Source organism: Geotrypetes seraphini, chromosome 12 (assembly GCF_902459505.1).
Source record: "Geotrypetes seraphini chromosome 12, aGeoSer1.1, whole genome shotgun sequence".
Lineage (NCBI taxonomy): Eukaryota > Metazoa > Chordata > Amphibia > Gymnophiona > Dermophiidae > Geotrypetes > Geotrypetes seraphini.
The window spans coordinates 39,891,633-40,013,528 of NC_047095.1; the positions used below are offsets into that span (position 1 = coordinate 39,891,633).

Below are 121,896 nucleotides of genomic sequence, written 5' to 3' on the forward strand. Positions count from 1 at the left end.
ATGATCACATCACCACTGCCTTCCTAGACTCTCACTGGCTACCAATACAAGCACGAATTTAATTCAAATTCTACTGTCTATTATTCAAAGCATTAAACGGCACTGCCCCCTCCTACCTAAACAACCGCTTAAATCAGATCCTCGACACAAGACAAAGAAGAACCCTGACCCCTTTTGCCTTCCCTCCGCTCAAGGGCACTCAGCGCAAGAAGATGTTTGACAACCTTCTGGCGACGCAAGCAGCAAAACTCAACCATTCCATCTCCAACCTGCTGACGGCAACGGGCGACCTCAAAACATTTTGGAAAGAAATCAAAACCCTGCTTTTCAAAAAATTTATCCAGATATCTTAACACCCCCCCCTTCACCCTCCTCCCAGATAAATTCCCCTCCCAAAGCCTCCACTTAGGTAATCTCTTCCTCCTCAAAACACCAACCAAGAATACAGATCCCTGAAATGTAATGTAATCTTATTTGTAACCTAACTGTAACCTATTTGATATATTACCTAGAAATGTACAGTCAGCTTACTACCCAAAAACCAAACAAAACAAACAAACAAACAAAAAAACTATTGTAACTTCATTGGAAATGTCCAATCAGCTCTTTTGTAATCCGCCTTGAACTGCAAGGTATAGGCAGAATAGAAGTCACTAATGTAACATAAGAACATAAGCAATGCCTCCAGACCTGAGGTCCATCGTGCCCAGCAGTCCGCTCACGCGGCGGCTCAACAGGTCCAGGACCTGTGCAGTAGCCCTCTATCTATACCCCTCTATCCCTTTTTCCTGCAGGAAATTGTCCAATCCTTTCTTGAACTCCAGTACCGTACTCTGTCCTATTACACCCTCTGGAAGCGCATTCCAGGTGTCCACCACACGCTGGGTAAAGAAAAACTTCCTAGCATTCGTTTTGAATCTGTCCCCTTCCAACTTTTCCGAATGTAATATATGCAATTAGAACATTATGTTACTCATATACGAAGATTGGGTTTTTCTTGTGGGGTTCGTGAAAGGCTTCTAGATTTTTTTAACCAATACAAGGATGTCCCAATCTCTGTATCGTTGTTACATAAATGGTGGTGACGTTTCGTTCCCAATAGAACTTATGATAGTATTTTACAAAAATGGTGTGATGAGTTAGGGATTCAAATATCTTTGGACGATTTTAGTCAAGCTATCCATCGATTGCCTAAAATTATTAAGGGTTATGTTTGGAAGAAATATACATATAGAAAGGTACATAGGGCATACTTCTCACAAGTGCAAGCATTCCATGCGGGATTAGTTAATTCTCCCAATTGTATTAAATGTAATAAAGCTCTTAATACACTCTCTCATGCTTTGTGGCAATGTCCTCTTATCAAGCCATTCTGGTCTGCCATCCTATTATTTTTAGGTTCATTATGGAAGAGTCAATTAATGGAATCCCCAAGGGGGGTGTTATTTGGTAAAGCAGCTGCTTGTGGGGTATTTGGACAAGGAATAAGCATTTTATTTCAAAAGGCATGTATGATTGGTCATAAATGCATTTTGAAATATTGGTTACAGAAAGATCCGCCTAGTTATTGGCATTGGAGGAACCAACTCCATTGTTTAATTTTATTTTAGGTTTGGGAGGTTCATACATTTCCTAGACAAACTCATCTCTTTTTGAAAATTTGGGACCCCTATATTCAAAACCTTTCCTCTAGAGCAGTGGTTCCCAACCCTGTCCTGGAGGAACACCAGGCCAATTGGGTTTTCAGGCTAGCCCTAATGAATAAGCATGAAGCAAATTTGCATGCCTATCACTTCCATCATATGCAAATCTCTCTCATGCATATTCATTAGGGCTAGCCTGAAAACCCGATTGGCCTGGTGTTCCTCCAGGACAGGGTTGGGAATCACTGCTCTAGAGCACGAAGTATGATTCTTAATGTTTTACATTGAAGCTTTGGAAACATTCATTGCATTCCAATACCTAGTAATTTGTGTCACCTTCCCTTCCAGGGGAGGGGAGGGAATAGAGGGGATGATAGTAATTTGTATGGAAATACTTGAATTGTATATTTGCTTAATTCCTTCATTACAATGTTATAATTAGAAATAAAAAGAATGGGGAGGGGGGGGCGTATAGAGAAATGAAATAGGTCATATAGAAATATATTTGGAGGAATAATAGAAATACGTATGGAAAAATTATAATTGTGAATCTAATTGTAATAAATATCTTTAGTATTATATTATTGTGTATTTATTTGATTCCTTCAATAAAATGTTATAAATTAAAAGTAAAAGTTTCCATCTGAAAGTAGAATTCTATAATACTGGGCATCTAAATCCCTTAGTGTGCAACCCAGAAGTAGGCGTGGCCATGGGAGGGGCATAAGTGGATCATGGACATTCCAAAAAATTGCATGCAGTAGTATAGGGGTCCGGATTTACACCAGGTCTCAACAACAGAAAGTCTGGTGCGCAGAGGATTGACGCTAAGCACTATTCTATAAAAGATGAGCGTCCTTTATAGAATAGGAGCGCCAGTCATTTCTGGTGCCCATTTCTAAGCACCATTCATAGAACTCTCCTCTTTATGTGCAAAAAATGGTTTATACAGTTCCCACCATTTTAACTATTTGAGCCTTTCCCAGGAATCCTAGTAAAGTGGACATTATATTAAATTGCATTAACACTGGGACCCTTAATTTAACATCCCAAATTCTTGATATGCAAATAAGTTTATCACTAACTTACACGCATCAAAATTCGTGCATTAGCAGGGATGTTGATGTAAAGACTTAGCTATACCTCCTGGAGAGGTTAATGAATCCATTAACTTTCGCATACTTTAATGTATACTATTTTTATATGATCTAATACTCTAGTTAATGAGATATTTTGCATATATTTGCATCTGATTATCATAGCATTTAGCCCTTGACTGCGTTGGCCCCAAAATCTATCAATTCAGTTTAACAATTGAATATGGTGTCCTGGAAAAATGTTTATAGCCGGTTGAAAAAAAACGACTGGAAGCTGCTCACTTTTCACATCCTTTGTTATTTAATCTAAGCAATTTTATAGTTTTGTTCAGAATTCAACCATCCAGCCATTCATTCATTCAGTGGCGTAGCAAAGGGTGGGCCCCGGGCGCCATCTTTCTAAGGGCGTGGCAACCCTCCTCCTCTCCCCCGCTCCTCTCCTTGCTACGCACGCACCCCTTGCCTTCCCCTGTACCTTTTTTTTTTTTTACTTCCCCGGCCTGAGGCTGCTGCCCACATTGGTATCGGCGCTCTCTCTGACATCGGTTCTGGGACCCATGCCTAGGACGTGACGTCCGATGTGAGCATGCTGCTCACGCCTGAGAAGTTAAAAAGGTATGGGAAAAGGGAAGGGGGCACACGCAGCGGGAGGGAAGTAAGAGGTCGGGGGAGGGACGCCACCACCCCAGGGGCCGTTCACCCTTACAACGCCACTGCATTCATCCAGCCGTCCTTACTATAATGCCATTCTTCCTTTTGGTGTTTCAGCACATGGGAATCTCTTTGTTTCTTCTGTAACCTTTCTCTTTCTGATGTTGAAACGGTCTTCCTCGTCTTTTCTTTGTCTCAGCATTTTTCGTGGACCAAATCTGACAGTTAATGAAAAGGGTTTTTGCCACAAGGGCTTTGTGCTTTATATTCCCTTATTGCTTTCAGAGTTAAAACATGATCTTCCAGCAGTGGTCCTCTGAATTTTCTGCAGCTCTTTTTTTTTTTTTCACATCTGGCACAGGGCAACGCAAGCTTGTGTGACCTCCAAACTGGAGATATGCAGACAACGTTAAGTCAAACTCAAAACATGCAGATGCCAGCCTGGTCAGCATTCACATAATCCGCTCCGTTTACAAAACCGCGCAAGAGGTTTTTAGCGCCGGCCGGCACGCTGAATGCTCTGTGCTGCTCCGACGCTCATAGGAACTCCATGACTGTTGGAGCAGTGCACAGCATATAGCGCGCTGGCTGGCCTTAAAAATCTCTTGCGCAGTTTTGTAAAATAAAAAAAAAAAAAAGGGGGGGGAGAATATTTGCATTTTCCCCACATTTAATGGAGGAATTTCCATTAATTTTCTCAGTGAGCTTGAGGAAAATCTGGTCAGATGTTATACTAATTCACTACTGATTTGTGAAAATCTGCAATTAAATCTGCCTTTTGTAGATTCTGTGAACTGAGTAAATATGCTCTAACTCTGATGCAGATTCAAAGCATCTTCATCAGATATTCAGTAAAGTAAAAATGTTTATTGGGCTAATTTTGGGGCCCTTTTACTACAGGCTGCAAAGCGTTTAATGCACGGTTAGCAGGCTACTGCGCCTTTTACGGTGCACTAAATTGCATGTTGCATTTTTCTGAATTTTCCTCTCAGGGGCATGGTATGGGTGGAGAGCAGGCACAGTAGCATTAGCCAGCTAGTACATTATACTTAATGCATGTAACTTGCTAATGACTGAAGTCTACAAAATCCTGAGTGGAGTTGAGCGGGTACAAGTGGATCGATTTTTCACTTTGTCAAAAATTACAAAGACTAGGAGACATGCGATGAAGTGACAGGAAAATACTTTTAAAACCAATAGGAGGAAATATTTTTTCACTCAGACAATAGTTAAGCTCTGGAATGCGTTGCCAGAGGTTGTGGTAAGAGCGGTAGCGTAGCTGGTTTTAAGAAAGGTTTGGACAAGTTCCTGGAGGAAAAGTCCACAGTCTGTTATTGAGAAAGACATGGGGGAAGCCACTGCTTGCCGTGGATCGGTAGCATGGAATATTGCTACTCCTTGGGTTTGGTCAGGTACTAGGGACTTGGATTGGCCACCGTGATAACAGGCTACTGGGCTTGAAAGACCATTGGTCTGACCCAGTAAGGCTATTCTTATGTTCTAGTTAATATGGGAGCACCTACCAGTAAGTGCTCCTGTATTAGCATCCTGAAGGTATTGCATGATAATGATTACAGTAATGTATGACCTGCAATAAAAAATAGAGAAAATCCCCCAAAAGGTGCCATGTTAAACATGGGCCTAATGTGTAGTAAAATCCTGCATAACAATGTGTTAAAACCCATATTTTAGCTCACTTTAGCAAAAGGATCGTGAGTGAATATGCAAAGTTCTTGCACGCTCACTGAAAGTTTGCAAATATTTTCGAGTTCACATGTCTCTACCCAGAACACTTAACTAAAGCGAGCATAACCCACAGGAGAAGAGCTGACCACCAGTGGCATAGTAAGGGAGGGTGGGGAGTGGAGTACCCTGGGTGCTGTCTTTCCCGGAGAGCGCTGGTGCCTCTCCTCCTCGCTGCCCCTCTTAAAATGTTTGCCGGTGGGAGTAGCATCTTCCACTTGCAGTTTGTGCCTTAATCAGCTCCCATTTGATGTCACTTCCTGGTTGTGGGACCGGAATGTGATGTCAGAAGGCAGCCGAGGCAGGCGCAAGCAGCAAGTGGAAGATGCTACTCCCACCGGCAAACGTGGGGGGCGCTCAAGCGGTGTGGAAGAATGGGGGGAGGGTTCAGGCTTCAGGGAAGAGTGAGGGGGGACTGCACGGCCTGATGATACTGGGTGCCTCCTCCCTCACCACGCTACTGCTAACCACATGGTCTGAGAACCAATAATCTTAAACCACAAATCTCATGCAAAAAAAGGCAAACTCATGAAAATGTTCTTTTCAATTCAACCCATAGTTCCATATTTGTAGCCATCTTTTTACACCTCTTATAACCTTATTTTCTTGGACTCTGCATCTGCATGTAACAAATCTTTGGAACTTTGCACAATTTTCTTTTTAACCGTGTCTCTCTGTGGACCTTGGGAAATACATTTTTTTAAAACTCAGAGTTATCCAAGCATTTGCATGTTTATATTACAATGTCATAGAATTTCCTGCATATGGTGTGTAGTAGTTGCAGATGGGGCAAATCAGTCCATCTGAGTCAGAACCTCATTTCATACCATGATCTGTGAATCACTGGGAAGGACGGCAAAATCCAAAAATTAATCACAGATGACTGTTTGGGAGGTTGTGGATTACAAGTTCTAGATTAGAAATATTAGTCCTGAATTTCTGAAGGGTGTAAATGCTATTCAGAATGACTCCAGTTTTCAGTCCCTGTATGCTGGACATGTCTAATTCAGTTTAAAACTATTTATTGTATTATGCAATTTTGGTTATTGAAAGAAGCGCCTAGTTTCTGGCCTTGGAGGAACCAGTTTCATCGTCTATTGTTATTTGAGACTTGGGAGGTTAAGCGTTCGTCTAGCAAAAACACGTCTTTTTATGGAAATTTGGGATCCGTGTATTCAAAATCTTTCACCCAAGGCAAGAAGTTTAATTCTTAATGATTTACATTGAAGCTATGATTATTTACTTAAAATTCCAGTTCTTTATTTTTATTATTCTTTATTTTTCTCAACTTTCATCTGGATTGGGGGGGTTCAGTTTATGGGCTATTTTATTTCTTTAATAAAATGTTTACACATAATAAAGGGGGTAGGGAAGGGTGAAGGAGGGAATTGAAAAAAAGGGGGGGGGGTTGAGTTTGAAATGTATTAAGGTTCATAGTGGATAATATGGAGGAATAATTGAACTATGGGGTCCTTTTATCAAGCTGCGGTAGGGGTTTAACATGCGGAATACTGCGCTAGCCGCTAACGCCTGCATTGAGCAGGCATTAGTTTTTTAGCTTGCCGCAGGGGTTAGCGCGTGATGAAATGTCTGACGCGCTAACCCCGCTTGCCCAGCTTGATAAAGAACCCCTATGTTTGACAAATATTTTTATGAATTTAATTGTTATGAGTTTATTATGTATTTTATTTTTGTATACTTGTATAGTTGTATGATTCCTTCAATAAAATGGTATAAACTAAAACTATTTATTGGTAAACAATGCGCTTCCATTCATCATATCATTTGTTAACATACAATAATAGAGATATATCTTTTATTTCTTAGATTTCCTTACACATCCAGGGTGGGGGGAGGGGAAAGTATTTGGAAGAGTTTAAAAATATTTAAATATAATATTGTAATAAATAATATGATTTAATATATTAATAATTGGGAGGAGGGGGAAAATGGATGTTTTCTTTAATAATGTGTGTAATATGGTGTATTTTATGCAATCTGTTAAAGTTAAATTAATTGTAATACATTGTCAAAGCTTGAAAATTAATAAAGAATTTTTTTTAAAAAACTTATTTATTGGTTTCAAATCCCAAATTTTAATAATGAACCACAATATTGCAAAAACATAGGTTCAAAAATTCTAGAACAACCCCTTCTGTCCTCACTACACATCATACTCATTGGAAAAATACAATACCTTGGTATAATAGAATGCATAGGTGAGGATTTGCATATCAAGTAAGTAAGACCAATGGCGTAGGGAGGGTGCGAGGCATCCGGGGCGGTGGTGCCCCTCCCCTGACCTCATCTCTGCCCCCCCGCTCCCCTCGCCGTACGCCTGCTCCCTTCCCCCAACCTCTAGTTGTTCACCGCCGCAAGCAAGAAGAGCTTCAATGTGCTCCTCGCGACCCCCGTTGTCTCTCCCGCTGATATCACTTTCTAGGCGCGGCACCCGGAAGTGACATCAGCAGGAGAGACGTCACAGGCGCGAGGAGCACGTTAAAGTTGATGCTCGCAGCAGAGAACAACTACAGGTTCGGGGGAAGGGAGACACACCCGTGGCGAGGGGAAGAGTGGGAAGAGGCGGGACAGAGAGGAGGAGGGTTGCTGGCATCCCTCCTCAACATGGTGCTCGTGGTGGCCTGCCCCATGACCTCTCTTTACTACGCCACTAGGTAAGACTCTACCCTCTTTATCTGTCATCTATGGGACCCTTATACTGAAGCCTATTAAACTGGGGGGGGGAGAATAAAAGGAGTAGACACACAGGGATGTGGGATGTGGCAGAGAGAGTAAACCACTGAAGAAATCCGAGAAGATAGTTCGTGGGATTATTCTGAGACAATCCTCAATACCAAGTCTCAATGGTTCAAAGTTTCCATCACTGGCCCTCTGGCCTCCTCCTCCTATTATTAAACAACTTATTTCTTACTTTGAACCATTGAGACTTGGTATTGGGTGTAATTCCTTAGACAAGTTGGTTTCTGAGACCCCTTATCCTCCATTCTCTTGATGAGCACCCTGCAGAGAGATCCCACTAGCAGGTATGCTGACCGGCAGCAAGATGCCACTTGCACCAGAGTGCTGCCTAGAAATAAGACCCCTCCCAAGATGTGTCAGATTTGGGGAGGGGTAAAAGGCAGAGAGAGCGAGTGTTATTGGACTTGGGGGAGGGAGTGGGGAAAGGGAGAGATATTGGACTCAAATGAGGGAAGGAGGGAGAGATGTGAGACTTGGGGATGGGGGAAGGAGGGAGGGAGGAAGAAATGTCAAAATTATGAAGGAGAGGGAGAGATGGATTGGGGGACAGCATTGGGGATAGAAGTAGGAAAGGGAGAGGTGGCAGAGGGGGCTAGAAAGAGGGCAGGGAGAGATGGACTTAGAGGAGGACAGAGGCAGAAAAAGAGGGGTAGATGGGCATGGGGAGGGCAGAGAGGGTGCCTAGCTTCCCCTCCCAGTTGCTACCGCTCTTTCCATCTCCCTGCCCACCTCTGGTATGGCAACTCACCTGCTCAGGTTGTGGCCGGGGGAGGAAGGAAAGGGAGAGATACCTGCCCAAAATTGACTGTATGACTATGCCACTGTATTAAGCCCTAATGCATGGTTAGCAACCAAAAAAAGGCTTACCTAACAGGATAACACAGACGTAACTTGGAAGCACTTAGCACCTCCTAAATAGAAAAATAAGTGTGGGACCTGCCCCCAAAAGTAAAATGAAAGGGCATAGCTCCCAGGAAAGTTTTACATTTGCATTAAAATATGCTAAGCTCATGTTTTATTAAGTTTTAGTAAAAGGGTTCCCATGTTATATTTAAATACAACACTGCATGGTGTAGCTGCCAATCTAGGTGTCCTGAAACCCTTAAAAAGTATATTTGCAAGGAGACGACTCGTGCTGTGTGCAATTCCAAAGACATTAAAGTAATGGAAAGCAATTCTCTACAAAGGAATAGTGGGCTCCTCATTAGACATCCAGTTCATAAAATAGCCTTCTTTGCTATGGAGAAAGCCTTCTTAAAAACAACTACATATGAGGAGCTACTGAAAACTCAACTCAGCCAAGAAGAGAATGAGGAGCCATGAAACGTACAAGTTATTCCACTCTTTTCTTGACACTTTTCGTTTCACTTCATATCACTGAAATGAAAAGTGTCAAGAAAAGTGTGGAATAACTCAGTGTTTCTCAATTTTTCAAGCCAAGTACCCCCTAAGACTAACAAATAATAACAGAGTATCTCCGTCCAAGCCCCGCTCCCAACTCCACCCCCAAAATAATAGTACTAATTGTAATGCAATTTCTTCCATCAATTTTTCATATACACACAATATAATCTTATCAATACATAATGGTAACCACAAAATTAAAAAAAACACAAAACACTGTACGCAGAGAAAATGATATCATTTATATTTGGTGGTTTTCAAAGAGGTCAAGGCAGATGACTTTAAAATACGCAATGTCACCTCAGTAACAACGATAAAAAATAGACAAATAAAGTGCAAAATATAGACAGCAGATATAAATTCACAAAACTGACACATTTTGATCACTAAATTGAAAATAAAATCATTTTTGCTACCTTTGCTGTCTGGTGATTTTTATGAGTCTCTGGTTGCACTTCCTTCTTTCTGACTGTGCATCCAATATTTCTTTCTTTCTGCCTCCTGCATGCTTCCTCTCCTCCAGATCTCATTCCATTCCCCAACCAACATCTCTGTTCCTGCACGAGTCCCAACTTTTTCTTCCTCTCTCCCTGCCTGCCTCCCCCCCACTGAAGCCACCACCGCCAATTTCTCCCTGCCTCCCCACCCCACCCCCAAAGCCGACCCTGCCACCTGCCACACTCCATTCCCAACTTTTTCTTCCTCTCTCCCTGCCTGTTCCCCCCCTCCCCCCGCTGAAGCCACCGCCACAGATTCCTCCCTGCCCCACCCCTGAAGCCGAATCTGCCACCCTATATGCTACATTTCCCCCCCCCCCCCCGCAGCAGCAACAGGGATGGGCCAAGTACATACAGCAATTCTGACGTGGACGGGCGGGATTTCTGTCCCTGCACAACTCTCTAGTGTGAACCTTCTGTTCCTACTGCAGTGTCAGTGGCGCTGATATCTCATTGCTGAACAATATTCTATGTGAGACATGACTTTTTAGGGTCCTTTTACTAGATGTGCTAGTAATCCTAAGAGGCCTATTTTATACCTATGAGCTTCTTGGCATTTAGTGCATACCAATTGTTAGCGCACTATGGGGGAATTCATCAATGGGTGTTAATTGATTTAGTGTACTCCAATCATGTTAGTGCAACTAAATGATTAGCATGCGCTAAACGCTAAGACACCCATTTATATTCCTATAGGTATCTTAGCTTTTAGCATGCATTAACACGGTTAGCATGCTCTATATCGTTTAGCACCTGCTGATGAATTCCCCTCTAAATTGGATTGTGCACCTTAGTAAAAGGACCCTTTTGAGTTGTCTTGCCAATGCATATAAATGAACCTGGGCACACATTAGCAATATGTTATAGTCTGTATAACTTTAAATAATTAAAAAAAAGGTTGCCTACTACTACTTGCCACTTCTGTAGTGCAACTGTTAGACTGTGAGCATGCCAGGACAGATAGGGAAAATACTTAAGAATACCACTCAGTGTATTGTAAACCGCTTTGGGTGAATCGCTTCATGAAAAAGGCAGTTTATAAATCCCCCCCCCCCCCAAATAAATAAATAAGTAGCACTGTATACAAAAGTGATTTATTGACTGATACCCCAATGTTCTAAATTTCCCATTAAAATACAGTGGATCGTTGTAGTGCCAGTAAATTTACCAGCTTCAAAAAGACGAGCAATGCTGCACAAAAACTTTGCCTGCAAATTCCATCAGATCAGTTGTTGGAGAAAGTGACTGACACATGCACAGAATAGTCCACGGAAAGAGGCATAAATGTGTGCATGCGCCAGGAAATGCTAAGTCATAGGCACGCAAGAGCGTCAATCATAGGCATGCCTTATTGTAGCACATCAGGGGCGCACGTCATCAGTGTCCGTCAATGCCAAATTATTTTTTAAATTAGCATTTTAGAATCATTTCCAAAACAAAAAAATATTTGTAGTGACCATACAGTAATCGCACTAGACAGAAAAAAAGAGAAAACAATAGAATGACACTAAACCACAACTGCAAAAATATAGCCCACATCAATGGGGAGGAATTAGCAATTTTAAGAAGAAAATTTCAATAATTTAAAGCATGGAGGTTTCTCACAGGTCAAGAAACGGTGCAGTCAGCTCTGGGCCCTTTTTCCTGTTAGCAAGATGGAAGGGACCCGTGTTAGGGGAAAAGGAGAAGCTAGTTCTGGGCACTGAACTGGCATTACGTTGCATTGTGGTACATGCAGGGGTGGACTGGGTCATTGTTAGGAAGCTGAGACTTGCCTATGATCTCCAATCACTAAGCAACAGCTCTAGGCACTATAAACCTGGCGTATATGAGCAGATTCTATGGAGAGAAAAAAAAAAAGGAGACTGAGCTTTGCTGTAAAAATACAAAGAAACTTCTGACAATAAAACATTCATCGTGACTGTTTTTTACTTCTTTTTAAAGATTCTGACAAGCTCAAATTAGTCAGGCAGGGGTTTTCCACCAGGGCGAGTTTTTGTATGACCTTTACAAACACTGAAGTTTCTTTAAGGTCACGGAGTGCTCCTGGAACTGCTGCACTGGGTTATTCAGGTCTGGTGTGTTATTCTGTATTTTCACAATATGTTTCCTATAGGAAAGTAGCAGGATACAGTATAAAAAAACAATCAAAAAAAACCCCAAACAAACCCAATTCAATCCATATTCAATACTGAAAACAATCAATAGAAGCTACCGGGGAAACAAATTGAATCCACATCACACTGTAACCAGAAGACAGAATGTTTTTTGAGTAATTCACCAATATGCATGAAATAACTTATAGAGTCAACTCCTATTATTATCTATGGGGAAAAATAATTCAAACCAGATGAATGAACTGTGCCTTTGACTGATGCTGTAGTCTGAACTTCTTCTGGAACATGGAGTTTGCTCTCAATGGTCAATTTTCTATCCTGTTCACAAAAGATGGGTGGGGGAGAGTATGAGTAGTGTATGAGTAAAAATGACCAATCCCTGTCCTATTTTTTTCCCCTTCTTTTCTTGTTTATGCTTTTTATTGTTCCCCACTTTTAGGAAAAATAAAATGTGGACGTTTTCATCCACAGAGAAAAGGAAAAAAAAAAGCTTTTCTGAATAAAGGACAAAGGCTTTCCTTTTCATTCAGAGATGACACTAGAGAAGTAAAGTAAAAGACAAACACATCTAAAAACTAAAATGGGACTAACCTCAAGTAAAACGGCTAATATTTCTGAAGCAAAAGCGCAAACAGTTCTGCTGTCAAGTACTGTTTCTTACCCATTTTACTTTTCGGAGATTTCAAAGTTCTCTTATATACTTAAAGAAAACATTAAGCTTTTTTTTTTTTTTTTTTTTGCTAAAAGGTGTTCTTGATGGAAGCTAAAAGGTGGCAGCTGTGCAGAAGTAGTGGACCCGAAATCGCTAGAGCAGAAAGGAGCAGGGGGAAGCTGATTGCTCACAGTACTGGGGTAAATGTGTGCTCTCGACTGCAAATCAAGGCAGCTCAAAAAAAAAAAAAAAAAAAAGGCTCAATCAAGGCAATAATGGCCCCCACTTCTCAATCAGACAAGTGCTTCTTACTTCAAAAATCCCACCATTTAAGGTTGATTGCTAACCCTGGCCTCATTTCTAATCTGAAGGGCGACCAATAATTTGGAAAGGGGAATTATAACAACTTTCCAACAATTTAGCAAATGATTATTATTTTAAGGAGGGGGTGGTGGTGAGTCAGTGGCTGTTTATAGGATACCTCTGATATGGGCTCTCTTTTCAGCACGTTGAATCCTTTGATGCTCCATTAGAAAAAAAAAAAAAAAAAAACAGAGCAAAAATTTGTTACTGCGCACGGAAATAGCGACGAGAATAAATCGGAAGTCCGTCGGTGAAAAGTTCCCGGAAGCCACCCAAAGAGGGACAGCATTCTCTGGGAAATGGAATGAATCTAGATTTATATCAACTGTAGTATATGATCACTATTTTTATACTGAAAGGCAAACTCAGCAGGTTTATTAATATAGTGGTTCCCAACCCTGTCCTGGAGGAACACCAGGCCAATTGGGTTTTCAGGCTAGCCCTAATGAATATGCATGAAGCAAATTTGCATGCCTATCACTTCCATCATATGCAAATCTCTCTCATGCATATTCATTAGGGCTAGCCTGAAAACCCGATTGGCCTGGTGTTCCTCCAGGACAGGGTTGGGAATCACTGTTTTAATAAATGTGGTTTCTTCAAAACCAGGGGTGTCAAAGTCCCTCCTCGAGGGCCGTAATCCAGTCGGGTTTTCAGGATTTCCCCAATGAATATGCATTGAAAGCAGTGCATGCACATAGATCTCATGCATATTCATTGGGGAAATCCTGAAAACCCGACTGGATTCCGGCCCTCGAGGACCGACTTTGACACCTGTGTTCAAAACATATATGCATACATCAAGAAAGAAGCGGGTAGGTTGCAAAGTCTTTTCCGTAACAGTGAATCATGTGTAATCTTTGCTTTATCTCAGGGGTTTCAAAGTCCCTCCTTGAGGGCCGGAACCCAGTCGGGTTTTCAGGATTTCCCCAGTGAATATGCATGAGATCTATTAGCATACAATAAAAGCAGTTCGTGCAAATAGATCTCATGCATATTCATTGGGGAAATCCTGAAAACCTGACTGGATTCCGGCCCTCAAGGAGGGACTTTGAGACCCCTGCTTTATCTGTATGCGCTCTTTTCCCTATAAAGGTGATGTTTCTCAACGCAAATCAGTCTTTCTCAACTCGGTCCTGGAGTTACCCCCTTGCCAGTCAGGTTTTCAAGATATCCACAATGAATATGCATGAAATAAATTTGCATATAATGGAGGCAGGGTATGCAAATCAAGTTTATGCAAATTCAATGTGAATATCCTGAAAACCTGACTGGCCAAAGGGTACTCCAGGACCAAGTTGAGAAACACTGATTATTTTTTTGTACTGTACTAGGTAAAGTCAAGGATTGCCTAGGGCAGGTGTAGGCAATTCCGGTCCTCGAGAGCCAGAGCCAGGTCAGGTTTTCAAGATATCCACAATGAATATGTATGAGATGGATTTGCATGCACTGCCTCCTTGAGATGCAAATCTATCTCATGCATATTTGTTGTGGATATCCTGAAAACCTGACCTGGCTCCGGCTCTCGAAGACCGAAATTGCCTACCCTTGGCCTAGGGTGAGACCTGGGTTTTAGGTGAAGCTAAACCCTCTCTGTGCTAGCGCTTATTTCTCCTAAGGTGGCAGGGAAACCCTGCTCGTTTTTCTTTTCTGCAGCTTTTTAATTGAGTTGTACGAAAAAAAAGAGCATCTTTCCCCTTGTAAATTCTTATGAACGAAATGGCCACCACTTAAAACAGCCTACAGGCTTGCCTGTGGTTTGTTAGCTGTTTTCTTCTTTGGGTCTTACTAGTAATTTTTCTGTTTGATTTATCTTAACATATTTTATTTATTAAGGAAGAAAAGATGTCCCGCGTCCACGTTTTCCATAATTAGCGCTGGGAAGCCCGCAAAGGGCTCCCCAAGTCCCTTCGAATCACCAGGGCAGGCAAAACCCAGGTGGAGGAGCCTTGGAAAACTTTAAACATTATTCTCCCATAAAATGCAAGCTGAACAGGGCGCAATCATAATGACTTTTCCTTATAACTATCTCCTTGGTTGTCTACATTTCTCCCTGCAAGCATTTCTGCTCACACTTTACTGGAAAGCATTAGAGAGGCCAGATAAACTGCAGCATCAGTGAGACACTATTTTTAAAGGACTTTTACAAAATCCCTTCAACAGCAGTTAACAAAAACCTTGCAGAGATCTCTACCTTTCCAGACGAAGACGCTCCAGAATAGCAACCCTTATAAAGTACCTTAAATGCTTTGTATCATAACAGCTTTTTATAACACATTATGTTAAAAAAAATTTAAATAGATATATAGAAAAGTGAACATGTAACGATTCAGATTGTTTTCTGTAGGTTGGAGAATGAAGTCTCGGTGCTTGATTTTACAGCCCTTATGCCCTCTTTCTTCACCTACACCTACAAGTCCAGAGCAGGTCACACTGGCTGGAGTAAGTGTGCAGGTAGCCAATGAAATGGGGTTTCTACACATCGTACCCCTAGTGACCTGAGGAACCACAGGTGTACTACCTCCTACAGAAAAGAGCTTAGCATGGACTACTTGAGCCTAGCAAACCACCTTCCACCGCCTTACTGAAAGGTTCTGTGATCAATTGTTTCAAAATGATGTCTGCTGCTAGATTCAAAAGGATAATCTGTCCAAGACGTCTTTCACTGTTAGCAATGTTCATGCCAGCAGCTATATAGTCCTCTAGCTGGCAATGCATAGAGAGAAATACATATGTATTAAAGATACACTTTGGTTTAAACCAGTGCAGCTGATCACATAAAGAACATACTTTACTTGTATAAATTAGAAATACATATACTGTAATTCTTTTGAGGACTGATTTATTCTCTAGTCAATATTCTGCATGCTGTGCATTACCAACCAACCCACTACAAATACATGATTCAAGGTGCTGGTGGAAGGGCTCCAGAGCTGGACTTTAGGAGGGGCCGTTGAAAAGTTAATTCCACACTTTTCTTGACACTTTTCATTTCATTTCATATCATTGAAACAAAAAGTGTCACAAAAAGTGTGGAATTAACTTGTAAGTTTCATGGCTCCACATCATTCTCTTCTTGGATGGGCTGAGAAATTTCCAGTTGCCCCTCGTATTGTGATGTCATAATGCCTCATTCCACCAATGCCTAAGAGCCAACCTCATTGGTGATGTCACAATGGCTTGGTTTCCCTATACTTGTGCTCATTTGCTAGATGCAGTGAAACAAAAAGTGTCAAAAAAAGGTGGAATAACTTGTAAGTTTCAGGACTCCATATCATTCACTTCAATGGCCCCTGCTACGTGAAACCTAATGTCGGAGCTGCACAACCACTGATCAAGCAAGAACAAAAGAAAACAACATAAAATCAGCTTTAAAAGTGACATGTGGTTTATGGTTTATTTTATTTAATATACCACCCTTCCTTGTACAATAACAGAACAGTACACATAATCAATAAACACATACAATAGAAAAATGAGTGCTGATGTATTGGGGCATAGCATCTTTTATTACCTCATTATAGCTGTTTGTAAGTCTTAATTTTTGTTATTTCCTCATGCACATCCAGGGAAGGGGGGGAGGGTTAGGGGGGTTAGTTTTACACCTTTGAATACATACATACAGAGTGGGTGGGAGGTGGGTGGTATTGCATTCTTATTCTATATAAGGAAATGTTAGTGAATGTATTTGTGCTTTTATTGATTAGATGGGTGGGTGGGTTAAAATGCTTGCTTATAGATGTTTGAAAGATGAATGTGCTTTTTTGTTTTATTAGATGTTCAATTGATTATTTGCACTGTTCATATTTGGAAAATCAATAAAGTTTAATAAAAAAAGAAAAAAGACTACATCTCAAAAAGAAAAAAATTATAAAGAGCATAAAGAAAGAATGATTAAAAAAAAACCAAAACCAAAACCTAAAGACCTTATAGGCCATTAGGACACAAGTCATTATTTACAGATATTCTATAGCAGCTTAACTAAGTTGCTTTACGACAGGGGTCTCAAAGTCCCTCCTCGAGGGCCACAATCCAGTTGGGTTTTCAGGATTTCCCCAATGAATCTGCATGAGATCTATGTGCATGCACTGCTTTCAGTGCATATTCATTGGGGAAATCCTGAAAACCCGACTGAATTGCGGCCCTCAAGGAGGGACTTTGAGATCCCTGCTTTACAACAAATACAATTTAATGGTACCTAAGATCAAAGAAAAACTGTTTCAGGAAAATGAGATTTCCTATTAAATTTGAAAAGCAGCAGCTGTTATTTTATGGGCTGGACATAAAAATGACTTTCCCCCCATTCTGTGTCTACTAGCAAAAATCCATAGTGGGTCTAAGTCAGACATGGCAACTCCGGTCCTCGAGGGCCGGAATCCGATTGGGTTTTCAGGATTTCCCCCAATGAATATGCATGAGATCTATTTGCATGCACTGCTTTCAATGTATATTCATTGGGGGAAATCCTGAGTTACAGAATATTTCCATTTCTGCCCCTGAACATAGGCAGGAGCATTTACACCAGCCTTTCACAGGTGCAATTGCTCACACTTAAAGTTAAACACAAAAATGACAAGCTTGTATTCAATAAAGCCAGTTCTGCATGGAACTACCTTTAGAGAAATTGCTTTTAGCATGCATCATCCCAGTGCTTAACTTTGAGAGACCTTTGCTGAATTTCCTCCACTCAATGTCTTTTACTGTTTGATGGAAGTGGGACTTACTAGTCAACTCATTAACCATGGACAGTGGTGTAAGAGGGGGGGGGGGGGGGACAGACCGCCCCAGGCATCGTCTTGGTGAAGGCATCAGCACATCTCCTCCTCTCTGCCCTCCGCTCCTTCCCCACTGCTCCCTTGCCTTTCCCCCTGTGCATCTAGCTATTCACCAGTACAAGCAGCAGAGTGTGGTACAGTGGTTAAAGCTACAGCCTCAGCACCATAGGGTTGTGGGTTAAAATTCATGCTGCTTCCTGTGACCCTGGGCAAGTCATCTAATCCCCTCATTGCCCCAGGTACATTAGATAGATTTTGAGCTCACCGGGACGGACAGGGAAAAATGTTCTGAGCTGTCCTGGGAGAACAGTATAGAAAATGGAATAAATAATAAACCTGCTTCTCACACTGGCCTCGGCTCTCCCTCTGACATCACTTCCTGGTTGCAGGCCAGCAAGTGACATCAGAGGGAGAGCCAAGGCTGGCATGGGCAGCAGGTTTGAGATGCTGCTTGTGCCAGCAAAGTTAAAGAGGGTGTGTGTGGAAAGAGCAGGGGTGGAGAAAAGAGCAGGGAGTGCTACCCTCACTGCACCACTGGCCAAAGATTCTTGACAACCACCAAGGTATAGGTCAGGGGTGTCCAACCTGCGGCCCAAGGGCCTCATGTGGCCCCGTGAAGTATTTTGTGCGGCCCCGGTCAAGGGCAATGCAGTGTTTTCCTCTGCTGCCCCTGGGTGTTTACAGTCTTGCCGGCTCCCTCTTTGTCTTGCTGCAGCGTTTGCGCATTTGAGCGGCCCCAGAAACATTTTTTTCGGCCAATGCGGCCCAGGGAAGCCAAAAGGTTGGACACCTCTGGTATAAGTGATACCTTTTAATTGAACTTGTAATGTATCTTTGGCAAGCTTTCAAGAGTTATCCTATCTTCTTCAGGTCAATTCTCCAAAGCTTGCAAAAATATTTTAAGTCAGTGCAATAAAAAGATATAATCTACAGCTTGGTAACTGACCCTTATTTCCAAGGGGACAAACATGGCAATCACAGTTTTATGATGATTATACAGAAATTATAAATCTTCCCCCCTAAAAAACATGTAATGGGACCCTGGTCACCCTAGCAGATTACAAATACTATTTACAGTATATAGATTATGAAAATAAACAAAATTACACCATTAATTCACATTCTAGGGGAACCTCTTGATACACAAAAGGCTCATTTTACTAAGGTGCGCTAGCGTTTTTAGCACATGCAGGATATTACCGCGTGCTACGTAGCTAGGACTAACGCCAGCTCAATGCTGGTGTTAAGGTCTAGCACGCAGGGCAATTCAGCGCGCGCTATTCCGCATGTTAATGCCCTAACGCACCTTAGTAAAAGGAGCCCAAGATGTTAGTGAAATAGTTGGAGTGCTTCAAAAAGTTGCAGTTTGTTTATGGACCTCCACTTGGGCCTTTGAAACAGCCTATGAAATAAAGAAATAGATTTTAGCCTGGGCTCAGTGGTCCCCCTCCTTATCTGTACTGTTTGGTCTGGCGTGGAAATTATTTGGGTCACACTGTTCAGATGTCTGGTGCTTGTGTCTTTTAGGCTAACTTAATAATAAAGTTTCTGATTCCCTTTAGATTTTTGATTAAAAAAAATTTAAAAAGTTGGTTTGATCCTATCGTGTATTAAAACAGTTTTGACTGTGTGTTCAAGAGGAAGAGTATTTTCAAAGCCATCTATGTGGCGAACACTAATTTCCAGGGCAAATCAGCTGTCTGAAAACTGTTCTCATTCAATATGGGGCATATTGTTGTACCTTTGGACACATTTATAGAAAAATGTTCCTATGCATGGGATTGAATAATGTGCCTAATTATATTTTCAAGTCTAAGGTCATTACTTTCTAAAGAAAATCTATCCACTAAGTTTCAAAGTAAAAGTACACATACATATTCTGTTTGCAAGCTAGAGTACAGACAGTGGGTAAAAAGTATGCATGGGTCTTATGCCCCATGATTCCAGTCTGAAAACTGCCCCTGATTTTGCATGCACATATTTATACACCATTGAAAGAGAAAACCCCCCCCCCGTAGATCCTCAAATTGTACAACATAATTTATCTACACCTTCATTTTTATGTCAGCAATCAACATATACCAGTACCAAACCTTTTGCAATTTCTGCCGCTGAATTGTCCCAGACGAAATGACGAGCTTTAACTTTACGGCAGAAGAAATGTTAGGCCCAGCACGGTACATTCAGAAGACCCATGTGAGGACTGCCATTTCTTTCCACTCTTTCTATCCTCCTCTTCTATGAAACTGCACTAGCAGTTTCTAGCATGGGGAGCCGCGCTGAATTGCCCGCGCTGCTCTCGACGCTCATAGGAACTTGAGCGTCAGGAGCAGCACAGCTCTCTGTGCTAAAAACTGCTAGCGTGGTTTCATAGAAGAGGGGGTATATCTCCCTTGAAAGATCTTCATAATAGATTAAAACAGTGATCTAACAGTGTGTGGGGGTTGGGGGGTGGAGGTATTATCCATCCAAGTGAAACTCTGTGCATACATTCAATTTGAAAACTGTCAATAGAAAAAGGACCATCAGTGGCTACATCTCCTTTTCTGCAAGTAATATTTTTCCACTCTTTTTTTTTTTTTTTTGATATTGAGATTTGAAGATATAAACATCATAATCAGAGAGGAATAATTTCTCCCAACAACAGAAATGTATCAATATCAAAATTAAAGCCTCAGAGAGGTTTTGACTAACAGTTGCAGCAACTCTGGAGTAATAATCATGTGTACATTGTCCAGGACTTCTCTGGAAGACTCTGTACTTCGAGCACAATTTTGGATAGCTCTGCTCCTTTATAAAGAGAAGTCCCTAATGCATTCTTTGCAAATGCTGTAATACTGTATAATTCAGTGTAGCTGGAAATACTTTTACCTTTCAATCTGTTCTTCTGCCTGTTCCATGCCTAAGCACGTCCACCCAGGGCAGGATTAATTCGTCGAGGGCCCCTAGGCACACAAATACACTGGGCCCCCCTGCCTCGCCCCACCTGACCATGCGCCCAGGCGGAAACAGGAAGCTGCGTCAGAGGGAAACTTTGGGCAAGCAGCACAGTTACAGTTCCCATTGCCTTTCTTACCCGCGTTGCTTGCTTGTCTTACTTTCCGTCGATGAGGGGGGGGGGGGCGTGTTGCCGATCGATGCTGGAGGGGCCCATCGTCATTTGGAAAAAACCATGTTGATGCCCTCCTTCATCGGGCTCCCCTGACCATTTTGGGCTCTAGGCACGTGCCTACTGGGCCTATTGGTTAATCCTGCCCTGCGTTCACATGCACCTCGATGTTGTTTCTTTTACTGTGCTGGCAGACTTACACACTGACGGGCAAATAGAGATGGCCTCTTTTTAATGCTTTTCTTTATCATTAGAGGGCGCATAGAAAAAAAAAATCAAACAGGCTCTTTTCTTAAATTTTCAATAAAATTCACACCTACAGTAGTAGTTCTCAATCCTTCAGTCACAAACTCAAGAATCGCATGATCTACAGCAGCTCTTCTGAGGTCTTCCACGTCATGTAAGACTCACTGTATCTTTTTCCTGTTTGCATATAATAGTACTATCTTATAACAACAGACAGACATTAATATCGGCCCAAATTCTGTAAACAGCACCTAAACATAGGCACCTGATTTGGAGGTGTCTAACGAGATAAGCAGATATCTATATTGAATAACAAGCCTAATTAAGCTCTTTAATTGGCAGTAATTGAAAATTAGGTGCCCATCAAGAAATATCGATTCTGTAAAACGGCACCTCCCAAAAACTAGACGGCCATTTGAAACATTAGGCGCTATCCAAGTCAGGTAGCAGCGTGGCTTAATTTTAGGCGCCTTCTTATAGAATCGGTGCTCTTAGGCGTGCCACCTAACTTTTTAATGTGCCTAAAGCTGGCCTAATTTTTGGGCATTTATATAGGTGCCTATCAACATGATTCACTATAATGCTATATTTTATCTTTCCCCCTCAAAATATCTTGTTTAAGGCCATAAATTCTGTGATTCTCTATTAATTCAGCATTCCTAGATATAAATATACGTTTAGCACAGGTTTTTTAAAATTTAAATTATTTATGAGGAGTTTTACATACCTGCAGGTTTTTCTACTGGTCTGTCCCCTAGAGTACATCTTGGATTGTAGATGGAGACCTCATCTGTGGCTCTAGGTCAAGGGTGCCCAATACGTCGATCGCGATCGACAGGTTGCTCGCTCAGGCGACCCCAGTCGATTGCAGAGCGGGTTCCCTTCTTCCCTTCTCTATTTTCCCCTCCTGACTGGCCCGCTCCTGAATTCTGCTGCTGCCGCCGCTGCTCAACATTAAAAAAAAAAAAACGGCTTGGAGAACTTATGTTCCGGGGGCTAACGTGTGCTTGTACCGGCTTCCCTTCTCTTCCCTCTGAAACCAGATGTTATGTCAGGGGGGGGGGGGGGGGGAAAGAAGGGAAGCCGGCACGCACATGTTAGAGCCCCGTTCGTGGGCTAAAGCGGGAGACAGGTCAGTGAAGCTTGTGATTTGCTCTTCTTGCTGCCAGGTCCTGCCTATTTTCTGTTTCCTCAAAGGCAGGACCCGGCAGCATTTCTCCCAATAGGTCGATCTTGGGCCAATCAGCCTTCCTCTCCCCGACGTCAATTCTGCCATCGGAGAGGAAGTTCTGGCCAGCGGAACTTCCTCTCCAACAGCAGAATTGACGTCAGAGAGAGGAATGCTGGTGGGCCCGAAGCAGGAAGAGCTTGGCCGGCGGTGGGCGGCTTTGGGGGCCTGTTATCCGATGGCAGCGGCAGTGGCAATGGCTTGGGAGGGAGAAAGAGGGCAGGCAGGGAGACAGAAGGAAAGAAGAGAAACAGAAAAAAAGAAAGGGGGCATGAAGAGAGAAAGAAAGAGAGGGCAGGGAGAGGAAGAAAACGTTGGGGGGGGGGGAATGAGGTCAGGAGGAGAGGAAGCATACAGGCTAAAAGAAGGGAAGAAAGATTGGATGCACAGTCAGAAGAAGAAAGTGCAACCAGAGACTCATGAAATCACCAGACAAGGTAGGAAAAATGATTTTATTTTAAATTTAGTGATCAAAATGTATCTGAATTTATATCTGCTGTCTATATTTTACACTGTGGTCCCCTTTAATAAACCGCAATAGAGGTTTTTAGCGCAGGGAGCCTATGAGCGTCGAGAGCAGCGCTAAAAACTGCTATTGTGGTTTAGTAAAAAGGGAGGGGGGTATTTTTCTGTTTTTGTATGGTTGTTAGTGAGGTGACAGTGCATAGAGTCATCTGCTTTGACCTCTTTGAAAAACCCTGGAATAGGAATGATGATTAACATTTTCTATGCATACAGTGTGCTTTGTGTTTTTTTAAAATTTTATTGTTGGTAGATCATTTTGACTTGGTCATTTTAAAAGTAGCTCACAAGCCCAAAAAGTGTGGGCACCCCTGCTCTAGGTTATGAATACAGCAAATGAAGTGTGATTAATCTGTTGCACAATACACCCCATTCCCAACTATCAGGAAAAGAGTACCAGAGAGAACACTCATGTTTGCTGTTCAGCAGAGAAATTGGCCATTTTGGGTCGCACTACTCTGACATCATCATAACATCATCAATATGCACCCTATATACTGATTCATGAGTGCCACCCTGATGATAACTTCTCCAATACCATCCTCTCTTATATCAAACAATTAGATTTATGTTCTTTAATAAACCAGGCAACTCACCAAGCAGGTCATTCTATAGACTCGGTATTAGTTCCTCTCTCAGAAAGGAATAATTTTACATTCAATCATTGCCTTCCAGTTCCATGGTCTGACCACTATCTGATCTCTCTAACATACAATAGCCATAGCATTGACCATAAAATTAAACGCCAAACAATTAGTTATAGAGATTTCAAGGATCTTTCTTCCGAATCTCTACAAGCTGCATGGGATTTTGACTTTTCCGAAGCTTCCTCTAGCACTATAGATGATCTAAACAACAAATGGAATATGGCAATTCAAACCACATTAGATAATTTGATTCCGATTCAAACTAAAACCATCTCCGCCCGTAAAGTTTGTAATCCATGGTTCAATGCAGAACTTTCACTTCTCAAAAGACAATTGAGAACCCTTGAACGAAGATGGAGGAATAATAAAACTCAAACCAATCTTACCTTTTTCAGAGAACATTCAGAATTCTATAAAGCGAAAATAAATCAAACAAAAATGAAATATTATTCTGAGAAAATATTTAAAGCTAAAAACCCTTCTTTTTTATATTCTATTCTCAATAATATCACACCAAATAATAAAAAACAATTTGAGTTAAATAGTAAAATTCCCTCTGCCCAAGAACTCTCTGACTATTTTAATGAAAAAATTTCAAACATAAGGAAAACCTTTAATAATGCTAATGTTAAAATTGAATTAGATCAGATTGACCAAGATGTATTATTTTCAAAATGTTCCAAATTTAAAATACCGAGCCTTAAGGAGATTGAAATTACTCTTCAAACTCTGAATATCAGAAGCTCAAAAGCAGATCCAATACCACCATTTCTTCTTAAAAAATACTTTGACATCTTTGGACCTTGGATTCATGTATTAGTAACAGAAAGTCTAAAACAACAAACAGTTCCACTAGATTGGAAAAAATCCTTTATTCGACCTATTCTTAAAGATAAAAATGCTAATCATGATGATTTGTCTAATTTTAGACCAATATCCAACATTCCATTTTTAGCAAAGTTAACAGAAAAAATCGTCTTTAAACAAATTTCAGAGTTTGTAGAGCAAACAAACGTGTTACATCCTAATCAAACCGGTTTTAGACAACACCATAGTACAGAACATTCACTAATTGGTATGACAACTTCAATTCAATATTTCTTGGATCATCATCAATCGGTGCTTTTAACTTCTCTGGATCTCTCAGCAGCGTTTGATACGATTGATCACGGTTTACTCCTTGCTAGACTTCAATCTATTGGGGTTACAGATGATGTTCTAGCTTGGTTTGCATCTTACTTCAGTAATCGCACATCTACAGTAATCTTTAATGATTCTTCTTCCTCAATTTCACAAATATCATATGGGGTTCCTCAAGGATCAATCCTTTCACCTTTACTTTTTAATATATTTTTGGCACCTCTGTTGACATTATGTCAATCTATAGGATTTCATGTTTTTGCCTATGCTGATGATATCCAATTATTGTACCCCCTCAATAATAACAATATAAATGAAATTCTGACAATTAATGAGAAACTGGAACAAATTCATCATTGGCTGGACAAAAACAGGTTGGCTCTCAATATTAAAAAAACTAACATCATGCTGTTTCCTTGGAAGGAAAACTTTTCCTTAGTTACTCCTATTATGATTCAAAATATTCCTCTTCAATTAGTTAAAAATACTAAAATTCTAGGAGTAATTTTTGATAACAAACTAAATTATCATGATCATATTAGTAGTATTGTTAAAACCACCTTCTATAGATTGCGGAAAATTCGATCCATTTCTAAATTCCTCTGTCCTAGAGCACTTAATATTCTTATTCACTCTCTGGTGATGTCTAAAATCGATTATTGCAACTCATTATTTACAGGAATTACGTTACAAGAAATTAAACGTTTACAAATTATTCAAAATGCTTCCATTAAATTAATAACAAAATCTAAAAAATTCGACCATGTGACACCACTCCTTAAAAAGGCTCATTGGCTTCCTGTCATACACAGAATTACACACAAATTATGTACTATTATCTTTAAAACATTAGAAAATAAAACTCCAGCATTTTTATTCAGACTACTTATCCCATATTCTGTTAAAAGAACTTTAAGATCTAGTGAACGGAATCTCTTATCAATTCCTACTTTGAAAGTAATAGGCACAAGAAGACAATATATTTTTTCATGTACAGCCCCCCAGATCTGGAATGCGCTTCCTATGTTTTTACGGGAGGAGAAAGTGTTCGGGAAATTTAAATGCGAATTAAAAACCTTTTTGTTCAAGGATGCATTTGCAAATTAAGTAAAATTTTTTATACAGTGTTATTTTAGTAAATTATTTTTCAGCCAATTTTAACTTCCTTATGTGTTTTCCCTTTATGTTCTTTCTTTACTATAAAAAATGGAGTTCTTTCCCTTTTTACCCTTTTTTTTTTTACGTTATAATTGAGAAATTGTATGTAATGTTTTTGTTTCCCTTCATTTATATTTTATTGTACATCGCTTAGAAGTTTGATTAAGCGATTCAACAAGCAACCTAATAAACTTGAAACTTGAAACTACAATGTCATCATTGTATTCTCAGACAAAATCTAAAACCATTTTGCTTTGCACCACTGGAAGAAACTCCTGTAGCACCAGATGATGGTTCTCACCTCCAGACAGTGGATGGGCCACTTCACCTTCTCAGTGAACCATTGACCATGTACTAACTGCTCAGACTTACATCCATAATGATTAGAATCCACTCCACACAATAGGTTAGTTCTCTGCAACCACCAAGTGTCACACTAATCCCTGAAGAGGCAAAACTACACACAGATCCTATCTAGGCTGACCAACAAGACAAGGAGGACTTCTGCAATGGGTGGATATGAGCCATGGTCCACAGTACCAGGTCTGGGGCCAACATTTGTAAGGCCAAAGCAGACACCTCAAATGACTGTTTCCTAAAGTGCCTTTATCTGTCAAACCTGTGGATCCTTGAGTGTTATGGTCCCATACACCAGAATAGTTGTTTTCTTGGTCACCACTGACACCAGGTTATCCACCTTGAGAGGCACAATTTCTCTTCCTCATTAAATTCCAGATAGAGCCTGTCCACGGACCTTCCCATTTTCAGACCTGCATTTGACACTATTATATCTTTGATCACTCTGTGAATAGGAAAGGCCTTTAGGCTGTCTTCTTGATCCCCTCAATTAAAGGATCCACTGTTTGTGACATCCGCAGCATACTCACCCAAGATCTTTGGTAATGAGAGCACTTTAGATATTAAGGATAGTAACTCATCCCTACAAAATATGCAAACCACTTGCAAACCACTCTAGTGTCCTTGCCTGGAGGGCGCTTCTCTCTCCTCACGGAGCTCCTCTATGAATTCTATCTGGATTCCCAAAGGCTCCTCCAAGGATTTAGTTGCCCAATCTAGGAACCCTGTATCTTCTTCCTATGCAAGCCAGGGCCTTTAAGATACCAATAGACTCTCCTTCAATTAGAACTCTTGAGCTAGGTGTATTTATTGGAGCCCCTGCATATTAGTGTCACAAATTCAGGCTAAAGCTCATGCCCACCTGATCTCTTGCTGCCTTCATCAATTTGTTGTTATGGCCTTGCACTTGGCTTCACACTAGGGTCCATCTGAGTAACTTCTGCTGCTGATCCTGACAAAATGGCAATTGTCCTCCAAAATCACAGTCTCTTTTGGTGCAAGAGCTGGGGGTTGCTTATGCCCTGAGGCTGCAAATCAGCTCACTAGAACATCATTTCTCTCTGACCACCACTCTTCCTCACAACAGCATGTCTCCAGCTCCCACACTGAAGTGGCAGGTGGTGCAGAATATATAGTGCTGGCCATCCTTGTCCTGTGCCATGTTGCTGCTCAGATGCTCTTGAAGACCCCACTTATCAATCTCAGTGGTAACAAGACCTTCTCTCCATTCAAATGCTAACCTGTCTTGGTGTTACTGGTACTTATATCTCTCTTTTTTTTTCTTAACTTTCTTGCTGGCATTCCGTTTCCCTTTGTCCAAGGAGAAGGGGAGCTGGACAGAAGGAAATGTGTTAAACTCCCAATACTGAGATGGAGGGACTTGTACCCATTTTGGTTAGAAACATAGAAAGATGACGGCAGAAAAGGGCTATAGCCCATCAAGTCTGCCCACTCTACTGCCCCCCCCCCCATTAAGTCTGAGTGCTAATGTCCTAGTTCCTTATCTCGACCCTCGTAAGGATCCCACGTGGATGTCCCATTTATTCTTAAAGTCAAGCACGCTGGTGGCCTTGATCACCTGCACTGGAAGCTTGTTCCAGTGGTCTATTACTCTTTCTGTGAAGAAATACTTCCTGGTGTCACCATTAAATTTCCCTCCTCTGAGTTTGAGCGGATGTCCCCTTGTGACCGAGGGTCCTTTGAGAAAGAAGAAGTCGTCTTCCCCTTCAACACGTCCTGTGATGTATTTAAATGTCTCAATCATGTCGCCCCTTTCCCTGCGTTCATCTAGAGCAGTGTTTTTCAACCTTTTTTGGGCAAAGGCACACTTGTTTCATGAAAAAAATCACGAGGCACACCACCATTAGAAAATGTTAAAAAATTTAACTCTGTGCCTATATTGACTATATATAAAGTAATTCTCTTGAATAGGAATCAAATAAACTCATTGATACCATGTTTGTGACTGCTCTCATGCATATTCTGAAAAATTGGAAATCATCTTCGTTATTAGATTATACTTTTTGGTGGAACTCTCTATGTATGTACCACAGATTTGAATCATATGCATATGAAAATAAAATTTCACTCCGTAAATCCATGAATTGGAAAAACAAAAAATCACCCTGGTAATTTTTAGATTCATATGTACATTCTACTATGTAGACACTCCTGTCTTCTCCTCTCTTTAAAATTTTTTTTTTTTTTTTTCTTTTCTTTCTCTCTTCTTTTTTCCTCTCTCTTTCAATTTTTACTTTGTCCTATTTCACTTTCTATTGTCATACATCACCACAAACAAATCCAATACTCTGAGCTTTTCTTAATAATATGGGCCTTTATAAATAACTGTATATTAATGCAAAATGTTATACTACTTTTATGTATTTGAATTGCTCCTTGTATTTTTTTTTTTTTAAATACTGAATAAAAATTTATTGAACTGAAAAAAAAAAAAAGGAATCAAATAAACACAAAGAAAGCATTTTATAATTACTTTATTATGAAATATTAAGTAAACAGAATGGTGAAAAATTATAAAATACTTTATTCAGTGCGAAACCTGGGCCTGTTTGGCTGAACACAAAGCTGATATTCTGACTGGAATCGAAGAAAGACACACACGTAGCTCTTCGTCAACAGCTCTCAGTCTCTCTCTGTATTTGGTTTTTATAGCATACAAAAATAGACAAATATACCCTCCATCCTTTTTATTAAACCACAATAGCAGTTTTTAGCGCAGGGAGCTGCGAATGCCCAGCGCTGCTCTTGACGCTCATAGGCTCCCTGCGCTAAAAACCACTATTGCGGTTTAGTAAAAGGTGACCATATTGTAAAATATAGACAGCAGATATAAATTCAGAACTGTGCATAGGGGAGTGAAGGGAAGTTTTCATCTCTGGGAATTTACCCAGTTAACTATTAAGTTATTTGGGCAAATTCCTTTGAAAACTGTGGTAATACTGCCTCCACTTTGCTAAATTTAAAATAAAATCATTTTTCCTACCTTGTCTGGTGATTTCTGGTTGCACTTTCTTCTTCTGACTGTGCATCCAATCTTTCTTCCCTTCTATCAGCCTGTATGCTTTCTCTCCTCCACACCTCATTCCCTCCCCCAACTTTTTCTTCCTCTCTCCCTGACCTTTCTTTCTTTTTTTCTGTTTCTCTTCTTTCCTTCTGTTTCCCTGCCTGCCCCCTTTCTTTCTTTCTCCCTGCCGTTCCCCAAGCCACTGCCACTGCTGCTGCCATCGGGGAACAGGACCCACCAATGGATAACAGGCCCCAAAGCCGACGCCGACGCATGCTCTCCCTGACGTCAATTCTGCAATCGGAGAGGAAGTTCCGCCCAGCCAGGCAGCGATTGGCTGGCCCGAACTTCCTCTCCGACTGCAGAATTGACGTCGGGGAGAAGAAGACTTATCGGCTCGATAGATTAGATCGCCAAGACAAAGTGAGTCCTGGGTGATCGACTCACTTTGCCTTGGCGAGCTACTGGCGCCCCTGCCTCGGGCCCCCTGTCAGCTCTGGGCCCCTGAATGCAGGACTGGTAGTACTGCCCTGATGGCGGCCCTGCGGCACACCAGGCAACATCTCACGGCACACTAGTGTGCCGCGGAACAGCGGTTGAAAAACACTGCTCTAGAGTGTAGAGCTGCAATTTGTTTAGTCTTTCTTCATACGAGAGACCCTTGAGCCCAGAGATCATCCTAGTGGCCATCCGCTGAACAGACTCTACTCTAAGCACGTCTTTACGGTAATGTGGCCTCCAGAATTGCACACAGTATTCCAGATGAGGTCTCACCATGGTTCTGTACAGTGGCATTATGACTTCAGGTTTGCGGCTGACGAAGCTTCTATTGATACATCCCATCATTTGCCTTGCTTTGGATGAGGCCTTCTCTACTTGTTTAGCTGTACAGAGTGGTCCAGATGGTTCTGGCTCTCACTTCTTGTTTTAATTTTTAAATCCCTAATTGAGTTGTTTTAAAAATTTTTTTTTTTACGTTTCCAGTTGGACCCTGTGTTCGCTGACCTAATTCCGACCAGATTCAGACTTCATAGATGTCTCACCTACCATCTGCTTGAAAAATACTGGCTTGTTTGGACTGCACAGTGTTTAGGGATCACAGTCACCATCTGCTGCTAAGAGAGTGTAAACCTATGGGCTCCTTTTATGAAGCCGCATTAGCGGCTTTATCGCACGTGAATTTTTAATCACGCGCTAACCCCCGCGATAGTCGAAAAACTACCGCCAGCTCAAGAGGAGGCATAGTGGCTAGGAACCTATGTGTCTGGACTGCTCTGGTTGGGGTAATAAGGAATCCAATTTTTCCTGTTCTTTTGGCTCGGAGGGCTACAAGGAAATAAAACATCGTTTCAGTTGCCTATAGTTTATGTTGAATCATTTTTATTATTAAATAACACAAGAATAACAAAGCTCATAGCAAAACATTTTCAGAACATACCATAAATCCAATCCCCACCCTCCAAACCCCCCCACCCACCCTCCCACCCCCCCACCCCGGCAGCAGCGGTCAGTTGCCTATAGTTTAAAACAGAATCTCTCCAATGAAGTCTAAGACAATTAAGACATTTGACCAATTTTTCCTTTTTTGTTCTTTGTGTTACAAATAGGGCTCCTTTTACAAAGGTGCGCTAGCATTTTTAGCGCACGCACCGGATTAAATACCGCCTGCTCAAGAGGCGCTAGCGCGCCTTTGTAAAAGGAGCCCATAGTCATTATTTTTCATGAATCTCCTGTGGTAAATAATTCCATTAGGCCTGCTTCAGAATTAACTTGGCAATGTTAAGACTTCCAGCTCTAGCTAACCTTCTTTCTTCGATATTTTCCAGTACTTTTTCAAAATTCCCCTTGTGCAATTTAGCTCATTTTCTTCAAAAGGCCAAGATTTTGAAGGATTCAGCTGTAATTAGGGGAGATTGAACTCTGTGCTATACTTGAAGGACTTCAAAGAATGGTTGGGCTTTATTTCTAGAATTCAGAATATAATTTAAAAGGATGGAAAAAGCATGCTAGTTCTATTATCTCATTTCCAGTCGCTGCTCTACACTGTGTAAGATATATATTGAGCACATGTAAAGTCATATGGTTTTTAGTCAGTCATTACCGCAGTAACACAGGGTTGCGGATGCTTTATAACTAACTCTCAAAGGAGCTTGCAGGCTCCAGTCAGGAATCCAAAACTTTCACTGGCATTATCTTTGTTGAAATCTTGATCCAAAAGCTTCTACTCTACAATTTCAAAACAAAGTACATATTGGAACATGAAAAAAAGTGGAAACCAAAGTGACATTGGTTCAGCATCAAGATTACAAGATAAAGCACTAAATAAATCAAAGGGTAAAGAGGATGGGACTTATATACTACTTTTTCTGTGTGGCTTGCACAAAGTGGTTTACATATTTTAAGACGGGTACTTATTTTGTACCTGGGGCAATGAAGTGTTACGTGACTTGCACAGAATCACAATGAGCTGCAGTGGAATAAGGCAAGCTCTAGATTTGTATCAAAACCTTCCTTCCCTCTCTAAGTCTACTTTCAGTAAGGTTTATATGATAAAATAAATAAGAAACCATGCCAACAGAAAATATACATGCACCATGCTCTACTTTTATACGTCCTTACCACCAGAGTTCTCATCATGCTTACTTTTATACTGGTCAGTATTTTCTAAGAGGCCACCTAGAAGCAAAAATGACTTTAGAAAAATTACTCCCACAATAAATATAGGGAAAAAAAATCTGTCATAAACCTAGTCCAGATTGGGGAAAAATGTTATTGAATAAAAGACTCTGGGCTGGATTCACTAACCTGCCCGATCGGGCCCAATCGGGTCCTGATCCTGACAGGTCCGACTGATTCAGTAAACTTAAACATGCAGATGAGGGCAATCAGAGGAACGCACCCATCTGCCTGCATGGCTCGTGCATGCACGATCCGCGCGCATGCGCAAACCATAGGAGCAGCGATATTTTTTTTTACTTTTGACTTCGGAGTAACGCCACCACCTCCACTGACCCCAACCCATGTGGCTCCTAAAAGCTGGTCCTGCTTTTGCCAGCTGCCGCCCTCACAAAAAGATAAACCACGGGCTCGCTGGGTGAGAAAGGGCAGGAGAGCTTCAGGGAAGGGCAGGAGAACGGCGTTGCGGCAGGGGAAGATCAAGGCAGAGCAGGGCGGCATGAGGGCGAGCAGCAGAGATAGCAGAGCAGCATTCGGGGTTAGCAGGCAGGAGAGATTGCAGGGCAGAAAGCAGGGCTTCCAGTCGGAAAGACGTTTTCAACTGGTCCCCAACAGTTGCTTCTTCAGGTGATCGGCCAGCCCAGTCGGATCGGAAATTTGGTGTAGTGAATCGGGTCGCTGTCCAATTTGCATGCGTTTCACCTCATTTGCATGCAAGGATTCCAAGCCAATTGCAGGAGAGGTAAGTGAATCAGGCTGGAAGGAAATTTGATAGTTAAGTGGTCACAAACCTATCGGTACACGATCGGTTTGCTTAGTGAATATAGCCCTTTGTCTCTTCCAGTGCTACCTTTTTGATTAAATTTTTACACCAATTAACTAATCCTCAAGGATTACACAAAGCATCTTACCATAAGTAAAAATATAATTCAAAAAGTAAACTATTCTCATTTCTATAATACAGTGAACTTGAATATGGGTGAAGCAGGGTATGCATTTACATCATGAGTACGAGGGGGGTGCTGAAAATTTCTCAGCCCAACCAACTTCCTAAATTCTGAGCATTATTCTGCCACTGTAGCTAAAAAGAGTGTTATTTTATTTTTGCAAAGTGCCAGTTTGCTGAATCGCAATGCTATGTTTTGACATTGTTTCTGATCATTCATTGAAACATGTTAATGAAAAGTGTGGAATTTTCAAGTGTAGAACTCCAAGCCATCATGACATTCCTAGTCCTGCAGAAGAAAACTCCAGAGGAAATCCATGAATGTATGATGCAAACATTGAGTGACAAATACCCATCATACTCCACAGTGATGAAGTGGTGTGAAAACTTTCAGCGCGGAGATTTTGAGACCGAAGATGCAGCAAGGTCTGGGAGGCCTCAAACGGTGTTAACTCCTGAAATTGTTGACCATGTCCGTGACCTGATTTTGGCAGATCAGCAAATATCAGCTAAAATAATTGCTGAGACACTACAGATATCCAGGGAATGTGATGGATGTATAATCCACGAGCAGCTGGGTATACAGAAGCTGTCAGCCAAGTGGTTGCCCAAGTTTGAATGCTGATGAGAAACGACGTTGCGGGAACACTTCCAAGTTTATTTTGCAGCATTTTCACCGAGCTGGTGCCAACTTTTTGGAATGACTAGTTATTGTTGATGAAACATGGCTACAACACTATGATCCTGAGATAAATCAACAGTCCATGCTATGGCGGCACTCTAAGGTTCTCTAAGGCCAAGGAAATTCAAGACCCAAAAGTTAGCAGGAAAGATCAAGGCCAGAGTGTTTTGGAATTAGGAAGGTGTTGGAATGACTATCTTCCAAGCGGCCAAACACTTAATGCGGAATACTACTGTAACTTGCTGTGCCGATTAAAGGAGGCCTTGAAAAACAAAAGGAGGAAAGCTGCAGAAAGTTCTCTTTTTTGCAAGACTATGCACCTGCTCACAAGACTGGCAAAATGATGGATGTTTTGACACATATGGAGTTTCAGGGCATAAACCATCCACCCTATTCACTAGATCTCACTCCATCTGACCATTTTCTATTTCCAAATCTTAAAAAGAATTTGAAAGGGCGATAACTTTTGAGCGATTTGGAGGTGATTGCAGCAGTGGAGAAGTATTTCAGTGACCAGACATGAGAGTATTTTTGGAAGGGTTACAGAAACTTTAGACATGATGTGACAAGTGTGTTGAATTTAGGGGCAAATATATTGAATAACTTGTAAGTTTCATGGCTCCACTTCATTCTCTTCTTGGCTGAGCTGAAATCTTTTCAGCACCCCCTTGTATAATACACATGAATATTTTGATTCCAAAACCTATTTTCCTAATGTGTATTTCCAATTAACAAATGATGGCAGTAACTTGACACTCAAAACCCTTCAGTGTGCATTGTCTTCATTGGAGAAATTAATATAAATAGGGATATGCTATCATAACGTTGAAAATGGTTAGAAAAATGTAGGGAAAGCCTCTGAAATGCTGGAACAGTTCTAGCTGTGTTAACCTGATGTATGTTATGCCACCTGGTGGTCTATCCTAGAACTGAAGTGACAGCAAAATGCTATTCCAATTGCAGCCACTCAGATTCTTAAAAGTGAAAACTGGAAAACAATTTATCAGCAATTCTGATTATTAACTTTTCAAGTTTTTTTTCCAAGTGTATTGGGTTTTTATATACCGCCTATCAAGGTTATCTAAGTGGTTTTACAATCAGGTACTCAAGCATTTTCCCTATCTGTCCCGGTGGGCTCACAATCTATCTAACGTACCTGGGGCTATGGAGGATTGAGTGAGTTGCCCAGGGCCACAAGGGGCAGCACAGGGTTTGAACCCACAACCCCAGGGTGCTGAGGCTGTAGCTCCAACCACTGCCTAAGTGAACTATTAACTTTATACTGAATATGCATGAGTTCTATTAGCATACAATGAAAGCAGTGCATGCAAATAGATCTCATGCATATTCATTGGAGAAATTCTGAAAACCCGACTGGATTGCGGCCCTCGAGGAGGGACTTTGACACCCCTGATATAGGACGTAAGATACAAGGAAGTTACCCTGGACTCTGGAGCTTTGGGAGATTTTAAAGGGAGAAAACCTGGACTGACTCACTTTGTGGCCATGGATTGAACCCTCCATTTTGTGGGTTTTCCGGAGCTCCTCAGAAAGTGGATTTGTAAATTGGAGTTTCTTATCAGTATTTTCTTGAAGGGAAGTTCTGAAGAGCCCTCAGGAACTTTTGAGTTAACTAAAAAGACTATGTAAAATGGTGTTTCTCAACTCCCTTGCTGGTCAGCTCTTCAGGATATCCACAATGAATATGCATGAAATAAATTTGCATATAATGGAGAAAGTTTATGCAAATCAAGTTTATGCATATTCATTGTGGATATCCTGAAAACTTGACTGGCAAGGGGGTACTCCAGGACCGAGTAGAGAAACACTGATCTAAGAAACCTGTTTCATTGAGGACTTGCTTAAAGAACATTTGCATGAACCACCCAAGAAACCAGAGAACCCTTATTACAATGTTGCCACCAATAATTGACAGTTAATCACCTAATATTTTATAAAATACACCTAAATCATATAGCACCCAACAATAAGGGGCAGGGTAATACACATGGGCAGAGTATGGGTATGTCATGTGCATGTTACTAAGTGACACGGTTTACAGAATATATCAGATGGATGCTTTGCATGGTGCACTTTTGAATGGCTGGCATAAGTGTTCATAAACTTGAAAGAAAAGAGTGAAGGGAATGGGACTTGATAAACTGCTTTTTCTATGTGGTTACAATCAAAGCAGTTTACATATTTTAGACACATTTATTTTGTACCTGGAGACTGGGATACTTTTGGGATATCCTTAGTGAAGGATAAAAGTATGGGTGTGGGGGAGATTAAGAATTTCCAGCCTGCGCCGGCGACTTCAGGTTAGGGGTTTCCCTCTCACTTCTGGAGACTATTCCACCACCGCACCCTGCTCCATCCGGGGCTCAGCTGGGCAGTCCCTGTTCAGAAACAATGACAGGGGAAACCCTGTTTGAAGGGGCTGAGTCCTCTGAATTGACAGGGGAGCAGAGAGTCCTGGGAGCTGGTCTTTTGACCAGACCAGGAAAGAAGAAACCCGTCGCGGTCACTCTTGAGAGCATATGGGACACTCTCGAGAGACTGAACTCAACAGTATATATGGTGAGACCTTGGCTAGGACCACAGCGGAACGTGATTTAGGGGTGATCATTAGTGATGACATGAAGGCTGCCAATCAAGTGGAAAAGGCTTCCTCCAAGGCAAGGCAAATGATGGGTTGTATCTGTAGGGGTTTTGTCAGCAGGAGACCTGAAGTGATAATGCCACTGTACAGATCCATGGTGAGACCTCATTTGGAGTATTGTGTTCAATTCTGGAGGCCACACTACCGAAAAGATGTGCGGCGAATTGAGTCGGTTCAGCGAATGGCCACCAGGATGGTCTCAGGGCTCAGGGATCTCACGTATGAAGAAAGGCTAAATAAATTGCAGCTGTACTCACTAGAGGAACGAAGAGAGAGGGGGGACATGATTGAGACGTTCAAATATGTCACGGGCCGTATCGAGGTGGAAGATGATATCTTCTGTCCTATAGGTCCTTCGACCACCAGAGGGCATCCGCTGAAAATCAGGGGAGGGAAATTTCGAGGTGATTCCAGGAAATACTTCTTCACAGAAAGGGTGGTCGATCATTGGAATAGTCTACCTCTGCAGGTGATTGAGGCCAACAGCATGTCAGATTTTAAGAGAAAATGTGACATTCACGTGGGATCTCTAAGGGAGTAAAGTCAGGGGGGTGGGTCATTAGAGTGGGCAGACTTGATGGGCCCTTTTCTGCCATCATATTCTATGTTTCTATGATCTTCCCAGAAGTTAACCAAACTGGTGGGGAAATCTTTGTCCTCTGCTAGAGTTTAAAAAGGTTAATGATAAAGTGGTGAAGTTACAAGATGTGACTAATGGGATGCGGAAGGAAAAAATGCTTTTGAATAGAAAGATTAAACAGTTAGAAAATTACAACAAAAGGTTAAATTTGCGGTTATTGAATTTTCTGAAATCTTTAGGAATGACGCCTCATGAGATGTTTAAAAAATATCTAGTAGAAATTCTGAAATTCTCATCTGAACTTATACCTCCTTTGAATCAGATATATTACCTACCTACTAAGAAACAACCAGATGCTTCTACTGGAGAGGAAGCTCTTTAATACAGTAGATCCCTTAAATGTCACTGAATTATTGGAAACATTATCATCAGAAATAGAGAGCTACGCTCTTGGTTTCCTTCGCAGCTCTAATCTACTGTTTCTGGGAAAAAAAGGTGTGGATTTTCCCGATGTCTCAAGGAACACACAGGAGAGGAGGAAGTTGTTCTTATCAATGAGACCTTAGGCATTGGCTATTGGAGCAACATTTCTGTTGGCATTTCCCTTTGCTAGAACAACTCCGAGCATTCCTGGATATGAAGAAAATAGCAACTGGGAAAGTTTAATGAGATCTTATCATAGTCATTTTTTAAGGAAGGGACTATATACAGTATATGCTGTTAAGCTTTTCTTTTATTATTGTTTCTTGATATTTTGCTCCTCATTTATTTATATTATCTTCGTCATGATTTGTGGTCCAAGAATTCATTTTGGTTACATTAATGGATATAAATGTTTTCCTAGTTTTATTTTCTTTCTGTATTTCGTGAACAAGAGAACTCTTGTGAAATTGTTTAAAATTCAATAAAAGTAAAGGAATTAAAAAGAATTTCCGGCCTGTGGCAGCATTGCCTTTGCTCACAAAAATAGTGGAGAAATTGGTGTATATACAGTTGGAACAACATATTACACAAAATGACATTGTGGATAGCCACCAGTATGCGTTTCAGAAGAATCATAGCATTGAGACAGTGTTGATTTCATTGCTAGATGAACTCAGGAGAGGCTTTGACCATGAAAGTTCATATATAATAGTCTGTCTTGACATATCTGCCGCGTTTGATACGTCGGATCATGAGATTCTTTTAACTAGACTGAGTGCGTGTGGTTTGGCTGGAACTGTACTGCGGTGGTTTAGATTGTTTTTACAAGATAGGACATAAGAAGTGATTGTTAATGGGACACGATCATAGTTACAAAAAATTACAACAGGGGTCAGCTTTGTCAGCCATATTGTTCAATTTGTATCTTAGACCACTTTGGACTCTGTTAGATACTCCAGCAGTGTCATATAGAGTTTATGCAGGTGACATTCAGGTTTTTGTTTCCTCCACTGAAGACTCGATGTCTAAGATGATCAAGTTTCTGAATGAAACTATGATGAGCATAAAAGGGTGGCTGGATTTAAGGTTAAGACTGAATATTGATAAGACAACATTGTTTCTTTCTAGAGACCCTTAACAAGATTACCGTATTTTCACGTAGATAACGCGCACCCGTGTAAAACGCGCACACGGGTATAGCACGCGAAAAACACAAATGTATGTACAGAAATTTTTATATACCGCGCACACCCTTATACCGCGCATGCTGCCCGACTCTCCTTTCGCCCGCCCCGACTCTCTTCTGGCCAACCCGACTCTCCTTTCGCCCGCCCCGACTCTCCTCTCCCCCTTGAAGTCCTGTCCCCACCCTGAAAGCCTGATGCCCCCCCGACGTCCGATTCACCCCCCCCGCAGGACCGCTCGCACCCCCACCCCGAAGGACCGCTCGCACGCACCCGCACCTCCACCCCGAAGGACCGCTCGCACACACTCCCGCTCGCACCCCCACAGCCTCCCGACCCCCCCATCATGTAGAAGCTCCTACCGGTGTCCTGCTGCTTCCTCTTGGCGGTCCCGACTCCCCGACACGATCGGGGCAAGAGGAAGCTCAAGCCCTCTTGCCCCAGCCAACCGCGGCACTCCCGACAAGATCGGGGCAAGAGGGAGCTCAAGCCCTCTTGCCCCCCCCCGACTCCCCGACACGATCGGGGCAAAAGGGAGCCCAAGCCCTCTTGCCCCGCCGACTCCCCAACTCCCCGACAATATCGGGCCAGGAGGGAGCCCAAGTCCTCCTGGCCCTGACGACTCCCCCCCCCGCTAGTTGTTCGGGCCAGGAGGGAGCCCAAACCCTCCTGGCCACGGCGACCCCCTACCCCCACGCCGCACTACATTAGAGGCAGGAGGGATCCCAGGCCCTCCTGCCCTCGACACAAACCCCCCTCCCCCCAACGACCGCCCCCCCCAAGAACCTCCGACCGCCCCCCCAGCCGACCCGGGACCCCCATGGCCGACCCCCACGACACCCCCACCCCCCTTCCCCGTACCTTTGTGTAGTTGGCCGGACAGACGGGAGCCAAACCCGCCTGTCCGGCAGGCAGCCAACGACGGAATGAGGCCGGATTGGCCCATCCGTCCCAAAGCTCCGCCTACTGGTGGGGCCTAAGGCGCCTGGGCCAATCAGAATAGGCCCGGGAGCCTTAGGTCACTCCTGGGGGCGGGGCCTTGGCACATGGTCGGGTTGGGCCCTCCTGGGGGCGGGACCTGATGCACATGGGCCCAACCCAACCATGTGCCCAAGGCCCCGCCCCCAGGAGGGACCTAAGGCTCCCGGGCCTATTCTGATTGGCCCAGGCGCCTTAGGCCCCACCAGTAGGCGGAGCTTTGGGACGGATGGGCCAATCCGGCCTCATTCCGTTGTTGGCTGCCTGCCGGACAGGCGGGTTTGGCTCCCGTCTGTCCGGCCAACTATACAAAGATACGGGGAAAGGGGTGGGGGGTGTCGTGGGAGTCGGCCAGGGGGGTCGCGGGTCGGCTGGGGGGTCGGTCGGAGGTTCTTGGGGGGGCGGTCGTTAGGGGGACGGGGGTTTGCGTCGAGGGCAGGAGAGCCTGGGATCCCTCCTGCCCGTAATGTAGTGCGGGGTGGGGGTAGGGGGTCGCCGTGGCCAGGAGGGTTTGGGCTCCCTCCTGGCCCGAACAACTAGCGGGGGGGGGGGGTCACCAGGGCCAGGAGGACTTGGGCTCCCTCCTGGCCCGATATTATCGGGGAGTTGGGGAGTCGGTGGGGCAAGAGGGCTTGGACTCCCTTTTGCCCCGATCGTGTCAGGGAGTCGGGGGGCAAGAGGGCTTGAGCTCCCTCTTGCCCCGATCGTGTCGGGGGTGCCGCGGTTGGCTGGGGCGCCGCGGTTGGCTGGGGCAAGAGGGCTTGGGCTCCCTTTTGCCCCGATCGTGTCGGGGAGTCGGGGGGGCAAGAGGGCTTGACCCTCTTGCCTCGATCGTGTCGGGGGTGCCGCGGTTGGCTGGGGCAAGAGGGCTCGAGCTCCCTCTTGCCCCGATCGTGTCGGGGGTGCTGCGGTTGGCTGGGGCAAGAGGGCTTGAGCTCCCTCTTGCCCCGATCGTGTCGGGTGTCGGGACTGCCAAGAGGAAGCAGCAGGACACCGGTAGGAGCTTCTACATGATGGGTGGGGTCGGGAAGCTGTGGGGGTGCGAGCGGTCCTTCAGGGTGGAGGTGCGGGTGGGAGTGCGTGCGAGCGGTCCTTCGGGGTGGGGGTGCGGGTGTGTGCGAGCGGTCCTTCGGGGTGGGGGTGCGAGTGGTCCTGCGGGGGGGGGGTGAATCGGACGTCGGGGGGGGGGAACTATGTAAAAAAGTTTTTGTGCAACGCGCTCAAGCGTATAACGTGCAAGGGTATGCGCGGTACGTAAAAACCACGTATAACACGCGCGTTATATGCGAGAAAATACGGTAGATATCCTCAGTCATGATGCTGGATTCAGTGTTCAAAGTGTCATCTGAAATACACTACTTAGGAGTGATTCTTGATTTGCAGTTATCGTTTAGACAGCATGTATCTACAGTTGTTCAGAAGATGTATTTTAAATTACAGCTGCTGTGTAATCTGTGCGTCTACCTTTCCTGGGGTGATTACAAACATGACCTCCAGATAGTTGTGATGTCTAGTCTCAATTATTGTAACATTGTTTTGATAGGGGTACCCTCTACTGTTGTGCATGCGTTGCTGGTGGTACAAAATTCCATCAGAACAACATTTAGATTAACAAAGGATGAACATGTATCAGTACTACATCCAACTATATTGGCTCAAGATGGAGTTTAGAGTCAGGTATAAATAGTTGTTGGTAGTTTATCAAAGCCTGCATGGATTGGCCCCCAAATATTTAATTGTCTTTCATACCATATTATGCTTCCCAAGTTGCGTTCCTCTGAACATTGGGATTTGAAGATCCCAACCAGAAAGGAGCTAAGACTGCAAACATTAAGGGTGGGAGTGCTTTCCTGCATTGGTCCAGCTGAATGAAATGGGTTTCTGCAATATATAAGGCAGCAGGGGAATCTTACAAAATTTAAGTCTGCTAAAATGCCATCTTTTTTTGTAAAATGAAATATGGCTGAAGGATGGGTGGCTGTATTGTGGTGAGGATAGTTGTAAGTCCTGATGATGACTGTTGTCAATTGCCCTGTGTTATATGTATTCTGTATAGTTTTGTTTGTAATTACAGTCAAACCTCGGTTTGTGAGTATTTTGCAAGATGAACACTCTCATAAATTTTGCCTCCCAAACCGAGCGTTGACTCAATATGCTACCCCCCCCTTCCGGTCCGTCCAAACTCTTACTGCGATCAGGCACCTGCACACAGGACCAACTCACAGGACGTGCCGGTGCCGAAAGAGCCTGACGGTGATCGCTGCTGGGCCTTGAGCATCTGCGCATGCTCAAGGTCTTCTGGCTTCCGCTCTCTCCAAGATTCTAATGATTGCTTATACGGTAGAAGTACCTGGAGCACTTGTAAAGTCAGCTAGTTTGGGGTTGATGATGAAGACTGAATTTATTACCCCCAGTTACATAAGAACATAATAGCCTTACTGGGTAAGACTAATGGTCCATCTAGCCCAGTACCTTGTTTCCGCAGAGGTCAATCCAGGTCACAAGTACCTGGCAAAAACCTATGAATATCCAGCCTGTAACCTGGTCAGTATTTAGCTTGCATCTATGACAATTCTTGGTGGATTGGCCACATATGTGAGAAACATGATGTCTTGGTCAACCTTCTGCAACACCAAGGTCCTGCCAGGCCATTTTATTAGACATTCCTCAGAGACACCTATTGTGTTCCAGAAGACCATATTATTGCTCTCCTTGATGCACCCAAAACAACTTCATCAGGCAAGTAGTATTTATTCACAAACCACTTTGTCAACCATTTATGAGATGTTCAAAAGCATTTGCAAGTCAAGAAAATCATTAAGTGAAATTTTGTAAAATCTGCAGTTTAAGCAATTCTGTTATGCTGTGCCTATCTTTGTGGTCTGATCTTCTGTCTCAACCCTTTTGCCATTCTCAGGACAACAATTAGCCTCTCTAAACTGGAAGTTCTTCAGTTCTGCATAAGTAATAAATACCCACACACCAAGTTGCAGCATGAGCAGAAATTGCTGCTTTCAGTAAAACCTACAGCTGGCAATAAGGTACCGAGGCCAAAGTTTTATAAACATTGATCAAAGAAGCTCAGTAACCCACTGAAGACTTATGAACTCATCAGATACTCCCCACCGATGGGACAAACACAAAAAGCCCTGATTCTACAAACGATAACTAAGTCCTAGGCACTGTTCAGCGTGGTTGTCAATCAACTCTTGGGCACCATTTATAGAACTGCACCCAAGTGTTCCTAGGTGCCAGTAGGCGTTAAAATCTGAAAAGAAATTAAATTATCCAGCATAAAACAAAAAGAAAAACCAGCACAATGCTGCCTTTAATTTTTCAACTGAATTAAAAAAAAATCTATCTGTATAAAAATACCGTATTTTTCACTCCATAAGACGCACCCCAGATTTAGAGAAGAAAACAAGAAAAAAACCCATTCTGAACCAAATTGTATACTAATATATACCTGACACCTTTAAATTCCATCCCAGCCATCCAGCACCTTTAAATCACGGCAGTCGGACAGCTGCCTGCTGGGGCCCGCAGTGCACAAGCGCGCTAATGCCTGGGCCCACAACACGTCTTAACTGTGCCGGTCGCTGGTGCTTCGCTGGTCTGCCTGCTGATTACCTGTACGTCAGGGCCAGCGACGCACAAGCGCGCTGCTGCGTGGGCACGCGCTACTTCTGAATGGCTGCTTCAGTTCTCGTGAGGAGCTAGCGCCGCTGGCCCCGAAGTGCTGGTAAACAGCAGGCAGCAGTCCAGCGAAGCACCAGCAACCAGCACAATTAGGATGTGTTGCGGCAAAGGCATTAGTGCGCTTGTGCGCCGCAGGCCCCGACAAGCAGCAGGCAGCCGTCCACCAACCCCCCAAATTTAAAAGGTACCACCAGGGGTGGTATATTCGCTTCATAAGACGCACCCTTATTTCCACCCACTTTTTTGGGGAAAAAAAGTGCGTCTTATGGAGCAAAAAATACAGTGGATGTTTCTACACCTGCTCAACAATCCTGTCAGTCTCTTTCAGAAGTGTGCAATGAAATCAAAGGAAAAGCTCCTCGGCCAATACGACCAAATGCTATGGGAACAAGAACTGCTCTCACAGAGAGCAAAGTAAGTCTGAGAACCCAGTATGGGTGTTTTTTTATATCTGATTTTAAATAACTGCATACTACAGATGAAGTTCGCTGAAGATGGCAGCATCAAATTCCACTTCCTCTTCACCATCAAGTGCTTCTTCATCTGGTGATGTGCACACGACATCCTCTTTCATGCCTTTCCTTCTCCTCCTGCGGGTATATACGGGTCTTGACGTTTGGCTTTCCAGTATGGATTTCTCAAAAATATCTTCACATCTCAAAGCAGACTGTAAGCAGCTGTAAAATCTGAACATAAAAATTTAATGTATAATTTCCCCAGGTTCAATAAATTTAAAAAAATTATTTTCTTAAGAGGAGAATAATAAACACAAAAAATGAAGACAGAAAAGACCATATGGATCTATCCAGTCTGCCCATCCACACTATCTACTATTCCTTCCTCTCAGGAGATCCTATGTACTTGACTCAAGCATTTTTGAATTCAAATACAGTCTTGTCTACACCAGGTCCACTGCGAGACTATTCCACATATTTACTGCATATACTTGAATATAAACCTAGATTTTTGGCCAAAAAACAGCCCAAAGATGGGGGTCTTGCCACTACTACTTATTTCTATAGCACCGCTAGATGTACGCAGTGTTGTACATTAAACATATAAGAGAGACAAGAATTGCTCAATAGTCTCTCGAGACAACGACGGGAACTCCCCGCAGCCATTTGCTATGAGTGATCTGCACGGGGCAGGAGTGTAGGAAGATTGCATCTGCCCCGAAAGCCCGCTAGACCACCAGGTAAGGTCTTGGATGCCAGGAAGGAGGCAAGGAAGGCCCGGAATGCAGCTTTATTTAAAAAAAAAAAAAAAATTGTGAATAACCGAATCCACGGATACTGAAACCGCGGATTCGGAGGGCTCACTGTAATGGAAACTCAGTAAAATATGCCCCTTTCTCCTCCTGGGACCACTTTATGCTGCAAAACCTAAGGGGGGAAAAGAGGCCAGGGCAGCACCTACTACAGAATTGCTGCTAGCGGTGCTAGAACATTTACAAATGTTGCACAGTTGAAGCTTACACACCTGTCTGTTCGTTTCTTGTTCTCTTCCATCTTCTGGTTTGCTATTTGAACGAGGAATTCTATGTATTCTTCATTCACTAGCAGCTTTCCCTTACGGCTCAATGGTACTTCCAAACCATGAGTGCTCCGTACTGCCTAACCCCAGAGGGGGGTGGGGGGAAAAAAAAAAAGATGACATGGATACACTGACAGCCAAGTTCTGTGGACGTCATGCAATTAACATGCATTAATTCCCATGCAGTAGGTACTAACGTGTGTTACCATGAATTTACACTATTGAGTTTTAACTACAGGCCCTATTTTATGCAATAGGATCTTGTTACTAATAAACATATTAATGTAATAGGTGGGTTACTAATTTGGTTGATAGTACAGAAGCTCCAAAGGGCCTGCATTACTTTTGTTAAATGAAGCTATTAATGCCTTACTAAAAGTCATCAGCTATAATTCCATTAATTGGCATCTAACAGATGAGGCTGACAGGGCACCTGATTGAGAGGAGAGAACCATCTGTATAATTTGGATCCTTATCTGAATTAAAGTTTACTCAATCTTTATTTATGTAATTTCTTAGGGCCTCTTCTATCAAACTGTGCTAGCAGTTTTTAGCGCAGAGAGCTGCGCTGAATGGCCCATTCTGCTCCAGACGCTCATAGGAACTCTACGAGTGTCGAGCGCAGGCCATTCAGCGCAGCTCACCACGCAGCGCTGTTTGATAGAACTGTTACTGAGGTTACATAAAATTATAAAAAGGTTCTTGGGACTTATGCATGTTACATATTATATTAACCCCTGCCATTAAGTGTGTTACCATTTATATGTTCATATTTTTAAAAGATTTCTAATCTAACATATTCTATTGAACAGGAGGGTTAACATTGCTTCCACTGAATTTATAAACCACCATTTGGTTTACATGGTTTTCACAGCAGTGTCTGCTTAATGTTCTGTCAGAGGTCTTATTCTGTGGTTCTCTCTCTCATCTTTTCACTATGGTCTCTATCTTATGCATGCTACAAATTTGCCAATGTTTGCTCTTATTGCCTCTGCTGGAATCTATTCCAGGTATTCACCTTCCTCTCAGTGAAAACCTATTTTCTAACATTCTCATATCCAAATAATATGACCATATAATATCTGCACTGTTACTTATGTGTACTATTCTATTATTCCACAATTACTACTTTATTGTATTATGCTTAAATTAAATATCAGCATCTCAATTTTAGCCAAGTTCCTATGGTTGACCCTGAGACTGGTCAAATGGAATCGGACAAAAAAAATCCAACCCAAAAACTAAAACACACACCTCTGGTACAATCCTATAGAGATAATTTGCATATAATTTTCCCAGTGGGCTACTTTTGCAAAGCCATGCTAGCGATTTCTGAGTGGCAAATGTGACAAAACCCACTCAATTCCTAAAGGCTTCATTAATTTGCCATGTGGGAATCAATGACAGATATCATTAGGATCCTTTTACAAAGCTAATTGTACAAGCAGCTCCCAACTGAACAACATGGCTAAATTTGAACTGCCTCCCCCCCATCAAATATCAAACCTGAGGTGTGCAGACTTGAAAAATTTTTAGATAAAATTTGAGCCCAAAAATAAAAGGCATTTTTTTCTTGACTGAGCACTACAAATCAAACATATGTGTATATATAATAACAGGTTGTTGCTGAACAGATAAAGCAGGTTTCATCCACATTCAGCTTTCTATCAGGAGTCCTGGAAATTTTTTTTCTTCTGGTCACTGGAACTGTATTTTTACAGCATTGTTTGATGACATAGTATACACTAAAAAAAACACAACACTTTTTTTTTTAAATCAGAAGTACGTTAAGGTTGGTTACCATCATAGTTCTGCCTTTTTTGCCAACGGTGATACCTGAATTCCGGAAGCCAGAGCTTAAAGCCACAGAATGCTGCAAAGCAAAACAGAAATGACAAAACATGAACTGGTGTTGCCGTTTGTAGATTAACGCTGGGTTTTACTAAGCAGCGTAAGGGGCCGGCGAAGTAAATGCTCCGACGCTCTAAGGAATTCAATGAGCATCAGAGCATTTACCCCACCGGCCCGAGGTAAAATGCTCTTACGCTGCTTAGCAAAAGGAGCCATGTATTTTCTCCTATGCTGTGGTAACAAGACACACCAAGAGCAATTTGTCTGGTGAGTACATGTCTAAGCCATGACAATTTTCAAAGTGCAGGTACGCACATACATTCCTTAAATTGAAAACTAGCCCATGGAAAATAGAAGATTTAAACATGTGTACCCATTTAGGATGCACAAGTTTCCTAGCTTGTTTTATGAACTTATTTTATATGCATATATTTTATAAAGTGTATGCATAAATGCTAGCCCCCTTTTACAATCTCACCCCTGAACACCTCTGCTCAGATCAGGTAAACTTATGCACATACAGGCTGCACACATATAAACTTACCAATTTTTTTTTTTTTTTAATTTCCACGTAGAAGCCTTCGATATATGCACTTCAATGGTTTTTAAAATTAACTCTATTATGAACAGCACAAGAACTGACCATCAGCTGTGACCACTTCAGTCCGTGATAGTAAGGTACAAATGCGAAGACCATCACAACATTGTGCTGTGGCCTACACAAAAGTGGCATCTCCTCTAGAATGAGTCCTATGACTTGTTAGATGTTTTTATGACAGACAGACTGACTCATTGATTTGAATTGCATTTTTGGTTGCTATTAAAAAGTTTGGAGACCTGGCTCTGTCTGCTCTTGTTGCTTGGATTTCGTCTATGCAGAAGTGTCTGTCTCCTTTGTTTTTTGTCATCTCCTCTAGAATGGCCAACAGGTTACCCCGTTTATGAAGTTTCTTTCAGAATCCTACATGTCTCCCAATTTCCATTCATACATGTCTTATGCAGTAGTCAAAGGACTGTGAATGTTGCTACCACAGTATCTCTACTTTCTACCAGACTTGTGAACACAGACTGGATTCAGGAATCAAACCCCTGCAAGTCAACGTGCTATACTCAGACTACTGCCCACGAGTATTACTTCCAAGTATGAGTTTATCTCCAAGGATGTATCAGAATAATTTCTCTCACCAGAAGTTGTGCATCTTGTAGCTGTCGACACTGCACGTGTAGGACAAATGGTTCAAATTTTAACACAGCATCTCCACTGGATTTCTGAAGTGCTGCAATCTGAAGCAAAATTCTGAGTTGTGCGTTTGTGACTGCCCAGTTGAACAACATTTTCCACACATCTTGCCAATAAAAAGTTAACCTCAGAAACAAAGAATAGAAAATGATATAGTACCCTGTATTCTGAAGATCTGGGATATAGACTTTTTGAACCCTTAAAAATGTTTCTGAAGTCATGAAATCTATTGGTTATTGCATTATCTGTCTAAACTATTCCTTCTGCTCACATGATACTCTAAGAAAATAATTAACAAGGCTGGAACTTCAGATGTTTGGAGAATACTGTATGCTATTATCAAGTACTTGCATAAAAAAAAACAAAAATTTGCTTACCACATCTTCCTTTTGACATTTCTGATGTGCAACAAGCAGCCAAGAGCAATTCTGCTTCTGCACTTCAAACCCATGGAAGCACTAAAAAACAACAAATAAATAAAAAGTTAACTGTGTCTGCGTAACTAGCAAACCAAACTCACAGCAGTTATTCAGCTAGCGGCTCTGCTCTGAGCAGGAGCGTGGGAAGATCACTCCTGCTCGGTTCACCACTGTACCACCAGGGAATTGAAAGGTACACGGGGGAGGTGGGAGGGAGGTAAAAGTTGTCACAGTTGGCTGGGACAGGAGGCGGAGGGATCCATCCTGTCCCGGCCTACCGCGAGACCACCCCGCGAGATACGCAGCTCAAACTATTTTTTGTAGGTGCTGGCAATTCCCAGGCTGGGGGCAGGAACAGTTTTTCACTGGAGGTGGAACAGAGGGAGAGAGAGGTGCTGGCCCAGGTAGGGGGTATCATAGATAAGACAATCTGTTTTACTTTCAAGGCTTTTCTTTCCCCAAATTTCTCAACTTATAGTCAAATATATACAGTAGTTTGACAACTATTATATTCCATATTAACAGAATATGATCATTTTGGGGCCACTGAAATAACTGCACTGATATCTGATCTTGCAGCTTTAGCATCTCCTTATGTCCCTATTTTCATTCCTCAGATCTCCAGGGCTTGATTTCAGGAGTCCGCTCGCTCATTATAATTTAGTCCCTCAACTTTGGAACTAGCTTCCTCTCAGCCTTCGAGCTGAAGAAAGTTTGATTAACTTCAAAGCTTGTTTTTTTGTATGGCTTTTGAAGGACAGCTTCTAGATTAGTAAGGGCTCCTATCTTCTTTAGGGTAGTGGTTTTTTTTTTTTTGTTGTTATTTGAATGGATATAGAGCTGTGTTATAATGAATTTCCCATCTAACAGTGTAGCTCTTTTCCTTTTTAATTAGACTAATAGGCCCAGATTTCTTTAGCCAGCACCATTGTCGGCAGTTTGGACAATTTCCTAAAAGAGAAGTCCATAGGCCATTATTGAGATGGCTTGGGAAAATCCACTGCTGATTCCTAGGATAAATGGCATAAAATCAGTTTTACTACTTAGGATTTAGCTAGGTACTTGGGACCAGGGTTGGCCATTGATGGAAACAGTATGCTGGGCTTGATGGACCTTCAGTCTTTTCCAGTATGGCAATTCTTATTTTCTTATGTCGATCACATGATAGTGCCAGTTAAAGAATCTCTCCACAGTTGTTTAAAAGGCATTTTTCAATTAGCCTAAAAAACAGCAGTTTAGAGAATCCAGGCCATATTGCTTAGCCAATAGATATAAATGGTATACACCAAATTTTAATAAACTATACTCATCAAGGGAATAATTCAGTAAATAAGGTGCAAACATTTACATGGCAAATACACACTTCAGTGATTAGAATATTGGTATATGCACATGTGTGTGCATATAAGTGTGTAAATGCTTAATTCTACCTAAATGCAATACTGTCAATATATCTATATATTTCACAACATGTATTTTAAAGAGTTGCTGTACTGGGTCATATCAAGGGTTGATCTAGTTCAGTATCCTGCATCCAATAGAGGCCAGTCTGCAACCCTAGTACTTGACATTCTATGCTTCTTAACCTTAAATATAAGCGATGGATTTCCCTAGGTCAGTGGTTCTCAAACCCTGTCCTGGGGGACCTCCAGCCAGTCGGGTTTTCAAGATATCCCTAATGAATATGCATGAGAGAGATTTGCATATAATGGAAGCGACAGGTATGCAAATCTCTCTCATGCATATTCATTAGGGATATCTTAAAAACCCGACTGGCTGGGGGTCCCCCAGGACAGGGTTTGGGAACCACTGACCTAGGGAAATCCACCGCTTATACTTGAGGTTAAGAAGTCTACCTTAACAATTTTATGGACTTTTCCTGATGGAATTTATCCAAACCTTTTTTTAACCAAGTTACATCATCTGCTTTTACCTCTTGTTCCAGCAAAGAGTTCTACAGCTTCACTATATGTTGAGTGAAAAAATGTTTCCTCCTATTTGTTTTAAATGAGCAACCATGTAAATTCAGAGTGTCTCTTAGACTTTGTATTTTTCTGATAAAGTAACGATCAATTTGCTTTTAACCATTCCTCTCCACTTAGTATTTTATAGACCTTCCATTCCTGAAGCTGCAGGCAGCCAGTCTTGACAACCCCCTCCCTCCATTCCCAAAGCAATGGAGCCGGTCCTGACAACCCCCTCCCTCCATTCCTGAAGCAGAAGTGTGTCCTGACAACTCCCCTCCCTCACCCGAAGCTATAGTGGCAGCTAGCAAGCAGAGGAAGTGCTGGTAAACAGGCTGCTTCCAGCCAGCCAAAAGGCCTTTCCTCTGCCGCATCACTTCTGACATGGCAGAGGAAAGGCCCTACCTGAGCTGGCCAGAAGCTGCCTGTTTACCAGCACTTCCTCTGCTCGCTAGCTGCCACTACAGCTTCAGGTGAGCGAGGGAGGAAGAGACATTGTCAGAACACTTTGTTGTTTCGGGAAGAGAGGGAGGGTTATCAGGACCAACTCTATTGCTTCGATTAGAGGGAGGGAGGGTTGTCAGGACCAGCTCTGCTGCTTTGGGAATGGAGGAAGGGAGGGTTGTCAGGACTAGCTCTACAGCTTCTGGAACGGAGAGAGGGAGGGTGTCAGGACCAGCTCTTCTGCTTTGGGAAAGGAAGGATGTCAGGACAGCTTTGGAAATGGAGGAAAGAAGAGAGGGATGAGAGAAGTGGGAGAAAAAGAAGGGAAGAATAGATGCTAGACTTACAAGTGGAGGCGGTTGGATGATAGAGTGAGGTGGGGAGACCAAACTTATTTTTACAGTAATTTTCAAGCAACCAGAAACTACAGTTATCCAGCATCCACCAACCTCTTGGGTGACGGATAACTGAGCTTCTTAACATTTGCTTCTAAGAATTCAAGCGACCGCATTACTGTTTTTTAGTTTGTTTGTTTTTGTAAGCTCAGAAACTTAACGCTGGGAAGGGGTAAAATGCGGACCTCACGGACCTAAAACCGCACGTCCTTAAAAATCCGAGGTCCGTGCATTGACAAGTCCGCCTTCGCTTTCCCTGCAGCTCAGAAGCCCCCGGCTCCCTCGCGGACCTCACGGATCTGAACTGCACGTCACATCCTTAAAAATCCGAGGTCCGTGCCACTTTTAGTCTGGCTCTGACAGAGCTCTATGACAATTTAACTCTGACTGATCCTAATACTTTTCCCTCCCTATGCTAGGATCAGTCAGAGTTAAGTTGTCATAGAGCTCTGTCAGAGCCAGACTAAAAGTGGCGCGGACCTCTGATTTTTAAGGATGTGACGTGCAGTTCAGATCCGCGAGGTCCGCGAGGGAGCCGGGGGCCAGAGCTGAGCTGCAGGGAAAGCGAAAGCGGACTTGTCAATGCACGGACCTCGGATTTTTAAGGACGTGCGGTTTTTAGGTCCGTAAGGTCCGCGTTTTACATCCCAGGGCGCTGCTGCTGCGGGCAAGCGACTCACCCCATCAATGAGCGTCACACGTCCCGAGCACGAGCTGGTCGTGAAGAAGGCATCACGCTCGTTGATAAACCGCACCAGGCTCTCGATGTTCGCGTCCACGCTGCCTTTCCTGCTGAGGTCCGTCCTGCTCAGACATTGCTCTTTCCGCTTCTCGAAAGCTTCAAAAAGCTCCATCGGCACAAAGCCTGCAGCAAGCACCACAGCTTCACCAGAAGTTATTAAGTTAAAACACACAACATTCCTCCATGCGGGCCGCCATATTGCGCAGCACGCTAAATTGTACGTACGTACGTCCTCCGCTACGTAGATACCGATAGATTGGTGCTATGAGCTCTTTTTTTCTCTCTACGGGCTGCCGGACAGGACAAACTGTTTGCAAAGAACGCGCTCAGCTGTGGCGCAACAGGAGTCAGGACGACAGAAGAGCAGATCTAATAGTATCGGTTCTGTCAAAAGACTGCGCGACTCTACGCGGGAACGTATGTTGAAAAGCTTAAGTGGAAGAAAGAGTTTTCTGGAGTCCGTAGCTGATCAGCAGTCAGGTAAGATTGGTGCAGGGTGAAAATAACGTCCCACCAGGGGCGAAACAATTTTCCTCGTTAAAATGCAGCCCAGATGAAGTCAAACTAGAATAGATTGCTATAGTTTTAGCAAACATGCATGATATCAATGATAATAGGATTTGCACCATTGCGTCCACCACGACGGTGTATTTCTGATTTACCTAAAATCCTGGAGATCCTGGTTTTACCTTGTTCCTACTATAATAGCACTAAATTCCAGGAGTGAACTATGCCCAGTAGAGAGCCTGTGCGCTGATGAACATTCTCAGGCCTTGCCCCCTCTTTCAGATACTAGGCCCGTAGTATTGCTAGATACTTTTTTTTTTTTAAATAATCCCACCCAATTGCCTTGAAAAAACAGCCCAATGTATGAGGGGGTGCTGAAAAATTCTCAGCCCAACTAATTTCAGTTGGGACAGTCTCCATCAAGGGCTATACACTTAGGCCCTGATTCTCCAAAAGTGCGTCCCGATTTTAGGCAGCTGTAGACGTCCTACAGCTGTCTAATCAGCCAATCGGGATGCACGTTTAAAAAAAAAAAAATGCTCCCCAGGCAGGCCGCCCGGGAGAGGCGTCCTATTCAGAATCGGCCTATACTAAATGCCGATTCTGTAACCAGCGTCTTTAGAGAATCGGGTTAAATTAGGCTGTCCCATCACCGACAGGAAAATGCCTAACTCCTCCTATCGGAACCCCGAGCCCCCTCCCCCCCAAACTCGTAATCGCCGACAGGAGGATGCCCAACTCCTCCTGCCGGAAAGCCCAATGACCCCCCGCCCCAACTAATCTCCCTCCCCAACTAACCTTTCAATGTTGGTCAGCTGGACGGGTCTTGCTGCCGTTCAGCCGACGAGTCTGCCTCGTGGAAATGAGACGGCACGCCCCTTCCCGGCCCATCCCCGCTAAATCTAAGGCCTGATTGGCCCAGGCTAGGCACCTTGGCCAATCAGGCCTTAGGATTAGTGAGGATGGGCGGACCCGCTATGCCTAAGGCCTGATTGGTCCAGGCTTCTACAGCCTGGGCCAATCAGGCCTTAGATTTAGCGGGGATGGGCCGGGAAGGAGCGTGCCGTCTCATTTCCACGAGGCAGACCCGTCGGCTGGACGTCATGGAAATGAGACGGCACGCCCCTTCCCGGCCCATCCCTGCTAAATCTAAGGCCTGATTGGCCCAGGCTAGGCACCTTGGCCAATCAGGCCTTAGGATTAGTGGGGATGGGCGGACCCGCTATGCCTAAGGCCTGATTGGTCCAGGCTTCTACAGCCTGGGCCAATCAGGCCTTAGATTTAGCGGGGATGGGCCGGGAAGGGGCGTGCCGTCTCATTTCCACGAGGCAGACCCGTTGGCTGGACGGCAGCAAGACCCGTCCAGCTGATCAACATTGAAAGGTTAGTTGGGGGAGGGAGATTAGTTGGGGCGGGGGGTTGTTGGGCTTTCCGGCAGGAGGAGTTGGGCATCCTCCTGTCGGTGATTACGAGTTTGAGGGGGGAGGGGGTTCCGGGGTTCCGACAGGAGGAGTTGGGCATCCTCCTGTCGGCGATTACGAGTTTGGGGGGGAGGGGGTTCCGGGGTTCGGGGTTCCGACAGAAGGGGTTAGGCATCCTCCTGTCGGTGATGGGACAGGCGGCTGCGGCCTCTATACTTTATTGCAGCAGGGAGATCCCTTGCCGCGATCAGTATAGCGGCCGCGTCTACTTACAATGTAGACCAGCATTTTGCTGGCCTACATTTTAAGCGTCTCTTCCTCTACTAGGGAGACGCGTAGGGCCGCCTAAGTTCGCCTAAGGCCTGTAGGCGAGCTTAGGCATCTTGCGGGTCTCCCTAGGCTCCCGGAGGCGCCTTCAGGCCTGCCTGGGGAGCATTTTTTTTAAAAAAAACGTGCATCCCGATTGGCTGATTAGACAGCTGTATGACGTCTACAGCTGCCTAAAATCGGGACGCACTTTTGGAGAATCAGGGCCTTAGGGCTTCTTTTACAAAGGTGCGCTAGCATTTTTAGCGCATGCACAAGATTAGCATGCGCTAGCTGAAAAATTAATAATTAAATTAACCCATTTGATTATAATCAATTAAAAGTTAATTTAATTATTAATTATTAATAATAGTGAGTTCTTAAGGATTTAGGGAAGGGATGGATGATATGGTATAAATGATTATGTACTACAAACAGAATGTGGACTTGGGATAATGTACGTTATGTGAGGTCCTATGCACTGAGAATTACCAATAATATATGATATACCCTCCTCCTAGTTTATCACCTAAGATATTAAGGAATATTATTTACAATAAGGGGAAGTAATTATTTGATATGGATTGATTTAATTAATTAATCAATTGATAGGCATGTGGAGGCCATCCTTAATTATATGAATACATATATTTTTCTAATATCTGATAAGCCTATCAGTTTATAATTTTCATGTATTGGGTTGGATTTTAAGTAGAAAGATCTGATTACTATATAGACAGAAATACTTAGCAACTTAGGCGATGTAAAAACAGGTCTAAGTGCCCAGATGATATTCAAAGTGACAAGATATCCACTGTAGAGACAAAGTACAGACCCCCACACACTCCCCCAGTGATCACTGACTTCCCCCCCCACATACACACAGCCATAAAAATTGGAATAAAAAGTTTACATATCTGCCTCCAGAACATCAGCACCTGGCATTGAAAGCCTAGTAGAGCTGCACAGAGGTGGTTTGAGTAGTCTGGGGGGTGGGCTAGTGAACCATAGAGAGGAGGACACAAGCCTATAAACCACTCTAACCACTGCATTCATGGTGAAAAATGTGAGTCCACCAAAACCCCCCTAAAACTCTGCTTTACTGCCACATAGGTGGCACCTGCAGCCATAAGGGCTATTGGGGTGGTAGACAGGTGGTAGGTTTGGGGGGGGGCTCACCATAAGGGAGTTGTGGTGAGATGTTTGTGGAACCCTTTTTGTGAAGTTTGCAGTAGTGCCCTGTAAGGTGCCCCACTACTGTGTTGCCATGTTCATCACTTTGCTGGCCCGTCCAGTGTCCAAAAGGTCTTGTTCTAGGCGTTTTTGATTTGGACAAATTTTTGGACGAGAATGGGGTATGAAGCGACTTAGCAGTCTGGACAGTTAAACGGCTGGACGTGCAAGTAGACAATTCTGGAAAAAAATATATATATTTTGGATGTATTTTTTGAGAATGGACTTTACATACTGTTGACTTTGGGCGACTAGTGACTTAGGCCCAAAATGGACTCAGACGTTTCTTTTGATTATCCCCCTCCACGTTCTGATTTGCTGAATGCCGAGCTGACTTTAGAATACCGTGTCATGATTCAGCAAAAATTACAGCACAAAAAATCTAAAACCAGCCCAGAAAACCGCAACCCGCAGCTACTCAAAATTTGCTGTAACCAGCGTTCCAAAGCAGCCCACTTGGGTGAGAAAAATCACAGACCTGACAACTATCTGCAGAAGGAATCCACTCCAGAATTTGAATCCCTTTTATTTCAGAGAGAGTTCTGCTGCCCCCTACAGTTTTTTCCTTATGCACACAAGCTGGAAGGAGTGTTTCTGATCTGCTTAGCTTATTTTTTAAAACTTTGGTCTGTTTTTTTGTATATTTTCTTCATCTTTTGGTGCTAAGAGCTGCCCTAGTCGAAGGTCCAGCTCTATCTGCATGGAAGAGAAGCAGACTGAGGTCAGCAGCTGATAAACCAATCCCTTGTGGTACTTGTTAGCCAGCCTGCAGAAGCCTTTTTGGAGCTAAGGGCTGTCCCCTAGTAGTATTGCTCACCTACTACTTGCAGGGGTTTGAGCACAGGCTGTTAGGCATTCAGAGGGGGGGGGGGGTCTCATAGGGTGCCAGCTGCATTTATGCCTCTTTTCCTTCCCCCCCCCCTTTTTTTTTTTTTTTTTGCATGTCGGTGGACCACAGAGGTTGGATGCTCAGTCAGACATTAATCAGACTGGCAATCCGAAGATTTAGCGCTGGTAAGACGTTCTGTTTGAGGCAGTGATTTCTTCTCTAAGATCCATCTACTTTTGGAGCTGAGGTAGGTTGCAGCACATTGCCAGCAAATGTCACAGTGATTAATGCTGTTATTACAGCCTATGAGGAAAACTGGGGGTGTCTGCAAATTTTGTTCTTGAAGGTTTCTGCCTGTTTCCTGATGTTCCCCCAACTCTAAAATCCTAAAATTCCTAGCTTTTTAATTTTGTTTTGGTGTTTTTGAGGCATTATTGGCGCCAAAATGTTGTTGTGGTGGCCATCTTGGATTTCCAGATTTTTTTTTTTTTTTCCAAAGTTCTCCCAGAAGCTTCAAATTACCTGGTTATGCTTCAGAACTGGACGGGATGGAATCCTCAGGCTCTTTTGACTCTAATTCATGCCAGGTTTACGTTGGATATGCACCCGAAGAGCGCCCTTGTGCCACATGCCGCGCAGCACATGAAGTGGGGGAGGGGGGGCACGCGTCCCTTTACATCTTTTATGTAGGAATTAAATTCCTGCCATATGACAATCAAGTTTGAACCCTGTTGAAATTCCAGGACAATTATGTTTTTAGATATCCAGATTTCATTAACATTGAAGGGATTTTAAACGTTAGTATATGTGAAACAGATTGGAATACTCTTTTACATTTTTCTAACATTCATCCGATTCATTCTCGCTGGAGTATTCCTTTTTCTCAATTTTTGAGGTACAAGAGATTGTGTTCCTCTACCAAAAACTCTGAGGACAAGGCTGAAGAATTGACATATTTATTTAAAGATGCTTTTAATTCTTGAAACTTTTACTTGTTTTAGAGATACTCCTTGAATTGTGCTTTGGTAATTTGTACCCTTTCCTCTTGTATTTCCCCTTTTTTTTTTTTTTATTTCCATACCCAACATTGTAACTTTTTAACTCCTTTCCTAACCCCTTCTGTACGTTTTTATTGAAATTATATTGTTAATGTGTTAGTTTCTTTGTTTTCTCTGCTTAGACTATGTACATCGCCTAGCAATTTTAATAGGCGATTCATCAAATACTAAAATAAACTTGAAACCTTGAAACTCAGTTTTACAAGCCGACACAGTAGTGCCACCCTAGATTTCTGGGACTGCTTTTGTATGTCCTGCTTGTCCAGGATAACACACCTTTTGCACTAGAAAAAGAGATTAGGTTCTTGCCTTGTTAATATCTTTCCTAGTACATAGTTGTGTCATTCTGGACCTCCACCCTGTCATGTATTTCTTGTGCCTGCCTACTGTCTCACTCAGAATGTTCTTATCCAAACCTGCAAATTGGATGCCAGTCAGACTTTATGCATATGAAGGATAGTCTATTGCTAGGATAGATTGGGGTATTATTTGAGCTCCTTTAATGATTGTTTCGCTATTTTGATTGTTCAATGTTTAACATGTTTGTTAAAATTTTAGAGCAGAACAGACTTGTTCTTTGGGGAGTTTCCCCATACCCCTGCTTCACATTTGTTTCTAGAAAGAGCTATTGCCTGCTTTGGAACTAACGGGGGTGGGGGGGTGGGTGGGCAGTAGAGCCCTCTGTGAAGTAAGAGGAATTCAAAATCCGATGTGGACTCCTGCAAGGCTCAAGAGCACTGGGATATAACCCGCTCGTCCAGAATGACACACCTATCTACTAGTAAAGATATTATCAAGAACCTAATTTCTTTTTCTGCCTCAATGCAGAGATGTTTTGAGGGTTGCACAACGCCAGTCCAACATGAGAAAATTACTGCCAGGTCTGAGAAAGCATAGAAAGATTGCCTCCTTCTCTGCATGAGGCAGAAAAGCTAATATCTGATCCCCCTGATCTCACTAGAAACTTCCCTGGTATAGAAGAGACTCCACATAAAAAAAGCCCAAAAACAGAAAAATGAAGGCAGATAAAGACCATATGTAGACTAGATAGGTCATAAGCACCCTTTACAGACTAGATTGTGACTAGATGGTCTATTCTATAAAGGATATACTCTCTTATGTGCATCTACAGAATATTAAAAACAACTTCCTACATACCCTTCCTTCCAAACTGTGCTCATTGGGCAAACTGCTGTTATCTGTGCCCTTCACATTACCAACTCTCAGTGCTTTACAACATACTACAACTTCTTATTTCTATAATGCTGCCAGATGCACACAGCGCTGTACATTAACATGGGAAAGACAGTCCCTGCTCGAAAGAGCTTATAACCTAGTTGTGCCAGCCCAAAATGATGAAATCTATACACCCTTCTGTTTATTTTTGGTATCATCTACTGGAGGTGTTTAGCTTCCTTCATGTACCAACTGCCCAATACAACCCCCTGAATGGATTCATATTATAACTTATTTGGAAGCTAGTCTAAAAGCTTGTTATTTCTCAGAGAGTAAAAATGTTATTAGTTGTGTTTTTGATGGCACCTCATAGACCAGGGGTCTCCAATGTATGGCCCATGGGCCACATCCGGCCTGCGATATGATTTTATCCAGCCTGCGGAAGAATTGTGCGGAAATGCGTCAATTGGACTAATTTTCCAATGAGAATTCGCAAAAACCCCATGGGGTGTTGATAGATTTCAAATGCATTAATTAAATTGTGTTCAAAAATATATTGATATTCCATATTATGTTAATGTTAATATTATTCACAACTGTATTTAATACTGAATTGTAATTGTATACTTCGCAGTATTTCTTTGTACTTGTTTGGCCTCGATCGACTATCACTTCATGGCGTTATAGGTAGTTCTGGCACTCTGACTAATCTTTAAATTGAATCTGGAAGTTCGTTACTAGTCGTTATGGTTAACTGTCCATAAGAATACTTGCAGTGGTGCAGTGTAATACTCAATTTGTAATTGCATAAATTTATATTTAAAGGTGCGTATTCACTTATTCGTTTGTACGGAGTTCTTGTGATTTTAATAATGTCATAATTATTTATAAATTTATTCTCTTTTACAGTTTTAACATGGATGGGAAAAAGAAAAGGAAAGTTGATCATGAATGTCGTGTGTTTAATGAAAAATGGGGCGTAAAATACTTCTTCATACAATCGAAGTCAAAGGATAAAGCCGTATGTGTCATTTGTAAAGACACCGTTGCTGTGTTGAAAGAATACAATATACGCCGCCACTATGAAGCAAAACATGCTTCGTTTTCGCAATTTAAAGAAAAGGAGCGTTTAGATAAATTTGAATCATTATGTCATTGTCTGCGTTTTCAACAAGACTTATTGACCAGGTGAAAGATTGTAACTTTGCTCATATGCCATACTGTGCAGAATCTCACACCAAGATATATACCAAACTCACGGCCTCTCTTACAAAGCCGCACGGCAACAGCCCCGAAGCCCTTTAAATCTCTATGAGCTTCGGGGACGTTAGTGCAGCGCAGCCTCTAGCGCAGCTTGGTAAAAGAGGCCGTCAGTATATATCTCAAATTCCTCGCCTCCGATATATAATCCCCAGCTCATCTGTGTAAAGCTTGCTAAGGGATGATAAGCCTTGAAAAAACCTTCTGTAGGTGAAACATGTTGGCTCCTATTTCCCTGAAAAGAAAACCACAAAAGCTAAGAGGGGCATAATCGAAAGGGACGTCTAAGTCCGTTTACGTCCATCTCGCAAGTCGTTCAAAGTAAAAACAGCTTAAGACACATTTTTGAAAATCGTCTAATTATATGTCCTGCCGATCTGATCGTCCAAGTCGCTAAATCGTCCATATTTATACCACATTTTCGCCCAACTTTTCGTCCAAGTCCAAAACGCCTAGAACAAGCCCTGTTGGATGTGGGAGGGGTCTGCAAAGTGATGGACTGCATACCCAGACATGGCACCTAAATAGTTGGGTGCCTTACAGGGCACTGCTGTGAACTTCACAAAAAGGGTGCCATGTCATCATCTCACTACAGCTCCCTTATAGGTCATGGTGAGTCCCCCAAACCACCTCCAGAATCCCCTAGACCCACTTATCTACCACCCCAATAGCCCTTATGGCTGCAGGAGCCACTTAAATGCCAGTACAAAAGGGTTTTGGGGGTGTATAGGGGAGTGCAGATGTTTAAGTATCAATGCAGTGATTACAGGGGCTTATGGGCATGGGTCCTCTTCTCCATGAGTCCCTAACTTACCCTCAAGATGGCTTAAGCCGCCTCTGTGCTGGACGACTAGGCTTTCCTATGCCAGGCGGCCAGGTGATGAGGCTGAATTTTAAAGATGTGATTATTATTTTTATGGAGGTGGAGGGGGGTCAGTGATCACTGGGGTAGTGTGTGGGGGTCTGTATTATATGTTTTCAGTGCTTATCTGGTGAGTTTAGGTGGGTTTTTGTGACTTAGAAGTCATAACGTCCAAGTTCCGTCGATCGTGGGCTGTATAACTTTTGGTTATACATGCTGAACGACTAAGTCTAAGCCAGCCCACGTCCCGCCCAACTCCCGCCCTCGACACTCCTCCCGTTTAGCTTTGGTCGTTCAGCAGCACTATGAAGGCCTAGGTCGTTTAGAAATACGTCCAAAACCCGTTTTTAGTATCGGCACTTGGATTTATTTGAGAAAGTTCATCCAAGTGCTGACTTAGACCCGTTTTTGGACGTATTTCTCTTTCGATTATGAGACCCTAAGTACTCTTGAAATATGCTAGAAGAGTTGTTGAATAAAAATTTAAAAGTAAAATGTGTTAGTAAAAATTGATAGCGGCTCCAGTGAGGAGGCAGTACATAAAGCCTAGGGCAGTGAAAACTTTTGAGTCCAAGTGGTACTTCTGAGGAGCTGGGGATTATATATTGGAGGTGAGGAATTTGAGATATATACTGAGCTTGGTATATATCTTGAGGAGAGTTTGATTGGTGATCCTCACAAGAATATTTATATATAAAAATTGAGTGCCATTTGGATAAAATACTGTGCAGAATTGCATAAAAGGGTGAAGCAGAATTTCGTTTCTCGTTCACAAATTTAGGGCCTCTTCTATTAAACCATGCTAGCAGTTTTAGCGCCGGGACCCACGCTGCTCCCAACGCTGATAAGAACCATATGAGTGTCGGGAGCAGCGCGGGCCATTCAGCGCGGCTCCCCGTGCTAAAACCGTTAGCGCGGTTTAGTAGAAGAGGGGGTTAGTTATTTCAGATCTTAAACAACAATTTCAGAAGCGATTTGCTGATTTGGATGCCAATGCTTGGGAAATTAGATTGTTTCAAAATCCGTTTGACTGTGATGTCAAATTCAAATAGAAATTCAAATAGAAATTATTGAACTTCAGGCAAATGAACATAATAAAGATAAATACAAGGAAGAAAACTCGATTGATTTTTTTTTTTTTTAGCTCTGAGAAGTTTCCAAATTTGAAGAAATTTGCTTGTAAATTTATCTCAATATTTGCAACAAGGTATCTTTATGAACCAACTTTTTCCCGCATGAAATATATCTAGTCAAAATACAGGGAAAAATTTATCTGATGAATGTTTGATATCGCTACTTGTAATTAGCGTTTCAAAAATTTGAACCTTAGGGGTCCTTTTATCAAGCTGCGGTAGGGGTTGTACGCGCATAATACCACGCGTTAAACTGCCTGCCGCGCTAGCCGCATTGAGCAGGTGTTAGTTTTTTAGCTGACCAAGGGGGTTATCACATGATAAAATGCCGACGCGATAACCCCGCTAGCACGGCTTGATAAAAGGACTCCTTAGTTTAATAAGATTTTAAAAACAGTTCTATCATTCACATTGATGGTTTTATTATAATTTGTGATGAAAATATGAGAATTTGCTGGTAGTGTTCATTGTCATTAATATACGATAATTTAATCTCACATAGTTTATAAAATTTTCTGCTTTCAATAAAACTCATCTATCTAGTTATTTATCTTTTTTTAATTTTTACTACGGCCTGCTGAAAAGTGCCGTGGCCCTTGGGCAAAAAGTTTGGAGATCCCTGTCATAGACTAACAGATTTACTGAGGCCTGAGTTTTTGAGGACAAGAATCCAATTCATCAGAGACTCTTGTCTTTGAAAATTATACCAAAATAAATCTGTTATTCTACATGGTGCCTCCAGATCTCCTATTCTACCTAATCACGAGCAAAGAACATGGGTCAGACACAAATACTATATAGGCATAAGCAGCTGTCACCACTACCTCCTAGGCTGCAGGAGCAAAATGCATCCAGGGTACTTACACAGAACATAGAAACATGATAGCAGATAAAGGCCAAATGGCCCATCCAGTCTACCCACCCGCAGCATCCACTATTTCTTCCTTTCCCTAAGAGATTCCATGTGCCTGTCCCACGGTTTCTTGAATTCAGACAGAATCTTTGTCTTCACCACCGCCACCTGGAGCCTATTCTATTCATCTACTACCCTTTCTGTAAAAAAAATATTTCCTTTGATTACTCCTGAGCCTATTACCTCTTAACTTCATCCTATGCCCTCTCATTCTGGAACTTCCTTTCAAATGAAAGAGACCACTCATGCGCATTTATGCCACATAGGTATTTAAGTAATCGGTGTATATTCGGTCCTTATGGATATAAACTTATATTCCTCGTCAAGATTTTCATGGACCTCAGTGGTACCTTCTGTATGTCTTAGACTTTATATCATATAGAGTCTTGGCACCCAAGTTCGTCATCGGTCCCAATATTATATTTTTTATATATATTATCTCTATTTTCAATATTCTTAATAAGATAAATACTCATCTCAGTCTATGCGAGTGGGGGCAGGCACTCCGACATAGAGCTATGTTTTGCCCATACAGGGCTTTATCAAGAAAAATCCCCCTTAAGCCAAACAACTCATGCTCCCCGTATTTAATTGTTTTTCAACACACTGAAATCATGATGACTGAAGCAGAAACTAGGAGAAGGGAAATTAGAACTGAACCCTCTAGTTGCTTTTTGGATTTAAAGGTATTACCTCCAGGGGGTGCTGTATACCCACATCTGGGTATCATGACTGGTCAGCTGCTGCAAATGATTACAAAATATTGCTGTGGTGTCACTGTCATGATCTTGAGCCTAACTGGCCAATCAGAGTTGGTAAAATTTTCATAAACAGATCTTAATGCCGGTGAGTGGACTGATTCAGATGGCTTTGGTGCAAGTTCATTATTTTCCCCAATGGTTTCAAATCCATCAGCTAAATAAGCTTGGTGAACAAATGCATTGATACGTAACTGTTCTTTAGTTGTGTATAGTCTGAATTAGGCTCCTTCCACCTCATCCCACCTCCAAATAATCCAGCTCTCCTTCCTTGTAAAAGTCATTGATAGAGTGCCGTTATTTGGTTATAGTGAAATTGCTGGCTCCTCTCTTAAAATATGCAGAAATCTCGAGAAAGAAGAGCAGAATTGTTTTCCCTTCACAAATTGGGAATCTGTCATCATGTCTGGGCTTTTGACATATGGTAATACTTCCAGCTTTTCTGACATGCAAAACAGTCCCAATAAGCAGAGACCCAGGTCTTCCATCCATATGTTTATATTTATTTCTGTCTGAGGTCTTCCGCTTGCCCCTTCCTTCCATGATCCTGTACCAGAGATGGTGCTGATTTTGCTCTGCAGGCACTGGCATGGCGTAATTTGAGAGACGACCCTGATGTGGCGGGCCAGGAGGTCAGTGCTTGGGTCCAGCTGGAAATGGCTGTCTGCAGGGTAAACCTGTCTGCATCTGTCCCTCTGGGGTGGGGGGAGGGGGGAAGGAAGATCAGTGTATTCACCATGGCCTTACAGTATGGTTTTCTTTTTCTCATCTACGCAGCCCCTTGGGAAGCGGAAGAATGTTGATGCGAGCGGTAAGGGTCCGGCAGTTTGGTGGGCCTGATGTACTCAAACTCTCCTCAGATGTTCCAGTGCCTAATCCAGAGGACAATCAGGTGGAAATGATTAGCATTTTCTGTAATTATCTTATTTCTATGTAATTTTTAATAGACAAATTGGTTCAGTGTCCAGAAGAAACCAACTGTCTCGGAGCCCTTCACTTGTCAGGATTCATTTTGTGCAGATTGAGTTAATATGGTCCGACGTAGCTGTGTCTCCTCGGTAAAAGAAAATAAAATGAAGGGTTAGACCTAGGAAAACATTCTCTGATAAAATAGTTGCACTGTTTTAATGAAATGCATCTGTAATACAAGTTTCAAGTTTATTTAGTTTTGATATACTGCTTTGGAATGCAATGCGGATTACAATTATAAAAATATTTTTTTAAAAAAGGTATTTAAAAAATATAAAATAGGAAAAACAAACTACATGAACATTACAGACAAAACATGCTACATAAGGGAAGTGGGTATGATGTATTGCATGAAACTAAAAAGAAAGGGTAATGGGAAAAAAGAAAGGGATAATGTGTGGCCAGTTGTCTGAGTCTCATGTGCAGTTAGTCTTAGGACTAGATCTCATAAGCATCTTTAACTCTTTCAGGACCAAGGGACATATTTGTCCCATAACTTTAAAATCCTATAAATTTTGATTGGGATAGTCTACAGTTCTAAATTTGATATGTACGGATTCCATATGATACTGCCTTTATGTAAACAAACTGGTTCCGACATTCATTCATTAGCGTCGTTGCCAGATTGACGAGAAGATTCACTTGCCACACTGTCCATAAGCCAGAAGTGTGATTTTTTAAATAAAAATAATGATATTTCACAAAAAAAATCAATTTTTTGGCATCTGCAAGCCCTTTTTACCATAAAAATGTCGTCAAAACCACAAAAATTGGCCTACGATCCTTATGGTCCTGAAAGGGTTAAAGAAAAGTTTTAAGACTGGATTTAAAGTTGTTGAGGTTAGTTTCCTGTCTCAGGGCCAAAGGTAGGGCGTTCCACAATGTGGGGGCAACTACTGTATTGAGAAGATAGTTTTGCGTGTTGTATCGTAAAACAACTTGCACTCTTCCATCTGAAAAAAGACATTTTGAACTCTGCAATATGCAGTGAAGGTTCTTAAAATATTCTGACCCTTTGATCAAATGCGTGCAACATAACCAAATCAGTGCACGTGGTAACCTCTTTTTTTAATGTTTAGGTTTTAATTAAAGTCCATGCTTGTGGCATAAACCCTGTGGAGACATATATTCGGTCTGGGACTTTTGCAAGAAAATCAGCTTTACCCTACACTCCTGGATCTGATGTGGCAGGAGTGATTGAACACACTGGAAAAGGAGTAGTTGAATTCAAGGTAATATGAAAGCCAATCACATTTCTGTGTTGCACATGACTATAGAAGTGCAGATAATGATAAATCTGAATTAAGACAGCGACACGAACAGATCCCCCAATTGCAAGACTGGATGAAGAAAACGTGCTATAAGCTCTCTCTGGCATAGGGACCTATCCGCTACATCTGAATTGGTCACGCTTCTTGAGCATGGGTTTGGAAAAGTGAGTAATTCGGTCCAAATCGGACATTTTCTGTGGTATTTGGAAAAAAAAAAAAGAAAATAGCTTCTAATTCTAACTGCCCTTTATGAAGCTGTGTTAGGTTTATTTATTGCCAGCCATGCAGGTATTAGCTCCATCCCTGCGGATAACTGCAGGAAACCATTCCCATGCCATTTATAAGCAGAGAAGGAAGAATCAGAGTATGAATAGGCACAACCACTGACCCTCAAGCCTTGCATTGAAGGATGCTGGTGTAGAAGGACTGAGGTTGAGATAGATACTAAAGAATGACAGTTTCTGGTATCCAGGGCAGATATTGTGATGTCATAATGCCTCATTTCACCAATGCCTAAGAGCCAGCCTCATCAGTGATATCACATTACATTACATTAGTGATTTCTATTCCGCTTGTGCCTTGCGGTTCTAAGCGGATTACAAGTTAGAAGACTGGACATTTCCAGTAGCATTGCAGTACATATAATCAAGAATGCGTTAAGTTACAATTGTTGTTCTGGACTTTTCCAGGATAAATTGGTAGTAGATAGTAGATAGTGATAGGTTGTTTAGGCGAATAGAGATAATATTGTCCGGATTCTGTTGTTTAGACGAGTAGAGATAATACTGTCCGGATTCGGGTGTTGCTGGTGGTGGTGTTTGGGTAGTCATGAGAGTATTTTCTAATACTTTTGTGAGGTTATGATGATGGGAAGTGTTTTTTGAAGAGATGAGTTTTGATTTCTTTTCGGAATGCTTTAATGTCTATTGATTTGGTCAGTAGATTGGTGATGGTAGTATCGATCTTTGCTGCCTGTGTCGCTAAAAGGCTGTCATATAGTTTCTTTCGTCGTGTTCCTTTGAGAGGGGGGTGAGTGAATAGGCTCTGGGTTCTCCTTAATCTGTGTGAGAGGTTACGGTGTAGTCTGTTGTTTAGGTAGCTGGGTGCTGTTCCATGTATTACTTTGTATAGTAGACAGTAGAATTTGAACTGGGATCTTGCTTTTATTGGTAGCCAGTGTGAGTCTAAGTATGCTTTGGTGATGTGGTCATATTTGCCTAGTGAGTAGATGATTCTGAGGGCTGTGTTCTGAACTGTCTGTAATTGTTTTATCATGTAATTTGGGCATGATAGGTATAGGCTGTTACAGTAATCTACAATACTCAGTACTAGGGATTGTACTAATATCTTGTATTGATCTTTGTTGAAGAATTTTCTTATTTTTCTTAGGTTACGTATTGTGAAGAATGCTCTTTGGATGATTTTGTGGATTTGAGACTGCATTGTGCAATTTCTGTCTAGTAGGATTCCCAGGATTTTGAGTGTGCTTTGCATTGGGTACTTGATTGTATTTACTTCTAGTTCTGTGAGAGATGGTTTTTTTTCCCTTTCCAGTAGTAGGAATTTAGTTTTTTCCGAGTTCAGTTTTAGTTTATGACTTGACATCCATTTTTCTACCGTTTCCATTATCATTTTCAGGTGGTTTGTGGATAAGGGGGTCTTGAATATTAAAGGGGAGGAGGATAGTTATATCATCTGCGTAGCTGAATGATACTGTGTTTAGGGCGTCTAGGGTTATGCCTAGGGATGCTATGAAGAGGTTAAATAATATGGGTGATAATGGTGATCCTTGTGGTACTCCACATGGGTTTGACCATGGGTCGGATATGTGCTCTTTTGATTTGACTTTGTATGTTCGTGTTTTGAGGAAGCTTTGGAACCATTTGTGAACATTACCTGAGATTCCTATTGCGTCTAATATCTGGAGTAGTGTGTGATGGTCAACTAGGTCGAATGCCGCAGAAAGATCGAGTTGAATGAGAAGCAGCTTGTTTCCTTTGCTGAGGTGTTGTCGGGCAATGTCTAATAGTGATACCAGTAGAGTTTCTGTGCTATGGTTGGATCTGAATCCAGATTGTGATGGATGTAGTATGTGATGGTCTTCAAGGTAGTTGGAGAGGTGTTGTGCGACAAGGCCTTCTGTTATTTTAATGTATAGAGGGATTGAAGCGATTGGTCTATCCTATACTTGGCTCACATAGGAATCAGACTATGAATAGGCTCAGCCACTGACCCTCAAGCCTTGCATTGAAGAATGGCACAGGATAGTTTTCCACGGTTATCCGCGGGGATGGGAATGGTGATAAATTTTGTCACCGTGTCATTCTCTAAGGCACTATGTGTGAATTTTATAAAGGGTGTGCACCCTTTATAGAATCACACTTAGGCCCTGATTCTCCAAAAGTGCGTCCCGAGTTTAGGCAGCTGTAGGCAGCTACAGCTGTCTAATCAGCCAATCGGGATGCACATTTTAAAAAAAATAATGCTCCCCAGGCAGGCCGCCTATATTGAAGGCGAGGCCTACAGCTGACTAAAATTGGAGAATCAGGGCCTTAGTGCTATTTTTTGTTCTATGCTGAATTTTGAATACCACTTACTGAATCCAACCCAATTATCTGCAGCAGGGCCCATAGGAATAAAATGGATCCTGTGACAGATAACGTGGGTTTCTTTTACTAAAGATTAGCATATTGCTCAGTAGGTTCTTATCAAATTGCTTGATTTTTTTAGACATGTTTACAAAGTGGGCATAGAGAAGTCGGCATCCATGAGGGTGGAGAATAAGCAGAGCGGGGCCAAGATTTGCACCTAGGCACATTGAGCCAGATTCTGTAAGTGGCGCCGTAATTGATGACCACCTAAAAAAAATGCTGCTGATTGCAATTCTGATAACGACGTTATGGCGTCGTTAGCAGAATTGTGGCTAATGCCAAAGGTAGATGCTGGAAACGTAAGCCATGCCTACATTTCTGGCACCTACCTTTGAGAAGAATCGGGTCTACAGAGATGCCTGATGGTGCATAAGGTCAACCTACTGTAACCTTATGCGCCGTTAGGTGTAGATGCGATTATAGCGTTCTTTTTTGCAGGCGCCTCTGGGCACCTACTTTTTTAAAAAAATCACTTTCTAATTGGTTTTAAACAATGCAGTTAATTACCACAATGATTAACACCAATTAAAACAATTAAGTTAGCCCTTTGTTGGTCACCTACCACCACCTAAAGTACAGCACATTATAGAGAATTCGGGCCATGTTTTATAAAATTTATGTGCCAATTCTTATTGGCACATATAATTTCTCCGGTCTTGGAACAGGCACGCTTGTGTTGCATCTACTTTCCCTGGGGTAATTTTATAAGGGCACTGTTAGAAAATAGTATAAGTCTTGACAGTCTAGGTCCCTGCTATAAAAATTAACTTCTTTAGGTCATGACACATTCCCATGAAAGTATTTAGAAGCTTTTAGCTGAAATTTGTATCTTCTTCCACCAGAAAGGTGACCGTGTCTTTACCACTGGTTCCATCACTGGGGGCTATGCAGAATATACAGTTGCCTCTGTCGACACAGTTTATCCCCTGCCGGATAAGCTGAGTTTCAAGCAAGGAGCAGCCGTTGGGATCCCCTATTTTACTGCGTACCGAGCGCTCGTCAACAAGTAAGCTGTTCTAACAACCTGCTGTTCTGTATATATTAGAAATCACCTTTCCTATTCCTAGTCCTTGGATAAGGGTCCTGGATGGCCCTGGATTGCTCTTTCACTGGACTGTGAACTTCTCAGCTGAAGACCGTCTCTAGATGATGGCTGGATTTGGGGGTGGATAGAGGAATGAGGTATCGCCTTGAATTGTGATGCAACTAAGGCGGTATATCAAGTTTAATAAATGATAAACAGTAATAGCAAATGATAAATGGGGACAAAATCCTAGTAGTTGTGAATGGAGTCTCATAAGAGATGATGCTATAAAGTGAGCGCCAAACATGCACATAAGTGACCAGAGTTCCAACATATATGCACATATTTTTGTACATATGCACTTAAATGCCAATACTCTCTCTACATGCTGTTCTATAGTTATATATGTATCTCCCGTAGCAGGTAGGCTGCAAGTGGATCTGCACGTTGGCAGAGTTTGGGCAAAGCATGGGTGGGGGCGCAGTCTCATATATGTTACTTATAGAATACTGTAAGTTATATGCATGCATCCCAAATCTAGATGCCAGCTCTGTGACTGACAAAAGTGCTCCTACCTAGTGTATATACCTGGTTTCATAGTGTCCTATAAAACAGGGGTCCTCAAATCCAGTTCTCGAGATCCACAATCTTGTCTGATTTTCAGGATTTCCACAATGAATATGTATGACATCAATTTGCATGTAGTGAAAGCAAATAGATTTTTCTTACATATTTATTGCAGAAATGCTGAAAACCAGGCTGAGTTGTAGACCCCATAAGGCTCAAAGCCCTGGATAGATTTTTTAAAAATTTTTTTTGGGGGGGAGCTCTGGAGTAGAAGTCCTTGAAATGACAAGAAGCTGCAATAGAAAAATGATACTTAAAATGTTTATCTTTTTAATGTGACATGGCTCCACTCCTGAGAGAATCACCTGCTGCCTCTCTTTCTCTCTGTAGTCATGTAACCGAGGGCTTGTCAACAGAAAACACTCCCAGAAGTGATAACTGGGTCAACAAAATAGGACTTCATCCAAATAATTACCAAGAATGGGAGAAATAAAGCTTTTGTTAAAGCTTGAGAGAAGAATGAGATCAAATTCTCACAAATCCAAATAGCCAGATTCAAGTAAAGTGCAAAGGAAGTTTATTGCACTCAAGTACTTAAAATCATTAAAAAATATAAATAGGGTTAAATCGTTAAAATATTTTCCAGAAATATTTTGTTTAAACAATTTTTTATTGATGACAAAACTACTTGCAGTACAATAAAACACCATGGTCAACAACAGTGAAAATTTACACAGAGAAAAGAAAATACCACAATCGAAGTCATCACATTTTCATGGAACAAATGAAGAAGAACCTCCCCTCCTCCCCCCCCCCCTCGGAACAACAATGCATAACATAGAGCATATGTAAAACTTTCTTGTATCTAAAGTTTAAAACCATCAATACATGGTTTCTACTGGCCAACATTATTACAGTCTAAAGTGCATAAAAAGAATGCTTTTTTATTTTCTCTTAACACCTTCAACTACAAATGTCAAGAATGTCTTTTAACAACAAACTCCCCCAACAATAACCAATAAAGCTTGGATTCAGGTTTTTAAAAATTTTTTTTGCAGATTTGTAAGTCTAGCAAGCCAACCTATCCAGGCAGACACCCCAAATTTGTGAGTGAATCTCTTTAGGAACCATCAGTCCCATAAATCTTGAATTCTGTGGTACTTACCCCAGTTTTACAAAAAAAACTATAGCGCAGTTTTTAGCATGGCCACAGCAGTAACAGCTCGGATGCTTATAGAACTCACGGCAGCCATTTTGATGACGGCTATGCACAGGGCAGGAGCGTAGGACGATCAATCCTGCCCTGCGTCGCCTCTAGACTACCAGGTAAGTTCCGGGATGCAGCGTTTCTAAAAAAAAAAAATAAATAAAAATCGCGAATAACTGAATCTGCGGGTACTGAAACCGTGGATTCGGAGGGGGTACTGTACAGAGAATTGAAGTTCATTTGTGTTGCCAGCTTTTGCTGCTCTGAAATTCACACAGCTGCCGTCACTTCTAAGAAGTAGAAAGCCCTTTATTTCTTTTCTCTTTAAAAATAAAAAAAGGCGACAGGGCAGCACTACTACCTTTGAGTTCCTGAACGAATTTTTTTTACTCCCCCTTTTCCTGTAATGTGGCTTTAAGACAAATTTTCTCCACAAACAGTTTTTAAAACAAACTGAGGTTATACAGTTATTCGGTTTAAAATTTTAATCTTATGGCTTAAACCTCAAAGAGTAAGATAGAGTTGCAGTAGCAATTTCTCTATCCTTACTCCCTCCTTTAATGTGGGGGAAAAAACCCCCAATAAACTGAAACCCTCTAGCAACTATTCCTATGAATTTCCCTAGTTCTCAGTTACTTTTTTTATTATTATTATTGTAAAGAAATCCTACTCTTGAGAACATCACAGCCCTATCTTCAGTCCTCCTACCTGCAGTAAAATTAGAAAATTCATTTTCAAACTTTTTTCCTCTCAAGATAGAGCTTACAACTAGATTCAAACACCTGGAGATTCCAGTCTCTATTTTTAATTAAAAAGTACATTCAAAACCTTCGTTTTTGGCTTAAAATACATCAATTCAGGTCTCTAACTTGTGCTAATCTAAATTCAGCTGAAAATCCAACATTTAAGGACACTCAAATTCCAAAATGGGAACCTTTTAAACTTCAGGGTCTTTGCATAAAATTGGAACCAACTGAATACCACGGCCCACTCATACAACCTCTCAGGACCTCAAAACAACTTTCTCCAGATTTTTAGACCTAATAGGGACAATTTTATTAATAAATATACATAACAGGTGTCAATTCAGGTCTCCGCAAACTGCACTGCTCATGCGCAAAAATTTGTGCCATTTTAGGCCACCTTTGGCCTTCCCAGCACCTTTAATGGAAATATGTGCAAATATGCTCGTCATGCCACTACTGCGGGCCCACAAAAATCCAGCTCTCCTGAGCTCCCTAGCCATGGTAACCACTTTTAAAATATATTAAATTTAAATTTTATTTAAATTTTAGAACTCCCAGTGCCCAAACTCTCTTTCTCTGACTTTCTCCCACATCCAGCCCCAGTCTGGGCCTCTGTGCATGCGTGCGATGACATCATGTGCATGCGTGGACATCGGCCAAACAGTGGCCTGTGCTCAGGCAGAGTTGAAACTTGCTCCAGCAAAAATGAGCCCTCTATGGCTTGCGATGAAGACTGGCTCCTCCTTTTGCTCTGCCTGGCCAGATCTGGCATTGAACCCACAAATGGGTCCAGGATAGCTCTGGGGTCCAAAGCAGAGCCTGAGCCCCCCTCCCCCCCCGAGGTAAAATTTATATATATTTTTTACACTTTGGTTACATTAATTTGACCGTTTCCTAACAGAACAGAATATACTTTATATTGTAGAGATTATGACATAAACTTTACTTATTCCCATGATTGTGTTTGAGTAGCAGTGGCTTAGGTGAGTGAAACAGTTAGCCTAAGTAATTAGATTTATTTTGTAAACATTTTTCAAAATACAATCCAAGTGTCAACTTGAACAGAAAACTATTGTTAAGCCAATTGCAATCTAACAAATAAATCACAATAATTTATATAATTCACAATGAGATATGAGAGAGAAAGAGAGAGAGAGAGAGAGCAAAGATGTATATTGACCCCAAAAGAAGACGTCTTTATATCTGAAATATGATCTCAAGACCCAATTATGATCAGGCTGTAGGGCAAACACTGATATCAATATTGCTTGGGAATGAAATTAGTCAGCTCAAAACTGTCAGTGGATACTTCCAAAAGTTGATTTCTTGCTCTTTATATAAAATGTTTTTGTTATTGGGGGCATAGTCTCTTGAGAAATTTGTAATATTTCTCTTAGATATTTCTTAAGCACATCCATAGATGATATCACAGGGAATTTGGGAAACCCCACAAATCTTAAGTTCAAATGTCTCAATTGGTTTGCCATAGCTTCCAATTTATAGTGGATCAAACATTTATCCTTCACTAACGTTTTTGAACTGTCTAAAGCTCACAAATCTTCTTATCCAAATTTCCCCGAGTTGTAACAACAGTACTTAATTCCTCTTTGGACTCAATCACTTGAGACTGTAAAGAATTGATCTTTTCAGTAACACAATTTAAATGCCATGAGAGAGACTTCTCCATTTTGCTTATGGCTAAAAGTACCTCTTTCCATCCTGATTGTGGTACACTGAATGCCTTGTTCTCAAAAGGCTGTGCTTCACCCAACAAGGCCAGCCTTCCACTCACCGGGGAAACCTCCACACTGGGAGCACTCACACTCCACTGCTGTGGTTCTCAGGAACCAGCTCCACACCAGAGGTTGCCCTGCTAAGTTGTTCTGGAGTAAAAGCAAAAACTCCACCAGCTGCAACCTTAGCATTGGACCCATGTCCAAGTATTGGTGGTGTGCTACAAACTTCGAGAGTAATCCCCTCCTTCAGTTAGCACAAGCTCCCCACTGCAGCGTACCTTCTCTGAAGATGCCACCAACATGGGAACCACAAAGCGATTGAGTGTTTGCTGTCCAGAGAAGGCACTGAGCCCCTCCTTAACGGGAAAGGTATGGGTCTTGCCTTTTTTTTCTCCATTGGGTCCAGAATCTCAAACAGCTCACTCAGCTCTCGGGACGTTCGCAAGTCCATGACCTCTCCTGACGCCATCTTAACTCCTCTCCCTGGCCTAAGTAATTTTAAAATTAATCTAAAAGTACTGTGCTTTCTTCCTTCTGAAACCAGTTTGTTTACTGGGTGTCATTTTTTGTAACATATTTAGAAATTCAAGCAATCACTAGCTCCTCACACATTCGGGCTCCTGAGGTCAATCTGTCTGCATGTGGAGGCTTTTTGAGTCCTCACTCACCCAGAGCAGCCTATATAATATTAAGGTCAGGCTTCTGCCTACAGAAATACAAGCCAAGGATGGGTTGAAATGAGTGGCATATGGACCTTGTAACATGCACCTAGGACTATAGTTTTAGCTAAGGAAATAAGTTTTCCCTTTGGTTTAAACTTCAAGTTAGTCAGTATCTTTGGGAACATTACAAGAGATTGATGAGATGTAAACACATGACTAACCCCCTGTTTTACTAAAGTGTGCTAAGCATTTCCAGCACGCGTTTAGCGTGTGGTTAGCTCGTGCTAATATTTAGCGCGCGCTAAAAAGCATAGCGCACCTTAGTAAAAAGAGCCCTAAGAGTTATGTATTGTGATGTTCGGGTTGCATATAGGAGCTGGCAATGTGATGTCAGGTTTTTGGCACCATTGCTAAGTTCCTGAAAGAAAACCCAAGACTAGGAAAAGCCCATGACAAATTCCACTATAGTATAAAGGCTGATTCTGTTGACGGTGGTATTTTCTTTTTTTAAATGTCACTGCAGCTTTAGCTTGTTGCATGCTATTTTATGTACTGATTTTAATAGCTCTTCTATTGTAAAACGCCAGGACGCCTGTGGTGAGAAGCGGTCTATGAATGAAATAAAATGCAATCAAATCTTAGTACCCAAAAGAGCAATGATAGCAGCCCACAGCTATATGAAGCCAGTGTTTGAAACTTAGAGATTAAAAACAATAAAAAAAAAAGAAGGCAAAACCTGAAAAATAGCCTAGGAAGTTAAGAATATTTTTTTCTCCTTCCAGATGGTTGTCAGCATGCATCTTTTTTAGCCATGATCCCTAATGGTAGAGACATGTTCATATTTATCCTCTTTTTCTCATGTGTACTGAACTCTTTACCCCCCCCCATGCATGTTTACATACAGGGCAGAATTAAACCATGCATGTGCCCAGGGCCTAAATGTTTAGGCGAGGTCTTCTTAGATGTGCTAATTCAATGGCACCCAAGGTAATTTTTTGGCTTGGTATAAGTCAGCTGCTGGCAGAAAGGAAAGGTGGGCGGTGGGAATGGGGAGAGACAATCTACCAGTGCCGTTGGAGGTTTGTGTGCATTATCCTTTAGTTGGCAAGAGGAGTCAATGAGCAGCACGTCTTACCTGCTGCTTGCTCTATAGTCGGGAGGGGGGGCATTATGTAAGTTAAAACAGTGGTTCCCAACCCTGTCCTGGAGCACCACTAGCCAGTCAGGTTTTCAGTAAAGCCCTAATGAATATGCATGGAACAGATTTGCATGCATGCCACCTCCATGATATGCAAATCTCTCATGCATATTCATTAGGGATATCCTGAAAATCTGACTGGCTGGTGGTCCTCCAGGACAGAGTTGGGAACCACTGAGTTAAAATTTATGTATATTTCAAATGGGGGGGGGGGGGAAGGAGACAGATGCCTTCCTTGCCTAGAGCTCTCCATATTGCCCTGTTTCCATATTCCTAGTGTGTCCTTGTTTCAGTGCTCTGTAATGTGGTATCATGCTGTGCAAAAAGTAATCCTACCTGAAATGTGTCTTTGCGCTGTTTTGAGTCATCATGTAGAGATGGTATGTGGGACAGCAGATGGATCATTTCTGGGTGCTTTCTCCTTGTGTTCTAGAGCTCGTACAAAACCAGGGGAATGTGTGCTGGTGCATGGGGCAAGTGGAGGTGTAAGTATTGTGAAAATGACTAAGAGTAATGTGGTCACGCTTCCCAAGTAGATCTAATGTACAAAACTCAACCCACATTTAATCCTTTGGTTTTATTCTTCCATATGTATGTGAATCACTGTATTCCAGTCTAGACGTTGCAGTACATTCACTAGTAATACATGATCTGGTTTGTATTTTTTTTAATTTTTACCAGCTTCAGTCTCATTGGGCCAGTTGCAATCAAGTTTATTCAAAAAGTATTACATTAGGCAAGAACCTTTTTTACTTTCACTTACATAACTTTTTAAATCTATTCTTCATTGTACGTTTACTTAAATATTGAAATATACTTTGAACAACACTGGATTGGACTTATGCCGAGCCCGGTGTTCCCAGATATATTCCTATCTCTCCTCTCTTCAACCTTCCAAAATCCTTTAGATCAATGTAGTCTTGTCAGAATGTTTATTTTCTTATCTTTTCCTCTATCTCTATTTTTCACTTCTTTATTACTCTCCAGGTACTTTAGTTAGATTGTGAGCCTTCGGGACAGTAAGGGAATTTCTAAGTACCTATCTTACTTATAATTTTAATGCACCCTAATGTATATTTTCTGTAAACCACTTAGAACCTAACGGATTAGTGGTATATAAGAAATAAATTACATATAACTGAATAATAGCTATGGCCAGGCTTCCTCCCATCTTGCTCTTGTGGAAGCTTCCATGCCATCTGAACCTTCTGCACCCAAAGGGCCAGATTCTATAAACAGTACCCTAATTGCAGATGCCTAACTATCCCTCCCTTTTACAAAACCTTAGCACAGTTTTTAGGGCCGGTTACGGCAGTAACTGCTCCAACGCTCATAGGAATTCTATGAGTGTCAGAGCTGTTAACGCAACAGCTGGCGCTAAAAAACGTACTACGGTTTTGTAAAAAAAAAGGATGGAGGGGAGTAAATTCTATGCGCAACACAAAAAAATGATTTAATAAGCTTAATTGGCATGGTAATTGACCATGCCATTGAAGTTTAAAAAGTAAAAAAAATCAATTAAAAAGTTGTGTGTGGAATTCTATGTGGTGCTTAGTGACGCCTAAGTCGAGCCACCGTCCTATGCCTAACAAACGCCCACCTGAAAAGTAGATGTGGTTAGGGGCGGAGAATAAGTGTGGTAGACTTAGGCATCGCTACACATCCGAAATAGGCACTGGTAAATTAGGCCAAGTAAAACCTGGCCTTTAATAGACTAACGCCTACCTCTGGGATGCTTAGTAATGCCTAAATCCACTAGGCATGATTCTATAAAGTATGCCTAGCAGTTGATTGACAGCCGCGCTGACTGGCACTTAAAAGTTAGATGTGGTTAGTCACCGTTTACAGAATTTGGCCCTTAGTGCTTGGAAATATGTTGCTGCATTGTGGAACTGTGAAACCACACTGTATGTTGTAGAAAATGTGCTCGCCTGCAAAAACAATTTCTAGAGGTACTACATGTTACAAAAGTTGAATTCAACTTTTTATTTCAAATATATTTTAAACCTCTATACACCTTTAGCAATAAGTACAGCCAGAGGAATGTTCAGTGCTTCCAAATGAAATGCTCTTGAACGGCAAAAAGCAGAGGCATAATGAGACCTTGCGCCGTATTAGAGAGAGGTGGTGCAAAGTGTTGGGTACCTTTTTTCTTTCAATTTTTTTTTTTTTTTTAGTTCAGATTCTCTTTCCTGAAACATATTCACACGGAAACCACAATATGATCAACATTTCATAACATGAAAACAGATCTCCCCTATGGCCTCAACAACAGCAAAGATTAGAATCTGATCAGTGGCAGTGTAAACAGTTGAAAGTTTAGCACAATTGGATGTACCGTATTTTTCGCTCCATAAGATGCACTTTCCCCCCCCCCCCAAAGTGGGTGGCAATAAGGGTGCGTTTTATGGAGTAAATACCCCCCATACCTCCCTCACACCTTTTTTGAACACCCCCCCCCCCGCACTTTTCTTTAATCGCCGGCAGTCCAGTGCCCGTCTCCACCCCTTCTCAGTGGCGGGGTCATGATGGTGTCCTGCCTTCCGATTGGCGGAGGGCAGGTGGAGGGGAGCGTGTTTGTAGGCATGCAGGCGCTACGGAGATGAAGTGGCACAACACGTGTTTTCCGCGGCGCTTTGTTTTCCTTGCAGGCTCCGCTCTGGACTTGCTCCTGTTTGCACCGTGGAAGCGGCGGGGCTCTGAGCAGCACAATCAGCTCTGGTCGAGGCTGAGAAGACTTGGTGGCCATGGCTCCCCCCCCCCCAGGCTGACTTCATCTCTCAACTGCTGCTTCTATGTGTGCACTTAAAATCAAAAAATAGTGCACCAAGATTCAAAAACTAATCAATAAAGTGAATTAGCCACCAAATAAAGATATGTAGAAAACTAATCACTGGTTCCTCAGTTTGCCACACAATGATAGAGTATGGTAGCTGTCCTCATAGGAACTTTATAGCGTGTATAGTTTTCATTATTTTTGTACTTTTCTTTTCCTTTTTTACTTTAATATACTAAAGTAAAAAAGGAAAAGAAAAGTACAAAAATAATGAAAACTATACACGCTATAAAGTTCCTATGAGGACAGCTACCATACTCTATCATTGTGTGGCAAACTGAGGAACCAGTGATTAGTTTTCTACATATCTTTATTTGGTGGCTAATTCTATGTGTGCACAGCATTGCACATGAACCTGCAGGGGAGATCACAGAGGTCTGCAAGAGAAGAGGACTCGGAGGCACTGGACCGCTGGCAATTAAAAAAAGGTACCGGGGGTTGCCTACCACCAGACGCACCTACGTGTAGAGGAGGAAAAACCAAGAAAAAAAATTCTGAACCGTCTTATGGTCAGGTGCATCTTATAGAGCAAAAAATATGGTATATGGATGATTTTGGCTACCTTTATTTTGAAACACAATAACAGAACTTTTCAGTTGAGGGCCTAATGGGCCCAAGAGTAAATAAAAAGAAAAAGCTGAGCTTCTAAATTTATGCCCTATTTTTAACTAAATTTAGGAGCATAATATACGAGTCTAGTGCTGAAAATCAGTGCTAACGCTTCTAACTTCTTTTCCCCACCCTAAATCCGCTCCTGTTTTAACCTGCTAAAATTAAGAGTTTAGTGAAAGTTTTGACAAAAAAATTTATGTACACAGGTATTTCATAAGTAGATACCTCCTTTTCCTTATTGAATAAGCTTCAAATTGACATTCGGCACTTTTCTAAATCTGACTCCTTATGGAACATCTGCTTCCCTGTTCCACCTACTTTGTGGAATACTGTCCCTATTTCTATCAAGACCAAACCCTCCCTTTAAAAATTTAAGGGCTGCCTTAAAGTGCACCTATGTTCTCAAGCTTTTCTGCAATTCTGATTCTGTAGGATGCAGTCCTCACTTTTATGCTTTTTCCTATTGTATTACCATTGCCCCTTGAATCCCTTTAAGCAATTTTAATACTCTCCTTCCCTGCTGTATATCCTAATGTATCCCCCCCCTTTTATTGCTTTAGTTTGCCTTGTTTGTGTTTTTGGTTTTTTTTATGTTTTAGGTATGTGCGCTCCTGCCATATGTGGACTTTATTTTTTTTTTAAATGGAGTTCTTTCCCTGATTTTTGTGTTAATTTGTTCACTGCTCTGGCCTTTTTTTTAAAGTAAGGATGGTATGTAAAATGCTAAATAAACATAATCATATGTTCTGCCCCAATTTAATGTGGGCATTTTCTCAGGTCTTGTATAAATCAAGTATATGTGTTTATTCTTAGATATGTAGGTAAAGTGTGCTCTGTGGATTTAAATCCCCAGAAGGCTTTGCTTCTCCCAGAGAGCCAGGCTGCACCTAGAAAGCATAAGCCTGCCTTTCTTTAGCTTCTGGGAGAGAACAGAATCCATTTTGAAAGACCGCATGGCTGCATGAAAACCCAAGTCTAACATTGTCCTCTCACCAGGTTTTCACCCTTTATTTCTGCTAGCCTAATACAGTTTAGATTCAATATCTAAGTCTTGGGAACAGTGTTATTTCCCACAAAGTGTGTGGACACACTCCTTTGGATAGGTTGTGCTGGTAGAATAAGAAGATGTTGTACATAAAGTTGGACTGCCTTGAAATCTTCAAATTGTAAGTGTTTATTCTTTACTTCAGGCTATTAAAGAAAGTTATTCAAAGAACTAGTCTGGCTGATAATACTAAGGGCCTGTTTTACAAAGCCGCAGTAATGGCCCCGAAGCCCATAGAGATTTAAAGGGCTTCAGGGCTGTTGCCGCGTGGCTTTGTAAAACAGGCTGTAAGGTTACAAAAGTAAGGGTTAACTGAAAGGGATTCTCAGAGAAGTGCCAATCTAATGCAGTGAGTTGTGCAATACATGGCCATGGGGAATCTCTGTTTTTTAGTACAAAACCTGAGGAAGTTTCTGTAAAATCTATGGTAAGACTGTCCATTGAAGCCTAACATATATATTTTTATCCCCCTTATTACCTTAAATTATAAGTTACTTAGATGTCTTTGTACATATTAGCACAGGGGTGCCCACACTTTTAAAATGACCAAGTCAAAATGATCTACCAACAATAAAATTTTTAAAAGCACACTGTACACAGAGAAAATGTTAATTATCATTTATATTCTGGGTTTTTTTCAAAGTGGTCAAGGCAGATGACTTTATACAATGTCACCTCAGTAACAAATATACAAAAATAGACAAATATACCCCCTCCCTTTTTACTAAACCACGATAGCGGTTTTTAGCGCAGGGAGCTACGCTGAATGCCCTGATCTGCTCTTGACGCTCATAGCGCCCTGTGCTAAAAACCACTATTGTGGTTTAGTAAAAGGAGGCCATAGTGCAAAATATAGACAGCAGATATAAATTCTCAAAACGGACACATTTTGATCACTAAATTGAAAATAAAATCATTTTTCCTGCCTTTGTTGTCTGGTGATTTCACGAGTCTCTGGTTGCACTTTCTGCTAACTGTGCATCGAGTATTTCTTCCCTTCTTTCAGCCTCCTGAATGCTTCCTCTCCTCCAGACTTCATTCCCTCCCCCAACTTTTTCTTCCTCTCTCCCTGACCCCCTCCCCTTTCTTTCTTTTTTCTTGCCCCTTCTTTCTGTCTGTCTGTCTTTCTGTTTCCCTTCTTTCTTTCTGTCTCCCTGTCCCCCCCTTTCTTTCTGTTTCCCTTCTTTCTTTCTGTCTCCCTGTCTGTCTTTCTCTCCCCATGCTCCCTTTCTTTATTTCTTTCTGTCTCCTTGTCCCCCTTTCTTTCTCCCTGCTCTCCCCCAAGCCGCTGCCATCGGGGAACAGGCCCCCAAGCTACCCGCCGCCGAGTTGTGAGCTGTCCCTGATTCCTGAAGTGGTAAACAGAAGCGCTGGACTGACCAACCTTCCACCTGATGTCAATTCTGATATTGAAGAGGAAGTTCCGGGCTAGCCAGACAGCGAGTGGCTGGCCCGGAACTTCCTCTCCGATGTCAGAATTGACTTCTGAGGCGGGGGGTGGGGGGGGGAAGCTGGTTGGCCCGGCGCTTCTGTTTACCACGTCAGGAAAGCAAATGTTGTCCATGGAGAAGCAGGTAGAATGTGAAGGCAACGCCGAATCTATCACGGAGCCCGGGATGGGTTAGGGTTAGGGTTATTAGCATATATCAAATAAAGCAGAATCTTGAACTTGAATTCTATAAAGCTGCCAAGTACATTGCAGCCACAAGCATGCTGTATTTATGTATCCTTTCATCTGCTGCAGGCACTCCATCTCTCTGTCCACAGCACATGCAGGGTTTGGGCTCCCAAATAAACTTTTGCTCTGATATTGTCAATATTTTCTCATAAACTAACATAATGACGCAGGATACCATTGAATTTTACAGATCTTTTGTTGAAATGCTGTGACTACAGCTGTCTTCTGGTTCTAATGCTGGCTTTTAAAACTGCATTTCAGGTAGGAATTGCAACCTGCCAGATGGCCCGAGCTTATGGTTTCAAGGTTTTTGGCACAGCAGGAACTGTAGAAGGAATGAATCTGGTTTTGAGATATGGGGCCCATGAAGTTTTCAATCACAGGGAGGATAACTACATAAATAAAATTAAGGTAATGGATTGCCATTATGTTCACATTTGTTCCTCCCACTCCGCTCTCCATCTACTTTGTGACATTCAGGAGATTTATTTCAGGTTGCTTTTTCCCTTTGAAGTTTGTTTTGCCAGCTTAATTATGCTTTGCTGGTAATATAAATATATGCTGTAGCAAATTACAGTATGTTCAAATTGACAGGAGCCAGAGAAGGATCATTTCCAGTTTTAGGAGAGCTCATTAATGCATGAAGTAGTGTGTTACCATGGCCGGGATCTTGCAGAATATCCCAGTAGATACGATAGTGAGCCATTAGCAAGGTATGGCTATTAGAGACACAGTAAATATTGATCCATATTGCAACTGACCGCGTCCTTTTTTTTTTTTTTATAGTTGCAGCTGTTTCTAGCACTCTGGTGCTTGCTGAAATTTCTTCTCCTTTTCATCTACAGTGTGCAGTAGCAACAATCTTAAAACAGAATTTGCTAAAAGCGCAACTGAACTCATTACAGCAGTTGCAGTCTGTAAGGGAGCAGTTGTACAATTGGGCATCTTCATTTAGGCACCCTGATCTTGCACACTTATGGCACCTGGATTCTGTTTGTAACCCACATCGAAACGCTTAACGTGTTTCACTTTCATTTTTGTGCTGACAGCGGCTAACACACATTTCAACCTGGAATTCGCATTTCCCTGCCATTGGGCACAATTGTATTCGACATATATCTTCTCAAGTAGAATTCAGTTGATCACGTGATCAAACAGATTTGCAGCATCATATATTACAACACAGGAATTGACCACTTATGATATTTTGTACTTCTCAATCAGTATTCAGACTCCTGAGGCAGGCCCTTTCGGCCGAAACACAATCGTGTCGAGTCTTATACAATAAAGCGACTGAGCATCAAAGGTCACCTTCATTGCAGGTAATGCCAGCCATAGTCCTAGCATACCTCTAGTGTCCTAAATGCAGCTAGGGTGTGCAACTTGCAGCACCAGCCAGGCCCATGTGAATGCCTCCCTTGCATTCATTCATTCATTCATTCCTTTAGCCCGTCCTCCCAAAAGAGCATACAAACACAGTATAGATCACAGACATGACAGACACTACATAGTTTGGTCACGAGTAATACAACGCTTGAGTTACAGTAGATGCTTGGAATAGATTAGGAACAGCAAGGGTCACGGAGTACTCCAGGCATACTCATATTTTAGATCATTATAGATCTAAGCATTTGACATAGCTGGGTAGTCTATTTAGGTCACCGAGGCTGGGATTGTTAAGGAGATGGATTTGAGAAAAGGAAGGTTTTCATGGCTTTCCTGAAGTTCATAGACCGTCTTGTGCTCTCATAGATGAGGGGACAAGGTTCCACAGTTTAGGTACGAAGTGAGAGTAGGCATGTCTGCGGGCTGATTCTGTTTTTAGTGAGTGTCCAGGAGGTAAGATCAGACTTCTTTCTCCTTGGGATCTCAATGGCTGGGCAGGGTGTAAATTGGTAGTTTGTGTAACATGTAGCTTGGCATCCATTTTTGGAAGGTTTTGAAGGCCAGAACTAGGGCTTTAAAGACACAGCATTTTCTGATAGGTAACCAGTGAACTGATGCGCTGGGGTGATGTCATTGAGGATGCTCAAATTTTTCAATAGACAGACTGCAGCATTTTGTACTCGTTGCAGGTGGGACAGGTTTTTAACAGACAGGCCTACTAATAATGCATCATAGTCCATCGGGGACAGTATAAAAGCAACGAGTAAAGGGACAAATTCAGGTTCCGAGAAGGCGGAGGTAGTAAAAGGAAGTTGACACGGGGACAAATTTGTCCCTGTCCCTACAGGAACTCAGTTTCCCCGTCCTGTCCGCGTGAGTTTTGGCACAGTCCCTGCCCCAAATACGGACAAAGTCTCTGCTTCTGCGGTGAGAGGACGAAGCCATGGTGGCCTCCCAGCCCAAAAGTTCATGCAATTTATTCCTCCAATACCAGAAGGAGGGAGGAACATCACCAACCAGTAATTCAATATACACTTTCCCCCCCAGAATATAACATTTGCTTAAAAACAATTTCTCAGCAGAGGTATAAACAGAGTGTTTGAGGCTTGTGAAGATGAGGACGGAGCTTGCAAGAATGGGGCTGGGACAGGCAAAGAACTCACCGGGACAGGACGGGAAAGTGAGTTCCTGCTGGGATGGGGAAAAATTTGTCCTCGTGTCATTCTCTACCTCAGATCTTCCGCTCTTGCCTCATTTTTCCTTATTTCAATTGAGAGTTTGTTCCATTTGGATTTTACATCTAATTACCTGCCTCTCCAAATCCAAGCTGAAATGAATTACATGTTTGGGAACTGTAGCTATTTTTCAGTCTCCTGAGGGCTTCCGGTCTAAATTCCAAGTTTATTTACATTTGATACACCACAATGGTAATAACATCTATGCGGTTTATATATTAAAATAAATTTTAAAAAAATATAATGCAAAGTAAAAAATACAATCTGTGATAGAGTAGAGAGAGAATTTAATATTTGTTGTTTGTACTTCATCTTAGACTAATCCCTACAAGGTCTGTTATAATCAAAGTTTTTAGTCTATCAACCAAAAGCATCCATGAAAGAAATGTTTTAAAATAATTTTTTAATCTTTCAAGAGTAGGTTTCATTCGGATATAATTTGAAAGCACATTCCATAATTGTGGAGCAACAACCAAAAAGATACGATCTCTAATGGATAAATATGTGATATATCTATGTGATGGCATAGTAAGTAGATTTTGTTAAAGAGAACAAAGAGTACAAGGTTGTGTATGAGGAATTAAGTAATTTTCTAGGTAGGAAGGTGATGCGTTGACTCGAGTTTTAAAGACTAAGGGCTCCTTTTACAAAGGTGTGTTAGGGCCTTAACGCGCGGAATAGCGCGCGCTAAAATGCCACGCGCGCTAGCCTCCGCTTGCCTCTTCTTGAGCAGGCCGTAGTTTTTCAGGTAGTACGCACGCTAATCCGACGCTTGCGCTAAAAACGCTAGCGCACCTTTGTAAAAAGAGCCCTAAGAGTAAGATCTTATATGTTAAATGATGTTTAGTAGGTAACCAATACGCAGATTTTAATAATGGGGTAACGTGATCAAATTTCTTTTTCCCTGTAATGATTTTTATTGCGGTATTTTGTATTGCAGTAGATTGTATCTGAGGCAGTAGAGGGTGAAGCAACTTGCCTAGGATCACAGAAAGAATCTGTGAGAGAGACAGGATTTGAACCCTGGCTTCCCTGTTTTTACAGTGTGCTCCTGTAAACACTAGTTTAATTCTTTATTTTCTTGTCCATCCCTTTAGCTGTCCTCTATTTTTTTTGAGAATGCGATGTCTGAAATTGTACACAGTATGTCAAAGTAGGTCTCATCAGAGATTGAGAGAGGCACTATCACCTCCTTTTTTTAATGCTGGCTATTCCTTTCTCTATGCACCCAAGCATCTCTCTGGGTTTCATAGTCATCTTATCTAAATTTGATGAAGTTTTTAATGCTGTTTCGCTCTATACACTTCCAAAATTAAAATGACCCCCCCAAAAAGCCACAACGACAAATTTGCAGCTTCATTGGTTATTCCTTTAAACTTAATGGGTGGTAAAAAGTAGTTGGGAGTTTTATTTTAAAATGTAGTTAGGAAATTAGAAGCAGTCTAATTGATTGAGCAGCTTTCATGCATTAAATTCACTTGACACACAGTCAGTCATTAATTAGTTAGATTGATCATGCATTAAATTCCTGTGATGCACAGTCAGCTCATAGCTTGTTTGTGGAGTCTTTACCAAGGATAGCAACTTCCTAAACATTTTAAAAATGGCAGAATGCACATTTTGATTCCTCATGCACTTTTTTAGTACTGTGTATGAGTATCACCATTTCCATAGTATGCTAGAGGTGAGAGATCTTAATTTTAACATACACTATGGTATGTTGTATCAGCTACTCCTTAATCTACATGCATAGAGAAAATGGTTATCTACATTGAGCTTATAAGTTATATAAGAATGCAAATTACTTTGGAGGAGTGTAGACTAGGGCAATGTTGCCAATTAAATCTTAATTTAGTGCTTTTATGCAGGGGGCTGGGAGAAAGGGGGCTGTTGCTGGGAGAGTAAGAACATAAGAATAGCCTTACTGGGTCAGACCAATGGTCCATCAAGCCCAGTAGCCCATTCTCACGGTGGCCAATCCAGGTTACTAGTACCTGGCCAAAACCCAAGGAGTAGCAATATTCCATGCTACCGATCCAGGGCAAGCAGTGGCTTCCCCCATGTCTTTCTCAATAACAGACTATGGACTTTTCCTCCAGGAACTTGTCCAAACCTTTCTTAAAACCAGCTACGCTATCCGCTTTTACCACAACCTCTGGCAACGCATTCCAGACCTTAGCTAGTCTCTGAGTGAAAAAAAAATTTCCTCCTGTTGGTTTTAAAAGTATTTCCCTGTAATTTCATCGAGTGACCCCCTAGTCTTTGTAATTTTTGACGGAATGAAAAATTGATCCACTAGGAAAGAGAAGAAATTAGTTGTGGAGAAAATGCAGGGGCAATGGATGCTTAGGATGGGAAGAAAGAGAGGCAGATACTGCTGACATCTGGATGTGAGAGAGCAGGGACTCAAGAGTTAGGCAGAAACTAGAGCTGGGTGGGAGACTAGAAGACAAATCTGTAAGACTGGCTGAGTGTGGGTAGGATTGGAGGGTGGGGGCTAAGAAATTGAGGAGGTATAAAAGAGAAAAATGAGGACTAGGTGATTAGATGGGGTTGTAAAACAATGTAAAAAAAACGGGAAGGAGAAACAGTTTGAAGGACATGGAGGGTTTAGAAGGTTATTGAAAAGGGCTAAAAAGAGGGTGAGAGACAAAGGAAGAGGGCAGGAATTTTGAAAGAGATGAAATGGGAGAGATAAAATGGATTGGGAGTCTAAGAAGAGGGTAAGATAAGAAACAGACTGAGGTGGGTAGGAGCTGGGGCTGGTGAGGGAATGAAAGATAGGAAGGTAGATGAGTACAGAGAGTGGAACTGGACTAGAGAGTGGGTGAAAATTAGGAGGCTGGGGAAGGAATAAAAGATGTAGGCAATATGAGGATTACAGAAGAAAGAATAGGAACAGGAGAACTGGAGGTAAAGACTTGGAGGGGGGATCAAGGAGGTAGATGAAAAGGCATATGAGAGAAATGGAGAAAAGTGATGAAATGGAAGGATCAACTAGATCAACCAGATGAGGGGAGGAAGTGAACATAGGGAGTTGGAAGAAACAGAAGATGGAGGTGGAAATGGAAATGAGACTCTGGAAAATGATGTAGGAGAAAACCAACAAGAGAATGTGGTGAAGAGAAACCAGGACCAAGCCAACTAGGAAAATAAAATGATCAGACAATAGATACCTTCTAGCATGAAACCATTATTGGATCATCCCTGATATCTACTTGGCTCATTCTGCAAAACTGGTCCCAAGATCTTGGCGCAAAAACAAAGATTGGTTTTGAGGTGGTCAACTCTGGTCCTTGGGAGCCATGACCAGGTTGGATTTTCTGCATATTCACAGTGAGATTGCATGAGAAAAATTTGGATGCATTGACTTTATTGTACACAAGTAGATCTCATGCATATTTATTGTGGATATTATAGAGGACAAACCTATTTGGCTCTGAAGACTGCAGCTGGACCTCCACTGTATTGTTTGTCATTGATGAATAACTCAATATTTTCAGTGATACATATATGCCCACAAAATAATCACAGATCATATCATTCAACTATAAAATCAAATACATTTTGTAATGTGAAGTGCTCAGACCCACAATCATTGTGCCTAATGTTAAATAAGCACAGCAAGAGTTGCTGATTTGACCATCATGGCACCCACTGCCATGGCACTCTTGCTGTGTTTATTTAGCACTAGGCACAATGGTTGTGGGTCTCAGCACTTCACATTACAAAATTTATTTGATTTTGTAGTTTAACTATTTTGTAGTTTAATTATTTTGTGGGAATAACTTTTTTAGGCAATGGAAACTCCTATGTTAGTTACTAAACTAACTTTTTCTTGATTTCCAGGAGGCCACTGGTGGACAGGGGGTCGACGTAATAATAGAAATGCTATCCAATGTTAATCTTAGCAATGATTTACAGCTTCTGTCCTGTGGCGGTAGGGTGATTGTAAGTATTGCTTTATATCATAGAAACATAGAAGATGACGGCAGAAAAGGGCTACAGCCCATCAAGTCTGCCCACTCTGCTTACCGAGCCCCTGTCTATGCCCTAATGACCCAATATCGAAACCTGAAGGCAGATAAAGGCCAAATGGCTCATCCAGTCTGCCCATCTGCAGAATCCACTATCTCCTCCTGTCCCTAAGAGATCCCACATGCCTTTCTCATGCTTTCTTGAATTCAGACACAATCTTTGTCTTCACCAGCTCTACCAGGAGCATCTACCACCCTCTGTGTATAAAATAGTATTTCCTTAGATTATTCCTGACCTTATCACCTCTTAACTTCATCCTATGCCCTCTCATTCTGGAGTTTCCTTTCAAACGAAAGAGACTCACTTCATTCACATTTATACCACATAGGTATTTAAACGTCTCTATCATATCTCCTCTCTTATCCCAGGACAAGCAGGCAGCATATTCTTAACGTATGGGTGACGTCACCGACGGAGCCCCGGTACGGACCTTTTTAACTAGAAAGTTCTAGTTGGCCGCACCGCGCATGCGCTGGTGCCTTCCCGCCCGACGGAGGAGTGCGTGGTCTCCAGTTTCTTCGTTTCCGCGGAGCGAAGAAGACGCATATGCTTTCAACGGCCGTTGAAAACTCTATTTTGCCTTCCCGCTCGCGATTTTTTGATCCCTTTTTGTTCTATATTTTGTCTTTTGACTTTGCCTTCCTTTTCAAAAAAAAAAAAAAAAAAACTCGTGTCTTTTCTTTGCTTTTTTGCAGCCGGCCCCGGCGGGGCCTGTTGTAATCATACAAGCCTCCGGGTTTGATTTCGCGGAGGCCGTGTTTCCCTTCATGCCCCCGCAACCGGGCTTCAAGAAGTGCCAGCGGTGTGCACGCCCGATCTCTCTGACTGACCCACACAATTGGTGCCTTCAGTGTTTGGGTCCAGAGCATCGGGCTGACACCTGCACCCGCTGTGCAACTCTCAAGAAACGCACACTTAAGAACCGGCAAATACAGCAAAATATTCTTTTCGGTGCCGGTTCTACCATGGAGCAGGCCCCGACGTCGACGGCACCGCCTAAATCGGCACCGGCCACATCGACACCGCCTGATCCTCCTTCGGGGTCGATAGCGCCAGGTAAGCCGGCTAAGAAGCCTTCCACTTCCCTTGAGCGACCTCCTGTTACAGCGGTGACACCGGTTCTTCCGACGTCCCGCCGATCCCGTAAACGCTCCGCTCCGATCACGGTGAGTGCCTCGTCATCGGCCTCCTCATCGCCGGAGCGTCGAGCAGCACCTATGGTACCGAAGAAATCTAAAGCGGTACCGGTGCCCCCATTGGAGGACCGGATCTCGGCCATCCTCCAGGACAAACTTCAGGAGCAGCTACAGAAGCAACTCCAACAGCTCCTTCCAACCATACTGGCACCGCTCCTTCCGGTACCAGTCCAGACCGAGCCTGGTACCGCCCCACCGGTATCCACCCCTTCGGTACCGCTGAACACATCCATGCCGGTCTTATCTGCTCAGCCTGTACTTCAGACTTGCTCGGCAGAGGACCCGACCCAGGCCCCAGATCGACGCCGGTCATCTCGGGACCGGGATGGGCACCATTCCTCCAGGGACAGGGATCGACGCCGGTCTTCATCCCCCGGCACCGTATCCATGCGATCTGGCAAGTCCCTTTCTAAAACATGCCATACTGAGCCGGCTGTCAGGGACCCAGACCTGTGGGAGCAATCCCCACTCGGTACCGAAGAGGATGCCTCTTCTACCGATGAGGAACCCTCTATGGCTGAAACCACTTCCAAGCCCGAGCAATCCTCCTTCACGAAATTCCTTCGGGAGATGTCTGCGGCTCTCTCCATCCCACTTGAGTCCGACTCCAAGAAGTCCCAGGCATTTTTAGAAGCCTTGGACTTCGACCAACCTCCCAAGGAATTTCTTAAACTCCCCGTACATGATATCCTACGGGAAACATTTTATAAAAATTTGGAAACCCCACTGACTGTCCCAGGTGCCCCTAAAAAACTGGACAGTTTATACCGGGTCATCCCGATCCCGGGATTTGATAAAACCCAATTGCCCCATGAGAGCCTCCTCGTAGAGTCCACTCTAAAGAAATCTCAGGGATCTAGTGTGTATGCCTCCACCCCTCCTGGCAGAGAGGGAAAAACTATGGACAAATTTGGAAAGCGCCTGTACCAGAATGCCATGCTGGCTAACAGAGCCAACAATTACTCGTTTCATTTTTCATTTTATATGAAACACCTGGTCCAACAACTTTCTGCTTTGGAAAAGTATGTACCCGAGCGTAAAATCCCACTTTTCCAACAGCAGATTTCCAGCCTCCTTCAGCTCAGAAAATTTATGGTGCGCTCGATTTACGACTCCTTCGAGCTTACTTCACGAGCCTCTGCACTAGCTGTAGCCATGCGACGCCTAGCCTGGTTGAGGGTGTCTGACCTTGATGTGAACCACCAGGACCGTCTCGCCAACGCGCCCTGCCTTGGTGATGAACTTTTTGGGGAATCTCTTGATACCACAACACAAAAACTTTCGGCTCATGAGACCAGATGGGACACCCTCATTAAGCCGAAAAAGAAGACTCCACCGGCACGACCATACAGGCCTCAGTCCTCTTATCAACGTCGATTCTCTGCCAGGCCGCTGAATCCTCCTCAGCAACAATCTCGCCGGCCTCGCCACCAACAACAACAACACACTCAGGCTCGTTCTCAGTCCCACCAGGCGACCAAGCCTCCCCCTTCGACTAAAAACCCTCAGCCCTTTTGACTCCTTTCTCCAGGGCATAGCCAGTCTCCAACCTTCCATGCCTCTTCCTCAGCCTATCGGAGGCCGCCTCACCATCTTCCTCCACCGCTGGGAGGCCATCACGTCAGACCTGTGGGTTCTCAACATCATCCGTCACGGATACTCACTAAGGTTCCAAACTCTACCCATAGATCATCCTCCCGTAGAGTCTGCTTCTCACTCCTCCCAAATTCCTCTCCTCCTTCGGGAGGTCCAATCCCTTCTCCTCCTCAATGCCATCGAAGAAGTTCCGCAAGACCAGAGGGGTCAGGGTTTTTACTCCCGCTACTTCCTGGTACCCAAGAAAACGGGAGATCTTCGTCCTATCCTCGACCTCAGGAACCTCAACAAGTGTTTGGTCAAGGAGAAGTTCAGAATGCTCTCCCTTGCCACACTTTATCCTCTTCTCTCTCAACACGACTGGCTATGCTCCCTGGACCTCAAGGAGGCCTACACCCACATTCCAATCCATCAGGCTTCACGTCGCTACCTCCGATTCCAGGTTCAGAATCACCACTATCAATACAAGGTGCTGCCCTTTGGTCTCGCATCATCGCCCAGGGTGTTCACCAAGTGCCTGATTGTGGTAGCGGCCTTTCTCAGGTCCCACAACCTACAAGTGTTCCCCTACTTGGACGATTGGTTGGTGAAAGCAACAACCGCTCCACTTGTGCTGCAATCCACTCACCACACCATCTCTTTCCTCCATCTCCTGGGGTTCGAGATCAATTATCCCAAGTCGCATCTGCTTCCCACACAGCGCCTTCAGTTCATCGGAGCTCTTCTCGATACCAACTCCATGAGAGCGTTCCTTCCTGCCGACCGGCACCGGACACTGCTTCACCTCTGTCGACAGGTACTCCTCCAACCATCCATCCCTGCTCGCAAGATGATGATTCTTCTGGGTCACATGGCCTCGACAGTCCATGTGGTTCCTCTGGCGCGACTCCATCTGAGAATACCACAATGGACCCTCGCCAACCAATGGTCACAGACCAGGGATCCTCTTTCTCATCCCATCTCTGTAACATCATCTCTTCAGCAATCTCTTCAATGGTGGTTGAACTCCTCAAATCTTTCCAGGGGCCTCCTTCTTCATCCGCCCCCTCATTCCATGATCATCACCACAGATGCCTCCCCCTATGCATGGGGAGCTCACATGGGGGATCTACGCACCCAGGGACTCTGGACCCCTCAGGAGCGTCAACATCACATCAATTTCCTGGAACTCAGAGCCATGTTTTATGCTCTCAAGGCCTTCCAGCACCTTCTCTATCCTCAAGTTCTTCTCCTATGCACGGACAACCAAGTCGCCATGTACTACATCAACAAGCAAGGAGGCACCGGATCTCGTCTCCTTTGTCAGGAGGCCCTCCGAATTTGGACCTGGGCCACAGCCCACAATCTGTATCTCAAAGCCGTCTATATCCAGGGCGAACAGAACTCCCTGGCCGACCGGCTCAGCCGCATCCTTCAACCTCACGAGTGGACCCTGGATCCTCCCACTCTCCACTCCATCTTTGCTCGATGGGGCACTCCACAGGTGGACCTCTTTGCAGCTCCTCACAACCATCAGCTGCCCCAGTTCTGCTCCAGACTCTTCTCTCCACATCGTCTGGCCCCGGATGCTTTCCTACTCGACTGGACGGATCGGTTCCTCTATGCCTTCCCTCCACTTCCTCTGATGTTGCGGACCCTGTTCAAGCTCCGCAAGGACAGGGCCACCATGATTCTCATCGCTCCTCGGTGGCCCAGACAACACTGGTTCTCCCTCCTGCTTCAACTCAGCTCCAGGGAGCCCATTCCTCTTCCTGTATTTCCTTCTCTGCTTACGCAGCAACATCAGTCTCTGCTACATCCCAATCTGTCTTCCCTCCACCTGACAGCTTGGTTTCTCTCGGGCTGACCTCTCCAGCAAACCTGTCTCAGCCGGTCCGTCGCATTTTGGATGCCTCCAGGAAACCCTCCACACTCCAATGTTACCATCAGAAGTGGACCCGGTTCTCCGCTTGGTGTCTCCTTCATCATCACAATCCCACCTCCCTGGCGGTGGAAACTGTACTGGACTATTTGCTCTCTCTCTCCGACGCTGGCCTCAAGTCGACCTCAATCAGAGTGCACCTCTGTGCCATCACTGCGTTTCATGAGCCTATTCTTGGAAAACCCCTCACGGCTCATCCTCTGGTTTCCCGGTTCATGAGAGGCCTCTTCAATATCAAACCACCTCTTCAGCCTCCCCCCGTCGTCTGGGACCTCAATGTGGTTTTGTCAGCCCTCATGAAACCTCCTTTTGAGCCTCTTGCTACTACCTCGCTCAAACTTCTCACATGGAAGGTGCTTTTCCTCATTGCCATCACCTCTGCCAGGAGGGTTAGTGAGCTACATGCACTGGTCGCCGATCCACCGTTCACTGTTTTTCACCATGACAAGGTGGTTCTGCGTACCCATCCTAAATTCCTTCCTAAGGTGGTTTCAGCCTTTCACCTCAACCAGTCCATCGTACTGCCTGTCTTCTTCCCTAAACCCCATTCTCATCCTGGGGAACAGGCTCTTCACACGCTGGATTGTAAGCGTGCCCTGGCGTACTACCTTGACCGTACCAGGGCTCACCGCTCCTCTCCTCAACTCTTTCTGACCTTCGATCCTAACCGTCTGGGTCACCCTGTATCTAAACGGACGCTGTCCAATTGGCTTGCTACCTGTATTGCGTTCTGTTATGCTCGGGCTGGCCTGTCGCTGGAAGGAGCTGTCACGGCCCACAGGGTCCGAGCTATGGCTGCTTCTGTGGCTTTCCTCCGCTCTACGCCTATTGAGGAAATCTGCAAGGCGGCCACTTGGTCTTCAGTTCACACATTCACTACTCACTACTGCCTGGATGCCTTCTCCAGGCGGGATGGACACTTCGGCCAATCTGTGTTACAAAATTTATTTTCCTAATGGCCAACCATCCCCCCTCCCTCTCTGTTAGCTTGGAGGTCACCCATACGTTAAGAATATGCTGCCTGCTTGTCCTGGGATAAAGCACAGTTACTTACCGTAACAGGTGTTATCCAGGGACAGCAGGCAGATATTCTTACGACCCACCCACCTCCCCGGGTTGGCTTCTTAGCTGGCTTATCTTAACTGGAGACCACGCACTCCTCCGTCGGGCGGGAAGGCACCAGCGCATGCGCGGTGCGGCCAACTAGAACTTTCTAGTTAAAAAGGTCCGTACCGGGGCTCCGTCGGTGACGTCACCCATACGTTAAGAATATCTGCCTGCTGTCCCTGGATAACACCTGTTACGGTAAGTAACTGTGCTTTCCGCCTTTCCTCCAATGTATACATATTGAAATCTCTAAGTTTGTTCCCATATGTCTTTTTTTTAATTGAAACTTTAATATAATAATCAAGCAAAATAAACTTGCAAGAAGATTGGAAATTAAAACCCTAAGACACAGTGACTAGTCTGGGTTGATACATGTTTAAAGGAAATATAGAAAATTACATTATTTAGTCCACAAACAAGATCCAAGAACAAGGTATATAAAAAGTAATAGGGTCATTTAGACAGATTAGAAGGCATGATCTCTCCCCCAGAAAGCCGGTTCGTTATACTGCGGACATAGCCATTGAACCAATAGTCACTCCTCCCCCTTCTCTAGCTAAAATAAATTCTAGCAATTGCTTTGGTTCATAGAATAAGAAATTTTTCCCTTGAAATGAAACACAGCATTTAACAGGAAACTTTAAAATAAATGACGCCCCCAAGGCAATAGCCCTTGGGCGGTAAAGGAGGAAATCTTTTCTTTTCTTCTGTGTCTCTTTAGATATATCAGGAAAAATTCTTACTGTTGAGCCAAGGAAAGAGTCCTTCATGTGCCAAAAGTAAAAATGAAAAACTAAATCCCTATCAAACTCCAGGGCAAATGTCATTATAAGGGTAATTCTCTGTGTTATTACATCCAAGAAGCTATCCAGAAAATTTGTCAGGTCTAATTTGTTCTCTTGTATCTCCAGTTCTCCTGTTGGAGTTGAAGCTGTTTGTCTCTGAGTACCTGTAGAAATACTCTGGACTGTTGTTATTGGTAGCAATCCTTCAGGGATTAACAAAATCTCCTTCAGATATTTCCTCACCATTTCCAAAGGAGAAATCACCGGAGATTTAGTAAAATTTAATAAGCTCAGATTTCTTCTCTGTTTATTCTCCATATTTTCTAACTTTTTCTGGATAACAACCCTTTCTTTAATAATTTCAGTCTCCAAAGATTTTATTTGAGAAATTTGTTCCTCATGTTTTGTTTTGTTTTTAAATTCTTTATTCATTTTCACTTCAATTAACAAGTATACAATATGATATACTATACAAAATCACTTGTACATTCTTAACCATAAATCTTAAATACTTTAAATTACCCCCCCATCCCATCCTCCCAGCCCTCCCTATATCAATAATATTCATTCATAAATGTATTATATCGCTTCTTATTATAAAATTTCAAGTATTTAAAGGTGTCTAATCATTTGAATATTCAATCAAGGGCCCCCATATCTTTCTAAACCTATCATAATTCCCATTCTGTAAAGCAAGAACTCTTTCCATCTTATACATATAACATACTGAACTCCACCAAAAGGTATAATTGAGTCTTGTATAGTCTTTCCAATTTCTAGTGATGTGTTGAATGGCAACTCCTGTCAATATTAATAGTAATTTATTGTTAGACATTGAAATTTGACTTTTAAACCTCATTGAAGTACCAAATAAAATTGTATCATATGACAAGGCAACAAAGTTTTCTAATAGCAAATTAATTTGTGGCCAAATTGATTTCCAAAAGGCATTAATACAAGGACAGAAATAAATTAAATTATCTAAAGTCCCTGCATCCTTATTACAATGCCAGCATCTATTAGACCTAGAAGTATCTACTTTTTGTAAACGAACTGGGGTCCAAAACACTCTATGCAATAAAAACAACCATGTTTGCCTCATAGATGCCGACATTGTATACTTTAATCTCCAAGACCAAATTTGTGGCCATTGAGATGCAGAAATTTGGTGCTTGATCTCAATGCTCCAAATATCCCTCAACCCAGTTTTCTTTTTTTTAATAATTACAGATTGTTTCTTCTGAATTACTCCTTGTGCATTGACCTGGGGGCTAGTAATAGCACAGTCAGAACACACAATATTAACAGCTTTTCTGAGGTTGGAGTCCATAGTGGCTATGGCCTTTCACAGGTTGTCCATACTGACTTTATCAGGCTTAACAATCTCCCCAAACTGTTCAAGTGAAGCAGGTAAGATCTCACCCATTCCTACATCGGACGTTGTTAATCCTGATACGGTGGGAGCTTGTCTTCCCTTCTCCTCTGCTCCCTCCTTTCCTCCGGGGCTTAGCAGCTGCACACTCTCCTGGGACAGCTGGACCGCCTCCTCTGATGTAGGATTCCTGCTCCCAGGCTGTGAAAGAGCCTGTCTCTGGATCGGGCTCAAGGAAGCACGATCTACACTAAGGGCTGCCGATTCACTCGGCTTTCCTCCCGAAATCTGGGGAGCCTTCGTTGGCAGACGCATTGATCCAGCGTCCAGCATTGTCTGAATCATCGGCTTGGAGTTTGTGGCTGCCAGAGGTCCTGGTTGCGTTGCTCCTTTCCTTTTGCTCATCGCTATGGAAATGAAAGTTGTGCAGCAACAACAACACACCTCCAAAGAAACCAGTGAGCAGTTTGAAGAGAAATAGCAGTGGAAAACTGCCGCGTTGGTAAGATTCAGATGGCGGTAGAGCGGAGCTCAGCACTACACGTCCATCTTAGTCGCCATCTTGGATCTGTTCCCATATGTTTTATGAGGAAGACCACTGACCATTTTAGTAGCCTTCCTCTGGACTGAATCCATCTTGTTCATATCTTTTTGAAGGTGCTGTTCCAGAATTGTACACAATATTCTAAATTAGGTCTTACTAGAGTCTTATACAGAGGGCATCAGTACCTCCTTTTTCCTACTTGGCCATATTTCTCCCTATGCACCCAAGCATCCGTCTAGCTTTTGTCATCACCTTCTCAATCCATTTGGTCACCTTTAGAGCATCATACACTATCACACCCAAGTCATGCTCCTCTTTTGTGCACAAAAGTTCTTCACCCTTAAACTGTACTGTTCCCTCAGGTTTTTGCAGCTCAAATGCATGACCTTGCATTTTTTAGCATTAAATCTTAGCTGCCAAATTTCAGACCATTCTTCACGCTTCGTTAGATCCTTCCTCGTGGTGTTCACATAATCAGGGGTGTCTTCTCTATTGTAGATTTTGGTATCATCCATAAAGAGGCAAATCTTACCCCGACAGCCCTTCAGCAATTTCGCTTACAAAAATGTTAAAAAGAACAGGTCCAAGAATCAATTGTTAAGGCACACCACTGGTAACATCCTTTTCCTCAAAGCGATCTCCATTGATCACTACCCTGTGTCGCCTTCTACTCAACCAGTTCTTGATCCAGTACATAAACTTCCACTTCAGGTGATCAAAGCAAGCAGCGTGCCTGATTTTAAGAAGAAATGGGATCGTCACGTGGGATCTCTGCACAGAGTTAAATAGGGGAGGGTCATTAGGGTGGGCAGACTAGATGGGCCGCGGCCCTTATCTGCCGCCTTTTTTCTATGTTTCTATGTTTCTACATCATTTTGTGGCCCATACCATGGACTCTCAGTTTATTTCAAAGGCTTTGCTAAAATCTAAATACATCACATCTAGTGTACTCCCTCTATCCAATTCTCTGGTCACCCAGTCAAAGAAATCGATAAGATTTGTCTGGCAAGACCTGGCTCTAGTGAATGTTGCTTTGGGTCCTCTAATCCACTGGAATCCAGAAATGTTACTATTCTCTGTTTTAAAAGCATTTCCGTTAATTTACTTACCATAGAAGTCAGACTTGCCAGCCTGTAGTTCCTTACTTCTTCCTTACTTCCACTTTTGTGGAGAGGGACCACATCTGCCATTCTCTAGTCCTCTGGTACCACTCCTGATTCTAGAGAAGCATTGAAAAGCTTAGCCAACAGAGCCACTAGAACCTCCTTAAGTTCCTTCACTACCCTTGAATGTATGCCATCTGGCCCTATCACTTTGTCCACCTTTTAGTTTAGCTATCTGCTCACAAACACAGTCCTCTCAAAATCAATCAGGGTTTACCTCCATCCCTGTTTGCGTTTTGTCTTCTGCGTTCTCGCTCCTGGCGCTTCAGCTGTAAACACAGAACAGAAATATTTGTTAAGCAATTCAGCCTTATCTTTATCAGCTTCTACATATTCCTCCCCTTCACCTTTGAGTCTCACAGTGCCACTTTTGCACGTCTTCCTATTACAGATATATCTAAAAAAAAAAGTATTGTCTTCCTGTTTTACTGTGTCAGCTATTTTTTCTTCCATTTGTAACTTTGCTTTCTTGACTACTTGACCAGCCTCTCTTAACTTTTTCAAATATTTTTGCCTGTCTTCCTCTTTCTGTGACCTTTTGTAGTTTATGAAAGCTAACTTCTTTTTCCTTACCTTCTCAGCTACTTCTTTTGAGAATCAAAGCAGCCTTCTTTTCCTCTTACTTTTATTTACATTCCTTATAAAATGGTTTGCTGCCCTTACAATAGCTTCTTTCAGGTTTCCCACTGCTTTCCTACTTCTTCCAGATGTTCCCATCCAGACGTAATCCCCCATCTGAACGTTTTTTGTTTTTTTTTTTAAAGTCTAGAACCTTTACTTCTGAATGAGCCCTCTCTACATCTGTCTTTAATATTAAATTACACCATGTGAAGATCACTGGATTAGAGAATGACACGGTGACAAAATTCATCACCGTTCCCGTCCCCGCGGATAACCGCGGGAAATAATCCCATGTCATTTTCTAGTGTCTATTTCAACCTCGGTCCTTCTATACCAGCATTCTTCAAAGCAAAGCTTGTGGGTCAGTGGTTGTGGCCATTCATACTCTGATTCTTATGTGAGCCAAGGATAATGAAGCCATTGTGACATCACTGATGTGATTGGCTCTTAGGTACTGGTGGAATGAGGCATTATGACATCACAATATCTGCTCTGGATACCAGAGACTGTCATTCTGTAGTGTCTGTTTCAACCTCAGTCCTTCTACACCAGCATTCTTCAAAGCAAAGCTTGTGGGTCAGTGGTTGTGGCCATTCATACTCTGATTCTTATGTGAGCCAAGGATAATGAAGCCATTGTGATATCACTGATGTGATTGGCTCTTAGGCACTGGTGGAATGAGGCATTATGACATCACAATATCTGCTATGGATACCAGAGACTGTCATTCTGTAGTGTCTGTTTCAACCTTCTGTTTCAACCTTCTACACCAGCATTCTTCAAAGCAAAACTTGTGGGTCAGTGGTTGTGGCCATTCATACTCTGATTCTTCCCTCTCTCCTTAAAGAATGACATGAAGATGGTTTCCCGCGGGGATGGGAACGGTGATGAATTTTGTCACTGTGCCATTCTCTACACTGGATGCCAGACGATCACCCACTGTAACATCAGAAACACTTTCTCCGTTTATAAGCACTATTTCATTATGGCCCCATCCTGTGTGGGTTCCATTACCAATTGCTGGAACGATTCTCCTTATAGAGAATCCAGTCTCTATACGACTTCTAGAAGACACTGCAATAGGGATACCCCAATCAACATCTGACTTTCCATGTTGTTGTGCTGGCAATTCAGGTTAAAATTAGCACATTTATTTTTGTCCCTGTAGGTTTCATTAACTTTACAGCTCTGTCTTTTTTTGTTGTTGTTCTAACAGGTTGTAGGTGCTAGAGGCCCTGTTGAGATAAACCCCAGGGATACTATGGTTAAGGAATCCAGCATCATAGGAGTTTCGTTATTCTCTTCAACTAGGGTAAGACTAGAGTTGATGTTCTCAGAATATTGTAGTTGTGTATGTTTTGCAAATGCAAAAGGATGCTGTCTTTCAGAAGCACACATTGTTTGCACTCATTCAATTTGCTCTGAATTTTAGAATTAATTTTTAACATAAATATGTATTTAGTAGTTGTAGAGCATTTTATTTTATCTTTTTGTAGTTTACATTTTTATTGTGTTTTCAATGTGGTGAATGCTGTTTGTGGAGGGGGGAGGGATTGAGAACAGAGCTGTGGTTAATGTTATTTATGTGTATTGAAAGGATTAATACATTACTAAAAAAACACCATGAGCATCTTCTCTCACATCAGGCTGCTCTATGGGGTAAAGACCTAGAACAACTCCTATTGCCCACCACTTATGAGATATTCAGGAAACGCCTCAAAACCCACCTATTCCCGAAAGACCTAGACAGCTGACCCACTTCCCTCTTTCCCCTCTCTTGCCCTTCCTCCCAATTGTTCCCCACATCCCTTAAGTTAATTCAACTTGTACGTCAACTCAACTTGTACCCCACTAATCTTTTGTAAACCGCATAGAACTTAACGGTATTGCGGTATATAAACTGTTGTTATTATTATTATTATTATTATTACTACTACTACTACTACTATTAGTTATTTCTAGAGTGCTACTAGACATACGCAGCGCTGTACAGTTATAAAGGAGACCGTCCCTGCTCGAAAGAGCTTACAATCTAAATAGACAAGACAGACAAACTTGAAGACACAACAATGAGTGATTTAGTAAAGCACCTACAAGACTGGCTGGTTGCTTATTTTGGTTAGATTGAATTGGGGAAGGGGAAGATGCAGTTTTTTTAGTTATGTGACATCTTAAGACACATAGCTAATGTTTCTAGTGCAAAAGGCATATGAGTCCTTTGGGGATCAAGCTTTCCCACTGAAAAGTGAACTCTTGTTCCTGCTTTAATAAACTGTGTCTCAGAACAAAAAGTAGAACCCTTTAAAGAGTGGAGGTGTAAATATGCAAAAAATCTAAAACCCTCCCTCACCCCAAGAAGGCAAAATGATTAAGGGAAAGAGATGAAGTCTGCAAGTTACTAAAACTGTGTTTTAATTTATAATATATTTAACGGGAGAACCCTCAGTCACACAGCAACCCCTGGAACGTCCAGGGACAAGCTGCCGCGGGTTTACACTCAAAAAAGTGTTAACTGCGAAACATCCCTGGGCTCTCTCCGTGTGAATAACTAATGTGCACGACAAAAAGTGCTATGTGTGAAAAACAATAATTGAAAAAACACACATCGAATATAAATAAAGATAGAGTTCATCTCTTTCCCCTAATCTGGGGGCCAAAAGGAAAATTAGTGTCCAAATCTAACCGAGCAAAAAAACACAACTGGAAGGACTTAGCTTCTCCGTGTGAGTGCAGTCAACAGGCAGTGTCTTCGTCCAACGGGACTCCGTTTCGGGGGTGTACACCCCCTTCCTCAGGAACTAGACTGCGCTGGAAATTTCAAATTTGTTGGTAAAGCTGGTAAAGCAAGGAGCCATTTCCTCCTTGCTTTACCAGCTTTACCAACAAATTTGAAATTTCCAGCGCAGTCCAGTTCCTGAGGAAGGGGGTGTACACCCCCGAAACGGAGTCCCGTTGGACAAAGACACTGCCTGTTGACTGCACTCACACGGAGAAGCTAAGTCCTTCCAGTTGTGTTTTTTTGCTCGGTTAGATTTGGACACTAATTTTCCTTTTGGCCCCCAGATTAGGGGAAAGAGATGAACTCTATCTTTATTTATATTCGATGTGTGTTTTTTCAATTATTGTTTTTCACACATAGCACTTTTTGTCGTGCAAATTAGTTATTCACACGGAGAGAGCCCAGGGATGTTTCGCAGTTAACACTTTTTTGAGTGTAAACCCGCGGCAGCTTGTCCCTGGACGTTCCAGGGGTTGCTGTGTGACTGAGGGTTCTCCCGTTAAATATATTATAAACTAGTGTTTAAGCCCGTTACATTAACGGGTGCTAGAATATATGGCTGTCTGTCTTTCTTTCTTTATGTCTCTCTCCCTGCTCCTGTCTCTTTCTTCCTTTCTCTCTCCCTCCTGCAATTTTTCTCTCTCTCTCCCTGGCACCCTTTGTCTGTCTGTCTTTTTTTCTGTCTCTCTCTGGTCCCCTGTCTGTCTTTATTTCTGTCTGTCTCTCTCCCTAGCCTCCTTTGTCTGTCTGTATTTCTTTCTGTGTCTCCCCCCCCCACTTTCCTTTGCAGAAGCAACAGTGATATTTCCCTTCCCCTCCAAATCCCTGTGAAGTAGTAGCAGCATTTCCCCCCACCCACCCCCATTCCCTTCTCTCCCCCCCACTTTCCTTTGCAGAAGCAGCAGCGTATTTCTCTTCCCCTCCAGGTCCTTGCTGAAGCAGTAGCAGCATTTTCCCCCACCCCCCATTCCCTTCTCTCCCCCCCCACTTTCTTTTGCAGAAGCAGCTGTGATATTTCCCTTCCCCTCCAGATCCCTGAGAAGTAGTAGCAGCATTTTCCCCCACCCACCCCCCATTCCCTTCTCTCCCCCACCACCACTTTCCTCTGCAGAAGCAGCAGCGGTATTTCCGTTCCCCTCCAGGTCCCTGCTGAGTAGTAGAAGCATTTTCACCCACCCCCCATTCCCTTCTTACCTTGAGCTGCCCTGCTCCGTTCGGCCCCTCCCCCTTTCCTTCCCACGTGCTGGCCTGCTGCGGCTGAAGGTTTTTTTCGGCGACTCCTCCTGTTAAAACGCCCCCCCCCCCCTTCCCGCAACCACTCCTGTTCAAAGCGGCCTGCTGAGGTTCGCGGCCGGCTGTAACGAACCTCGCAGGCCGCTCTCCAACTCGGTAGCATGTTCCCTCTGAGGCGATCGCGTCAGAGGGAACGTGCTACCATGTGGAGAGCGGCCTGCGAGGTTCGTTACAGCCGGCCGCGAACCTCAGCAGGCCGCTTTGAACAGGAGTGGTAGCGGTTGTTGCGGGAAGGGGGGGGAGTCGGCGACTTGCTGTGAACAGGAGCGGCAGCGGCGGCAGGACCATGAGCCCTCCTTCCGCCATCCGCCGCCAGCGCCGCTCCCTAACTGGCGCATACGCCTGAATCCGCGGCCACGGACGGACACAGGACACATCAGGTCCCCACAGGAGATTGGGCAGCCTTTCCTTGCTTTCCCCCTTTGCCACACCCCTTTCCTATGCCTGCTCGTAGGGGAGGGTGTATTCCGGGATCTCGCTGTAAAACTCCGGAGTAATGGCTTCGGTCTCACCCTCCTCCTGCTCGCACTGCAAACAATTTGCGTTTATGCTGCCGAACTTCTTGCCTCCCACCCCCCTTCCCTCCGTCTCTGACGCCAAGAGTCGCCGCCAACAACAGTCTCCACCTGCATTGCCCCCGCCGCGCCACTCACTGGCCCGTCGTGCGAGGAACGGAGAACAGGTTCAGGGCTGCCAGGAGTGAGCCCGGCTGAGACTGGCAGGAAGAGGAAGGCGAGCAGGTGAGCCGCCACTGCGAAAAACTGTAGTGAGCCTGCCAGACCGTGAGTGCGGGCTGTTGTAAGCTTGCATGTGCACTCTTGCCGGCCACGGACATACGGATCACGGAAGCACGCTGATAGGAGTGCGCATGCGCGAGTTAGCCTTTTATATATAGAGATTAAAACACAGTTTTAGTAACTTGCAGACTTCATCTCTTTCCCTTAATCATTTTGCCTTCTTGGGGTGAGGGAGGGTTTTAGATTTTTTTTTAAATAAACTGTGTGACAGATCCCCACCTCATGTCAAATGTCTTTGTTCAGTAACAAATATCACATCAGCCTGCAGCCATTTTTAAAGGTGGTAACTGTTGCTTGCCCACATACGATGAAGTTAAGGGAATTTATCTGGTTTTGAGTTACTAACAAACAGTATGTCTGGTTAGGCAGTGTATAATGGAACCTTGTTCAGCTATTAAAACCCAGAAGAAAAATGCAGCTAGGTACAAAACTTAGGGCCCTTTTTACAAAGCCGCGGTGGGGAGTACTGGCACAGCGAAAGCACCCAAACCCATTCAATTCCGATGGGCTTCGGTGCATTTGCCACGGGAGAATCATTACTGCAACACTGTAAAAGGTTCAAATAAGAACGACCAAAATGATAAAGGGGATGGAACTCTTCAGCTTGGAAAAGATACAGCTGAGGGGGAGATATGATCGAAGTCTACAGAATCCTGAGTTGTGTAGAACGGGTACAAGTGGATTGATACTTTTAGCTCCGCCCACCCCCACCCGCGTCAGAGGTTACATCGGGCCCGGGCTCTCCCTATAAGAAGAAGGGAGCCAGGGCACGAGGCAAACCTCGGCAGCGTTTTTTGTTCTGTTCTTTCTTCTTTACAGGAGCGGAGAGGCAGAGGGGAAGGCAGGAGGAAGCAGCCAGAGCAGGCTGTTAGACCGGGGTTGCGGCGAGAGTTAGCTCCGCCCACCCCCACCCGCGTCAGAGGTTACATCGGGCCCGGGCTCCCCCTATAAGAAGAAGGGAGCCAGGGCACGAGGCAAACCTCGGCAGCGTTTTTTGTTCTGTTCTTTCTTCTTTACAGGAGCGGAGAGGCAGAGGGGAAGGCAGGAGGAAGCAGCCAGAGCAGGCTGTTAGACCGGGATCACGGCGAGAGTTAGCTCCGCCCACCCCCACCCGCGTCAGAGGTTACATCGGGCCCGGGCTCCCCCTATAAGAAGGGAGCCAACGGCGCCCAGCCGTTCGGCGCACGGCGAAGGCGAGCGGCAAAGGCGCTCGCCTTAGCGAGAGCGCCTTTGCGAAGGAGCCTTGAGAAGGAGCCCAGACAGCAGCAGCAGCAGCAAAAATCTTTTTTTTCTCTCTCATTACTCTCTTCTCTCTCTACCCTTTCAGCTAGCTGCACGCCGGACACCACTCATACACACCGAGGAACCAAAGGAGCAGGGAAAAAGAAATGGAGGCTGCAGGAACCCAGCGGAGCTACCCAGTGTACTGCATCGAGTGTCATATGTATGACTACCTCCCCTCCGGGAGGCAGGCGTACATATGCGGTCGATGTCAGGAACTGGATAGCCTGAGGAAGGAGGTCAGGAGACTGCAGGCCAGGGTCCAGGAGCTGGAAGGACTGTGCACCTTAGAGGAACCGTGCTGGACAACGGAGGATACCACCGGAGAGAGTCACGTCACGGAGCAAGTAAGAGAGCTCGAGAAATTCATCGAGGAGGCTTGCAGGATGGTGGCGGTTCAGGACAAACAGCACATCGGAGTGGAACCAACAATTGGACAGAATCCACCAGATGCCATGAGAGTAGGACCTTGTGGAGGAGCTGGACAGACAGAGGAGATAGTGACCCAACAGAACCCAGAGGAAAATCTAGCGGATCGCGACACGGACCTGAGACCAGAGAGACAACCAAGGAAGGGGAAGTCTGCAATTGTAGTGGGAGACTCAATCCTGAGAGAAGTGGACAGTCACATAGCAGGAGGGAGAGAGGACCGACTAGTGACATGTCTCCCGGGGGTGAGAACGAAGGACGTCATTGACAGAATAGAGAGAATCCTGGACGGAGCTGAAACAGAGGAGACAGCGGTGATAATCCACGTTGGAACCAACGACATCAGCAGGAGGAGCTACAACAGGACTACACTAACTGAGCAGTTCAGGATCCTGGGGAGGAAACTGAAGCTGAGGACAAGGAGGATAGCCTTCTCAGAGATCCTGCCAGTACCGAGGGCAGATGCTAAGAGACAGACCGAGCTGCAAGCAGTAAACGGTTGGCTGAGGAGATGGTGCGAAGAGGAGGGTTTCCACTTTGTACGGAACTGGACAACTTTTTTGGGGAAGAACAAGCTCTACAGGAGGGATGGACTGCACCTGAGCACGGCTGGGACGAGGTTGCTGGCACGCAACGTCCAGAGCAGCATAGAATTGGCTTTAAACTGAGGAGAAGGGGAAAGCCGACAGTCGACCTGACCTCGACACATCGGACCAAAGTATCAAACAAGGATACTGAACCAGAAATTTGTAAAAGAGGGCTCGGGACTGAGAGGGAACTTTTGGGAAAAGGACACAAGGACGCAATGCAGGGAGCCAATGCACAAACGAACCTAGCAAGCAGAATTAAGAGAGAGCAACAGGAGCCAGAGGGTCATCCAAACATGGGGGAGCAGGCTGAGGACAACATAGACACACCGCAGGATGGGGATGAACACAACAAAGCTCGGGGGCTGGCAACCCATGAGGAGGTTGGCAGGGGCGCCAAACCACGAGGAAAACCAGCGGAAAAGGCAAACAACCAGGACTTAAATTGCCTATACACTAATGCTAGGAGCCTAAGAGCCAAAATGGGAGAACTAGAAGTCATAGCCAGTACAAAGGACCTGGGCATAATAGGAGTCACAGAAACGTGGTGGACTGACGACAACAAATGGGATGTGGCCATACCAGGGTACAAACTCTACAGGAGGGACAGGACACACAAGAAGGGTGGAGGAATAGCGCTTTATATAAAGGACTCCATACCTTCAACCAGGATAGAAACAACAGTAAGGGCGGACGACTTGGAATCACTATGGATTAAGCTACCTGGAGGAGCTGGAGCAGACATAAAATTGGGCCTGTACTATCGCCCACCTGGACAACCGGAAGCACTCGACCAGGACCTGGAGGCTGAGCTGAGGCAGATATGCAAAAGCGGAAGCGTGATGGTGATGGGAGACTTCAACTACCCTGGGATAGACTGGAGTATTGGACACTCAAACTGCACAAGGGAGACCAAATTCCTGGAAACCACGAGGGACTGTTTCATGGAACAGCTGGTCACGGAACCAACACGGGGGGATGTAACTCTCGACCTAATCCTCAGTGGGCTAGGGGGACCTGCAGAGGAGGTGGCGGTGCTAGAACCCCTAGGAAACAGCGATCACAACATGATCCAGTGCAAGCTGGAAATTGGACCATCAAAGGTGAAAAGATCCACAGCGACAGCACTCAACTTCAAAAAAGGGAATTATGATGGCATGAGGAAATTGGTGGGAAAGAAACTCAACGGTAGCGCAAGGAAGATGGAGTCTGTAGAAAAAGCCTGGTCCCTACTCAAGGGCACGGTGCAAGAGGCACAGAACCTGTACATCCCCAGATTCAGGAAGGGGTGCAAAAAAAACCGAACAAAAAACCCAGTGTGGATAACAACTGCGGTGAAAAAGGCGATAAGTGACAAGAAAGCATCGTTCAAAAAATGGAAAAAGGACCAAACAAAGGACAACCAAAAGGAGCACAAAGAACACCAAAGGGAGTGTCACCGTGTGGTTAGAAAAGCTAAAAGAGAATATGAGGAGAGACTGGCGGGGGAAGCAAGAAACTTCAAATCGTTCTTCAGATATGTGAAGGGGAAGCAACCGGCAAGGGAAGAAGTGGGGCCATTGGATGATGGAGACAAAAAAGGAGTGGTAAAAGAGGAAAAAGAGATAGCAGACAGGTTAAATAAGTTCTTCACGTCAGTCTTCATGAGGGAGGACACATCCAATATTCCGGAACCGGAGGACATCGTAAATGGGGATCGGGATGAAAAGCTGGTCCAACTAGAGGTAAGCCAAGAGGATGTCCTCAGGCAGATAGACAGACTAAAGAGTGACAAATCGCCAGGTCCGGACGGCATTCACCCAAGGGTACTCAAGGAACTAAGGAACATAATAGCAGAGCCACTTCGCCAAATATGTAACCTATCCTTAAAAACTGGAGAGATCCTGGAGGATTGGAAAATTGCAAATGTCACACCCATCTTCAAGAAGGGTTCAAGGGGGGACCCGGGGAACTACAGGCCGGTGAGCTTGACCTCGGTCCCGGGAAAAATGATGGAAGCACTGATTAAGGACAGTATCTGTGAACACATAGAAAACAATGGACAGCTAAAGTCGAGCCAGCACGGCTTCTGCAAGAGTAGGTCATGCCTCACAAACTTATTGTACTTCTTTGAGGGGGTAAACAGACAGGTGGATAAAGGGGAATCCATTGACATCATTTACCTTGACTTTCAAAAAGCCTTTGACAAGGTACCGCACGAAAGACTGCTTAAAAAGCTGTGGAGACACGGGGTGCAAGGGGAGGTCCACCGATGGATCAAAAACTGGCTGGCAGACAGAAAACAGAGGGTTGAAGTGAAGGGCCATTACTCAGACTGGCATGGGGTCACGAGCGGAGTTCCGCAGGGGTCGGTGCTGGGACCGCTCCTGTTCAATATATTTATTAATGACCTGGAGGCGGGAACAAATTGCAAAGTTATTAAATTTGCGGATGACACCAAACTCTACCGCAGGGTTGAAACCATGGAAGACTGCGAAGATCTGCAAAGGGACCTAACGACGCTAGAAGAATGGGCCAAAAAATGGCAAATGAACTTTAACGTAGGGAAATGCAAGGTCATGCATGTAGGGAAAAAGAACCCGATGTTCAGCTACAAAATGGGAGGATCACTGCTAGGGGTAAGTAACCTTGAAAGAGACCCGGGAGTGATGGTGGACACGTCTTTGAAGGCGTCGGCACAGTGCGCCACAGCCTAAAGAAAAGCAAACAAAATGTTGGGTATCATTAAGAAGGGTATCACGACCAGGACAAAGGAGGTCATCCTGCCACTGTATCGTGCAATGGTGCGACCGCATCTGGAGTACTGTGTCCAGTATTGGTCGCCGTACCTCAAAAAGGACATGGCGGTACTTGAGGGAGTCCAGAGAAGAGCAACTAAACTGATAAGAGGTATGGAAAACCTCTCATATACTGACAGACTGAAAAAGCTGGGGCTGTTCTCCCTGGAAAAGCGGAGACTTAGAGGAGACATGATAGAAACCTTCAAGATCCTGAAGGGTATAGAAAAAGTAGACAGGGACAGATTTTTCAGATTATGGGGAACCACAAGTACAAGGGGGCACTCGGAAAAATTAAAAGGAGACAGGTTTAAAACAAATGCCAGAAAGTTCTTTTTCACCCAGAGGGTGGTGGACACATGGAACGCGCTTCCGGAGGCTGTGATAGGCTGGAGCACGTTACAAGGCTTCAAAGAAGGTTTGGATAGGTTCCTAGAGGATAAAGGAATTGAGGGGTACAGATAAGAGTAGCGGTAGATTATAGGGATAGTCTGGGACCATTGCTCAGGCAATGGGCCTGATGGGCCGCCGCGGGAGTGGACCGCTGGGCGAGATGGACCTCTGGTCTGCCTCAGCGGAGGCAACTTCTTATGTTCTTATGTTCTTATCAAGATTTACAAAGACTAGGGAACACTCGATGAAGTTAGAATAATACTTTTTTTTTTTTTTTTACTTTATTTAGTTTTTAATGCAATACAATTCATATACAAATAATGATAATCAACCAAGCACTTATAATCAATCAGTATCTATACAAAAGATAAAAATTCCCTCCCCAGTCCATCATTACCATCAGGAATAATACCAAAACAAAAGATATACCCTCTCCCCCTCCCCCACTCCCACCTCCCCCCTGGATGTGTGGATGAAAAACAATGGAAAATAAAGATAAAGGACAACTATAGCAAATTTACAAAAGATGTCAATGGACCCCAAACTAATTTGAATATCTTATTATGCCCCAGCATGTCAGCATTCATTTTCTCATATTTATAAGTTAAACATAAGCTCACCCACCAGAAAGGAAAACTAAGGTGATCCCAATTCTTCCAATTGCGGGTAATCATTTGCATGGCTATCTCAGTCATAATAAGGAAAAGCCGGCATTTATAGCAAACCATGGGAGGCTTAATATGCAATAAAGTTCTGCATATAACTACCTCATAGAGTAATACTTTCAAAACCAACAGGAGGAAATATTTTTTCACTCAAGAGAATAGTTAAGCACTGGAATGCGTTGCCAGAGGATGTGGTAAGAGTGGTTAATGTAGCTGGTTTTAAAAAGGGTTTTGGCAAGTACCTGTAGTAAAAGTCCATAAACTGCTGTTGAGACAGACATGGGAGAAGCCACTACTTGCCCTAGATTGGTGGCATGGAATGGGTTTTTGCCAGGTACTTGTAATTTGGATTGGCATCTGTGAAGACGGGATACTGGGCTAGATGGACCATTGGCCTGACCCAGTAAGGCTATTCTTATGTGAGCCAAGTATAGGACATCACTGACGAGGTTGGCTCTTAGGCATTGGTGGAATGTGGTATTATGACATCACAATTATAGCTCTGGAATGCTGCTATTATTTGGGTTTTTGCCTACTACTTGTGACTTGGATTGGCCTCCATGAAGACAGGATACTGGGCTAGATGGACCATTGGCCTGACCCAGTAAGGCTGTTCTTATGTTCTTTATTTAGTTTTTTGGCCCATTCTCTGCAGGAGCCCAGAACAGGTTACAAGGATGCATACACAGTAGTTTTCAGGATCAATAACTTACAAGCTACAGAAAATTGAGATGGTTTTCTTTTTTTTTTGTAAATAATTTTTATTCTTTTTAAATTCTTACATCAAGTGAAATACATGTATTACATTCAATTATGAAAAAACACTTGAAATTATCAATAAATGTTCTTACATTGTAAATTAAAGAAACCCTTTATCAAAATTTTATATCATACTATTATTACAATATTTTTCCCTCCCTACCCCCTCTATATGCTTTATACATGTGTTATGATATCTGATCAGTAGAATAATTTGTCAATGGTCCCCATATTTTATTAAATTTTTTAATATAACCTTGTTGTAATGCCATTACTTTTTCCATTTTATATATATGACAAATTGAATTCCACCAGAAAGTGTAATTTAATTTAGTGTAATCTTTCCAGTTCTGAGTAATTTGCTGAATGGCGACCCCTGTTAAAATTAATAAAAGTTTATTATTGTTAGCTGATATCGGACTCTGTGTTCTCATTGCTGTTCCAAATAATATTGTATCATATGATAGTCCAACATGATTTTCTAATAATTTATTAATTTGGGGCCAAATTAATTTCCAAAAGGAATTAATACAGGGACAAAAGAATAATTGAGATGGTTTTCGATAACATACATGCTATGGGGAAACGAAGAACACACATGCTATAGTGAATCTACATGCTACAGGTTCAATAGCGAGCTATAGGAACAGCACACACTTGTACAGAAAATTGAGATAATTTTTTTTTTTATATGACACATGCTATGAGGGGTTGAGAACACCTTTTACAAAGGTGCGCTAGCGCTTTAGCGCATGCTAGCCGCTTTAGCGTGTACTAGCCGCTACCGCCTCCTTTTAAGCAGGCAGTAATTTTTTTGGCTAGTGCGTTCTAAAAACGCTAGCGCACCTTTGTAAAAGGAGCCCTAAGAGAATACAAACTATACTGTATAGTCTCAGAATGGTATCTGCATGGCCGTAATAGATAAGAGCACAGTATTGGCTGTCAGGTTATGGTGCGCTGCTTCCCAGCAGGTTAAAGTTTGAGACTAGGAGCGAGTTGGTTCTTAGTAGTATCACATTGGCAGAATGGCTTACATTTTGTGGTGGAGAGGTGAAATAACAGCTATGAAATAATGTATATTTTTTCCAAAAAAAGCCTTGTGGAAGGATGAAACCAGTGGCTGGAAGGATCCTTGTGGAACCATCCTTGTGGAAGGATGAAACCATGTGTTTCGGGATGGTGATTTTGCAAGCGTTTGTCACTGTAATTGTCATTGGAGAGGCCTTTACTAGAAAACGCTTCTGATATTTTCTTTCTGAGGACAGGAAGATTGTAGTCAAGATAAATGAAATCTATTTAATTCACTAACCCCCCCTCTTTTACTAAGGTACGCTAGCCGATTTAGCGCGCGCTAAATGCTAACGCGTCCATAGAATATAATGGCGCATTAGCATTCAGCATGCGCTAAATCGGCTAGCGCGCCTTAGTAAAAGAGGGGGTAAATGTTTATCGCACCATTTATAAGAGAAGCAAAGATGAATATGTTGCAGCTAACTGCTGTAGTTAAGAACATAAGATTTGCCTCCGCTGGGTCAGACCACAGGTCCATCGCGCCCAGCGGTCCGCTCCCACGGCGGCCCATCAAGTCCATGACCTGTAAGTGATCCTTTATATCCTTCAATCCCTTTTATCCTTCCTTATCTATATCCTTCTGATTGTACCCTTAAGAACATAAGAACATAAGAAGTTGCCTCTGCTGAGGCAGACCAGAGGTCCATCTTGCCCAGCGGTCCGCTCCCGCGGCGGCCCATCAGGCCCATTGCCTGAGCAATGGTCCCAGACTATCCCTATAACCTACCGCTACTCTTATCTGTACCCTTCAATTCCTTTATCCTCTAGGAACCTATCCAAACCTTCTTTGAAGCCTTGTAACGTGCTCCGGCCTATCACAGCCTCCGGAAGCGCGTTCCATGTGTCCACCACCCTCTGGGTGAAAAAGAACTTTCTGGCATTTGTTTTAAACCTGTCTCCTTTTAATTTTTCCGAGTGCCCCCTTGTACTTGTGGTTCCCCGTAATCTGAAAAATCTGTCCCTGTCTACTTTTTCTATACCCTTCAGGATCTTGAAGGTTTCTATCATGTCTCCTCTAAGTCTCCGCTTTTCCAGGGAGAACAGCCCCAGCTTTTTCAGTCTGTCAGTATATGAGAGGTTTTCCATACCTCTTATCAGTTTAGTTGCTCTTCTCTGGACTTATCCTATATCTTTCCTATCTATATCCCTCAATAACTTTTTCTTTCAAGAATTTATCCAATTTCTCTTTGAAACCCTGTAAAGTACTCTGTCCTATCACTCCCTCCGGAAGCGCATTCCAGGTATCCACCACCCTCTATTGTATATTTAATGTATATTTCTCTGTAAACCGCTTAGAACTTAACGGATTTAGCGGTATATAAGAAATAAATAACATAACATAACATAACCCTCTGAGTGAAGAAGTACTTCCTAGCATTGGTTCTAAACCTGTCCCCTTTTAGTTTCTCCGAGTGCCCTCTTGTCCTTGTAGTTCCCCATAGGCTGAAGAATCTGTCCCTCTCCACATTCTCAATGCCCTTCATGATCTTATATGTCTCTTATCATGTCTCCTCTGAGTCTCCGCTTCTCCAGGAAGAAGAGCCCCAGTTTCTCTAGCCTGTCTGTGTATGAAAGGTTTTCCATACCCTTTATCATACGTGTAGCTCTTCTCTGGACCCTCTCAAGTATCACCTTATCCTTCTTCAGGTACGGCGACCAGTACTGGACACAGTACTCCAGATGCGGGCGCACCATCACTCGATACAGCGGCAGGATAACTTCCTTCGTTCTGGTTGTAATACCCTTCTTGACGATACCCAACATTCTATTTGCTTTCCTTGAAGCCGCTGCACATTGTGCTGTTGGCTTCATTGTGGTGTCCACCAGCACTCCCAGGTCCTTTTCAAGGTTACTTTCCCCCAGTACCAACCCCCCTTTTTTGTAGCTGAACCTCGGGTTCTTTTTCCCTACATACATGACCTTGCATTTCTCCACATTGAAGTTCATCTGACATTTATTTGCCCACTCCTCCAGCTTGTTCAGATCCCTTTGTAATTCTTCGCATTCCTCCACTGTTCTAACCCTGCTACAGAGTTTGGTGTCATCTGCAAATTTTATAACCTCACACTTCGTCCCTGTTTTCATGTTAGGCATGAATTATCTAAAGAGTTCAATTTTCACAACAATTTTTATAAATTTAGATTTATTAGTGGCAATGAATAAGGGGGAATTCAGTTGAAATTTATATATACAGTCATTTAAGATTAAATATATGCTATGTCTGCTACTGAATCTGGGACAGACCGAGATAGCAGAGAATCCAGGGCAGCCATGGGATCTGGCTGAGGCAGCACAGGATCATGGGCAGAACAGGGCAAGCTGGAGTCTCGTATCCAAGGCAACACATAAGTAAAAGCTGGATCCTCCGCAGAATCCATTGTAGAAAGTATAGAGCAGATCTAAGGATCTGTCTTTTAACCAGTCCTGATGGATGGAAGGAAATGGAAAGAAAGAAAGAATGAAGATACACCACACTTGGATGGATGAGAAGAGAGAGGGAGAATACACATGGATTAGGTGAAGGGAACAGATGGAAAAACTAGAATTGAAAAGGGGACAGAAAAAATGGAAGAAAGCTGAATCTGAAAGATCAGTGCCAAAGATGGACATAGGGCAGAAAGAGAAGAAGGAAAGAGGAGAGTAAAGAAATAACAAATGGACAGGAGGCTCTGAAAACAAGAAAGCCAGAATTGGAGACTGGGACCCACATGATCAGAAAAACAAAGTCACCAGACCACAAAGTTAGAAAAAAATCATTTTATTTTCATTTTAGTGTTGGGAATATGCCCAGTTTCAGAATTTACACCTGCTGTCTTTATTTTGCACTGCATGGGAGGAAATATGTTTCTTTTTGTTTTCCTGGTATGTGTGCTTCATGCAGAGTCTGGCTTCATGGGATTTCAGGTTAATTTTTGCCTATATTTAAAAAGAGGCTATCTCTGTTATGCATGTGTGACCACAAAGCCCTTTTATATGCTCTTCAGCTGGTAATAGAGATGCATGGCTACTGTGAGTGGTGTTATGGATAGTCATACTGATATACTGTTCCCTAAGGTTGGCCCTGTATAAGTACCAGCCACAGTAAGGGAGGCGGCTAAGTTTGGAGGGACTTGGGCCCAGGACCCCTGTGTGTTCAGTAAAAAGAAGTGCATATCTCGTTTTATTTCTCCAGTGGTGGTGTACTTGCTGAGTTTCTATTTCTATTTGTGATCCGTTCTGTATTCGGTAAAGGTCTGCCTGTGTTTTGTGTGTGGATAAGTCATTAAAAGTTGTTTTATATGTGGTAGTAATGGCTTGGGGATCGGGGGGAGGGGCCCCCTTCTTAATTTTTGCCCTGGGCCCCAGCATGTCAAAAACTGGCCCTGATTATGGGGACCTTTTACTAAGCTGACTTAGGAATATGAACCATCTTGTGTGCACCATGGCCAGCTCCAGCATGGGAGTGAAATGTGGATTTAGATTCCCTCTTTCTCCCTGAACCTTGGTTATGCTGGACTGCAAACTTTTGTCACCTTCATGAAGCGTAAAAGTGCGGCAGAGTTCTTAATGCCAGTACTTAGCTTTCATTGCACATTCAGGATTTAAGGCAATAAGGGCCAGATTTTATAAATGGTGCCTAACTCGGTAGGCATCTAGAAAAGCGACACCTACCACGTGTGAATCAGAGTTAGACGCCATTTGTAGAATCGCACCTTTTGGTGCCTAAATTGACTTAGGCATTGGTAGGCATGTATATTTTAGGTGCCAGAGTTTTCTTGCTACTGGTGCCCAACTCTATATTTATTGATTTAATTTTATTGATTTATAACCCACTTAAAACCTAAGTGGCTATCAATAAAATACATAACAATCATGGTATACAAAATTGATAAAAAATTACCCTAGACAGTATTTCACTTCACTTGTTCTCAAAAAGTCTCATGATGCCCAAATTCCAACCCTAATCATGCCTACTTGCCATGTAGGCACCAGTAGGCGCTTTGGTGTAGATGCCTACCAGCTAATTAATTGGTTTTAATTGGTTTTCAATGGAGCTTTCAATTAATGGTGCTAATTAAGCCAATTAAAACAAGTTAAGCACCTAGATTGGCAGGCGCCACTGCTCTAGGTGCCTAACTTCTGGCACCACATGGAATCAGGGCCTAAGTGCTTCATCTGAACCTCAGATAGTTCGTTGGTTTGATTTGTGTTTGTGATATTTTGTCCATGTACTCGTTGTAATTAAGATTTCCTTGCTACAGGAGGATTGGCGGGAGAGTGCTGCGGCTCTCTTGGCTGGGATGGAGGTTGGTTGGTTGAACCCTGCAGTGGGCCCTGAATATCCACTGGAGAAAGCGTCTCAGGCTCACAAAGATATTATACACAGCAGTGGAGCATCTGGAAAGATGGTGTTTGTTATCTGATATTGTCAAGCTGTTATATGGGAATTTTAATCAGACTTCTGATCACCTGAATTGTATTAAATCACAGTATCTCCATTTTTAATCCTCTGTTTACAAATTGGTTTTCCTAGCTGGGAATATACAAGGTTGTCTGTTTTCCTTGCTCACTTATCTGTCCTGATTTCATAATAAGTTGTGTTTTGGACAGGTTTTCTTCATAGTTTAAAGACTTCAAACAGTATTGGGATTGTGCTAGTCCCCAGTTGAGGGACTTGGAGCATTCCTTCCTTCAGAATCTAGCATAAATTCTGTTGAATAGGTCTTCTACCACTGATGTCCGACATTCAGTATTGCTCCTCAGGGAGGGAATAGGACCATTGCAAGAGGTAGCAAGATGGGTGTCTGCCCATGATGTCAGGCTGGGGGGGTGCCATCCCTTCCTCTACTGTCAGAAGAGTCTCTCACAAAGCCACTCCCAGCAGCATCCTGGCTGTGTCATTGCAGGGTAGAGGGGGCTTAGCCAGCTAGGACCATCCTGCTGGGAAAGGGAATGTAGTATTCCAGACCCTGCCAAACCAAAGAACAGGGAATAATGAGTTCAGCAGTCTTGTAGGCCTGGCAATGTGCATTTTGATGCCTCTATATTTTGCCCACTTGTAAAGTTTTCTGTTGCACATATTTACAATATTAATACATGTGTGCCTTTTATTTGTGGAATCTCACAAGAGTGATAGATCTTTCTGTGTTTCACCAACAAGTTTTGAAATGAGAAAACTGTGAATCTAGTTACATTATACTGTATGAACACATGCTATAAAGCTGTATTTTTTTTTCTGCATAAGCCTTGGTATTTGCTTGTGACTTAGCCGGACCTGACATTCTTCACTTGCCTTTATTGGACAGTTAGATTCTATACCAAGTGTTAGAAAATTCAGTAGCACGTATTTTGAGCTTCTGTGTATTACATTGGGGTATTAATTTGACAAATAAAAAACCCTCTAATTTCTATTTAACAATCATTTGTTTTAAAAATGTCTCTATTATAGTTTTGGGAAGTACAATGACAATACCTACTCCCTGGCCAGCCTGGCTTGGAGATGATGCAGAGGCAATGTTCTCAGTCTGGAGGAGGGGAGGGTGCTAGGGAGATTCAAGTTTCTGCAATTGCAATTGCTAAACTTAAGGTGCATATATGCCACGCTATGGAGGGGTGTCTGCTCTGGCTAAGTATAATCACTGCAATGACTAGGTTTGCTGGGAACCTCAACCTCCAGGTTATGAAAGAAGTCTTGTGGCACTGTAAGCTCAGTTAAAGTTGGTTCTGATTGCTCAGAAGAAAACTGTCAGGCTAAAATAATTAATAAATAAAAGTCTCTGTAATGTGTTGACTGTATGTAAATCATTTTTGTATTTTCCAAACCGGTTTTCACATGTTTGGTTTTGGTTTTTTTTTCAATCTCCTGTTTTGTTTTTCTGTTGTCACACTATCTCACAGCAAGCCTCTCTTTCATCTCGGGTGCCTCTAAGGTTCCTTCCCCTCCAAGTTTTCAATTCTCCAATCAGCCCTTCCTTGTGCCTCTCTAATACCTTCACTCATTTTCATCACCTGCAGACTTTTCTCCCCTGTTCCAAACTGTTATATTCCTTTTATGACAGGTTCTATAATCTGAGTTCATCTTGGAGTCTGGTTTACTTTAAGACTCTCAAAGTGGATTTAATATATCTCCTTTCTGTGGTATAACCAAAGCGATTCATACATTACATGCAAGTGCTATCTCTGTGACTACAGGTTCACAATTAAAATTTTTGTATCTGAAGCATTGTAGAATTAAGTGATTTGCCCAGGATGACAAAGAGCCATAGTGGGAATCAAACCAGTTCCCCAGGTTCTCAGCTCACTGTACTGACCATTAAGCTGCTACTCCTCCTCAAGGCTGAGTAGAAAAGTTACCCTTGTCACTGCTTGGCAGCTGTAGGAGAGGTTGGTGTAGTAAGAGAGAGAAAGAAAGGAAGTTGAGTTGAGAGCCAGGAAAAGGAACATTATGATGTGGGGGGAGCTGGGAGAGGGAAGAGAATGGAGTACAGCAGCCACTTAGGAAAGCAAGAAATGTCAGAAATAGCAGTCAGTGGGGAGACTGGAGGTTCCTGGTTGTCTTACACAAGTGACAATGATGAGGGTGTGGAGACTTTTGCAAAGGACCGTTACATTGTCTTTTAAGCGTTCACCGGAAGGTCTTTTCTTGAATTAAAAATCATTAAAGAAAGTAACAGGAAACAATGTTCTGTTATCACTGTGAATTATTTTCCTTTGATTTTTCCATCTTCAGGCCTGGATAAGACAAAATGTACAATTTGCATTTTGAGTGTCTCTAGTATTATCAAGAATTTGTACCAAACCATTGGTATCTCTCCCTCCCTTTGATTCTCTCTCTTTATATAATGTGGCATTAACTTTTTCTTAAAAAAAATGAAAGATCATGGGGAGAGCTTTTTCTTGCACTTTCAGCCTTTCATTTATTTCTTTAAGAGAAACAACATTTACTGCTATCAATAATAAATTGACAAAGTAAAGGCTAAACTGGGATGATGGTATAATAAATAGGAAATGTTTTCATGATACGTATTTGTCTTCCCAGATGCAACTATCTTTTAGCAAGGGAATGCTAGAAAAGATTTGGGAGGGTAGGCAAGGCATTTAGTTTACAGGCTGATTACTTCTGTGTCCCATGATATTGAGCTTATCGTACAGTTGGTCACACGAGCTTTTCACTTATGCGGAGTCATTGTGGAAGCTGTTCATTAGGACTTGTCAGATATTCCACGAGTTTTCATCTTAGGACCAATAGGGACCCCTGAGGAAGACATTTTGTCGAAATACGGACCATGTTGGGTCCATAATAGAAACATAGAAACATAGAAAAATGACGGCAGAAAAGGGCCAAAGCCCATCAAGTCTGCCCACTCCATTGACCCTTCTCTTTGATTTTGCTCACCACCCCCTGCCCTCACCTCATTAGAGATCCCACATGAATATCCCATTTATTTTTGAAATCTAATACGCTGTTGGCCTCAATCACCTGCCGTGGGAGTTCATTCCAATGATCGACCACCCTCTCAGTGAAGAAATACTTTCTGGAGTCTCCATGAAATTTTCCTCCCCTGATTTTCAGCGGATGCCCTCTGGTGGAAGAAGGTCCTATAAGACGGAAGATATCCTCTTCCACCTCGATACGACCCGTGATATATTTAAATGTCTCGATCATGTCCCCTCTCTCTCTTCGTTCTTCAAGTGAGTACAGCTGCAATTTATTCAGCCTTACTTCATACGGAAGATCTTTGAGCCCCGAGACCATCCTGGTGGCCATCCACTGAACTGACTCCATTCTCAGCACATCTTTCCGGTAATGTGGTCTCCAGAATTGAACACAATATTCCAAATGAGGTCTCACCATGGATCTGTACAGTGGCATTATGACCTCTGGTATCCTGCTGATAAAACCTCTATGGATACAACCCTTAGAGGAAGCCTTTTCCACCTGATTGACAGTTTTCATGTCTTCACTAATGATTACTCCTAAATCCCGTTCTTCCGTGGTCCTAACTAAGGTCTCACCATTTAACGTGTAAGTCCTGCACAGATTTCTTTTACCCAGGTGCATCACTTTGCATTTTTTAGCATTGAAGTTAAGCTGCCAAGTCGATGACCATTGTTCTAATAGTAGTAGGTCCTGTGTCATATTGTCAGGCATAGTGCTTTTACCTACTATGTTGCACAGTTTGGCGTCGTCGGCGAACAATGATATTTTTCCTCTGATCCCTTGGGTCATATCACTTATGAATATGTTGAATAGGATTGGACCCAAGTCCGAGCCAAGGGATTGTCAAGGGATTGGGCCCTACATGTTTTTATGTGGATTATCACGTTGATTTTTCAATAAAGTCCATATCGGGAACATCAACTCTCCACAGCATCTTTTGTTGTTGTTGTTGTTGTTGTTGGTCACTTGAGTATGACCATGGAATGATTGGTGTTTGGGGGAAGAGAAATATGGGAATAAAGCCAGAGGATTTCCGCTTACAGATTACTTACAAATTGCCCTGAGTTCTTGTTGAATTAAATACAAAGATGTTTAATCAGCTTTCTGACATTCAACCTAGAAGTATGGAATTTTGTTATTAAATACAACAGGACTATCCTTTCAAAAACAAAAATGTTCACAATCTCCTAGAATCCAGTTTTTTTGCCAGCCCTTGCTCCTCTGACCACTATCCCAGACAATCCACCTACTCTGGCAGACATTTGAACCATATGAGACAAGGAAGGGGCTAAAATACATTCAGCAGATTTTGCCCTGTTCAGAAAGGCCAAAAATATCATTTGTTCCGTCTTAATTGTAAATGGGAGATAAGCAGTACTCTTCTATACTTTTTTCCTCTATCAATTGTTAAATCCACTTACAGTACTATAGAAGGCCCAGTTTCTTAATATTTCAGTTGAAAGTAAAAAATGCTTTTTTCCCAACTTTTATTGTCCAAAGCAGTGTTTTCAGTCTTGGGGTCATGAATTAGTACCGAAGTCTAGAGCCATGGCTTCTGCTGTGACAAGGTTTACAGGAAGTTTTGGGCAGTATTGCTACCCATACTTAGCCCTGACAGAGTACAGTCGCTGTGTTTAAAATGACTGAGCCGCATGGAGCAGTAGAGAAATTGTGGATGGTGAGCAATGACGATTTAGGGAAAGATGGTGGTGATGGGGAGCAGTGGGTGCTGGATATTGCTAATGAATAGAGGGGGCCAAGGAATGTGCAGTATGGTGGAAGAATTCCCTTCCCCCTCCTCCATTTTAGTTCTTTTCTATTTTACCTTCTCCCAATCGTCTTTTTAAATGACTTTCATCTCCTTCCTTGAAGTAACCAACTCTTCACTTCTATCATTACATCTTTCATCATCTCTCAAAATCTTTCTAACTTGGAGTAGTATGTAGAAAACCCTCACTTTTTACTCAAAATGAATAAAACATAGCTTGTAAAGGACTCATGTACTGCTTTTTCTTTGTGGCTTACATATTTTAGCCAGGTACTTATTTTGTACCTGGGGCAATGAAGTGTTAAGTAACTTGCCCAGAGTCACAAAGAGCTGCAGTGGGAATGGAACTCACAACCTCAGGGTGCTGAGGCAGCTGCTGTAATCACTAGGCCACTCCTCCAACTCCATATTATGTGACTGTGTGTTTCCTTGCAGTTGCTGTATTAGCTATTATTTCTGTGCATTCAAGTGGACTAACAAATCAAAACAAAAAAAAAAACCCCAAGGTGCTACTTTTATTATTGAACAAACAAAACATATTTATAAATGCTTTTCAGGAGCTTAACACTCCTTCCTTAGATCAGGAAGCATAAATGAATCATAGAAACATTCCATAGACATTCTGAAGGTGAAAGATAAATATTTTGGGGTGGGGGCAAGAAGTTAGCATGTCTAGTTGCTCCCCACTGTGTATGTTCATTTGTAAACCGTTCTGAGCTATTGGGAGGACGGGATAAAAATCTAAATAAATAAATAAAATAAATAAATAAAAAAATAAGAATAATAGGTGAACAGGTGACAGACTTGGAATAAAAATCCTAGGTCCTTGTTCAGTTCTTGATCATTTTCTGGGGAAGGGTAATAGGAACAAGAGAGAACCTGGAAGTCTTGGGCCCTGAATGGAGGGCTGCTGCACATAAATAAAACTGGCTGAAGTGATAATGGTTGCTGGGCGGGGCAAAGATTTCATACATTTCTTAACTAGCTCTCTGAACTAATGTGCCCTTTCTCGGAACAGAATGAGTGAAACAACAAACTTTTCTTGAGCCCAAGTAATACTGAGCTTCTTTGAACCCCTAACACAAGTTGGCATATATCCTGCCATCAAAATCTCTTTTGGAAAACACAAACTCTTCAGATCACTAGTTAGGAATCTTGGAATATGGCTAGACTCAATGCGCTTATGCCCCAAATCCAAGCAACCTTCAAGAGCTGCTTCTGTCAGCTTGTTGCAACTATACATTTATTTCAATATATATCCCATCCTCCCCAGAGACCTCAGAATGGGTTACACGATAACATATATAATAATTAACAAACAAGGTATAGAGGCATAATGCTGCCTCGCTTTACATTGGTAAGGTAAGTCTTGTCAAGTTGTGCATGCCATGATAACATGCAAGCTAGATTACTGTAATGCACTCTATACTCATTTGACTACAAAAATTTGTGCCAGCTCCAGTTGATTTAGGGTGTTGCAGCAAGGCTAAAAGAAGGTTGTAAGTGACATGATCACACCATTTTGCAAAAACTTCAGTGGCTACCAGTACAATTCAGGGCCTTTAAAAGAAATAGCCCAGAGTACTTGAACAGGATCTTGCTCTATAAATAACAAGTTTGTTCAGATAGGCTGGAGTGGGCTTCAGTGGTAACTCCATTAGCTGGAACCTAAGGACACTGCTGGCTGGACTGCTACAGTCTTA

At 42.8% G+C, this 121,896-nt stretch overlaps 2 protein-coding genes across 5 annotated transcripts; one reads left to right on the forward strand and one right to left on the reverse strand.

Annotated features, from left to right (window-relative positions):
- Window positions 1-41,996: 41,996 nt before the first annotated feature.
- On the reverse strand, window positions 41,997-51,807 carry TYW3 (tRNA-yW synthesizing protein 3 homolog). Of its 2 annotated transcripts, none has more exons than XM_033915909.1 (6): window positions 51,491-51,807; window positions 47,966-48,046; window positions 47,534-47,632; window positions 46,299-46,370; window positions 44,444-44,577; window positions 41,997-43,650 (listed from the first exon to the last, which is right to left on the reverse strand). In XM_033915909.1, exons 1-6 carry the CDS (start codon window positions 51,662-51,664, stop codon window positions 43,437-43,439), a joined length of 774 nt encoding a protein of 257 aa, XP_033771800.1. In that variant the 5' UTR covers window positions 51,665-51,807; the 3' UTR covers window positions 41,997-43,436. The 2 variants fall into 2 exon arrangements, with proteins under 2 accessions (XP_033771800.1, XP_033771801.1); XM_033915910.1 differs by having other exon boundaries at window positions 47,534-47,714; window positions 51,491-51,629.
- A 55-nt stretch (window positions 51,808-51,862) lies between these two features.
- On the forward strand, window positions 51,863-116,403 carry CRYZ (crystallin zeta). 3 transcript variants are annotated; one of them, XM_033915907.1, is made up of 10 exons: window positions 51,863-52,032; window positions 58,992-59,103; window positions 63,786-63,900; window positions 65,057-65,209; window positions 68,742-68,905; window positions 75,473-75,524; window positions 81,472-81,621; window positions 87,681-87,782; window positions 99,391-99,486; window positions 115,247-116,403. In XM_033915907.1, the coding sequence occupies exons 3-10, from the start codon at window positions 63,805-63,807 to the stop codon at window positions 115,406-115,408; spliced, it is 975 nt and encodes a 324-aa protein (XP_033771798.1). In that variant the 5' UTR covers window positions 51,863-52,032; window positions 58,992-59,103; window positions 63,786-63,804; the 3' UTR covers window positions 115,409-116,403. The 3 variants fall into 3 exon arrangements, with proteins under 3 accessions (XP_033771798.1, XP_033771797.1, XP_033771799.1); XM_033915906.1 differs by lacking the exon at window positions 58,992-59,103 and having other exon boundaries at window positions 51,864-52,032; XM_033915908.1 differs by lacking the exons at window positions 51,863-52,032; window positions 58,992-59,103 and adding an exon at window positions 61,368-61,411.
- Window positions 116,404-121,896: the final 5,493 nt, after the last annotated feature.

What these genes read in the sequence shown, in the direction of transcription:
- CRYZ (XM_033915907.1), top strand. Translation starts at nt 63,805, where the DNA reads ATGTTGATGCGAGCGGTAAGGGTCCGGCAGTTTGGTGGGCCTGATGTA. An exon ending in AAGGAGTAGTTGAATTCAAG is followed by an intron (nt 65,210 to 68,741) that starts GTAATATGAAAG and finishes TTCTTCCACCAG; the next exon opens with AAAGGTGACCGTGTCTTTAC. An exon ending in CGTTATTCTCTTCAACTAGG is followed by an intron (nt 99,487 to 115,246) that starts GTAAGACTAGAG and finishes TCCTTGCTACAG; the next exon opens with GAGGATTGGCGGGAGAGTGC.
- TYW3 (XM_033915909.1), bottom strand. Translation starts at nt 51,664, where the DNA reads ATGGAGCTTTTTGAAGCTTTCGAGAAGCGGAAAGAGCAATGTCTGAGC. An exon ending in AATGTCAAAAGGAAGATGTG is followed by an intron (nt 47,633 to 47,965) that starts GTAAGCAAATTT and finishes ATTTTGCTTCAG; the next exon opens with ATTGCAGCACTTCAGAAATC. An exon ending in AAAAAGGCAGAACTATGATG is followed by an intron (nt 44,578 to 46,298) that starts GTAACCAACCTT and finishes CTCTGGGGTTAG; the next exon opens with GCAGTACGGAGCACTCATGG.